Below are 138,776 nucleotides of genomic sequence, written 5' to 3' on the forward strand. Positions count from 1 at the left end.
ATTACCAGTGCCCAAAGCTGTTTTCACATTTTTAGGCTTATCGGTATCTACTTCCTGGTACTGATACCTGCCTTAAACCATTTGGGCTGCTATAATAAAAATACTATAAAATGGGTGGCTTGAACAGGAAACATCTAGGAAAATATTTGCGTTGGATCTTAGTTGCAGCATGCAGGCATGTGGCATGTGGGGTTTTTCATCACTGTGCTCGGGCTCTTCCTTGTAGCTCTGGGCTCAGTTGGCCCACAGCACATGGGATCTTAGTTCTCTGATCTGGCATTGAACTCACCAACCAAGGGAGTCCCATCAGCCTTTTTTTCTCACAGTTCTGGAGGCTGGGAAGTCCAACATCAAGGTGCCACCAAATGTGGTGCCTGCTTCACAGACTGTTATTCATGAAAAGAGGGCACGAGAGCCCTCTGGGGTGTCATATATAAGGGCACTAACACCATTCATGAGTGTTCCATTCTCATGACCTTATCACCTACCAAAGGCCCCACCCACTTCTTAATATTATCATATTGGGGGCTGGGATTTCAGCATATGAATTTTGAGGGGGGTGCAAATGTACAATTCATAGCAGCCTCCTTGCCAACACTCGGTATTGCCAATCTTTGTAATTTTAGTTACTCTGGTACGTTTATGGTATTATATTGTGATTTTAATTTGCATCTGATATCATTTTCCTATTGCCTGAATAACTTTCCTGTGCAGATCTGCTGATGAAAGAGTCTCAAGGCTTTAATTTTTATTTGACTCCTTTGATCTCTGTTCTAGGGAATGTATGGTGAGAGATATATGTATGTGGACTTGCAAGTGGGAGAAGGTGTGAGAAAATAAAACTGTGGGGTTTGGGTGGCAGTGACCTTTAAGGTCTGTGCTCTTCTATCAGTTCTGCTGAGATAATGCAATTACTCTCTCTCTCTTTAAAAAATTTTTAAAAAACTATATTTTTGACTGTGTTGGGTCTTAGTCACATAACACGGGCTCTGTGGTTGCAGCACACAGACTCTCTAGTTGCAGGGCAGCACGTGGGATCTTAGTTCCCTGACCAGGAATCGGAAGCCGCATCCCCTGCATTGCAAGGCAGATTGTTGACAACTGGCCCAGGAGGGAAGCCCCTATGTCTTCTGTTGTTTGGCGGTTCTCCTTGGAGTCTAATGGAAGGTCAGACTGTCACTGTCTCGAGTTGGGGAATCAATGCCATTGCAAGATAAAATAACATGCAGAGAGTTGAAATCAGATAACTTGGAAACCACTCCACCAGAATCTCAGGCTATCTTTATTTGATTCATACCAACAACCTCACCCCCTTTAAATTCTGAAGCACTCTCTCAGATAGCAGAGAGTAAGTGGAAGGGAGGAGATGAAACCAGGTGGTATAGGTTCCTAAACACATCACTGTAGACACTTCCCTTGGTGCAGCCAAGAGGGTGGAGGGTTAGAGGTATTAGGACTGTAGAAAGAAGCTGAGATTGAGCACAGCTCCACAGGGAGCCCAGCTTTATCAACCTCTGGCCTCGGATACGGGCATCATGCAGCCTATATGTCCACCCCATTATGGCATCGGGAAAGACGCAGGGCACTGGGTGCGCCCTAGTTAGTGACCTGAAAGCTCCAGAAGTACTATTAAGCTTTCATCAAGCTAATATGGGGTGGCAAGCTTTCAGCTGGATCTCTACCCCAGGGGTTGCCAAGAGGCGTGGGCCGGGGCCAACCCCGGGAACTCTCCCTGGACAGCCAGGCGCATTTGGAGCTCTCGGCTGGCCTGGTGTGGGCCTTGCTTTCATGGAAGAGTCACTGCTGCCCATCCGGTCGTCGGTTTCAACTCCGCACTCTTGACCCTCTTGTGCAGGCCAGGCCTGGGTTTGCTTTTCCCTGCGTAGTCAGTATTGCCTCCCACGCCAGGTGCAAAGTCGGGTGCGAGAGGCGCTGCAGACCTGCTCAGGCGCCGGCCGCGCCAGGACCAATCTCCATCTGGGGCGCCCTCTGGCGGTGCTAGGTGCGGGACCTGGGCCTCCACGTTGAAGACAACGTCTCCTGTCTTCGGCGTCGGCGCCGGGCTGGGCTTGCCTGGAATGTGCTGGACAGAGCCTGCCAGGCAGCGGGGCTCTGGAAACCATTCTGCCTTGATTACTACCTCTCCTCTCTCCAGGTTCTGCTCTGCGCCTCAAGCTGACGCTGAGAAGACGTGAGGCAGCCTTAGCTGCTAGGAGGGCGTGATGGGGGACCATAGAAGCCAGGGCAAATCCGTGTGGACATCTAGTTGTTGGGCCCAGCGTCATTCCTGTCTTTCTGCTCTGAACTAGCCATTGCCCAGAGGAGCTGTACCAGGTTTCTGTCGCTGCTTCTTGGTTTTCCCCAACCTCCCCGCCATCACAGTTGAGCCACCTCCTTTCCTGGATATTGGAGCGGGAGGGGTCGGTCCTTGGAAGATGAGGGTCACCCAGAGTAGAAGAGGCATTTCTACTGAATGGAGTGTGCATGAGAGGAATTCCAGGAAGGTTTTTTTTTTTTTTTTTTTTTTTTTTCTGGAGTACCATCTCTGAACCCGAAGGTAGGGGAGCCAGCATGGTATGGATGTGGATGGGGTCTGGTTGAGCCCCTGAAAATTGTGGAAACTCTGCATGGCCTCAGCCTCCAAACACAACTCACAGGAAAAGTCTGGGTGGGCAACGGTGATGTCCATAGTGGGGGAATTAGTACTGATGCCAGAGAGCACGGGATTCAAGTCACTGACCTCTGTCCTTCCCTGTTAAGCGTGGACTTTCTCGGACACTTCTGATTCAAATCAGCAGTGGTCACAACTGTTGAGGGATACAAGGAATGCTTCAGAGTATTGGAGAAGTGGGAAAACATTGGATTTTGGTGTGAGTTCTGTTAGGAAGCTGGAGGCAGGGGCAGCTGCATGCTGGGGCAGGTAGGCAACCAGAAGGGCAGTGCTACTTCAGCACTGAGGACTGGACAGCACCCTCAACAGCCTGGCAAAGCTAGTCACTCCAGCCCAACCCCAGTGCAGCTCACTGAGGCTGGCAGTGGAACCCTTTTAGAGGAGCCTAAGGTCCAAGACCTCAGCCTCCAGGAACTCGGAGCCTGGAACTTGGGCTTATGGGGTTGGAACCAGAGCTCCAAAAGAGTTATAGACTCTAGATATCACATAAATAACCCTTTGTAGCACTGCAGATCACAAATCTTTTTACAGTCACCTCTCTGCCTTGCAATAGCTCAGAAAAGTAGGAACATCTACTCTAACAGACGAGGGAGCTCAGAGAGGGTAGCCAGTCTCTCCAAGTCACACAGCCAGCAAGGGGTCCGAGCTGAGACTTGAATGGCTGCTTGGGGGCACAGCAGATTCATCCCTACAGACTGTGACAGTGGAGCGGGGCCCTTGTAGTAAGGAGATCCTGAGGGCTGATGGACCAACGCAAAAGGGTTAGGGTTCAGATTAGGGGGTGAGGGTGACTTATGACCCCAAGACAGCACCGCACATGTGGAGTGGGAAGCCTGGTAAAGCTGGACAGTGCTCAGGGCTTTGAAGAGGAGCAGGGCTCCCAATAAAATGTGACTTTGTCTCTTCCTAAAGCCCGAGGTGGCATTCAAGCCCTTTTCTGGACCAGGATGTCCACCTTTGGGCCAGAGGTCACTCATCTGTAACCTGGCCAATCAGTCCCACTCAGGGATTCTCCCTCCTGCCTTCACTCTAAGCCTTAAGCTCCCAGAGACAGTGCCTGCTAATCCCTGGGTGTTCCCAGCCCAGCGTCTGGGAAGCACCGGGCTCACAGTTAGAGCTCAATAAACATTTGTCAGTGGCCAAGGCTTGTCTTCTTTTCCTGTGAGAAAAATGGCTGGGAAGGGCACACGTGTGTCACGTGGCCTAGCTGAGTCTGGTTTGGCCAGTGTGTGGACTTCTTGTTTGCTGTGCTTAGTCGCTCAGTCACGCCTGACTCTTTGCCATGCCATGGACTGTGGCCCGCCAGGCTCCTCTGTCCATGGGGATTCTCCAGGCCAGAATACTGGGGTGGGCACCCTTTCCCTTCTCCAGGGGATCTTCCCAACCCAGAGATGGAACCCAGGTCTCCCGCATTGCAGGCGGATTCTTTTCCAGCTTAGCCACCAGGGAAGCCCTAATCAGGGAGCACCCCTGACAATGGGCTCTGGATGCGTATCGAGTGCATCGACTTTCTACTTCTCAGGCCTGGAACGATGAGCGGGATCAATCGATTGCTTTTGACGGCCAGTAAGTGCTGCGCGCTGATTGGTCCTGGTTGAGGAAACGGAAGAAAGGGCGGGCACGTGGGGCTCGGGGGCCCCGGGCTGGCGCGCAGGCGAGGGGCGCGTCTTGGGAGAGACCATGTCGTCGCTCAGCTGCGGTACCGCTGTCTGCGTTGTCTGTTTGGAGAAACCCAAATACCGCTGCCCCGCCTGCCGCGTGCCCTAGTGAGTGCCCGGGGTCGCGGGGCCGGGGGCGGGCGGCGGGGCGGCGGGAGGCTCCGCGCCGCCCTCGGGACTGACGCGCCCTGTGGCTTTGTTTTTGCAGCTGCTCCTTGCCCTGCTTCCGGAAGCACAAAGGTAAGGCGCCCTTCTTCGTGGACCGCAGCGCCCTCATCCTGCTGCGGTCTCGGGGACGTGAATCCCGGGGCCCGGCTATCAGCCTATCAGCCTTGCAACGCCCGATCCTGGGGACCGCCTCCCACCCACCGTGGGCAGACGGATACCTCTTCCTGCGAATGCGCCTCCACTCTACGGACAATCACAAACCTTTCCTCTGCTCCACTTTCCTTTCTGCGTGCCATCTTTTTCTTTTTTTTTAACAGTCTTTGGTTTTTGTCACAAAAGCCTCCCCTAGCTATGCCTTCCTCTTAGTTTTCAGCTCCGCGTTCTTTGGCAGAATCTTCTCTGGCTGAGGTTAACGACGTTTTCTTTCTTTTAAGTGATGTCTTTATAGAAACAGGGAGGTATACCAGTTTACGGTAAGGAGCAGCGTCCCTGGCTCTCACTGTTGTCAAGTCTACATTTTACGTCTTTTTCTGTCCGGCGCCTCTTCTCAGTCTTCAGGGACCCTTTCCCATGCCCTCTCTCTCTCAGTGACTTTTCTGTTAAGAGTTCCTCACTGGTGGTTTGCCTCTAGTTTTATGCCCTCCAGTCTCTGATTTTATAGCTGTTTGTTTCGAGCACCACCGTCCCCGCTCCAACTTTTTTTTTTTTAATCCTAATGTCTTTGGAGCTCTTTGAAAAAAAACCCTTTCGCCTCAAGATAGGAACGAAGTAGAACTGCTTTGCTGGAATAGTTTAGGAGCTGTGTCTGGAATGCTTCTCTCTGGTCCTGCAGCCCTGTGAGGCCCCTCCTAAGACTCCCTAGCGCAATCTGGGTAATTTTTCTGATACACAGATTTGAGTAGTTCACTCTGTGTTGGAAACTCCAGCCTCTCTGTTAGTGTGTTTTTTGGGGGGCGAGGGGATCGCTGCGTTGGTTCTTGTTTGCTGCTAATGGACTTTGTCTAGTTGCGGTGCTGGGGGCGGGGGGTGGGTCCTACTCTTTAGTTGCAGTGCTTGGGCTTATCATGCAGTAGCTTCTCTTGTTGCGGAGCACCGGCTCTAGGGTACATGGGCTCAGTAATTGTGACCCACAGGCTTCATTGCCCATGGCATGTGGCATCTTCTCAGACCAGGGATTGAACTGGTGTCCCCTGTATTAGCAGGTGGATTCTTAACACTGGACCACAGGGAAACCCTGCTTGGTTTGTTCTTATTAAAAAAATATTTTTTTAAATTGAAGTATAGTTGATTTACAATGTTTCAGGTATACAGCAAAGTGATTCAGTGATCTGTATCCTTTTTTGGTTCTTTTTCATTGTAAGTTATTCAGTTCAGTTCAGTTGCTCAGTCGTGTCCGACTTTTTGCGACCCCATGAATCGCAGCACGCCAGGCCTCCCTGTCCATCACCAACTCCCGGAGTTCACTCAGACTCATGTCCATCAAGTCAGTGATGCCATCCAGCCATCTCATCCTCTTTCGTCCCCTTTTCCTCCTTATTACAAGGTCATGAATATAGTTCTCTATGATATTCTTTCCTTGGTGGTTCAGTGTAAAGAATCTGCCTGCCAGTGCAGGAGACACAGGTTAATTCCTTGAGTTGGGAAGATCTGCTGGAGAAGGACATGGCAACCCACTCCAGTATTCTTGCCTGGGACATCCCATGGACAGAGAAGCCTGGAGGGCTACAGTTCATGGGGTCACAAGAGTCAGCACCACTTAGCAACTAAATGAAACAATAATATATTTTAGGCCCGTGTTGTTTATCTGTTTATACATAGTAATGTGTTTCTGTTAATCCCATATTCCTAATTTAGCCTTCCTCACCCCTTCTCCTTTGGATCCATAAATTTGTTTTCTGTTTCTGAAGTCTTTCTGTTTTGTAAATTAATTCATTTGTACCATTTTTTTAGATTCTGTGTATAAGTGATATCATGATTATTTGTCTTTCTCTGACGGACTTCACTAGGTTTCATAATCTCTAGGTCCATGTATGTTGCTGCAAACGGCAGCATTTCGTTTTTATGGCTGAGTAGTATTCCACCACACACCACGTCTTATTCATTTCTCTGTTGATGGACATTTAGGTTGCTTCCATGTCTTGGCTGTTGTAAATAGTGCTGCTATGAACATTGGGGTGCATGTATCTTCAAATTTGAGGTTTTATTTTTTCTGGATGTATGTCCAGGAGTGGGATTGAGCACTATGGTAACTATTTTTAATTTTTTAGAGAATCTTCATACCGTTTTCCATAGTGGCTACACCAGTTTACATTCCCACCAACTGTGTAGGGGGGTTTCCTTTTTTTTTTTGGAGGAGTGCCTTTTTTCTGCAGCATTTATTTGTAGATTCTTTTTTATTTGGCTTACTGAATTATTATAACGCGAACACCACCCAGGTCAGGAAAATAAAACTTGGACTTCCTGGTGGTTCAGTGGGTAAGAACCTGCCTGTGAATGCAGGGGATGCAGGTTCTACCCCTCGGAGCTTCTAAGCCCATGCACCACAACTGCTGAGCCCACGTTCTAGAACCTCTGCTCTGCAACAAGAGAAGCCACTGCAGTGAGAAGCCTGTGCATTGAAAGAGGTGCCCCTGCCTGTTGCAACTAGAGAAAGTCCGTGTGCAGCAATAAAGACCCGGTGCAACCAAAATAAAAATAAATTATGTATGTATTTTAAAAAATATAAAAAACCTGCCTGTCAGTGCAGGGGCAGTGTGTTCCATCCCTGGTCTCTGAAGTTTCCATATGCCTCGGGGCAGCTAAGCCCTCATGCCACAGCTACTGAAGCCTATGCCCCTAGAACCTGTGCTTTCAGCAGGAGAGTAGCCCCCACTTGGTGCAAGCAGAGATAAGGCCTTGGAGAAAGAAAGACCCAGCACATCCAAATTTAAAAAAAAATTTAAAAAGAAAATAGAACTTTGCCATCCACTCCAGAAACCCCTCCATATGCCCTGTCCTGACCCACTGTTCTCACTTCCTGTAAATGACCACTCTGTTGACCTTTATAGCAGTCACATCTTTGCTTTTTCAGTTTTATTATGCAAGGATGTATCCTGAAAGAGTATTGTTTCATCTTGTTCTTAGTTCCCTGACCAGGGATTGAACCTAACCTAACCAAAAGCACCAAGTCCCAACCACTGGACTGCCAGGGAATTCCCCCAAAATGTGATATTTCTTTTAAGTCTCTCTTAATTTGTAAATTGCTCCTCCATCCTCTGTTATTACTTTAAAAAAAAAATTTCTCTGTGGAAGAATTCAAGCCATTTGACTTGCAGAGTTCCCCACAGTCTGGGTTTTGCTGATTGCAAACTCACGCTGCGGTTAGGCATACTCCTTAGTCCTCTGTTTCTTACAAATTGACAGATTAGAGACTGGATCAGAGCTCAGGGTCAGTCTCTGGCAAAATTACAGGTGGTCTTAGGCACAACTATAAGTGGTGCATAATGTCTGGTGATTTTTTTTTTTAATTGAAGTAAAGTTGATTTACAGTGTTACTAATCTCTGTACAGCAGAGTGACTCAGTTATGCACATGCATAGCATTCTTTTTTCTTTATATTCTTTTCTATTGTGGTTTATCATAGGATCCTGACTGTAATTGCCTGTGCTATATAGTAGGACCTTCTTGTTCATCCATTGTCCATCTAATATTTTGCATCTGCTAACCCCAACCTCCCGCTTAATCCCTCCCCCAGCCCCTCCCCTGCGGCAACTAGCAGTCTGTCCTCTGCGTCTGGGAGCGTGCTGCTGCTTCATAGGTAGGTTCATTGTGTCATCTTAGATCCCACATTAGGGTGGTGTGGTATGAGACAGACTGGCGTCTTGCAGGCGCCTTCCTCCTCTTGTGCCCCATCCTCCTGCCAGGCCTGCTTTGCCCGTCAGCTGCCAGTTGCTTGTCACCGTATCCTTGCACCTGACTCGACTTGCTCAAGGGTCGGCTCCGGCCACGGGCCTTTCCTTTGGCCCGGAACGCTCCTTCCAGCTGGCAGCACCTCCCCCTTGTTTCCCACCCTCTTGGGTGACTGGGATCCGACTCTCCTTACCTCGGCCATCTCCCTGTCCTTTGTGAGGCGGAGCCCCTCCCAGGTGGTCTGGCGAGTTGTGTGTGTGGACTCCCGGTGGCACGGGGACCAGTACATTCGGGATCTGAAACTGCTGAAGACACAGTTTGCGGCTAATCGAAGTCAGTGTGTTACTGAATCTTGGTGAAGTCTCTGTGGGATTAGGCAGGACAGGGAGGATGGAGATAGGCCCTCGGGGAGCGTGAGGTGGGCTTCCTCAGCCCTTCGGCTGGGCCCAGGTTTCTCCTGCCCCCTGACGGAATCTCTCACTTCCTCTCCTTCATCCCCCACCCAGCCCCTCACCCCTCCAGAGGATCCCCCTAGATGCTGGATGCTGCTTGGGGGAGTGCAGCCTTGTCACTCAAACGGAGGTGATGTACACCTGAGATTTGTGTCTTTCAGAGCAGTGCAGGCCTGCAGCTGGTCCTGTCGAGAAAAAAATAAGATCAGCTCTGACTGCAAAAACTAAAAAGCCTGTGGAAAACGAAGGTGGGTTGGTTGACTGCAAACACACAAACCGAGAAAAGGCTTTCAAATAGAATATGTGGAGAGAGGAGAAGAGACTTCTGCACTGGGGCCAGGAGGCAGGTTCATCAGGGAGCAGCAGCTTCCTCAGCCCTGTGCACCGGCGCCAGGAGCACACGTTGTCACGGGTGGTGATGTGGGGCTGCCTGAAGATGCAGAAGGGCAGGGGGGAAAGGCCGCAGCTGTGGTTTGGGTGAGCGGTGGACCCTGCTGGCAGGAGCCGCCTGCAGTCACGGCTTCGGGTCTCCCTCCCTGGGCCTGGCGGGGGTCACCTGACCTGGACCCGCGTGGGGCACGTGGCCTCTGGCCTTGCTGCTCCTGGCGGCCCTCAGAGCCTGCAGCGCGAGCGTGCTGCCGTCCTCCCCATCCATCTAGCCTTTTTAAAATATATATATATATTTTTTTTCTCTGGTATTAGGCATTGGTTGCCATGTGCAGGCTTTCTCTAGCTGCAGAGAGCAGCACAGGCTCTAGGGTGAGCGAGCTTCAGTGGGATGGCGCTCGGGTTCCAGAGTGCAGGCTTCATAGTTGTGGCGCAGCATACGGGATCTGGGCATTGCAAGGCAGATTCTTAACCCCTGGGCCACCAGGCAAGCCCCACGTACCCTTTCTTTAACGCCTCCTGCGCACCATGCATCATGCTGGGCTCTGAAGACGGCCCCTCCCGGTGCCACCGAAAAGGTATTGAGCAGTCAGAGCCAGGGGATGGCCCGCTTCTGCCCTTTGAGAAACTTGTTGGGTTCGGATGTTTCCGCCCATGCCGAGAACACAGGGGAGTCCTGTCCGTGGGTTTTTACAGACAGGGCTGGAGCTGTAGTGCGCAGAGGTAGGCTGGAAAGAATTGGAAAACAAGGCCCTAAGCCCAAACATAGTTTAAGTGTGTGAACACTATCAGCAGCTCTTCACTTTCCTAAAATACTGTAGTCACAAATTCCTCAGAAGTGGTGGTTTTGTCTGGACCCACTTGCTTTATCTCTGTTCTTGTGTGTGTGCACACACATTTTTTATTTACTGGAGTTGTTAAAACCTGGCACCTAGGTTTCCTTTGCGCTCATAAACAGGTTCCTTAGATGATGATGACTCTGTGGCTGATTTTCTCAATAGTGATGAGGAAGAGGACAGAGTGTCTTTGCAGAATTTAAAGAATTTAGGTAAGTCTGCAGGTAAGACAATTTTTAAGCTAAGTCTGTGCAGGTACAGTAACTTTTTCTTGGGTGAATGGCATTAAGATATTTACAGAGGACTAATAAAGAATAAGATTCTGACAGCGTTTAACTTGGAAACCATCTGACATGCTGACCTCGCCTTACGTGAGCATGTATGCTCAGTCATACCTGATTCTTTGCAACCCCCTGAACTGTAGCCCACCAAGCTCCTCTGTCCATGGACTTTTCCAGGCAAGAATACTGGAGTGGGTAGCCATTCCCTTCTCCAGGGGATCTTCCTGACCCAGGGATCGAACCCACATCTCATGTGTCTCCTGCGTTGGCAGGTGGATTCTCTACCACTACCGCCACCTGGGAAGCCCCACCTCATGTGAAATGCTGGGTGAGGGGGTACAGCGTGCTTGGTGTTTATTACATTGGAATATTTGGCTTTCAGCCGTCTCTGCCTGCACCCACTTGAGCTCAGCTTGGCTCTCCTCACTGTTCATTTTAAGGGGAGTCTGCAGCACTGAGGAGCTTACTGCTCAATCCACACCTCAGACAGCTGATGGTCGACCTCGATCAGGCGGACGACAAGGCCAAGCTTATGCGAGCCTGCATGCAGGAGCCCTTGTTTGTGGAGTTTGCTGACTGCTGCTTGAGTATCGTGGAGCCGTCTCAGAACGAGGATCCTTAAGGTGGATTGTGTTGCCTGCTCCTCCTGGGAGGCTGTCACGTGGGGGGCCCTGCCCAGGGGTGGCGCTGCCAGGACTCAGCGGCTGACGTCAGGTGGGCCCCCCAGACCCCTTCCGGCACTGTGGGGGTACTCACGATGGCAGACCCGTATGGAGAGAGAACTCGATGTTCAAATGGTGGTTTTTAAGTGTTTTATTTTTGATACAATTAAGACATAAATATTTACTGAATTTCCACACCCATTTGAGTAAAAACGTGCACAGTGTTAATAAAATTTTGGTGTGGTGTTTCTTTGGTATATTGCATTGATCATTCTTGATTTATAATCTAGTTGCTTGACATTAAATTAATCAAATATTTAAATAGTAAGGTTTTGTTCCTTTTAAAGGAACTCAAGGCAAAGTTTCCCCCAGCCACAATGTTAGAGCTGATTTCAAGCTGACTTTGCCTGTGGGGTGTCCACTGTAGTGATGGCCAGCACCGCTGAGTTAGATCTGTGAAGGTAGTGAAGGCCCTGATGTTTCCTAATCCTGGTTTGGTCACTGCCAACCCTGATACCCATCAGGGTGTGGGGGCAGGGGATGTGTAGACTGCTGCCCCAGGCCACTGGTGCAGCCGCTGGCCCGCCTGCAGGCTGGAGCCACGGCTCCCTGAGTGCACTCGGAGTCCCTGTGGGAGTCGTCTGGCAGCCGGGTGTTGATTACATGTCTCTGGCGAGGCTGCTGGCAGGAAAAGGCCTTGTGGGAAAAAAGGCACAGGGGATGGCCCAGCTGGTGAGGCTGGGAGGGGAGAAGAGGTCACACGTGGCCCGGCCTGTGTCTTTCCAGCAGGATCTGATTAAAGCCAGTAACACTGTCGGGCGAGGGTCCAGGGCAGGTGTCAGCGTAGCGCAGCGGAGACTTTCTGCAGTGAAACCTGATCGAGCCCTGGGGAGAGAGATGCAGCTCAGCCCCAGCTCCTGGGAGGCTGAGGGGACCTCTTGGAGTGAAGGCTAGGAATGCAGGGAGGTGGGGACACCCGAGGACCTGCCAGAGTCACAGCAGTGGCAGACTGACTTAGTGCGCTTTTCCTCCTTACTAAGACGGGAGCAGACTCCAAAACAGTATTAAAGACAAAGTGTCACATCCACCCAGTGTGATAGGTGAGGAAAGCTAGGAGGGAGCTCTCCCCTGCTAAGAGTATCATCTGTCCCAGTCTTAGGACTGCTTAAAGCTGGAAGATCAAAGAGCTGCACTTCTGTTTACGCTCTGGCAGGCCCGTGTGTTGTCATGGCGATTTTATCCAGATTCTGTCCTGTAGGAATTCCTCCGGGAGGAAATGCAGTGTTTCCTTCCTTCTCCCTTGTGTCACTTGATCCTTGTAAAAGGCGGGTATTAGCCCTTGTCTGTGCTCGCTGCCTCTTTCCCTGGCGGCTGCCCACAATATAAAACCTTGAACCACTGACTCATGTGCTTGTCAGGAATAGGGTAAACCAAAGAATACAAGTGAGGAGAAAGTGTGTGTTAGTCTCGCTCAGTCATGTCTGACTCTTTGCCACCCCGTGGACCGTAGCCTGCCAGGCTCCTCTGTCCCTGGGATTTTCTAGGCATGAATAGTGGAGTGGGGTGCCATTTCCTCCTCTAGGGGATCCCAACCCAGGGAACGAGCCTGGGTCTCCTGTATTGCAGGCGGATTCTTTACCGTCAGAGCCACCAGGGAAGCCCAAGTAGGGGGAAGCATGGTGCCAAATCCAGCGCCATTGGAGGGGAAAAGCTGCTGTTACCACAACCCATTTTTTTGGAAGTAGGACTAATTTAAAGATGACTCAGAAGAAATGCTAGAACACTTGGAGGCAGCTTTTTAACAGTGAAAGGACTTTGGAAAACCCTAATTGTAATGATGGGAACGACTCGACTGCTGCCAGCTGGGATGCGCAAGGTTTGGAGGCCTTCATCTCAGCCTCAGTCCTGCTGCTGCTGCTGCTGCTGCTGCTGCGACCCCCAGGGCTCCGCCCCCCACCCCGCAGTGGGGCGGTCAGGACGCCAGCCCCCTCGCATGGCCCACCTGAGGCAGCGCTCGGATGGACAGGACTCCGGCTTGTTCTTGGGCTGTCTGGACGGCGCAGCTCCTGGGGCTGCCCACGGGGAGCTGGAGGCAGGCGAAGACCACCAGCTTCCTCTGAAAGCCGTGAACACCCACAGCCGCGTTGGCCAGGGCCAGTCCCAGGGGCCAGAGGTGGGTTATTGCGCCCTGGAGCCTGGTCTGAGCCGGGGGCAGCGGACTGGAGCCCGGGGAGCAGGGAGCGTGAGGTGAGTGTTTTTCCTCCACACCATCCAGTTCTTCAGAAGCAAGGAAGGCCATTCTGATCTTAAAAAAGAACAGCATATCACAGCTCTTAATGGAAAACAGAAACCAAAAGTCTCTTTGGTGATTTGCCCTTAACAAGGTGAACTGAAGGGCACCTGGCTGGATGTGGCACAGGCCTATACCCAGGGCAGCTGTGCTGAGGCTTCACATACTTTTAAAAAGTAACAGCCTTTGGGGTGTGCTCAGAGCAGGGGGTCTGAAGAAATGGCTCGTCTGTTTATAACACACCCGACAGAAATCTGGGTTCACTGTGACGAGAGGCACAAAACGTGTGGCCTTCCTATGAACAGAAACCCAACATGTGTCCCCCTGACCTCCACGTGGCTGCTGGGCAGGGCCAGTACTGGAGGGAAAGCCGCAGCACGTAGTGGGGGAGCTTGCCGCCTGGAGCCTGTCTAGTCCACGCCTGGGTGGGCCAGGGGTGGTCTCATAAAGGGTCTGAACCTCTCATTTCGAGGAGAAAGAGATTCCACCTGTATGCCATTCTGGGAAAGGCAAAACTGTGGAGACAATAAAAAGATCAGTTGTCAGGAGTTTGCAGAGAGGAATATACAAAGTACAGAAGTTTTCACGAGCAGTGGAAGTACTTTGAGCGATATTATAATGATGAATATATGTGGTCATACTTTTTGTCCAAACCCACAGAGTACGCAACACTGCTCTGCTCATTAAAGCGAGCCCTAGGTGAACTGGGGATGTTCTGATCACGTGTCAATGCAGTCATCCTTGGTCTAAAAAAAAGTAGAGGTACCATTCTGTTGATAATGGCTGTTCATGTGAGGGGAGGCGGTATATGGGGAATTTCTGTACATTCCTGTCAAGTTTTATTGTAAACCTAAAACTGCTTTAAAAAAAGAAAAAGATCTCCAAAAAAAAAATTTAACACTCAGGGTAGACACTTTTGGCAAAACTTGTGTTTCACTTTTATGTATGTATACATATTATATATGTGTATGTGTTTGTTGGATTGTGATATAAAATGTATTTTTTTAGATCAAAGAAGCCTGCAGGCCACTGTGGTTAATTATACTGGCAAATAAAAGCATAAATTAACCTCAAAAAAAAATCCACCTTAAAAAAAATCCACCTTATTGAGATCTAATTGATAATACTGTAAAATTCATGCTTTTAAAGTGTATGGCTGTATGAGTTTTCGTGTATTCCCTGAGTGGCTTGTGCCCGTCACAGCCGTCCTGCCACGTGGCTGGCATGGTGCCCACATCATTCGTGAGACCCTGCGGCCACCCGCCCCGCGGGCAGGGCAAGTCCGCAGCCCGGGCCCAATCACTGGCCGCCCTGACCTCTGGATCAGCACTCACCCTCCACTCTCGCCACGCACGCTTGATGACCGTGGCAGCCGCGTGCAGCTGCTGGACATGCTTCCGAGTCAGCCAGGAACGGACGGCTGAGGGGTTTGTCCAGAAACAGGAAACAAGAGTTAACATGCCAGTTAGAGCTCTTGATAAACCAGGCTACACCAGCGCCAGAGCTGCCGTAAACATAGGAATGAACGCCGGCAGCCACGTGAGGTCAGGGACCGAGTCAACGGGACGCGGACCTGGCTCTGAAAAACAGCGCTCAGACCTGCAGGCAGATGCCTACAGCCAAGGGAAACTGCCACCTCCCACCCTGGGCAACGCCCAGGGAACACGAGGGATCTGAACTGTCTGCACCTTTTAAAACGACCTCTAGTTTTGGAAGCCCTCATTTGAATTTGCTCGCTCGCCTTATGGATCCACGAAGGACGCAACTACACACCCACACCTAGTGAACGTCACAGATGGGAGGCTGATCATGGATGGGGCAGCACCTGGTGAAGGTCATAGCTACAGGATGGGAGGCTGATCATGGGTGGGGCAGTTTTAATTTTCTCCTTTTGAAATACGCATTTTCTGATTTTTTGGTACAGTCATTCAGAAAAAGGGCTATTTGGTAAAGACACGAAAGTCACCTGTTATCAGCCCAGGTAGTTTTGCAGCACCCGTCACGTTTTTCAGGCCCCCCCCCCCCCCCACCTCTTAGGAAGGTGGCATCACCTTGCTGTGTAGCGCATCACCCAGGTTTAAGCATCATATTGGAAGTGGGGTTTCCATGAAACTAAAAATATTCTTCAAAAACACTTCTTAGCTGGATCACAAGGATGGGTCCATAATGTAGCCATGCCTCCTCCAACTGTCAGATATTTGGGTTGTTTCTAGTATTTTTGCTTTTCAAAGTGAGGCTGTGTCATGGTTCATACATTGCTTCCTTGTTTCACCAGATCTTGTTGGTTTTTACCTTCTTAAGCTCAACAAGCCCAGGAACCCAGGTGATGATGAGAGTTGTCATCAAGGGGAATAATATATGACAAATATAGCTAGCTAGGACTGGGGGAGGGGAATTCAAGGCAACTTCTGAGCCTCTGCCACCTATAGAGAACCCTTACTTGGGGTGGGACGTGGTCTGCGCTGAACTGGGGGTGCTCTGGGTGAGCTGGACAGGGAATTCGAGGCCCAGCACACCATGGGGACACGCAGTTAACATCTAGAGGCTGGGAAACAGTCTGCTTTGGTCTGTGGGAACTCTAGGAGCAGGGTCTCAAGGGAAACAGGTATCCCATAGGATCACGTGCAGCTGCAGAGACGGCCACTCCCGGGCCCACCTGCTGGCCATGCGTGTGGGCCGCGTGCCCGGGCCCCCTTCCTACCTGCCTGGATGAGCACAGCTGCCCGCCTCCGCCTGGCCTGCGTGCGGCACCGGTGTCTCCTCCAGCCACGCTGGATGCGGCGGGCACACTGCTCCAGCACCTGGGCACGCCCACGCTCCAGGAGCTCCAGCTGGGGGAAGGGCATCCGCTGAGGTCCTCAGCCTCCCGTGCTCCCCGTCCTCCACCCAGGCCGGTGGCCGCCAGCTCCTCACCCCAGGCCCGCTTACCGTGGAGTCGGTCATGAACACCTTGGTCCTGCCGCAGTGCAGTGGGGCTGGCAGTGCGTGGAGGATCTCCTGGAGGAGGCCCTGCAGTGTGGCCGGCTCGGTGCATGGAGGGCACTCTGAGGATGGAGACAGGGCCCATCAGTCCGTCACCATCCCCTTGGCGTCCCCCTGACGCGCCACAGGCTTCCTTCCCGCTGCACATGCTTCTCAACATCCCTTCCTTCCTTTTGGGGAGGAGGCCAGAGGGGGCCTCTTCTCATCGTCCCTCAGCCTGCCCCGAGAGATCTTGGTCACCCCCTGGAGGCTGTGCCCTGCACTGGCCGGCAGCCCCCACCCTGGAGGTCCCCTAGGGCAGAGGACACTTGGTGCCTAGACTCCCACGCTGCTTTGCCAGCCCGTTTCCAAGGCCCCAACATGCTGAGGGCCGCACGGGGCAGCCCAGCCTCTCCCTCTGCCCCCGAGCCCTCCCACCCCAGATGGAAAGCGGAGAACAGACCCCCAGACCCCAGCGGGGGCCCTGCCTGCCCCCCACACCTGGCGGGGCAGCTCCTATAGACGGAGGGTTTACCTGAGGGCTCTGACCACCTTTAGCTGCCCAGGGCCTCTCTGGAGACAGCGGCGGCCAGAGGAAACGCTGCAGATGAGAAACAGCAGCAAAGCCGACCAGGGGCCCGGGGGGCTTTGGGCAAGAGACAGAACAGGAGAGCACACCGCAGGGAGAGCGGGGAGAGGTGGGGAGAAAGGATGAAAGGAGAGTGGGAAAACTGAAAGGAGAGATGGGAGATACAAAGCAGAACTGTGCCTGCGGGTGCAGGGCCCTGGGGGAAGGGTTGTGTGTGTGTACTGGGGGCACGCACCCTGTCCTTGGCCTTTGCCCAGGTGTGTGTGTGTGTGTGTGTCTGTGTGTGTGTGTGGGTGTACTGGGGGGACTTGCCCCGTCCTTGGCCTTTGCCCAGGGTCTTCACACCTGCCCTCACAGCCTCAGTGACGCCAAGTGCGACAGACAACCCCCCGTAGAGCAGGCCTCTCCTGACATCCCCCTGGCCGGGCCTGGCGCAGCAGCTGCCCCAGAAAGAAAGCCCTTTCCCGACCTCTCTTCCCCACTGGCCGGGCCTGGCTAATCCTTTCCTCTCCTCCCTACATCGAATCCAATGCTAGCCAAGTCCGACCAATTTCTTCCCAACATTTCCCAACTGTGCCCACATCTAGAGCCTCTCTCCCCTCTGGCCACCCAGGGCCCCACCCTGTGGTGGCCTCTGGAAAGCCCCAGGCTGGTATCACCCCCTCCCTTCCTGGAAGTGCCTCCCATCTATCTGGAGAATGTCCGGCTTCTGGGACTGGGCCCGCCTGCCCCCAGCCTCGCCTCCCACTGTCCTCTATGCCCAGGAGCCAGCAACCTTCAACAGCCTGGAGCTCCTCACACACAGGGTGCTGTCTCCTGTCCATGGAGTGCCTTCACCTGGCTAGTCCCACCCCACCTCAGATGCCACCTCCTCCAGGAAGCCTTCCTGGTTCATACCTCTCTACACCACCCACAGCATCCTGTTTCTGTCTCGCACTTTCCTCACTGCTTAACTGCCTTCTTTTAGTCTCTCTCCCATTGGACCAAGAGCCATGAGGGCAGGACTGTGTCTTACTCATCTCTGAGCCCCCAGGCCCTCGCCCTGAGATGGTCCAAGTAGGTGCTCAGGGAACTGGGTGAACAGATGACTGGCCAGTGGGTGCCCTCACCTGAGCGCCCTCCATCTGGACACGGGCCGTGGGGGCTGGGGGTTATGGCAGGACGGAGCCTTCTCAGTAGCTGGTACCGCTCCATGAAGTTCCGGTGAGAGACCCTGGAAGCCGAGGCAGGCGGAAGGAGAAATAGTGACCAGTAGTGAGCCGACGTCACTGTTTACTCTGCTCGACCACCAGCGAGATGCTGCCCTGCCGTGCCCGCTGCGTGGATGAGGTCACTGGGCTCCCTTGGCGGGAAGCCAGCCTTAGTCTCTCCCGGATGGAGCCTTGCTTTTCTCAGCAAGGCCTTCACAGAGCGCACTCGCTCTCAGCCTCCAGGATACCCGCAGCCCCGCTTCCTCTTTCCCTGACTCCCTCCAGGCTGTTGCCGGCTTCTTATCCCTCAGGGAGTGGCCTCACACCTCCCGCCTCCCCCTGGGGTCTCCTCCTTGCTCGTGCTGTTAAAAGTCACCAAGAACAGCCCCTCACATGCCCCAACACTTCAAACCTGACTCCCCACCCCTGGGCGTCCCCCCAGGTCATCCTGTGTCAGGAACTGTCCCGATTCACCCATCTGCCTCAGACGGAAGCTGGACGTTGCTTCTGTGGCCTGGAAGTCGGCTGCTCCCCTCGCCAGTGACCCACCGTCCACCAGCCCAGGTCCCATCCCCACAGCCAGGCCAGAGTCCGCTTCTACCCCCTTTTCTTTCACCAGGCCATCCTTGCGCCCGGAGGATCGGTAATGGCTTCCCACTCACGTCCTCCCATCTCTCCTGACTCTAGGGCAGACCCGGTGCCTCCTCAAAACAGGGCACAGCAAGTGAGCGCAGCCCTAAAGCTCCAGGCCGACTTCCACAGGCCTGCCTCTCACTCCATCTCCACATCCTGCTGACCCGCGGCCCAAGCACCTCCCTGGCTCTGCCCCGCCCCCACGCCGGACGGACAGACCGACCCACTCACCGGATGGGGAAGCCAGCGGCACTGATGTGGATGGTCTCCACGAGGCCACAGGCCTCCAGCTGGCTCAGGACCTGCGGGGAGGGGAGACGGCGTGGGCAGCAGGGGCCATAGGCCCCAGACACCATGTCGTCAGTGGCCCCGCTGGCAGGGACCTGCGGGCTCCCCTGAGGGCAGACACTCTTCGGGGCAGCGAGCAGTCAAGGGACCTGGAGAGACCCTCCCTGCTAGAAGGGGTCCTGGTGACCCCAGATCCCTTTACGTGAAGCCTGGCTTCTGGTACAGCCGAGGCCGGTGCTGGCCATCTTACTGCTTCCAACTGTGCTTCACAACGCAGCCCAATCCAGTTCCTCGTTTTTGTTTATTTTATATTCTGCAGATAACACCGTGCGTCACAGCTGAGAGGCGGGGGAGACTGTACTGTGAAGACGCTTCCGGGACTCACCCAAGGTCTTTACCATAGAGCAGTGATCCTGGCCATGGACCCTAAGGCCACATCAACCATGTGACTGTGGGACCCACTCCAGCACCGTCCAGCTCTCACACCTCACCCACATCCCTCCACAGGGCAAAGGGCAGCTGCTGGCCACAGAGTGCTTCTGAGCAAATTTTAGGAACTACACCCTCATCAGAACCGGCCCTGTGCCTGGTCTGTAAGGCGACTCAGACTCTCAGCTAATCGTAAAAGACACCCATTCCTCTGGGCCGCCTGTCCGTCAGGGCACGTGGCTTGGCGAGCAGAGAGCAAGATGCACTGTCGCCCCTACTCGCCTCTGTGGCTGGGCCACTGTGCAGTGCACAGACCACACCACCGTACACGACTGTCCTGCCAGAGCTGGGGAGAGAAGCCCTTCCTCACGTCACTCCATCTGGAGCAGACGTCCCGTTTCTCACCCCGCCAGCGTCTCGGCACAATGGGACCCTCCACGAAGCAGCTCCAGCCCAGTGTGTTACCTCCTCTCGGTGGAATATCTGTGCCTGGGCCTGGCTGTTGGGCTTGATGCAGCGAATGTAGTGGGGTGTGGTGCCATGTAGGACCTGCAGGAGCTGCTCCAGGGAGGCCTGCAGAGGAGAGACTGCGGCTCAGGCTGTGGGGCGGCATCAGCTGGGCAACCCGGAGCCCATGACCCTCACACACCCCGGATGACTCCCAGTGGCCCTCACTGGGTATACTCAGAGCACGCCCCCAGGGACCCTTCTTGACTTGTGACCCTCCACCTGGTCCATCTGCCTGCATCTAGTCTCAGGCTCCCCCAACACCAACCAGGGCAATCTTCCCAGAAGGGAACCCTCTCAGAACCCCTGTCGTTCATTCGGGCAACTCCTGTCATTACTAAGCCCGTACTGTGTGCTGGGGCTACGACACAGCTGTCCGCCGTCACCTCACAGTGCAGGGCCTCGCAGACAGGGGGCGGGCCCTGAGGGGCGTGTCTGAGGCTAGACAGGGATGTGTTTCCCTGTCCCGGGAGGTGAAGAGAATGGTTGGAAGCAGGACAAGGAATAAACCGAGAGGGGCGGCACGAGGGTGGGAGTAACGCAGAGCTGAGGGGAGGGCCCAGGGGCGGGGCCGAGGACAGTCTGTCCGCAAGTGAGGGAGCTGGCAGCCGGCCGCCACGGAGGTTCAGCAGCCACTGCTCTGCTGTGATGACTCTGTCAGCGGTGGGCGACAGGGCACACTGCCGCCCACAGGCCTGAGGCTTCCTGTCACGTCAACTACAGACCCCCAGTTCATCTGTCAGGTTCCCGTCTCTACCGCAGACCGGGACCACGGCTACGGGCCTCCGCCGTGCTCCGGGCGCACAGCCCCGATCCCAAGAGGTGCTCGGTAAACGCTGGACACTCATGAGCGAGCACGTGGTGTCAACGCCACTGGGCCCACCTTGAACTTGGACACCACGGTCAACACAGGGGCCCGGTTCTGGCCGGAGGGCTCCTCCTGGGACTTGTCTTCGGGGTCGGCAGGAAAGAGCACCTTGAGCAGGGGGTCCTGGGACTGCTGCAGGAGCCTGGTCAGCTCCGGGGGGACGGGGTCCTGTGGGGAAAGGACAGAGCAGCGGGTGAGGGCAGGGGGCTTGGGGGGAGCTGTCGGCCCTGTCACTGGGGCCCCAGGAGGGCCGGCCCACGTCTGAACCTGGAGGCCAGGAGACGCGGTGTGAGGCGGGTTGTTTCCAGGCAGGTCATGCCGGAGTAGCAGAGACCTCAGAAAGGTGGGCCTGAGAGGTGACCCTGGATCCCGAGAGGATGTGCGGGCGGGCAGGGAACACAGTGGATGTTTCTGCACACGTGAGGCGACGCCTCCGCGTTTGGATTCACAGGTGACACAAGGCACGACGCGGCCCTCACCTTGTTCTTCTCCACCAGGCCCACGGTGCGGTACCGCACAGGCCCCGCGTAATGCAGCACAATGAAGCTGGGCTCCGGGCTCAGCCTGTCACGCCCCAGGCGGGGGTGGCCGGTCAGGGCGCTCTCGATGCGCGTCTGGAGCTGGGCTGCGCTGCTTGGCCGATTAAGGCGGCACTCCTGTGTGGGGCGGGCAGTCAGCCACAGGGCAGAGGGGCACGGGAACCCACCCATGGGAGCATCACGGCACCCCTGTGACAGAGGGCTCACAGGGCAGGTGAACCCACTAAGCAGACAGAGAGAAAGAGGTGCGGGGTGGGCCTCGAGGTCCCAGGAAAAGGCCAAAGCCCCGCCCTGGGGGCTCCGCAGGCCAGCGACCCTCCAACCTCGTTTATGAGGGAGCAGATGCTGACAGGGCTCCCCTCGATGAGATCCAAGCAGGGCTGGTTGTCCTGGTAGCTGACAAACGACCACTCCAGGCCCTCCACTGCATACTCCTCCTGGGGGTGGAGGGCAGTCGGGGTCTGAGCTCTGGGGGGTCACCCCCTGCTGGCCTCGGCAGTCACAGAGGGAACTGAAGGCGCCCAGTGGCACCCGGGACGGGGCTGGGGGCCGGGGAGAGGGCGAGGACGCGGGCAGTGCACCACGCACCTGCTGGGCCCGGAGGTAGTGAGCCACGAAGTGCTGCTGCAGCTTCTCGTTGGCGTAGTTGATGCAGAGCTGCTCCAGGCTGTTGCTGGGGAACGACTCAAACCCGTACACGTCCAGCAGGCCTGGGGGGCCGGGGGAACCCGTGGGGGCTACTGTGGGGCTACAGGGGCCTGGGGTGAAGCCTCACCCTTGGCAGCCTGAGGATGAAACCGAGTGGGTACTCTACCCCACCCCAAGGAGAGAGGCGGTTCCCATCGCCACCTCCTGCCCCTCAGAACTCAGCGGGAAGAGGCCGAAGGGGTGAGGGAACCAGGCCCCAGGGACCCCGTGTCCCACCCAGTTTGGATGGCCTGGGTCGTGGCCGCTCAGTGGGTGCCTGCTGTTTTGTGAGCCAACGTTACTGATGCCTCTGAGCTTTGCTTCCTTCCCTACCTGACTGTCCCATCCAGGTTCCAAAGATGTTCTCAAATCCCCCCTAAGGCCCTTTGAGCCCGTTCGCTGCTCCTCACTAATCTCCTGAGACTGGATCTGGGTCTCCAGCGGGTGAAGGGGCCCTCGTGGCCTGGGCACCAGCTGAGCCTGCCTGGAGAGCTAGGGATGCCGAGACACGGGCACTGGAGAAAGCGACATTGGCCCACATTGGTGGAGCAGCAGGGGATAGGTGCAGAATTGCCCAGAAGCCCCCAGGAGACCCAGGCTCTGCTCTCTGTCCGGGGCCCCCCGACCTACCTATGAAAGTGGTCCAGGAGTCGGGGGCGGCACAGATGCTGCTGTTGATCACCGAGACCAGCCAGTCAAACAGCCTGTTGGTGTGTGTGTGGGGGGAGTGGGCTCGGGTGAGAGGGGTCCGGCTGAGCTGGAAGGGTGGCAGAACTGCCCTTCCAGCCTGGGTACCAACCCTCAGATGGAGGGCCTGTCTTCTGAGCCTGAAAGGTCAAGGGCTAAACCCTCTCCGCTGGTTTCCCGCCCATCCTGTCCCAGCCCACTACACCTGCAGGCTGGGGTCACGTGTGTTCCCAGGCACACGAAGGCCTGGCTTGTCCCCAGCAAGAGTGAGCAGGGGACCAGCTGCAGGCACATCACAGTAAGCTTCCTTTACTGCCTGGTTTACAGACTGAAAGTCTGTGCCAACCAGGCATCGAACAAGCCTATTGTGCTACTTTTCTAAAAGTGCTATTTTAAAATTATTATACATTGTTCTTTTAGATGTAAAGCCATTGCACACTTAACAGACTACCATATACTGTAAATACATCTTATCTATGTACCAAGAAACCAATAAATTTGTGTGACTCGCTTTACTGCGGTGGTCTGAAAGTGACTCTGCAATATTGCTGAGGTCTGCTGTGGAATGCTGGGGCTAGACAGGGTGTGGGTGCGCCCAGTCACTGGCCTGACACCCAGCTGCTGTCTAGACAAGGGGTGGAGGGGCAGGCCTGGGTGGGATTATAAAGGCCTGAGTTCACTGGACTCCCCTGCAAACCTCGGCCAGTGGAGGCCAGAGCTCGAGGCCCCCCGACACCTGCCTACTCTGTCCTATGAGGGCACCCCATTACCCCAGCTGGACAGTGACACCCTGCACTCTGCAACCATCGCCCCTGAGACGATGGAATGGTTGCCGTCCAACGTGGTGACACGTACGACATGATACAAGGGTTTTCTTCCTTACGATTTCTTTAAGTAACTGCTCTGCAAATTTTTAAACAGTTTCTATTTTTGCAATAAGGGCTTCAAATATCCATGGGAGGTAGTAAAAACAAGAGATAGTGATAGAAGGACCTGCTTGCTGTGTGTAAAATGATCCATGGTTAGAGGTTCACTGTGTCTGTAACCGGCACGCTTTATCTACCCATTTTGCCGTGATCTGACACAAAACCTTTAAAAATCCTTGTCCTGAAATTCTGACCTGAAATTTGCTTCGAGGGAGTGAGAACGGAGTCCCTTGCTAAACTGGGTTCAGTCTGGGCCCAGGGGCCCTGGGCCACTTTCCCTCCGAGGTTCTGACTCCCTCACCGGTGCTGGTCTGGCTCTTAGCTCTTGAGAAGCTCATGAAAGCAACGGGACCTTCCCTCCTTCCCAAGCACTCGCATGTGTGCACACGCACACACAGAGGTGTTCTGTCCCATCGTTTCAGAGAATCCTGGGCCCCAGATACCCTCAGGGGCATTCTGAAGGGTCTGAGAGCCCAGGGTGAGAAACGCCCCCAAGTGCATGGCCGGAGGGTGGAGATGCCCACAGAACCAACAGGGAAAGGCCAAGACCCCCACCTTCCCCGTTCTGGGCTCCACTCCCTGCAGTGTTGCTCAAGGCTGTGGGCTAAACTCCCGGCTCTACCAGCAGCTATCAAAACCCCAGGTGGCTACAGAGAGCACAAGGGCAGGGACCCAGGAGCCTATTCATCCACAGGTCTGCGCCTGGACCTGGGAGGAACTCACGTCACCTCTGGGCTGGCCTTGCCAGCGGCCGGCCAGGCAGGCCTTCCTCGCCCATCGCCAAGGCGAAGGCAGGCTCCTGTCCCCGAACAACACACTAAATCTAGGCCAGGCTGTGGCCACTTCCCCACGCAGAGCCCTCTGGAATCGAGCCAAGGGCTTTGCTTGGGGAAGCCCAGCAGCCACTCCCTCCTGTCCCCCCGGGGCTGGGGAACAGGGCAGGGAACCCGTCTGCTTCTGTCTGGTCCAACTCCAGACTGGGGGCATCTGGGAGGAGGGCAGGGCCCAGAGCACTCACCGTGCATAGACCAGTTTGGCCAGACAGTCTCTGCGGGTGTTGCACTCGGCCTGAGAGCAGGGCTTCTGGAATACCTGCTGGCCCCTGCCCGCCCGGATGGTTCGAATCTGTAGTGTCTCCAGCAGATGATCTTCCGGGAGCCCCAGCAGCAAGGCCGACGTCCCAACAGAGCCTGGGAGGCAGAAATACCCTCCGTCCAAAAGGCCCTCTGCACAAGGCCCCGTGAAGTCATCATGGTGGAGCCGTGACCCCCTCAATGGGGCAGAGCAAACTCAGGAACGGGGAGAGAAGAGACTCAGCAGGGGCAGGGGCAGGACTTGAACCCAGGACTGCTGTGCCCCAGTCCACACGGCCAGGAGTGGGATAAAGCACTGCATAACCCACTCACCCCCACCCGCCCCTGCTCTCGTTTTCTCATCTGTAAGATGCAGAGGAAGCTGTCTGCCTCAGCAGAGCTGGGGTGAGGAGGAACCCCTCCAGGGCAGGGCCCTACAGCCGACAGCCCAGGGGCACAGATCCCAAACTGCACCCTCTGGCCTCCTTGCACCCGATCCCACCACACGCTGGCCCTCCTCTGGTCAGGGCCTGCCTCACGCTTGGGCGGTGTGACCAAGGCCCCTGGTCCTCGCCCTCACACTGAGCATCATCCACCAGCGGGCAGGGCTGGGCTTCGTTCCCTGAGTCAGCAAACCGGGTGTTGCCGAGGTGCAGCAGTCCAGCCAGGGCCTGAGGGGGCAGGAGAGGACACCCAGTGGGCACCTTCTCAAGGGCTGGAGCCCAGCCCGGGAAGGGTCTCTCTCCTGCAGAACAGAATCACGAAAGCAGAATAGAAACAGCTCTCATTTACTGCCCACTTACTCCGGGACTCGGCCAGGCAGGGCTCTACACAAGTGATATGCATCGTCTCGTGTAACCAGTGAGGCACGTGCTACGGTGATGCCCACGACAGAGACGAGACAGAGGTTAAAGCCCACACTTGGTAAAGGAGAAGGAACCCAGGATGAGAGCCCAGGCAGTCTGACTTCCGATCCCTCCTGGGGCAGCCAGAGGGAGCGCCACGCCACCCAGTCTGTCCCTCTGTCTCCCGCTCCAGGACCAGACTGTCTCCTGTGGTCCAGACCACTTCTGTGTGGCTGCTGGGGGCTTGGCTCTGGTGCCCTTTGGCCCTTTCCTGACACTGTTGGGCTCCGATAGCCCGGCCCAGTCCAGGGAAGGAGCTGTGATCTTGGTCTCTGTACAGTGGGTGATCTACTCGGGGGAGCCCCCGGGGGGCTGAAGGAAGAGGACCCCCAGGTCCAGCAACTTGGAAACCCTTGGACCAGGCACCGGTAGAGCAGGGCCTCTCCCCCCATCCCTGTCTGGTCCCAGAAAGGGTGGCTTCCAGGCCACGAGCACCGCAGGAGGAGACTGCCATGCTGATGGGTGTTGTGGATGGGCCAGGGCTCATGCTGCCTTCAAGCTTGCAGAATTGGCCAGACTCCTGGGTGGTCCACTTGCCCTGGGCTTGTCCCCCGTGCCGTCCCTCTGTATAAGCTGCCCGTACTGGCTGTGACCCCCCTCCCCTGCCTGAGCAACCCCCACATGGAGATGGAGGCCACACTTCACCCCACTGCTCTGCAGGGGTCACCACCTGCAGACGGAGGCCGCCAGTGGGGGTGACTGGGCCCGGCTCGCCTGGGCCAGCACTGAGTCCCAGGAAGAAGGAGAAGGAGGTGGGAAGTTGGAACCAGCATGTCTCCAAGAAACTATTTGTACCACCAAGTGCTGTCTGGCTTTGGGCAGGTCTCAACCATGGAATGGGAATAATCTCCATACCCACGGAACTGCTGAAAAAAACAAGTGAGCTAAGAGTGATGATTTGAAAGTTTTAACACGCTAGACAAACACGTGGCAGCATTGTTTTCTCTGCTCTGATTTAACAGAGCAACAACTGATCCAGGCACTTTCCCTCTGACCTCCGGGATCACCGTGCTGGTTTCTTCTACAGCGCTCTGTGCTCTGGCCCTGTCCACCCTGACACCCTGTCTCCAGGCTCCGCTGCGCAGAGAGGTGGTCGCCTCCTTGGTGATCGTGCCGTCGGAGCCTAGAGTCCTAGATCCTCAGGGAAAGAGACTCCCGAGTTGAGAGAAGGGCCCTACGAAGGGGGCTGCCCATCACCGCCACCACACGTGAGTGGTGTGGCTTTTCCTCTGACCTGAAAGATGTTGTTCTGGGTGGGGGCATCGATGCCCAAATGAAGCATGGCCTCCCTGGTCACCTCGAAACAATCCTCTGTAAAGGAATCCGAGCCACAGCCCTGCGTCAGGACCCAAGGTCAGCGGGGGCGGCGGGCCCTGGAGGGATGTGTGGGTGCTGCTGGGCTAGCCCAGGGCACCGGGCAAGGCTCCCCCTACCTTCCAAGGTCCTCTCTGGGTGGGGCAGCCAGGAGAAGGCGGCTCCCTCGGGGAGGTGCCACCGGACCCTCTCCTCCGCGTGGGCTCCTTTGTAGATCTGTGGGGGTGGGAACGGGTGGCTGAGCCAGGGGTACCGGGGATGCCCAGGACTGCATGGACTTGGGTGGGCGGCGGGGGGGAGTGGCAGCCACACCACAAGACCCAGAGGCCCCTGTAGGGAGCCAAGGGCGGGCAGGGGCGGGAAAGCAGTGGCAAATAGTTCTGGGCATCTCCATTCGGTGCAAAAAAACCCCACTCACTGAGGGGGCCTGTGGCATGAGGAGGAAACCCTAACCCTGTTTGGGGAGCCCCCGGTCCCGATCTGAGAGCAGGGAGACACTGTCCACGCCTCGGCGGACCCTTGGTCTAATGGAGGGGACACAGTTTAGGGAAGGCTTTGTTCGGTTGGTGGAGGCAGCTGCTGTTCCAGGACAGCCCTCCGTCTGAAGGTGAGTGCTTCCCGTGTGGAGACAGGCCCAGCCTCAAGGACCCTCTGATGGGAAAAGAAGGCAAGCGCACCTCCAGGCCTGGGACTGCCCAGGGAGCCGAGGGCTAGGGCGAGACGCGAGTGTGACGTGAGGTTTGTGGGAGTAAGTGGGGTGGCAGCGCTGAAAGCCCGGCGAAGAGGAGGCAGGAAGCAAGGCGGGCGGCGGGGCGGCTAGGCTGAGAGGCACAGACCCTTCTCCGCCCTGCACCTGGGCAGCTGTGGGCCCCGCCTGGGACCCACCTGGTAGAATATGTGGAAGTTCCTCTCGCTGGGGGCCTGGCAGGCCACTCGAGTTTTCTCCAGGAGGTAGGTCTGAACTGCAGCTCCCGTCATCTGCTGGGCCCTGGGCACAAGCAGGTTGGAGCCCGTCAGTGGTCCGTTCACTCCAGAGCCGTTTATTGGGAACTTACTGTGTGCCAGGCTGCAGCCTCACCCCAGCTCTTCCACTTAAGCAAAGGGGGTCATGAGGACTGGGGAGGACCTCTCAGCAGGTCCTGGGGTGGGGGCAGGGGCAGGGAGGGGAAGGGCTGGGACAGTCCCCTCCAACCAGCTCAGGGACAGGGCCCAGGCCTCGGTGCCTCACTTTGCCCCAGCCCAAGGCAGGAACAGAAGCCCCAGCCTTAGGCTCAGAGATGCGGCCGAGGTGACAGTTTTAACTAGAAGTCTCCGTGAAGGGCAGAAGCCAGAAGGCACATGTCAGGACAGGCACAGTCCCTGGGTCCCTCAGGCTAGGGCACCTAGAGTTCCCCAGGTTCAAAGTGTACGCACAGGTTCACTCATCCCACATACGAACCTGCCAGGCACGGCAGGGTTCTGCCCGTGGCGGCAGCCCAGGCTGGGCACTGCCCCCCAGCTCGCCCGGCCCCCCAGCAGCCAGGGTGGCCGCAGAGATTACCCATTCAGCTGGAGCTGGATGAACTTCCCGAAGCGGCTGCTGTTGCTGTTCCTCAGCGTGCACGCGTTCCCTGCGGACCACAGCTTCTGTTCAGAGGCCCCGCGGGCTAAGGTGGCCGCAGGTCTGCCGGGGCCACGCCGCTATCCTCAAGTCACCTACAGGCCCCTCTACTGGTTTCCGGGTCACAGGGGACAGGGCTCGGGACTGGGCACTTGGGCTTTTAGCAAGTGTGATTCAGTTGGGTTAGAACTTCCTGGCAAAGTGGGAAGAGCCAATCTAGGCAGTCAGGGATTTTTGTTTGAAGGGAAAGGATCAAAAACAAGGTGTCGGGACTTCCCTGGTGGTCCAGGGGTTAAAAATACTCCTGCTAATGCAGGAGACACAGGTTTTTGATCCCTGGTCCAGGGAGATTCCATGTGTCTCGGGGCAGCTAAGCCCATGTGCCACAACTACCGAAGCCTGCTCGCCTAGAGCCTGTGCTTCTCAAGAAGAGAAGTCACTGCAACGAGAAGCCTGGGCATTGCAACTGGAGAGCAGCCTCCACTTGCCACAACGAGAGAAGGCCCATCTGCAGCAGCAGAGACCGGTATGCCCCACCACCCCCCTCAAAAAAAACAAGCGTTACTACTGAGGTGGACAGTAAGGCGCAACATCTAGAGTGCCAACATGGACACGACTGCTGTGCATCCTCAGACACGTCCCCTTCTCTGAACCATCAGGGAGCTGTTCAGAAGGACGGGACATGGACTGGGTGAGCCTCTCCCGCACCTCTGCTCCCTCTGCCTGGGCGAGACGGAGAGGACGACAGAGTGATGCGACCACAGCTGGAAGGAGGCTAAGGGCACCCGGGAGGCATGGTTGGGGATCCAAGGCACTGAATGATGAGTCATTCTCCACCCCGCAAAGAGAGGGTCTCAAAACACTGCTCCCCTGCCCGGAAGGTGGTAAATTCCAGAGGAGACGGGGCGGAGGAGCTGTGCGGAGGACGCTGGGCTTACCGAAAGCCTCCATGACGGGGTTGGAGTTCAAGATGCGCTGTTCGATCCTCTCGGCAACCTTGTGGCTTTCCCAGGACGTGGGTGAGGCGGCCACCACGGCGTAGAACTTCATCAGGCAGCGGGATGTCCATGTCTGCGGCAGAAACGGCCCTGTGGGAGCTGTGCCCGCGTTCCGTCCACGTGTGAGCCTGCCAGGGGGACTGGGGCCCGCCATCCGTGTTGCTGATCAAAGGGCTGAAAGCTGAATTCAACTGTGTCCCTCATCTGACCGACTTCTGCTTCTCCTAGCTCCTGAGGGTGCATTTACGAATTGGGGGGCGGTGGTGAGGAACTTCTCCGGTGGTCTAGTGGTTAGGAATCTGCCTTCTAAGGCAGGGGATAAGGGTTCGATTCCTGGTTGAGGAACTGAGATCCCACGTGCCATGGGGCAACTAAGCCCAAGAGCCGCAACTAGAGAAGCTGGTAAGTGGCAACTACTGAGCCTGTGCTCCGTAACAAGAGAAGCCCGCAGGACACAACTGGGGGAACGCCTGCAAGCCGCAAGGCACCCTCGCGGCCAAAGAGGAAAAAAAGGAATGACGGGGGCTGGGATAGAGGAGGGCCACCCACACCGACCTGAGCAGGCTACTGAGCCACGTATGTTTTCACCAGCCCTACAGATGCACTGCAATTACATACTACCTGCTTTCAAAACGATGAAACTCGGGCATCAGAAAAACCTAAATTTTATTGAAGATGACATATTCAGTAAATGATAGGGCTCTGATTTATACTCAGGCAATCTAATTATAAAATTCCCACTGTTTTTATAATCAGCTGAGATGAGGTCTGTATGTGTTAAGTGTTAGTCGCTCAGTCGTGCCCGACTCTTTGCGACCCCATGGACTGCAGCCCACCAGGCTCCTCTGTCCATGACATTTTCCAGGCAAGGATACTGGAGTGGGTTGCCATTTCCTTCTCCACGTAAATAGATGAGGTCTATTTACATTTTAATTTCCAATTGTTCATTGTGAGGACAGAGAGCCACAAGAGATTTCCATATACTGACTCTGGATCTCATCACTGCTCTAGATCTAAGTTTTTAGTTGTAGCTTTGTTTTGGGTTTTTTTTTTTTTTTTTTCTTTTCCACTGTGCAACCCACTTCAGTGCCTGCAGCCTACTGCCAGAGGCCAGGCAATGGTTCGGGCCGGATTTACTCTGGCATGGGACACTATGAGAGGCCCAGGGGGACGAGCCTGCCATAAATCCAAACCCATGCATTGGGTTTTTTTTTTGGTTGCTCTTTTGGTATATGTATTTTTAGGTCTCGCTCTGAGGTGGGAGGTGTTTCCTCTCTACTGTTTTCTAGAAGAACCTGTATGGAACTGGTAACATTAATTTTCAGAAACACTTGGTTGTAGCTGTCGTTCAGTGGCTCAGTCGTGTCCGACTCTTCATGACTCCAGGGACTGCAGCACACCAGGCTTCCCTGTCCTTCGCTGTCTCCTAGACTTTGCTCAGACTCACATCCATCGAGTCGGTGATGCCATCCAACCATCTTATCCTCGGTCGCCCCTTCTCCTCCCGCCCTCAATCTTTCCCAGCATCAGGGTCTTAAACACTTGGAAGAATCCACAAAGTGAAACCGCCTGAGCGTGGGGCTTTCTATGAGGAAAGATTTTTAACTATGATTTAAATTTGCCTCAGAAATTTAGATATTCAGGTTATGTATTTCTTCTTGTGTGAGCTGCAGCCGTTAACATGTTTCAAAATACTCTTTCATTAAATTGGAGAACTTATTGAAATAAAGTTAATGAAAAATCTCATCTGTGGGATCTTTAGTTATGCCTATTCTTTCATTTCTGACATTTGTAATTTGTCCTTTTCTCTCTTTATGTCTGGTTAGAAGGGGACCTCCCTGGCGGTCGAGTCGTTAGGATTCTGTGCTTATACTGCAGGGGGTTCAGGTTTGATCCCTGGTCAGAGAACTAAGATCCTACAAGCTGTGCCTCATGGCCAAGAAAAAAGTCTGACTAGAGGGTTACTGATTTTACTGATCTTTAAAAAAGACAGCCATTGATTTCATTTACTTCATTATTTTTTTCTGTTTCTACTTTAGTGTTTTGTTAAAAAATTTTTTTATTTATTTAAGAACTATGGACACCACTTTGTTGACAAAGGTCTGTATAGTCAAAGCTATGGTTTTTCCAGTAGTGATGTACAGATGTGAGTGAAAGCCAAAGAACTGATGCTTTCAAATTGTGGTGCTGGAGAAGACCCTTGAGAGTCCTTGGACTGCAAGGAGATCAAACCAGTCAATCCTAAAGGAAATCAACCCTGAAGACTCATTGGAAGGACCGATGCTCCAATACTTTGGCCACCTGATGCAAAAAGCTGACTCACTGGAAAAGACCCTGATGCTGGGAAAGATTGAGGACAGGAGGAGAAGATGACAACAGGGATGAGATGGTTGGATGGCGTAACCGACTCGATGGACATGAGTTTGAGCAAGCCCCGGAAGATAGCGAAGGACAGGGATGCTGGTATGCTGCGGTCTATGGGGTCGCAGAGAGCTGGACATGACTTCAGCGATTCAACAGCGACAATTCACTCATTCTTGGCTGTGCTGGATCCTGGTGGCTGTGTGGGCTTTTCTCTAGGTGTGGCAAGTGGGGCTTCTCTCCAGGTGTGGTGCGCAGGCCTCTCGTGCTCTCTAACACAAGCTACAACAAATTTCCCTCCAGGCGCTGCTTTTTTTTTTAAAGCACAGATTTTGATATGTTGTGCTTTCCTTTTCATTCAGTTCAAAGTGTTTTCTAACATGCATTGTGATTACTTCTTTGACCCAAAGGATATTTGGGTTTACCAAAGGATATTTACAACACAGTTCATATTTTAATCTTTTCAAATTGAGATTTGCTTTATGGCTCAGAAGAGTCCATATCAATTCCACGTGTACTTGAATGTACAAATATCAAACTATTAATTTTGACTTTATTTCTCCTTTCAATTGCATTTAAGAACAAGGATCTGTGGTTGCCAGCTTTTGGTAGTTTTCTTAGGATGTTATTAATACTTCCGACCCACATTCTCTCTTCACCTGGGACACCAATTCCAAGTATGGAAAACCATCTGATGTTGCACCAAAGCTCCTGGACGCACTTTTTCTCTTTCTCAATTCCCTCTTTGTTTTTTGATTTGTATTGACCCACTCTCAAGTTCACTGATGTATTCTTCTGCATGTCTAACCTGCTGATAAGCATAAAGGAGTTGTTCATGTTTTTAATTTTTATCATTTCCATATAACTGTAGTTTCCATCTCTCAGGAAAGAGATTGGATGAAATCTTTTCTGGAGAAAAGATACTAACAAGCTCATGAGAACAAAGTTATGGGCATTCAGGGTCCCACAGGTTTAGAAAGCTACCCCTGGTGAGGTAGCTTTCTAAACTCTTTCATAATCTCTTATGTTTATGGTATCCTGTCCATAAACGTAGATTCTAATCAGTTGCTTAAGGCTTTACTCTTAAGTATGAACAGAAATTCAAAGATCATCAACTACTTGGTAAACTTCTTTTACATGATTGCAAATATCACAACAAAAGAGGAAAAGGAACTAGAAGGAAACAAATGAAAAGGGCAGGAGCCAAGTAAAAATCATGAAAGATCCTCAAAGAGAAGAGAAGAAATAAGACCAAGATGCTGGGGAGGGGGGGATAATACTCAGAGAATAAGAAAGAACTCTTAGAAATTCAAAATTAAAAAGAATTGAAGGATAAATTAGAGAATATCTCCCAGAAGACAGGACAAAATATTAAGAGACAGAAGAATATGTAAGAAAAATAGGATATTAGACAATTTATCAAACTCCCTACTAATAGGAATTTCAGAAGGAGAAAACAAGCGGTGTAAATTATTAAATTATTAGATATAGCATTTTCCCAATCTAAAGGACATGAGTCTCAAGGTTAAAAAGACCTACACAAAGTATCCAGCATGGCAAGAGAGAAAAGACGTCACTGTGAATTTCAACACCTATCGAGATGACCCTAAAAACTTTTGGAAAGAAAATACAAACTGCCACTTAAGGACTGGGACTTTTAACATCAACACTCAAAGAATATATGAAGAAATAACTTCTAAATTCAGAAAGAAAATCATTTCCAACTTGAGATCAGAATATCCAGCCAAGATGTCAAATTAAGGCACAATAAACATTTGCAGATGTGCAACAACTCAAAATATGCCCTTCATGTAACCTTTGTCGAGAAGCTACTAAAGAAAATGCTCCAGTAAAACAAGGCAGTAAAGCAAGAGGAGGAAGCCACTGGCCTCCGACAACGGGATTTACCACAGGACGGACGGCACTCTGGATCCCCAGAGCGGGGCAGACAGCTCCCGGGTGACAGCTCCCCAGCAGCCCTTGGCAGCCACCAGTCCGGATGGAGGAGACATGAGAGCGCTAGCTAGGGCATCACCAGGGGAGAAAAAGCACCTGATGTACTGCCAGCTGGGCAGGTGTTTCCCAGTTCTGGTGACAAGTTTGATAATAAAGAACAGGTATGTAAAAACTATACAAGTGAATATATGTGGGAGTTATTAAGAAGAAAGTAAAAATCATACAAGAAAGGAAATATAATCATAGGATATTATAGTGCTTGGCTGTGAACAATACGTACATAGCACTATATATATTAACCTCCTTAGAAATCATAAGATAATTACATATGCATTTGGGGGCAGGGTAACAGGGCTACACCGTCAAAGTAGGAAGTGAACAGCGAAGGTTCAAAAGGGAAAAATCAGTAACTAATTACATAAGCACGTTGTTTAGAAACATGGATGGCCATACCCAAACAAACTGCTAAGATGGAAAGGCAGCTGCCCCTGAGACAGGGAACAGGGTTGAGAGACACGAGGCAGGGCCGCTGTTTTTCTTTGTAAGCCCTGTAGTATTGCTCGACTTTTGAACTATGTAGCTATATTGCTAGTTATTAAAAATAAATTTTAAAAAGATACCAGGCCCAGCCCATGACCACAGTAGCTATTCAATAAAGGGTTTCTGAGCTCTGGTTGCATGGGTCTAGGGCCAGGCCCAGCCTCAGCTCCCCAGAGCAATTCTGGAGGACAATGGGCTTCATCCAGGAGCTGAGCATCACCACCCCACCAGCAGCCTCGGCACAGCTCTCGAAGATCACCTGTGTACCCAAGTCCTAGCCTCATCCCTAGAGCGTGCAGTCTTCATCTGCTTCCTTGTCTGTCTTTCCCACTGGGCCAAGCATTGTTGTGGAAGTTGCTAAGTCATGTCCGACTCCTTGGGACCCCATGGACTATACATAGTCCATGGCATTCTCCAGGCCAGAATACTGGAGTGAGTAGCCTTTTCCTTTCCAGGGGATCTTCCCAACCTAGGGATTGAACCCAGGTCTTCCCCATTGTGGGCAGATTCTTTATCAGCTGAGCCACAAGGGAAGCCCAAGAATACTGGAGTGGGTAGCCTATCCCTTCTCCAGTGGATCTTCCTGACCCAGGAATCGAACTAGGGTCTCCTGCATTGCAGGTGGATTCTTTACCAACTGGGCTATCTCTGTTTCTCCACTTGCCACTCCTCATGGCTAGCCCAGGGCCTAGAACCTGCCTAGGTGCTTGGCAATGCTTTCATGGGTGACTGTAGATAGAGTGGGTTTACGGTCCAAAGAATCCCTTGAGAAGGTAACGTGGAGGAAAGGGTTGGGTGGCTGGTGAGGCTTGACAAGAAGGGGGTGAGGCCCTGGCCAGCAGGCCTCTGACAGCCGCGCAACTCCTCACCCATCCGTGCACAATGTTCCGTGTCACCTGGACTGACTGTGCCGCCTGGGGACCGCATGACCACACAGGAGACTCTGTCCTTCCCCGCATCCGGCCCCATGCACCACCCTTGCCATCAACGGTGACCCAGAGATGCAGGCGGGGTGCTTCCTTACTGGAACCCCAACGACTCTGGAGGAGTGCTGCCGTGTGCCGAGCACGCCACCAAGCGCCTTACGTGCACAGAAAGCCCCTGTGAGCTACGTGCCAGTCCTTCCCTCCTTGCCATTTTACACGTGGAAGAACTGAGGTCTGCAAGAGCTGAATACTGTTCTGATATGCTCTTCAACGCTATGCTGGAACCCCCAACTGCTGACTTTTGTTTCCAATGGCTGTCAGAGCTGGGAGAGTCCTCTGATGAGGACATGAAGGCTCAGAGAGGAAAGACTCTCCCCTCGGGTCAGGGCAGAGCTGGTGGAAGAGCCGGCCTAGAACCCCTGGCTCCTGACTTCCTGCCCAGGTCCCACCCAGCACTGCATGCTGACTCCAGGAGTGACACTCCCTGGAGCCCCAGCCCAGCCTGTCTGCCCGTCCAGCCAGTCATGAAGCTGCCAGGGTGGGAAGGAGGCCCGCTTACCTTTCCAGCGCCACTCTCTCCACTGACAACAACAGACTGGTTGACCGGCTCGATCAGGCTCTTGACATTCCTGTAGGTCTGTTCGCCCACAGTGAAGATGTGGGGCTTCAGTGTCTGAAACATCAAGGGGTGAAAGGTCATGGCAGCAAACCCGTCTTCGAGGAGGGGTTGATCCAGCGATGGCTGCGACGGGGAGCCTGTCCACAGCAGCGGTGGAGGCTTCCTCTAGAAAAACTTCTTGGCATAACAACGTGAGGCCAGCTGCAGGCGTGACCCATTCATCTTCTCTCAGTTTGGAAGCAGTGCTGGCCTTGACCAGTTTATGACATTAACACGTTATCCTCCCATCTTATGTCAATAGTTTTATTCTGCTACTTTTTTTATTTTATGTTATTACAATTTGCAAGAACTTTCTTACCAGTTATTGCCTAAGAAGTAACCCTATTTTATAGATGACAAACTGGAGGTTCATATGGGTTAAATAACCTTCTCAAGGCCACTCAGCAAATAAAGGCATCTGTGTGATTTGGATTCCAATGTTACTGTTCTCCTTTCGATCAACAAGGATTAATTGTTTTCAGTGTGCTGGGCATCAAGCTGGGCACTGAGGGAACAGAGGGGACCATCACGCGGCTTTGCCTTTGAGGAGGCAGTCGGTAAGACCGGCTCTCAGGCCAGACCTCCCTGGCTGCCCACCCAGACACGAACCCTGGATGAGCCGGGTTAGTCCATGCAGACCCAGTGCGGCTCTGCCAGCAATGACCGCTTGCCTACAGCTTCCTGAAGGGAGAGGGCATCATTCTGGAGGCTGTCAGAACCATCTCTCTCTAGGCCCTCACCCCACCCACTTCTCACCTGGAGAGTTACAAAGCCTCCAGCCATTCAGCCGCTGGTCTCACCTTCCTTAACCCAACTCCCCCAACTTCATCCCCACGGCAGGCTCTGTTCACAGCCCCACTCCCACCCCGATGAAGCAGCTCTGTGGACTCTCAGCTGCGGTGCAGACCCTCTGATGACAGCCCTGGAATAGCTCACCTTCCCACCCTCATCTGTGCTTCTCTCCACAACACCCTGCTCCTGCCGCCAAGTTTGCTCTGGCTTCTCCCTGCACGCTAACATCCTCTGGGGTGTTCCCTGCCTGTACCAGCTTCATCCCCACTTGCGTAAAAAGAGACCCCTCCTCCCAATCAGTGGAGACGAACATGTGCTGAATTTTCCAAGGCAATCCTAACTGCACGTAATTTTATTCTTTTCCCCAAAAAGTGGTTTTTAAATACACAAATATGCCTTGGGAAATTCTTTCCAACTAATAAATTCACAAACAAGAAAAAAAAAAAAAATCTGTCCATGTCCCTATTTTAGGATCCAAAATCAGTTAAGCAAATACTGCTTTCTCTCTCATTTTGCACCTCCTGGCACGTGTCCAAACTTCTGTGAGCTTCTGGTGGGAAGGTCACAGCCCCAGCAGTCTCTGAATGACAGCCCAGCTGACAACGACACGGATAAGGACAGCGAAGCTGCCAGGTGCCCGCGGGGAGGAGGGGGAGCCCTGATTCCCTGGGAAGCGGGGGTCTCACCTGGGGCTGAGAAGCAGCGTGGTACTCTCGCATCAGCTCGGGCGAGTAGAGCTGAGGGACGGGCTTGAAGGGGTTCATAGCCACCAGGGTGCAGCCGGCGTTGGTGTAGAACGTGTCGGCCATGTACCGGGCCTGCAGACACCTCAGGACTGAGGCAGGGATGCCGTTAGCAAACTCTGGCTCAGATGGAGACACAGCCGCACGTACAGACCAACACCCCACCTACCAGAGTTCCCTCTGCAATTAGCCAAGAGCCATGAGAGCCCAGCCTCTCCCTGATGAGCAGGTATGAGAAAGATCTAATTAAGATGAACCCCACATCTGGAGCAAAGCCTGTGCTGGGGAGTCTGAGGGCAGCCGCCAGGCGGGGGTCTGGAGCAGCCCACCTGGCTGTCCACGTCCTGTCTGACCCGAGGCAGCGGAGCCGAATACCCTCTGGGAGAAGGTGCACCCCTCTGGGGTGGGGTGGGTGGGCGGGGGAGGCATACCTGTCTCCAGCGTCACAGGATTCACCTTGGTGAGGTCATTGAGCTGCTGCGGCGGGACCTCCCCGCCCAGGAGCTCCTGCAGGTCTTCCCTCAGGGACTCCCCGCTGTGGGCAGCAGAGCCTGAACCGTGGCCATTAACCTGGGAGGGAAAAACAGGACCAGAAGCGCTGGGACTCAGACCGGCTGGCAGCTCCGTCAGGGTGAGGGCTTGTACAAGAGACAGAAAACCAGCCTCTGGGATCACAGTCTGGTTGTACAAATTGTACCTCCACCATTAACTAGACCTGTGAGCCTGCATAAGCTTCTTAACCTTTCTGAGGTTAAGCGGAGGCTTCTTTATTTGTAAATAAAGGAAAACAGAATCAACTCACAAGGTTGTTTGGAAGAAAAACAAGAAAGAGATGGAAAGCGCTTAGTTGGGGACCTCCCTGGTGAAGCAGTGATTAAGAATCTGCCTTGCAAGGCTGGGGAGGTGAGTTTGAGTCCTGGTCGGAGAACTAAGATCCCATGTTGCTGCAGAGCAACTAGGCCCGCAAGCCACAACTACTGAACCTGTGCGCTCTGGACGCAGTGGGCCACACCTGGAGAGCCCAAGTGTTGCACCTGCGTGCCACAACGAGAGATTCCGTGCTGCAAGGAAAGATACCAGACGATGCAATGAACACCCTGAGTGCAGCAACTGACACCTGATGCAGCCAAATAAACAAATGTTGGGGGGAAGAAAGCAAAGCCCTTGGTGCCTGGCACAGAGAATGTACTCAAAGTGGAAGTGTTAGCTGTTTCAGTGGTGTCTGACTCTTTGTGACCCCATAGGGCTGAAGCCCGCCAGGCTCCTCTGTCCATGGGGTTCTCCAGGCAAGAGTACTGGAGTGGGGTGCCATGCCCTCCTCCAGGGGATCTTCCCGACCCAGGGATCAAACTCATTCCCTCTGTCTCCAGCACTGCAGGCGCATTCTTTACCCGCTGAGCCATCAGGGAAGCATGTACTCAGGAAATCAATAAATGCGATCCCTTCTTCTCTGCCATGCGTTCCAGCTTTCAGGTGAGTCAGTGCCCGACCTTACTGGGCTGGCGGGGGTGAGGCCCGAGGTGGGGGGTACTGCGAAGGGAAAGAACCAGGGTTTGGGCCTTTTTTGATACAGACGTTATCAGCTGTGAGGTAGTACCATGCCTTCATCACGTGCCTCTTGGGACTGAATTTAGGATCGCTAACTAATTAGCTCCTGCTGCCCTGGTCTACTTGAGAGCAGATGAGGTCAAGAACAAGCACCAGTGGGGAAGAGGCCTTTTCTGCCTCGCCCTTGCCCATCCCTGATACCAACGCTTTACATAACTTCTCCCCACTTTCCTCCTGTGATCCCACTTCTCCTCTCTTCTCCCAGGGGGTGGCAGGGAAGGTGCGTGGAACAGGCAGTAACCTGGGTGAAATCTGCTTTTGGAAGAAGGGGTCTGTGATATAACATGTGTGGGTTTCTTTTTTTGAAATTTTTATGTATTTATTCGGCTGTGCTGGGTCTTCACTGCTGTGTGGGGGCTTTCTCTGGTTGCGGCGAGCAGGGGCTACTCTCTAGTTGGGGTGCGCAGGCTTCTCCTTTCAGCGGCTTCTCCTGTTGCCGAGCATGGGCTCTGGGGCAAGCGGGCTTCAGCAGTTGCAGATCAAGAGCTCAATCGCCCGTGGCAATATGGGATCTTTCTGGACAAACCCGTGTCCCCTGCAGGTGGATTCTTAACCACCGGACCACCACGTAAGTTCCTATGTGCGGGTTTCTAATGAGACCAGTGAACCTTAGAGTTCAAAAATCTCCAGCAAAAGTGGCAAGTGTCATTTGAGAGGCCCAGTGATAAGTTTCCTTCCGAAGATGCTGCCTGTTCTCTGAACTTAGGCCCACCACAAGGCATGCACAAGGCGGACTCTTATCTCCAGGATTAACTGCTGAAGTCAGAGTGTGACTGTGTCCATGCAAATCCCTCTACCCTAGTGGAAAAAGGAAATCACTCACACCCAGCCATAATTTATGAACAGATCTGATCCAACCAGACAGGCAGCTGAATATCATGGTTCTTGAGCTGGACTTGAAAGCTAGATTGCCTGGGTTTGAATCCTGATTCCACCACGTCCTAGTTACAGAATCTTATGTAAGTTTCTTAGTCTCTCTGCACCCCAATGTTCCTCATCTGTAAAATGGGAATGATGGTAGTAGTGGTAGATCTCATAGATACTAACAAGCACATAAAGTATTTAGAAAAAACATCTGGTTTCTGCCACCAAAAGTTTGCTATTATCATTCTGTTTAAAAGTAGCTCTTATAATTAGGCAATAATATACTGATGGCTCAGATGACACCCAGGTTCAATCTCCGGGTCGGGAAGATCTCCTGGAGAAGGAAATGGCAACCCACTCCAGTACTCTTGCCTGAAAAATCCCATGGACGGAGGAACCTGGTAGGCTACAGTCCATGGGGTCGCAAAGAGTCGGACACGACTGAGCAACCTCACTTTCTTTCACTTTTCATACCAAGGGCCTTAAAACTACCCTGCAATTCTTCTAGAACATGATACTATATAAAGGCCATAAGAATGTTCTGTGTATATAGAAACATTTACAATGCAAAACAAACAAACAAAAAAACCCAAGTGCCCAAGTAGTAGCTTAAATTATAGTACCTCCTTACAATTGAATAAAGCAGGTTACAAAGAGAAAGATATCTTTAAATGTTTTCAAAATTTTTAGGGAGAAAAATCTAGGGTATTCTTTAAAATGTCAGTTATCTATGGGCAGTACAATTATGGGTAATTGTAATGTTCTTTTTGCTTATCTATATTTCCCACATCGTTGTAATGAACGTGACCTTGAATAAGTCACCTAACTGCTCTGAGCCCTATCTTCAAAATGGGGATATAATGGCATTGGGTATGTAATACTGTATCCTTCTCAAGTACTAAACAAAATTGTATGTGTAAAATGCTTAGTATAGTGCTTACTATACAGCAAGAGCGCAACACGGAGCAGCTGCTAGTACAGTTTTGATAAACATGGTTGTTGTTTAATTGCTAAGTCATGTCTGACTCTTTTGTGACCCCACAGACTGCAGCCTGGCAGACTCCTCTGTTCATAGGATTTCCCAGGCAAGAATACTAGAGTGAGTTGCCATTTCCTTCTCCAGGGGATGTTCCCAACCCAGGGATCGAACTGTCATCTCCTGCATTGCAGGTGGATTCTTTACTGCTGAGCCAACAAGGGAAGCCCTGATAAACATTACTGTTTTTTAAATGAGAAAGAAGTTAAAAATGCACAATAAAAAAGCTCCCTCTGCAAAAAAAAAAAAAAAAAAGCCTGGAGCAGGTAGCTGTGCTGCCTGCTCTCTGGCCTCCAAGCCTGTTTCATGAGCCAAAGGATCAAGAGGTCAAGCAGCAGAGTCTACCAGGGTTCCTTTGAGGCTGGCTGACCTCACATTCAGTTATCCTGTCTTACTTGCCTGGGACTCCACTAGTCCAGGAATCATCTTAAACATCTGCCTTGGCCCAACGGCTGCTGCGGCTGCTGCTAAGTTGCTTCACTCGTGTCCAACTCTGTGCGACCTCATGGACTGTAGCCCACTAGGCTCCTCTGTCCATGGGATTCTCCAAGCAAGAATGCTGGAGTGGGTTGCCATTTCCTTCTCCATGGCCCAATGCCAACACTCAGTAAATAAAAAAATTCAGCTAACATCTGGCATTCTCTCTGGACCAAGAGCTGCAAGTGAAGGATGATATGGGTAGGAGGTGAGGCACCACAGGGAAGGGTGATTTGGAATCCTGCAGGCCTGGGGCCATAGGAGCCTTTAGCGGCAGAGGCCCACAGTGAAGGGCGGGTTTCACATCCCATTCCCCATGTTCCCTGTGATCCATTCATCAGAATTCTTGTCTATTTCCACATAGGTCATCTTCTCCCACATTTCTGCACAGGCTGACTCTGCCTGGACTGCTTACTTTCCTTCTCCATTTGACTAATTCCTACTCTTTCTTTTTTCTGGCTGAGCCATGTGGCATGCAGGATCTGAGTTCCCCAACCAGGGGTTGAACCAGTGCCCTTTGCGATGGGAGTGCAGAGTCTTAACCACTGGACTGCCAAGGAAGTCCCAACTCTTACTTCTTTAAGGCTCAGCTTTAAAGAACACCTCCTCTTGGAAGCCCCAGGCTTCCAACTTGTCTATACAATTCAGGCTGTGGGGAGCATCTCTCAGGACTCCCTCACAGGTTCAGGCTTGTAAGGTCACCAAAACACTCCAAGGATTCCCTCACCCAGCTTGTCTTACCCATCCTAGGGAAAAGAGCTAAAAACCACAACAGGAGAGATTCAAATTAGGTATCAGGAAGAGCTTCTCAGCAACAGACAAAAGGCAGCGAGGTGCCTCTCTGAAGACAGAAAAGAAGAAAGGCCTTTAAAGGGGTCTTTCCCTCCATTCCAGGTCAGGGCAGTGGAAGCATCATTCGGGTAAACGAAAGAGGCCGAGCTGCCTTAGGTACTTGAGGGTCTGGGTTATCTTAGGGTGAGGACTTTACCTGCTGGAGCATCCTGCTTCAGTGTGGTCAGCCAGGATTCTGGGTCGCGGGTACGAGGAATGCTATCCACCTGGTCATGGGGGCACAGGCTGGGGCATGGATCCTGCGAAGGGCTCAGCTCCCAAGGAATCTCTGAGACAAGCCACCCCAGAGCCTGTGGTAGAAGACAGAAGATAAGGGCCGCATACAGGTGATGAGGGTTTCTCCAAGGTGACTCAGTCCTGCTCCTCCCACCGAGCACCAGGAACTAAAATGAGACCCAGGGTGAGCCTGGGCAGAGAGGAAGACTCTGTCCTGCCCCCTGCCAATTAGGGAATGAAGGAAACTTTTACAAGAGCCTCCAGAGCCTCCTCGGGCTCCTTCAGGGCCAGTTTCACTACAGGGTTTGGGGTGGGGCTGCAAATCTTCTGGGTCAGTGTGCCATGGAGGGTGAGGACACTGGAAAGCAGAGAAGCCTCTCGGGCACACAGAAATATTTCATCTTAGTACAGCCAGTATTCAGTGGGGCAGGAAGGCTGGAGTCAATTCTTGATATTCCAGGAAAGCGGTTGTGTGGGACAGAAACCATAGCTCAGTCTTTCACCTGACCAGCCACCTCACCTTCCCTGCCTGCCTTCACTCCTCATTTGCAAAAGCTACTTTGCAGGGAGCGGCTGTGAAGGTCAATTGGGTGAAAGCACTCTACAAAGTCCAAATTTGAATATTCATTTAGAGGAGAAATATTGTTAGTAAGAAGAATGGATGATCCATTCGGGAGCACTGATTATGTGGAACAGTTCAGTGTCAGCTTTAAGAAGGCCAAGCTTTTGGAGGAGGAGAGTCCATCTGAGAGGGGGGTGTCTTGAGGCTGGGTTTGGGCCAATCTCTGAAAAACTGTGAGTGACTCTTAGAATTTCCCAGGCCCCACACATCCCCAGCAAGGAGGGATGAGGATGAGGGGTGCTGGTAATGGACTGACCTTGGAGGAAAGTTTCTTGAGACTCTGAATACATTGAGCCTTTCAAAGAACTCAGGAATGGGGGACCTCCAAGAAAACAGGAAAAAGGACAATGTAGGCAGAGGAGGGCATCAAGACTGTGGTGGACACATTCACTCTGGACACTGACTGTACCCCATCCAGGCGACAGCTGTGCAGAGGGCTCTGGAGACTCAAGGCCAACGAAGTTCCCTCAATGGAAAGTTCGTCTTAAGAGAAGGGATCAGAGGGGAATACAGCAGATTGTGTAGTTAGAATCCAGAGCCCACAACCCCTCAAAAATGCAGTTCACAGGACCTAAGCCTTATTCCGTGTTTTCCTTTGCAAAAAGGACTACTAATATCCAGACCTCACAAGGCCGAGTTAAGGATCAACGAGATAGTACCTTTGAGAGCGCTTGGCAAATGTTGGTTATTACGATACGGAGCCCACTTCCTGCCAGAATCAAGTCAGATGGAAGCGGTTTTCTCCAGGTTCCCCGAGCTCTTGTTCCGCGTCGGCTTCGCGATTACCAGCCGAGAATTTCTGAAAAGGGCGTGACCACTGTGGGCAGGAGGGAGACAGGAATGAATAGACGAAAGCCCCTAGGCAGGGCCAGGCAAGTGGCAACCTGATTATCAACTCCTCCCTCCCCCCCGCCCCCTCCCCCAGCCTCCGGGCAGACGAGACTGGCGGGGTAAGGGTCCCGGGAGCCCGGCCGGCCCCGCCCGCAGCTTCCCGGCGGGAACCGGGCACTCCCGGTCCCGGCAAGCTGCCGCCGGGCCCAGGACTGGGATGCCACTCCGGAAACACTGGGCACGGGGACAGTCCGTCCTTCTCGGGAAGGTGGACGTGACCCCCCAGCCAAGGGCGCAGCTGCCTGCACGCCTCCCGGGGCCCCCCTCCCAGGTCTCCAGGAGGGGAAAGGCGCGCAGCAGGAGTGGGACCTCCCTGCACCCCAGGCCGCCCCTGCAGGCACGGTAAGGCGTGACCCCGGAGGGTCCTTGTCCTGGAGCAAAAGGCAGAGAGCCGGGCTTCCTCCTCCTGGGATACGAGAGGGTCAAAACCGAAAGGGCGAAGTGAAGCCCGCGCTCTGGAAAGGGGAAAAGAGGGGCGCCCCCTTCTCCAGCGCCGCGGGGGCCCACTGGCCTCCCCGGTTCCTTCGGGCCCGGCTGCGGGGTGGCACTCACCGGTCCCACGGCCCCCGCCGGCCGGACAGGAAAGACAGACGGGCGGGCCGGGTGAGGGCAGCGGGAAGGGCCTGCGAAGCAGAGGGCGGGCGCCGGCCGGGGAGGCGCCGGGAAGGCTGCGGGCGCCGCGCCTCGGGCCGAGTGGCCGGGAGCCGGCGGGCTCCTCCCCGGGGGCGGGGCGCGCGACAGCCGGGCGCACGTGGCCCGCCCGGGACGCCAGGATCCGGAGCCGAGGGCTTGCTCCGGGACTGGGTACTTTAGAGCCCGCGGTGAGGTGCGAGGGAACGGGGACGGACGGAGGGGCCCCGGGGCCCTCGCGGGACTGTGGGTCTCCCAGCCGGGAGACCGGGCGCCCTGACGCTCGCCGCGGGGTCTGATGGCCAGTGGTGGGGTGCGGGACCCGTTTCCTCCCGGGCGCCTCTGACAGACCGGCTTGCCAGCGGCCCGGGCCACGGAGTCAGGACCTGGGCTGGCCGAGCCGGAGACCCAGAGGGCCTGAGGCGCGCGGGGAACAGGCGGGGCGTGGGAAACTGGCACCCTCTGGGGCGGGGCCGCGCGGTGGGCGGGGCCTGGGAGCGCGGGCCGCCCCGCCCCATCTCGGCCGGAAGCGCCGCTCGCGAGGCGGAAGTGGCGGGCTTCCGCGCTTCCCGCGGCGGCGCGGGTACCAGCTCTCCAGCCCAGTGACGCGGTGCGCTGAAACCCCAGGAGCACGTGAGGTTTGAGGACCGGTGCGCATGTCTGTTAGGAAAAGAGCTCTTTTTTTAAAGGCCAGCCGGTTCGGATCGGTTTCTTCTCGGGTGGTTGGGTCCCCATAGGCCATCCCTCAAACGTGCATTCTCGGGCTGGTTCTTGTTTGACTGACGTGTGTTTCCCGTGTGCCGCTTTTCAGACATGGACGTGGGGCGGAGAGGCGTTTTGTAGCCGTTAAAACAATTAACACTAGCATGTATTTACGGTCCCTACTCCTCCTCCGTGATTAGCGTCCATTCCACTCTACCTACACCTTGTAAAGGAGGTGAGGAGCAAGCAGCCTGGGGAGCTCGGGGGATCCCTGGAGGGTTCGCATTTTGTGCTGGAGGCAGGAGGTTCAGAGAGGCTCGGGACAGAAACTGGGGCCCCCAAATCCAAAGTGTACTTAAGCACCTTCTCTTTCCTCATCCCTCTTCTCCCCCCACATATTGGACTCGAAATCATTAGTTAGGTGTGTTTAATTTTCATTACATTGTTTTCATGACAGTGTACTGTGTTTTTTTTTTAGCAGTTCTGGGTCTTCCTTGCTGTGGGAGGGCTTTCTCTCTTTGCAGAGTGTAGGGACTACTCTCTCTCTACTTGTGGGTGCGCAGGCTTCTCACTGCAGTGGCTTCTTTTTGTTGTGTAGGGGCTCCAGGACGTATCCGGCTTCAGTGCTTGTGGCGCAGGCCTAGTTGCCCTGTGGCATGTGGAATCTTCCGGGACCTGGGATCGAACCGGTATCCCCTGCACTCTTAAGGTGGACTCCCAACCACTGGACCACCAGGCAAGTCCCAGCTAAAGCTTTTTTTTTCCCCCCAGCTAAAGCTTTTTAACCAGTAATTTCATTCTATTAGTAGGACATCTTTATCTTCATATATTAGGCTTCTTCCAACAATCCTTGGAGGGGAATCTCAAGTCCTAGATTCTGCTCTGAAATTCAGGAATAAGTAAAATCCAGTCAGGTGCATCTATATGCCAATCCCACAGAAGGGTTGGTTTTCACAAATGCATCCCTTTGCTCTTGTTTTCATAGGAAGAAGAAAAAATGTCTCAAAAGCAGATGAAGGAAGCTTTTGTCAGTAACCAGAATGGAACGAGCGTGCTGGAGATCACCGAGGGCTTGTGCCTGCCTGCACTCTGCATCCTGTGTAGAGGACTCCTGATCATTCTCTCACAGCAATTATGTTCTTCTTTACATAACTCGAGGACTCGATTCTTGGTTGACTTTGCTTTCCTGATAGTTCCCCTGGTCACCACTTTGACCATTTTCTCTTCATTTGTCCTCCTCGAGTATCTTGTTGCAATCATCCTTGGGGCAGGGCTGCTCTATGAAATATACTGCAGAAGAACTTGCTATGCCAGAATGCCTTTCCAGAAAATCTGTGAAAAATTCTTGAAAGTCAGTCTAGAATCAGAACACATTCCAGCCATCTCCTGTTTCCGTGTCGTTAACAGTGCCTTTACTGCTGTTGCCATTTTGGCTGTGGACTTCCCACTATTTCCCAGAAGATATGCCAAAACCGAGCTCTACGGGACAGGAGCAATGGATTATGGAGTAGGGGGCTTTATTTTTGGGTCTGCAATGGTTTCTCCAGAGGTTAGGAGAAAATATACAAAAGGCTCCAGATTCTGTTATCTTACAAAGTCACTGTACTCTCTTTGGCCATTAGTTTTCCTAGGAGTGGGGCGATTAGTTGCTATAAAATCCGTAGACTATCAGGAACATTTAACTGAATATGGTGTTCACTGGAACTTTTTCTTCACCTTAATAGCTGTGAAACTGATCACATCACTGCTTTTGATTATTTGCCCCCTGAATAGGTCCTGGGTTGTGGCCATCAGCATTGCTGCATTATACCAGCTAGCCCTTGATTTTACCCCCCTGAAAAGTTTAATTTTGTATGGCACTGATGGTAGTGGCACAAGGGTTGGTTTATTAAATGCCAACCGAGAAGGAATCATCTCTATCTTGGGGTACGTGGCAGTACACATGGCTGGTGTTCAAACAGGGTTATATGTGCTTAAAAAAAGGTCACATATCAAAGACTGGATAAAAGTAGCATACTGTATTCTATTGACAGCTATTGGCCTTTTCATTTCTCTTTACATAGTTCAGGTAAATGTAGAAGTAGCATCTCGAAGAATGGCCAATTTAGCTTTTTGTATTTGGATAGTTGCTTCTTGCCTGATCCTTCTTAGTAGTTTATTACTGGGTGATATAATTTTGAGTTTTGCCAAATTTGTAATTAAAGAGGCAGCAGTACCATGTTCTTGGAAACTTATCCAGTCACCCACTGCAAATAAAAAGCATTTGGAATCCATAGTCTCTGACGCCAAAAGAAAGGAACCCACTCTCTGTTTAATCACAGCAATGAACAGAAACCAGTTACTTTTTTTCTTGCTGTCAAATGTAACAACTGGTCTAGTCAACCTTTCCATAGATACATTACACAGCAGTACCCCTTGGGCCTTGTGCCTGCTCAATCTCTACATGTTTACCAACTGCTTAATTATATATGTGCTACACTTGCAAGACAAGACAATCAAATTTTGGTGATCAATAGGGGTACTATATGTTTTGAGCAATATTATGTTAATGAGGAAGAATAAATATAAAGTGTGAAGAAAATGGGCATCTGTCAATCCAGGGTTAAAGTTTCATTCCTGCTTTAACAGTAGTGATGCTTAATACTTTACATGTATGTCAACACTGTAAAATCAATATAGAAGAAACAAAGCCTTGTGACTTGTTAGAATACTTCTAAATTTTAGTTATTTTAAAGAAGCTGTTGTGTTTACAGTTGTGACACTGGAAGATTGGAGGGTAGGAAGGAGGATTTTTTACATTGTATCTTTTTGGGGGGGGGGCGGTTGAGAAGCACAAAGGATCTTAGTTCCTTCACCAGGGATTACCTTTGTCCCCTGCAGTGGAAGTGGGGAGTCTTAACCACTGGACTGCCAGGAAAGCCCCTTTTACTTTCTGTCTTGTATCACCTATTACCATTCTGTATTTTCTATTGTATGTATTTTATAATATTTACATTAAAATATCTCAGTTGTGGAACTGTCAACAGTACTGCTTAATTTTAATCTTTAAAAAAGACTCGGTATAAGAAAGCAAATGTTTAAAGTCAAATACTTAAAAGATCACAAAACAGCTAAATGCTCCAAAGAAGAATGTGTTAGTTGCTCAGGTGTCGAACTCTTTTTGACCCCAGGAGCTTGCCAGGCTCTTCTGTCCATGGAATTCTCCAGGCAAGAATATTGGAGTGGGTAGCCATTCCCTTCTGCAGGAGACCTTCCTGAATCAGGGATTGAACTCAGGTCTCTTGCATTGCAGGTGGATTCTTTACCTTCTGAGCCACGAGGGAGGACCCAAATGCCCTAAAGAATATATTGAATTATTTGTTGTGATTTACAAGCTTAATAATTATGAGACAATAGTTTTGCAGTGAGACTCATTTTTTTTAGCCTGCTCTCTGCTAGGGATTGGAGAAGGCAATGGCACCCCATTCCAGTACTCTTGCCTGGAAAATCCCATGGACAGAGAAGCCTGGTGGGCTGCAGTCCATGGGGTCGCTAAGAGTCGGACAGGACTGAGCAACTTCTTTCACTTTTCACTTTCATGCAATGGAGAAGGAATGGCAATCCACTCCAGTGTTCTTGCCTGGAGAATCCCAGCCCACCCAAGCCTGGTAGGCTGCTGTCTACGGGGTCGCACAGAGTCGGAGAGGACGGGAACAACTCAGCAGCAGCAGTTGCTAGTGATGATAAACAAAAGGTTCCTGATATCTTGGAGCTTGCAATCTAATGGGGGAAACACATTAAACTGTTATAAACTGTGCTAAGTCAATGAAATATAGGTTGCCAAAAGTGTCAAATCAAGAACTGACTTTACAATAGAGTGAAGAAACTTTTCCCCACAGATGGTTAATTTTTTTTTTTTTTGAGCTAGAGTCGATGGGTGGAATGAAGAGTTAGTGTTTGTGTGTCTAGGGAGCAGAGGGTCTGATGCTAGTAAGGGAGAGGGGTCAACAGCAAACATGATTATTGTACTAATGAGTTTAAATTCTTAAGTTGATGAGGACTAATTTGGTCCTCATCAACTTAAAAAATTCTTCAACCAGTAATGCTGAAGAAGCTGAAGTTGAATGGTTCTATGAAGACCTACAAGACCTTTTAGAACTAACACCCAAAAAAGACGTCCTTTTCATTATAGGGGACTGGAATGCAAAAGTAGGAAGTCAAGAAACACCTGGAGTAACAGTCAAATTTGGCCTTGGAATAGGAAAGAAGCAGGGCAAAGACTAATAGAGTTTTGCCAAGAAAATGCACTGGTCATAGCAAATACCCTCTTCCAACAACACAAGAGAAGACTCTACACATTGACATCACCAGATGGTCAACACCGAAATCAGATTGATTATATTCTTTGCAGCCAAAGATGGAGAAGCTCTATACAGTCAACAAAATCAAGACCAGGAGCTGACTGTGGCTCAGATCATGAACTCCTTATTGCCAAATTCAGACTGAAATTGAAAAAAGTAGGGAAAATTACTAGACCATTCAGGTATGACCTAAATCAAATCCTTTATACAGTGGAAGTGAGAAATAGATTTAAAGGACTAGATCTGATACATAGAGTGCCTGATGAACTATGGAATGAGGTCCATGACATTGTACAGGAGACAGGGATCAAGACCATCCCCATGGAAAAGAAATGCAAAAAAGCAAAATGGCTGTCTGGGGAGGCCTTATAAATAGCTGTGAAAAGAAGAGAAGCGAAAAGCAAAGGAGAAAAGGAAAGATATAAGCATCTGAATGCAGAGTTCCAAAGAATAGCAAGAAGAGATAAGAAAGCCTTCTTCAGAAATCAATGCAAAGAAATAGAGGAAAACAACAGAATGGGAAAGACTAGAGATCTCTTCAAGAAAATTAGAGATACCGAGGGGACATTTCATGCAAAGACGGGCGCAATAAAGGACAGAAATGGTATGGACCTAACAGAAGCAGAAGATATTAAGAAGAGGTGGCAAAAATACACAGAAGAACTGTACAAAAAAGATCTTCACGACCCAGATAATCACGATGGTGTGATCGCTCACCTAGAGCCAGATATCCTGGAATGTGAAGTCCAGTGGGCCTTAGAAAGCATCACTATGAACAAAGCTAGTGGAGGTGATGGAATTCCAGTTGAGCTATTCCAAATACTGAAAGATGATGCTGTGAAAGTGCTGCACTCAATATGCCAGCAAATTTGGAAAACTCAGCAGTGGCCACAGGACTGGAAAAGGTCAGTTTTCATTCCAATCCCAAAGAAAGGCAATGCCAAAGAATGCTCAAACTACCGCACAATTGCACTCATCTCACGTGTTAGTAAAGTAATGCTCAAAATTCTCCAAGCCAGGCTTCAGCAATATGTGAACCGTGAACTTCCAGATGTTCAAGCTGGTTTTAGAAAAGGCAGAGGAACCAGAGACCAAATTGCCAACATCTGCTGGATCATGGGAAAAGCAAGAGAGTTCCAGAAAAACATCTATTTCTGCTTTATTGACTATGCCAAAGCCTTTGACTGTGTGGATCACAAGAAACTGTGGAAAATTCTGAAAGAGATGAGAATACCAGACCACCTGATCTGCCTCTTGAGAAATTTGTATGCAGGTCAGGAAGCAACAGTTAGAACTGGACATGGAACAGACTGGTTCCAAATAGGAAAAGGAGTACGTCAAGGCTGTATATTATCACCCTGCTTATTTAACTTTTATGCAGAGTACATCATGAGAAACGCTGGGCTGGAAGAAGCACAAGCTGGAATCAAGATTGCCAGGAGAAATATCAATAACCTCAGATATGCAGATGACACCATCCTTATGGCAGAAAGTGAAGAGGAACTAAAAAGCCTCTTGATGAAGGTGAAAGAGGAGAGTGAAAAAGTTGGCTTAAAACTCAATATTCAGAAAACGAAGATCATGACATCTGGTCCCATCACTTCATGGGAAATAGATGGAGAAACAGTGGAAACAGTGTCAGACTTTATTTTTGGGGGCTCCAAAATCACTGCAGATGGTGACTGCAGCCATGAAATTAAAAGATGCTTACTCCTTGGAAGAATAGTTATGACCAACCCAGATAGCATATTCAAAAGCAGAGACATTTCTTTGCCAACAAAGGTCCGTCTAGTCAAGGCTATGGTTTTTCCAGTGGCCATGTATGGATGTGAGAGTTGGACTGTGAAGAAAGCTGAGTGCCGAAGAATTGATGCTTTTTGAACTGTGGTGTTGGAGAAGACTCTTGAGAGTCCCTCGGACTGCAAGGAGATCCAACCAGTCCATTCTGAAGGAGATCAGCCCTGGGATTTCTTTGGAAGGACTGATGCTAAAGCTGAAACTCCAGTACTTTGGCCACCTCATGCAAAGAGTTGACTCATTGGAAAGGACTCTGTTGCTGGGAGGGATTGGGGGCAGAAGGGGACGACAGAGGATGAGATGGCTGGATGGCATCACTGACTCGATAGATGTGAGTCTGAGTGAACTCTGGGAGTTTGTGATGGACAGGGAGGCCTGGAGTGCAGCGATTCATGGGGTCGCAGAGTCGGACACGACTGAGCGACTAAACTGAACTGAATTTAGTGCTTCAGATCAGATCAGATCAGTCGCTCAGTGCTTAGGTAGCATTTTATCCTTGCTAACTACAGTTATATTTGGAGGTAATCTATTGAAAGAAATTTCCCCCTCAAAAAAGAACATATTGAATAGTTATGTTGCTATTAAAAACAAAAGATTAGATTTTATTTCTGATTAATAAGGAAGACTTGAAATTTAACCAAGATTGTAGTATGTAAATTAAGCAGAGAAGGCGATAGCACCCCACTCCAGTACTCTTGCCTGGAAAATCCCATGGACGGAGGAGCCTGGTAGGCTGCAGTCCATGGGGTCGCTAAAAGTCGGAGACGACTGAGCGACTTCACTTTCACCTTTCACTTCCATGCATTGGAGAAGGAAATGGCAACCCACTCCGGTGTTCTTGCCTGGAGAATCCCAGGGACGGGGGACCCTGGTGGGCTGCCGTCTATGGGGTCGCACAGAGTCGGACGCGACTGAAGCGACGCAGCAGCAGCAGCAATGGTGACTGGTTTTCCTGCCGTGTCACAGTACTAATATCCTACAATTGACCTGTTCAAAGCATTTTAGGAGGGCTGAGAGGCTCTAACCATATTGTTCTCACTAAAAGAGTAATTTTAAAAGTATTTGGTGACTTAATGACCATGTGTCTAATTGGTCTGCTGCTTCTTGTCCCAGGTCTTAAATATCTTTCAGTAAGTCTGTCTCCCAATTATAGATACTGAATCATAACTAAGAACAAAATGTACTATATGTTTTTTCCACCTCCAATTAGGAAAGTCATGGAAGAGAAAGTTAATGAAATTACCTTCATAAAAAATAACAAAGTAAACCAATCTGATTTGATTTTACTTTACAGAAGAGAAAGAGATCATTAAATAAATATTTACTAAGTTCCAATGTGCTAGATACAGGTGCTGGGGAAACAACAGAAAATAACACCCTGCCCTAATGTGGCTTCTATTTTAACTTGTGGACATTATTTTTCCTTTACAAATTTCTTTTAGTGGGGAAAATCTGTCCCTATTTTTGACAGATATAATAGAACTTCCCACTGTCAGGTCACGAAAAAGAAAACCCAATTCACAAATACTCAGATCTGGACAACTGTGGTAAATTAAGTAATAAGATTTTGCTGTTGATTTTACTACCACATAAAACAATGAGGTTATTATAGTGAAAACAACAGTAGGTATTTTAATCTTCAACTATCAATTTTTGAGGAGAGAAGTGAGGGACAAAGAAGAGAGAATATAATCTAGTTTAGGACTTATTTGTGACCTTCAGAAAGTGACTCATTCCCATGACTTTAATTTTACACTATTATAAACTGGGGATGTCTACTACATATGTATTAATAGTTTTGTGTTCAGTAGATGACAATGTTTTATTTTTATTGAGCACCTTGTCCAATATGTTGTGTAAATTATATAAGAACATACTTTGCTCCCTAGGAATTCCTCTATGAACACAGGAATATAAGGAACAAATCAGTATCCTTTATTGCTTTTAAACCCAGGTAGCTTGGAGACTAGTCATATCTCATCATGTCTGAGTTTTGCCCTTGGCTTCTCACACATCGTGGACCTGCCAAAGAAGAAAAAGAATGGTATTTTTATGGAGAATGTGATATGATATCGCATCTCCATCGCACCAACTGTTCCTTATGAGGTACCAGCAAAAGGTCTTCTGTTGTTAACTGCCTGCTTTCTCTTAGCCTTAAAAAATTTTCAGCTTTGCCCTTCACAATGCCAGTATTGAAATTTAAAAAGGCAACAACTGGCTCTTTTAAAAATGCAATCGTTTTATCAAAGATAAGCTCTCTGAAGGCAGATCCTTAGTCATGAAACATTTGCTGTAGCACTAAATATATTTGCTTCAGCTAAATATAGCTGCAGACCAATAGTGAAAAAAATGAATGCCTGCTCTAAACTGAAGAAGATACAAGGTTAAAAATTCTAAAAAGTTGTTTTGCAGTGAAGTAATTTGCTAAGCATTTTCCCCTCAAATGTTGATTTTGTCTTATTTGTAGCACCCAGGGACCTCCCTGAGAAAGAGCAATTTATCAAGTATATTAACTCTTTAGCCTTATAAGAAGTCCATTATTAAATAGTATGTGAAACATTGTCAAAAATACTACACGGTGTGCTCAGTGGATCTAGAAGACAAATCCAAATCATGGGAAGTAATCTCAGATGGAAAGACATTGCTGTAGTCTCCTCATTTTAAGTTTTATATCTGGGTTTTAATGCCTTTTTTTAAACTTATAAACCCCCAAGGTGAATACTCTTTGCTAGTACCCAGTGTGTACTCAGTCATGAAAGTTATTAAAATTAGCACCTATACATTGAACTTATATTTTCAATGCCCTTTACCAACCATCATCCAAAGAAAGTTTGAAAGGTACATTAGGTACATTAATTGACAGTCGTTATAGGAGCACTTTCAGATTTTAGAAGCCACCTTATTCTTTTTCCTTACGGGTGTTTTACATAAAACACAAGATTCTCTAAAACTGTCCATATTTTGGCTATGTAGTCTAATTTGTCAGAACTTAATGCAATCCTATATGCCTACTGAATTTAAGCTAAAGACCACACACTCTTCTGCTCTCCTAACATGGCTAAGGACATAAATACTTACTGGATAATCACACCTTTGGGACTGAACAATGGTTCTTCCAGTTTATTATGTCACCTACCCTAACAGTGACCACACAATGTCGTAAGTCAACATGGCTAAGGGGTTGCATGCACTATGGGTTTTTTTGTTGCGAATCTCTAAGACTTAATGTGATGACCAAAATACTTTTTAAAGTCAGTATCACAGCTCTAGCCTATTCTACCAGGAAATACAGATCACCAGGATTAGTTAGTTGTAAGAGCATCCGATGGAGTGAGTCTTAAAATCGTCAAGACTTTTCACAGGCAAAAAAATATTCCCGACAACTATATTGGCTTTACAAACAGGACTCTAACGCCTCCAAGGTAAGAACCGAGTATACCATGGCACGCAGTGTGTGCATGAATTTGTCTTGACGGTAGCTCTGATTCTCGGAAGAGGGTCAGAGGGAAGGGCCTTTGGCCAGCACCAGCACTTTGCCCGAGGGATCTGTTGTCCTTTCTGAGTGTCTAGGTTAATATTAACCGGACCCAATAAGTTTCTCTGCCCAGGACGCGTACACAAGCCACTATCGGCACAGTGTAACAACAACAAAAAACTGTCAGCACTTAATGTATTTTCTGTCCCTGTCGGAGGGATCTCAACCTGAGTCTGGGAAGCGGCTAGCTTCTGAAGAACCAGGGCGTCAGGGAAAGCGGCGTCAAGGGCCTGGAAACCCAGCCTAGTCTGTCGTTCAGTCCCCAGATGCACGTCTCCCCTCCGCCGACTCCCACCTTTTGCTCTCACTGGTTTTGAAAAGTCTCGGCTCCCCCCTGACTTCACTTACCCAAGTCCTCACTGGGCCCCAACCCTCGGCGGAGTACCCTCGGCTCCGCTCCCGTCTACCCTCCGCCCTCGGGAGGGCGGTTCCCGGGCCCCACACAGCGGAGGACTGAGGGGAGGCCTACTCACCCCTCCTAACAGCCCTATTTCGGGTTTATTTGAGTAGCTAGACTCCCGGGAGGGCGCAGGTCACGCGTCAGGAGGCTGCCGGGGGAGCACCCCACCCCCTCCGCCAGGGTTTCGAAAGGGGCGATCCTGGAGCGCGCCTGGAGTCTCGCGAGAGGAGGTGGGGCCCCGCCCGGCTCGCTCGGCCCCGCCCCGCCCCACCCTCCCCACGTCCCCCCCACCCTCCCTCCCCCACTCCCCCGTGGCGCGAGCGGCTGACTGAGCCTGGAGAGGAAACGGCATTCTGAGCCGCGCTCCCGCCCAGGCCGGCCCCGACGCGGGCCTCGTCAGCCGGTAACGGGGAGCCGAGGTGGGGGGTCAGGGAGGCGACCACGCAAGCGGTGAAGGTCAGAAGCGGGAGGCCTCCTCCGAGAAGGGTGAGGAGGGGAGGGTCTGTGCCTCCCCCGCGGACTCCGCAGAGCTGAGGCGGGGTCGACCCCTCCCAGGGGCGGGGTCGCGCTGGGCAACTGCAGCCCAGGGGACTGATGGGGCGGGGCCCGCCCTTAAAGGGGGAGAAGGGGTCAGCTGTGTGTGGGGGGTGGGCTGAGGGCTCCTGGGCCGCGGGCCGTGGGCTGAGGAGCGGAAGCTGGGGGTGGCGTCCTAGACCCGGGACTCCGCTGACCCGCTGGGGGAAGCCCCGGAGCCGCCAGGTCCCTTCCGCCTCTCCTTTGGACCCTGACTGGAGGCCGGCGGGCTGGGTGGGGGGGGGTAGGGAGAACGGCGCGAGGGGGCGGGTCCCCGCGCTGCTCGCCGCTGATTGGCTGAGCGCGTGTGGAATCGGGTGATGGGAAACGCAGCCCAGCTCTCCCGTCCCCTCCTGCTGCTCTCCCTCTCCCCCCGCCTCCTCCCCGTGGCGAATGTGCTGCGCGGCGGCGGGTGCTTACGCTCGCGGGGTTTGGCTGTTGCAGGCAGGAGCTGGGAGGAGGCGGCAGCGGCAGCGGCAGGAGCGGCGGCGGCAGCAGCAGCAGCAGCAGCAGCAGCTGGGAGGAGGTGGTGACGGTGGCAACGGCAGCGTCAGGGACGATGGCGCGACTGGTGGCTGTGTGCAGGGACGGGGAGGAGGAATTCCCCTTCGAGAGGAGGCAGATTCCCCTCTACATAGACGACACCCTCACGGTGAGCGGGCCGGGCCGGGCCGGGCTCGCCGCTCCCCTGGCAGCTGTTTCCCCTCCTCCCCCTCCCCCAGGCCGAGCGCTGCGCACTGGAGAAAAGAGTGTGTTGCAACTCCTAGGCGAGGCCTTCTCTCCGGCAGGCCCCACAAACTCGCCTTTGCAGTGGGTCGTTTGGTAACGTCCGCGGGCCCCTAGGTTGGCGCTCCACCCGCACTGAGAGCCCCTCTCTCCGGCTGTTACTCCTCCTTTGCCGCTCTCTTCCTTCACCCTTTCCCTTTCGGAGATGGTGCTTTTACCCAAAGCACGCTCCTCGGAGAGGGGCTGAAGGATCTCGGGCGTCCAGGGCCTATTCCTTACAGAAACCACCTACCCTCGGGGAGGCTTAATTATCTGGAAATGTCGCAGCTGCACTGCTACCTGTCTATTTTCTAGCTTAATACTACAGCTCTCACTCCATAAAGCATAATTACGGAGGGCAGGGTGACATGCTCTTGTACAGGAAAGATCCCACTAAAAGGATCTGATTTCGCTAGAGTCTCAATATGCCTAGTCCATTAAAACTGTTGGAAATGATTGTATTGCGAGGCCATGACTCTTCAAAACGGGCTTTCTTGGTATTAATGATTATTGAATTTACAGGTAGCTTTTCCTAAAGAAGCCACAATATTGAATGTGTAAGGGCATTATAAAAGGCTGATGGCTCATCTTGAATGTCAAAACCCAGTTCTGAGTAGTTTTCCTTTTTTAGAGTTGATGGTGGTACAGCATTACAGACCCTCTGCCCTGGGTTGCTGTAGTGTTTCCTTTAGAAGGAAATGGCAGAAATTTGAATCTGAACAGGAAATGAGTGCAGTCGCTTATCACAATTTCTTAAGAAATGAAATGGACCTTTTCTGAGAATCTTGAAATGTGCATTTTGATGATGCTGAAGCTTTGGATTATACATTTGCGTTTTGATAAGGTGTTAACTAAGTGTCTTCATCAAAGGCGGTAGCCTTTGCCTTTTTTCCTTTTCAAAGGTGGTTGGTGTGTTTTGCTCCTGAATTTCTTTTTTGCAAATACCTACTGAACTTTTTTCAAATTTTGTGTAAAATGCAAGTCATTGTAGAGATGTCACTCTATGCCTTTCTGTTTGCCAGTCTCAATTAAGACTTGATTGAGCTGCAGTACCTTTAAAAAGCATTAGAAGAGCTATTGAATGACTTAATTTGTTAGAACTTTTTAAGTGAAAGCATCTATAATTACCTAAGTGCATTTTTCTTTTTTCATGGAAAAAGAATGATTGGGCTCACATAAGGTACATAGACTTTGTTTTCATTAGAAAGTGTACTTGTATGCTTTGGTCATGATTACTGCACCTTTTGCATTAAAAGTATAATGGACTTGTATTTTAAAAAGTGTTTTTTAAAAAATTAGCACTCTGATCAAATTAAATGAAGGATTTCTCAATTTGAAAATTAATATGAGTTCATTTATTGATAATTTTCTTTCTTCTCTCTCCCTCCAACACAGATACTTTTCTAGAGCTTATAGTTTGGTATCAACCTTTTGTGTTTATTGTCCTAGATAATCTTTGAAGTTAAAAAAAATTTGGATGTAAGGTTACTATTGAGTGTACACTATCAAAACAGGGGAAATCAACCTAAGATTTGAGTATTTACAAAAATTTAAGACACTTATGAGTCTCTTCTTATGTTCACAGAGTCACCTTTAATATGGACGTGGCATTGATATATCCATTAAATAGTTTTTTAAAATAGGCAACTTTGGGGTGTTCTTAAACTCTCTTCTGAATGAATTTCCAAAATTTTCCTCAGAAAAAGATGTAACCTGCACTGTGATTTATTATTGTTACTTCTCTAGGGAAGTTGGGATTGGACTGACCTGGCAATAGAGTTTTGCTTTTATTGTATGGTGGACTTGTGACCCAGGCAAATAAAATTTAGGCTTGCTTAATTTAAGTATCTTAAGCAGCATCTTATTTTTTTATGTATCTTTACTCTGGAAAGGTTTTTATCACTAGGAAATGAGTGGGACTCTTCATTGCTTTGTTATGGAACTTACATATGTCACTGAATGCTGGTTTGTGTAAAATCTTGTCAAGTGTCCATTATATTTAGGGAAACAAGTTTCAGAACTGTTCTACCAGACAATACTTAAAGGAAGAGTGTAGAGCAAACACCTGTTGAGGAAGAGGGAGGAAGCAAGCTTGCAACAGAGGGTTATGCTCAGCACTGGGTCCTTGATAGTTTGATGACATTGTATCCCTGAAGGTAACTTTTGGTTTGATCTTTGTTCCTAGACTCCATAGGTAATCCTCTGAGGAAACATTGTGTGATTATTTCAAGTCTTAGAACCTTGTTAACTTCTAGGTGTTAAGTCTAGTTACAATGTTTACAGTCAGTTACAAATGTTTATCCTTGCAGAAGCCAAAAGCTCTAGCCTGGGGTAAACTAGCGATTTTAAGTTGGATTTGTAAAATGAAATTAACAAGCTTGTAGATGAGGAAGTAGCCTCCTCTTTTATGTGGTATGTTGCAGCCACATTTAAAAGACTCATGGCAGTTCATTGGGTTTGAGTACTTGAGTACAGTGCTGATATAGGTGTGTTTGAGAAAAATCCCAAGTAAGTAAACTGGTGGAATATTTAGGAAAATGGTATGCTGTGTAGCTAAAATGCTTTTCAGTGTTATTAGAATTATAGAATAGCAGATAGACAGAATACAGATTTTATTTTAAAGACATCTTTGAAGAATTGGGGCTTCCCTAGTGGCTTAGATGGTAAAGAATCTGCCTGCAATGCAGGAGACCCAGATTTGATCCCTGGGTCGGGAAGATCCCCTGGAGAAGGATATGGCACCCCACTCCAGTATTCTTGCCTAGATAATTCTATGGACAGAGGAGCCCAGTGGGCTACAGTCTGTGGGGTTGCGGACAAGACTGAGCGGCTAACACATTTTCTTTGAAGAATTACCGTTTTTAAAGTATTTTTAGAAGGAATTAATAGTCAGAATATATACTCCTTATAATATAATCTTGAAAAATAGTTGCAAAACAAAACAAATTATCCTTTACCCTGCTTCCCAGAGATAGCTGAGATTATAGAGCAGCATTTCATGTAGTTCCCATCATAGAAACATAGAGATTCAGAGTTGAGATATGTCATCTTCTGTAACACTTCCTATCTTGCTGCTTTTCACTGAATGTAATATTAAGAACATTTTCTTTTGTTATTCTTAAGCAGTGTTAATGGCCTTGCAATACTTTGTTGTATGACATTCCAGGATGTAATCATTCCTCCTTTGTTGGACTTAGAGGTAGTCCTAGTTTTTGCTATGAATAACATTCTTAATATGAATTATGCATAAATAATGCATTGTTTGCGTTAACAATTTTTTCTGGCTTTTCAAAGGAAAATTAGTGGATCAAAGGATAAAAATCTTCTATAAAATTCTTGATACATACTGTCAAGTTACTACAATGTGGAACACAGTTTACCCTCCTAATTCAAACCAATCTAAATGGACTAGAAGCTCTGATAAGGGTTTTTGAGACTTTAAAAAGATGAAAAATGTAGTGTGTCCTTTTGAGGATTAGGTAGTTAGCATCAGTTACAAGTTTAGTATTGTTTGCTTAAAAAAAAAAAAAAAAACCCAAAACTTAGATCTTTATTTATTTATTTTATATTTTAAGCTAGACCATGTGTGTCATGGCATGAGGGATCTTAGTTTCCTGACCAGGGATTGAACCCATGCCGCCTGCTTTAGGAGCTCAGAGTCTTAACCACTGGCCCACCAGGGAAATTCACCTGTTTTCAATTCTTGATTAAGTTTTTAATTTACCAAAGGTGATAGATGTTACAGATGGCTGTGAAAATGAAGAAGTAAAAAAGTAAAACTAAAGGGACAGGGATTTTTAATAAATACAAACAGTATTGTTGGATTAGAGCTTGTGAGAATACGCTAGGAACAGATTATTTGTGGTCAGAAGAAACCAGGACAGGTACTTAAGAGTGAAAGTGGGTAATGGATTCAATAAACTTTATAAAGCAGTAATTGCAGGACAATGACTTGTTCTATTTTTGGCAAGCCTAGGGATAGGCAACCTCATCATGAAGCCAGACATTAATGATTCCTCTGTGAGACCACACCTGAAGTACTTTACGTGACTCTTCCTTTGGGTAACCTAGGATCTGAAGAATAAGTCAGGGAAGTGATTTTAAAGAATGAGGAAAAATAGTTCCACTGTCCTCTTATCTTTCTCTTTTTATTTTTTCCCTTTTTCTTATTTTGTTGTCATCATTGAAGAGCATATAGTGATTGGCCAGTAAACAGCAAAGTAAAAAGCCATTGTTGAAAGGGAAAGGCAAGGACAATAATTATTTAGTGTGAGCGTGGAGTTTCTAATTGGGGCGGTATTGAATATGTGTGTGAGTGTGTGCATGCGTGCTCAGGAGCCCAGTTGTGTATGTACAAGAGAAAATTTAGTATTATTCAAGCCAGTGAAACACAGGAAAGACACAGTAATATACTTGATCTTTACATTTGTCTGTACTAGTTAGGTAAAAATGAAATGGTTGGAAATGAGGGTTCTGTTTCAAACATTTTAACCCTGTTCTTTATTGACTTTTTAAAAAGGATTCGAGAATTAGGTATTATTCATTAAATTTTATTTATTTATTTATGGCTATGCTGGGTCTTCATTGCTGCATGGGCTTTTCTCTAGTTGTGGCCAGCTGGGGCTACTTTTTGTTGTAGTGTGCAAGCTTCTTATTGCGGTGGCTTCTCTTGCTTACGGAGCACACACCGTAGGGTGCGTGGTCCTTAGCGTTACGGCTCCCAGGCTCTAGAGCATGGGGTCGGTAGTTGTGGCATGCAGGCTTCGTTGCCCTGAGGCTTGATCCTCCTGGATCAGGGATTGAACCCGTGTCTCCTGCATTGGAAGCCGGATTCTTTATCACAGGGAAGCCCCTATTAAATTTTATAAACATATATTTTAAAGGTCAGCTGGTGGATTTTAAGATACAGGTGTGCACTCAGTCCTCTGCTTTAATTATTAAAACAATAAAGTACAGCTGATCAGAATAAAAAATTTACTTATACAGAGTCAGAATTTAGGATTTCACCTATGAACTGGAGAGACATTGATTTGGTAAATTGAATAACTTTGATTTTAAAATAGTATAGGTAATTGTCTCAGTTGTTTTTTGTTTAATGGTGGCAATTAATATGTAGTGAAATGATGTATATATGGATCAAGCAAGTGAAAATGTAAATCAAAGTATTAGTTGTTTAAATGGTAGATTGGAGTGACTTGCAATGTTCTAGTGAGTTACATGGTTTATTTTGTACCTTTTTTTATGACTTGATGAGTTAAATTTATTTGTGTTTTAAACCATGTAGTGACTCCAGAGAACATGTGAGTTAATTGTACTGTTCTTTTTTCAGTTTTTATGGGCCAGGATTTCTAATACCAGGATTGTTGAGACTAGTAACCAATTTTATTTTGTATTGTTGGCAAAGTTAATATATGACAGTGCTCAGAACCATGGCTAGTATACATAAAGCTACGTTAAATGTCTTTATTATTACTACCATCAGTCTTTGGGGATAAGACACCAAAAACTGGTGACAAGTTGGTTAGCCTAAAAATTGGGTAATTGATCCTAAAACCATGAGCTATGGACATGCAGTCTATATGTATGGAAGAAGAAACTTCCAACATAGTAAAAGCTATTGAGATGGAAGCATGAGCATATCTCTGAACTTGATATAATGAATATAGAATTGGAAACAAGGAACACTAGCTCTTTCCCTGGTAATAAGTGGTATATGTGTGTTACAATACATTTGGGAAAGTCATCTATCTTTTCACCTAGAGATAGCCACATCTGTAGGAAAATATACACATGAAAATTTGAATCATATTGTACATGCAGTTTTTGGTTCTGTGAAATAAATGCAAGTCCTCTGGATTGTTGAATAGGTGTTTGCATCCATCCTTAGTATCTACTTGCCTTTCTAGCACACATATCCAGTAGTCCCCTCTTCACAAATCAAGAAAAGGTCATATATCTGTTGTTTATACTTGCCTTGATTGTTTCGTCCTCTGTTTACTGTTAGAACAAGCACGTGTTTAGGTTCTCATTTCTGATGTGGAGGGAAAGAGGGGTCACTTGGTTAAAGAAGCAGGTCTTTGTGATGCTGGTTGGTGAAGGGAGGAGTCTTTTTAAGATCCCGTTCAGCTGAGTGGGTTTTTTAGCTTTTTAGTTTTTGCCTCAAATGGTGTCTTGGTCTTGACTTCACTCTTTGAGCGTGTAGGAGTTTGTGGCCCTTGTCACCTGGAAATAGAAGTTTGTCCTCGCGTAGTATGTTTGATACACTTAACAATGCTTTAGTTAAGATATAAATGTGTTACTTTATTCCATTGTTTTGAAGGCATACTTTTTTCATATTCAACATCTCTAAAATTGGGATACTTCTTTCATTTGGTGACATCTTCCAGTTACAATGGTTCTTTCCTAGTGGTACATAACCTAGTGGTGTCTAGTGGTGCGTAAGGTACTCCTTAAAATTAGTGTGTCACACATCAGTGAAATGTGGTGATTAGTGATTCCCGTTGTCTGACATCCCGAAACAGCCTTAAGCTTTATGTGTCTCTCATCCTCTGCAATGAATTTTGAGAACTGAATAAATATTTCAGTGTATTTTTTTCTGTTCATGATTAGAGCCAGCATTCGCTATGTGTTGGGTATTATTCTGAGTGTGTATCTGTGTGTGTGTGTATGTGTGAAGTGAAGTCATTACATATATAGTCGTATATGTCTATATAGTTATTTACGTGATAAGATTTACTGTATTTTGGAGCTGTGAGGACTAACTGAAAATGTCAGGATTCTTAATGTAAGATATCAGGTTATTTCACTTACTAAGTGCTTTCATTAGCTACTACAACACACATTTTTAAATATAAGTTTTAAATATAAGTCACAACCCGTTCTATAAGAGATACTAAAAGTTACTGCTTAATCTCATTTTACAAATAAGGAAGCTGAAAATCAGACTTGTTAAGTAACTTGCCCAGAATTATGACATAAATTGTAAATTATAATAGAAGTGCATTTGAATTCAGGTCTGCCTGAATTCAGTGCCCTTGCTTCTAATGACTATACCATTTCTGGCTTTAGAAACTGTAATTTGGATTTTTTTTTTTTTTTTAACTTTTTGATGGAGGTGGGAGGGAGCAAATCTGGCTTTAGGGGAGTCTGTTTTTGTCCTAGGATATTATAAAATAGTCTGTATCAATGCTTTCAAAGAAGGCAAAATAATTGATTTATATTCTTTTATATATTAAGATGGTGATGGAATTTCCTGACAATGTGTTAAATCTTGATGGGCATCAAAATAATGGTACACAGCTGAAGCAGTTCATTCAGGTAAGTTTTAAAAATTAATGTTGTAAATGGCTTGTGTGTGCATGAGCATGTGCGTGTATGTGTGTGTTTTAAGGAGTCAGAGATGTGAGCAGTCATTTTATCTTACCTAGGGCTCTCTAGGTCGTAAGGTTCAGTGTGGTTGTTTTCTTTTGCTGTTGCTCCAGTTACATTTACATCCCTGTGATGCAAAAGATTTGGTGGTGGTTGGTGTGTTACCATTTTACATGTCCATAAGGCATTAGCTTCACTGGTTTAATTTTAAATTTAATTTCCCTGTTTTTAAAAGATAGGACAGACAACTTTTCTTTGAGAACTTTGTTATTTTCTGTAATTGTTTTCTTTGGTTTAAAAAAAAAACTTTGTATTGTGAATTTTCTGATTTTTATTTAATTCTTTTTTAAATTTTATTTTATTTTTTTATGGAAGTATAGTTGATATACAATGTCATGCTAATTTTTGCTGTACAGCAGAGTGACTAGTTGTACACATGTATGCATTCTTTACATTCTTTTCCTTTGTGGTTTATCCCAGAAGATTGGCTATAGTTCCCTGTGCTGTACAGTAGGACCTTGTTGTTTATGCATTTTAAATGTAATAGTTTGCGGGACTTCCCTGGATGTCCAGTGGTTAAGACTTTACTTTCTAATACAAAGGGTGTGGTGAGAGTTCTGTCTCTGATGAGGAGCTGAGATCCTGCATGCCTCATGGCCAAAAAACCAGAATATAAACAACAGAAGCAATACTGTAACAAATGCAATAAAGACTTTTAAAAAAATGTAATAGTTTGTGGCTACTAATTCCAAACTCCTAGTCCTATTTAATTTTTAAACAGTGTGATACTTTGTAAATACACTATATATGATCAGTATAAAGGAAGATAAATGGCTAATTTATTTCAAAATTGTTTCAACTTTTGGAGAAAACTGAATTAAAGGTTAGTGGTAAATATGATAATATCCTTCTTGGGAGTTACCTTTCTCACCTTTATTTATTTATTTATTTTGGTAAACTGGATTATTGGCAAAGAAGGCAGTGGCACCCCACTCTAGTACTCTTGCCTGGAAAATCCCATGGACGGAGGAGCCTGGTAGGCTGCAGTCCATGGGGTCGCTAAGAGTCGGATACGACTGAGTGACTTCACTTTCACTTTTCACTTTCATGCATTGGAGAAGGAAATGGCAACCCACTCCGGTGTTCTTGCATGGAGAATCCCAGGGACAGGGGAGCCTAGTGGGCTGCTGTCTATGGGGTCACACAGAGTCGGACACGACTGAGGTGACTTAGCAGCAGCACACTACATTACTTGTAGTATAACTATAGCTCCAGCCAATTAGAAGTTACTTCCTGGAGTTTTTGTCTATTTCCCTACATTCATATGCACCAGCATTTTACTCACTGCTGCTGCTGCTGCTAAGTCGCTTCAGTCGTGTCCGACTCTGTGCGACCCCATAGATGGCAGCCTACCAGGCTCCGCTGTCCATGGGATTTTTCAGGCAAGAACACTGGAGTGGGTTGCCATTGCCTTCTCCAGTGCATGAAGATGAAAAGTGAAAATGAAGTCACTCAGTCGTATCCGACTCTTAGCGACCCCATGGACTGCAGCCTACCAGGCTCCTCCGTCCATGGGATTTTCCAGGCAAGAGTACTGGAGTGGGGTGCCATCACCTTCTCCGACTCACTCACTGCAGGCTCCTCCATAGGTGAGATGGGCCTTGTTCTCTCCCACTGATCCGTAACACACCTGCTCACGCCTCCAGGTTGAGAACTGCTGCCCTACATGATCACCATCCTAACTTGACTCATGCAGCTAAACATAGTGTGTTGTTAAAGGTTGACAAGGAGACATAGTAAAGCTACATTGTTTTTATTCTTTTTTCTTTTAAAGCTTTTAAGTGAGAGTACTACTCTTAATACTCACATTGAACAAGCACTGGATTTCCAGATGCAGGGTTTCTTTTGGCTGTGCTGGTCACCTACTGCACAGCCCTGGCATCCCAAGCAGCGTTTGTTTATTTTAGCTGTGCCATGCAGCATGCGGGATCTTAGTTCCCCAGCTCAGGACTGAACCTGTGCCCCCTGCACTGGGAGCTCAGGGTCTTAGCCGTTAGACCACCGGGGAAAGTCCGTAAGCAGAGTTTTTCATACTTGAGATTCTAAAACTGGGCTCCGGGGAGGGCAGTGTAAGGGTTGTGGAATAAACTCAGTGCAGCATGGGTAAGGCTGACCCATCTTGCCTTTCTGACTCAGTTGCAGGTAGATGGCAGGCCCTGCCCGGGTTGTACTTACTGCACAAGGATAAGGAATCAGAAGGAGTAGTGAAAGTCATTTTATGTCTTCCTTATGAACTCTTCTTTATCTTTCTTTCCCTTTTTTCTCAGCGACATAGTATGCTTAAGCAACAAGATCTAAGTATTGCCATGGTGGTGACATCACGTGAAGTCTTGAGCGCACTTTCTCAGCTTGTGCCATGTGTGGGTTGTCGTCGCAGTGTGGAACGCCTCTTTTCCCAGCTTGTGGAGTCTGGAAATCCTGCCCTTGAACCCCTGACAGTGGGGCCCAAGGGAGTCCTGTCTGTAACTCGAAGCTGCATGACTGATGCAAAGAAGCTTTATACATTATTTTACGTACATGGGTGAGTATAATCAATTAGGAAACAATGGGTTTGCTTAAGTTTTTAAACTCAGTGACAGTGGGTAGCTTTTTTCTAACTTTGGGGCAAAGCTTAAGTTCAGATTTACCACAAGTAACTTCTGTGTGCCAGTGACTAAAGTTTCTTTTCTTGAGGGAGAGACAGGCAGTAAACAAATATATACTTTGTGAAGAAAGTTGTTATGAAGACAAACCAGTAAGGGAGATAGAGAATGAGTGGGTAGAACTCACGTGGAGAGTGGTCAGGGAAGGCCTCTCTAATAAAATGACATTGCATATAGGCTAGAATAGAGTGAGGGAGTGAGCCATGTAGTTATTTGGGTGAAGCAGAGAAAGGGCAGCAGGGTAAAGGTTCAGAGATTGGAGTTTCCCCGGCGTGTTTGAAGAATAGCAAGGAAGCCATTGTGACTGGGGGCAGATGAATGAAGGAAACAGTAATAAAAGATGAGGTCAGAGGAGCACCGAGAGGCCTAATTATGTGGTGCTATGCTGAGGTCTTTTATCTTAACTCTGAGACGGGAAGATTTGGGAAGGTTTTGAGCAGAGGAGTACGTGGTCTACCTTGGAGTTATGCTTCCTTTTACCTCTGTGTTACGAGTAAGTGGAAAGCAGAGAAACAAGCTGTTCAATAGTCCATGCAAGAAAGAATAGTGACCAGTATAGTGGCCACAGAGATAATGGGAAATGGCTGGATCCAGTAGTTGCAGTGCCTGGACTAAGTTGCCCCGAGGCATGTGGGATTTTAGTTCCCCAACCAGGGATGGAACCTGAGTCCCCTGCACTGAAAGGCAGATTCTTAATCACTAGACCACCTTGGAAGCCCTAGGAGGAGCAATTTCGCAGAGCTGACTTTTGGGCATATTAATTTGAGGTAGCAATTGGGAGTGCAAGTAGAGTTCAGAGAGTTCTGGCCTAGGGATATAAATTTGTGTCATCAGCATATGCATATATATATATACACATACATATGTATATGTATGTATACATATGTATATACACATACACACACGCACATGTATCCACACACCCACCTATAAGGTGAAATGTGATCACCAAAGGGTAAGTGGTGTGAATAGGAAAAGAGAAGCTGTCTGAAGGTGGTGGTAGAGATTATGGATTTTTATTCTGCCTAAGAAAAGAAGCTTTGAAGGATTTCTAAATAGAGATAGAAGAATATGATTTTTGTCTTGGAAAGATGACTCCAGCTGCTAAGTGAAACGTAGAATGTAAAGGCAAAGGGTAGACGGCAAGGAGACCATTTGGGAGGCCAACTGTTGGAATTGACTAAGCTAGAGAGGCAAGTTGGACAAGGGTCATAACAGTGGCGGTGATGAGAAATGATCTAATTCTGGATATATTTAAGAGTTGACAACCTATGCTTATTGGTTGGATTCAGGATTTGGATGTTTAGCATTATGTATTTCTATATTTGCATAAAATTTCTGTTGAAGGCTCTTCATCAAGGATAATGTATGTTTATTTATTTTTTAAAAACTTATTAGCTATATGAGCTAGGACTTTTAACAATTATTTTTATTTTGACTGTGCTGGGTCTTCGTTACTACTTGAGCTTTATGCTAGTTGCAGAGAGTGGGGCTCTTCTCTAGTTGTGGTGCGCGGGCTTCCCATTGCAGTGGTTTCTCTTACGGAGCACGGGCTCTTCGGCTTGTGAGCTTTCATAGTTGCTGCTCCCGGTTTCTAGAGCATAGGCTTAATAGTTGTGGCTCATGGGCTTAGTTGCTCCATGGCATGTGGGATCTTGGCAGAACAGGGATTGAACCCATGTCTCCTGCATTGGCACTCAGATTCTTTACCATTGAGCCACCAGGGAATCCCCTGTTTATTTTATTTTTAATTAACCTCCCCCGCCTCTTTTTTTTTTTTTTTTGGCCATACTGCACAGCTTGTGGGATTTTAGATCCCTGAGCAGGGATTGAACCTGGGCTCTTGGTAGTGAGTGCTCAGAGTCCTAACCACTGGACCACCAGGGAATTGTCAAGGATAGTGTAAGTTTGGATAAGGGAGTATGGCTGAGTGTCAGGTAGCAATAAGTCATAAAATATTGGAGTGCCAGGCACACTGCTATATACAATGCAGACGTAGGGATGAATGAGATGGATGCAGACTAAGGGAAAGAGTATGTTGAATAGAGCAGGCCTCCTTCAACATTCTGATAGTCTGGGAATGGAATAGGAATATTGTATAGACCCTTGGGTTAGAGTTCATTTGAAGAGAATTTTTCAAAGTGATACGTCTGTAATACTTTAAATATACTTCTCATTAAAGAGCATAAAGATTTTGAAAATTCTCAAGAAAAATTAATGTTAATCAGACCTTTAATGGTATATTTATTTTTTATTATTTGTTTATTTATTAGGTCCAAACTAAATGACATGATAGATGCTATTCCAAAAAGTAAAAAGAACAAGAGATGTCAGTTGCACTCCTTAGACACGCACAAACCAAAACCTTTGGGGTAAGTAAAATTGATTATCAAGATACTTTGTTAGTGTTAAGATTATAAATGTTGATCCTATTTGGTAAAAAGAGAAGAAACAATGCTAGTTTTATTTCATTAATTGTTTACACTGTAAAATAGAACACCATATAATTGGTCAAAATAAATATGTCTCCTAGTTCTTTTTGCATTGGGTCTATATAGGGTCTCAGTATAAGTTTGACTTCTAAAAATTTTTTTCCCTTGTATTAAATGTGTTTCAGGGAAAGGAGGTTGAGATCTTTGGTTAATTTATGTAGCCAGTATTAATTTTTTCAAAGTAGTGGTGTCATTTTTTAACCTAATAGTTGTATAAATTATTTTTCTTGTCTTTCTTGTCTTTAGGTCTCCCTAATAATTTATCAAGGATTTACCAAAAAACCCTTGAGTTAGTTAAAGCAATGTGAATTTATGTAACTAATTTGCAGTTTTCTTCTTGGTTAGATGCTACAGTGCCCAAGGCTGCCCCCTTCTCCCAGCTCAGTGTCAAGTTTCCCCTTGAAAATTGCTTGGGGTTGGGGGTGGGTGGTAAGGAGAAGTCATGGAATTTGAAGGGAGTTTCTAAGAAGTAACTTTTGGGGAGAACGGGATGATATAAAACTGTGCTCCTGAATTAATTTTAGAAGTTAGTTTTTTGAACATCTCGTTAGTATTGTTGACATTTTCCTCCCTGGTAAAAAGATCTGGATGACCAGGTGGTGGTATGTTAATCTCTTTTTTGCCCCCATACTCAGGAACAAAAAAATTTTTTTAAACTTTCATCATGAAGACTGTCAAACACATAGAAAAGTAGAGAGACTATACAAGGACCCTGTTGCCCCCAAATACCTTTACCCAGACTCACTTGTTACCAGGATTTGCCACATTTATTTCATTTGTTTGCTTTTTCCTTTGCTGAAGTATTTTAAAGCAAATTCCAGACATCATGTTATTTTACTACTACATTCATCTCTAAATACAGTGACATTTTCTTTCATGACAGTGCCATTATAACACCTAACAAAAACTTAACTACAATAATGTAATACCCAGTTGATATTCACGTTTCACCGACTCTCTCTGAAAGTGTCTTCTTACATTGATTTGTTAGAATCAAGATTTACATAAGAATCACACATGATTTCTAAATGTGAGAACTCTAAACGCAGTAAAGCTCTGTACAACCTCAAATGGTTATCTAAGGATAATTATTTCACATACCTGATTTACCAGTATCTTTAAAGAATTCCTGACTCTCTGAGTGCAGAATTTAGTCTGATTTTCATTGGACAGTAACCTTTATCTGAATAACCTGTTGACTAAAACCACAGAATAGTCTGATACAATACAAAGCCTGCCTTCTGTTTCTTGATTATGAATGTTTGTCACTGAGGAACTGAAAAGCAAGAGCTACCCCACATGGTAAACATCTGTGCCCATTGCTACCTTCCTACAAAGACCAGTCGTTCCATTTTTGCTCTGGATTCCATTGCTCTCTTGTTCTTGACTTTGCTTCATTGATTACTTTCATTAAATTGACATATAGCTGTGTCTGCCTATGTTTTAGCTTAGAAATAAAAAACATAACCTCCACAGGCTTCACATCCAATGTCAGCTCTAGCCCCACCACATAGGAAGCCAGATGTTTTGGAAGATTGTTTGCCGAATTATGCAATCAGTGTGAGTGGAGTTAGTTGATCTTAAGCAACACCTCCTAAGGTAGTTTCAGTTATTCCCCGTGCCACGTGGATAGCTGGTCAGAGTATAGTCTGCTTAGCCAAGACTTCTCCTCCTCCACTTTGGATGGTCACCGCCATTCTGTGCTACTATGACTTTTTGTATTTTTCCACTGTTGTTCCCCCCTTTCATTTTCTTCAGGGGAAGGTATAATACAGTTAATTAGGTTTTAGCCTAACCAATAGTAACAGTCCAGTTCAGTCTTTCTTAGAGTATTCTCATATTCATACAAGCAAACCTAGGTTATTGTCTGGGAGTAAGTGTGTGGTCTGAAAGAAAGGTCTAGGCCCAGGTTGTAGGCCTGTAGCTGATGGGTGGTGTACCGCTGACTCTTGAACAGCACAGGGGTTAGGAGCACAGATCCTCCACACAGTGGAAAATTTGAGTGTAACTGCTAGTTGGCAACTTCATATATTATACATGGTTCCTTCATGTCCTCATATTCAGTAACTGCAGATTGTGTAGTGCGGTGGTATTTACTATTGAAAAAAATCCACGTGTAAGTTGACCTGCACAAGTCAGCCTCGTGTTGTTCAGTGGTCAGCCGTATAAGATCACCTACAGGAAGAGTAGGGTAACAGAAAGGAATGCTGAGGACTTCAGTTTAATGGTAAGAAAGAATAAGTCTAAAGAAACTTGAGAGAGTGGCTGGAGAGGCAGGAGGAAACCACGGGAAAAGAGTGTTTTGGGGGGCAGGGAGTTGGACAGCTGTGTTGAAGGTTGCTGAGTTATCAAGGACCTCAGAGTCCATTGGATATAGCAACACCAAGATAATTGGTGATCTTGATGAGCGGATCTGTGGTTGAATGCATCAGAATCCAGATCAGAATGTGTAGAAAAATGCATGCATTGCAGGGTCTTAATGGACTAAGCTGTCAGTGGAAAGTATGGAAGTAGAACAAAGAAGTGAAAAGACTCCCTTTTTCAGAAAGCTTGATCTTGACAGGAAGAAGAAGTATAAAGACATTTGGTTTGGAGAGATTATGGATAAAATCTTGATTTGAGTTATAGAATTTCAAGTTGTTTTAGAATAATGCTTTCACATTCTGATGGTATAATAGTCATTCCCCAGCCCTTTTCATCAAAACTGAGAATTTGAGAGTTATGTGGATCACTGAAGCATAATTAGAAAATTTGAAATTTGGGAGATGAGAGTAGAAGGATGTAACATGCAAGGCAGAGCAGGAGTTGAGGTGTTTGCTTCAAAAACAAGAACCATTCACCCTTTCTTAAGCCCTTGTGAGATGAGACTAGGGAGCTGAATTGTATGTCTGATCTTATATGGTGGGCAGGGGGTTGAGAAATACCTATTTAGCTATAGAAAGTAGGTTAAGTAAAGATTCAGAAGTGTTTCCATCTCAAGCATCCCAGGTAATGAATTTCTAGGACTAGTGAGACCTGCAGAAGAACAGGCAGGAGCCAGTTGTTCAGAATCATGAAAAATCAAGAAGACTATCATTGAATGGAAAATAGAAACACATTTCTCTTGGAATGCACATCTGCAACAAAGCAAAATGCGTGACCAGCGCCACATTGAAACCTGTGGGGGAGGGAGAGTCTGGGAAGTTTTTAGTAAGTTTTTAAAAAATTATTTGTGTAGTACTACTAATTTAGGCTGTGTTAAGTGTTCATCTTAGTATGCTATCTTTATTTTCAAAAATGTAAAATTTTATTTAATTAGATTAATTTGTGACTTTCCCAGCTACTTGTAAATATGAAGGTAGATAAGAATTTTGTTGCCATGGGCTAGCTATAAAATCACATTAAGTAGATCAACACTTGTTAGCATTTTCAATTTGTGGAAAGTTGATCCGTGTATAGAAGTGAAAATATTTTGCAATTTTTTCAGCCCTTTTGACTTTAACATTTCAAGTAGATATGCTCATAAAATGCTTACTATATTAAACAGTTACTATCTTGATAAATGTAAATGTTAAATTATTATCAAGTAAACGTAATAGTTGAGCACACGTTTTTGTGTAAAGATATGAGCTCCTGTATAAATAACATTTTAATATGGTTAAAGTAAATATGTAATTATATACAAATTTGCAAACTTACCCTACTAATATATCTTAATGTATTAAAGAGTTCATGATCTTAATTTAGACTATAGAAATTATTCCTTCAGATCATCTCAGTGTCACTAAGCTTTGTACTGTACTGTACTACAGTGAAGGGAGCAGTAGCAGTGTCAGTTCAGAGAAGTTAAGTACAGATAAGAGGAGTAGTGAAGACCACAGGAAGGACAGCAAGTGTAGGATCATTTTCCATTATGGACCTTTCCAGGGAACAGCCAGGTAAAATCAAGCACTCCTTTACTCCGCTTTTTAAAATGTTTTTCCATTATATATTCCTCCATCTCACTAAGATTTATTTCTTTCTGCAGAGGTTGTTGGATGGATGTATGGGAACTCATGTCCCAAGAATGCAGGGATGAAGTAGTTTTAATCGACTCTAGTTGTCTTTTAGAAACGCTAGAAACGTATCTGCGAAAACACAGGTAAGTCCAAAGGTCATGATGATGTAGTGGGAAGATGCGTTAGGTGTCAGTCACCTTCTTCCTGTAATAGTACTCTGCTGCTGCTGCTAAGTCGCTTCAGTCGTGTCGACTCTGTGCGACCCCATAGACGGCAGCCCACCAGGCCCCCCCATCCCTAGGATTCTCCAGGCAAGAACACTGGAGTGGGTTGCCATTTCCCTCTCCAATGCATGAAAGTGAAAAGTCAAAGTGAAGTCGCTCAGTCGTGTCCGACTCTTAGCGACCCCGTGGACTGCAGTCTACCAGACTCCTCCGTCCATGGGATTTTCCAGGCAGGAGTACTGGAGTGGGGTGCCATAGTACTCCAGCCCTCCCGTTAATACCTGCCACCAGGCGGAGCTTAGTGCTAGGGCAGGAAGTTCCTTTATGGCACGATGCTCAGTGTTGACCTTCTTGTGTTTTACCTGTTGGTTCCAGGCCAGCCTTTCAAGGAACACAGAGTGACTGTGAATTGAATAAAGTGTACTTAATCACTGTGGAAATTCTTGTATTCCTTGTTTTTGATGGACGTGTTTCATGGTATCATTTTCAAAATTAAAGTTAAAATAGCAGCTTTTACTTAGTAATATTTTCAATTATTTTTTGTCAAGAGCTAAAAATAGAGTTGGAAATCATGTGCTTCATGTATTATAAAAGTAACTTCAGATTTTTCTTTTTAGAATACTACTTTACAAAGAATTTTCCAAGTGTCATTAACATTTGCAAATTCATAGGGAGGGAGAGTACAGTAGGAAAGGAAACCCATAAAGGAGGCATCTAGAGGTGGCGTTGTGCTGTTTGTCACGTGTTGGGTTTGTGGTTATGTGTCTTATGTCTTTGGGACAGATATACACAATTACTTTGGGGACGCTTCTAGAAAACACACGTAAATTATAAAAACTGGCATTATCAAGGTTGGTGTTCATATGGCAATGAGCTAATGACTTAATCTGCATACTAAGTTTATTAAGTGTTTTTCTTTTTTCAATTACAACTTTCTTGTTTTTTGCCTTATTGGTTGATTGTACCGAAAAGAATAGAGAATGTCAGTTATTTGGAGTTTGGGAAGTAAATGTAAAACAAATGAATGTATAGGTCCGTCACAGATAACCTTTCTTTTTCAATATATATTTCCTTGTATTCAGTATGAATTGGCCCATCCAAAAGAGCTTTTTTGGGTGATAAATTAGTAGTTACTAGAGCTAACATTTTGAAATTTCCTATATTGGTTGTAGATATTTCCTGTGTTTGGGGGGCAGTATTTTATAGGAAAGGTGGAGTCCGTTTTATAAATATATTAAGGATTCAGGGGAAGAAGTACAATTAGGAGCAGTTAAGGAAGATTGCAGTGAATCTGGGTTCTACTGATTATAACTTTGTACAGATTACTTTTCTGTGCTTCCGTGTTTTTCTGTTTTAAGAAAAAATAGTATTCCTATAGAACTTATTATAAGATTAAATTTGTTAGGATTGATGATACATAACAAGACTCACTTAGAACAGTATCTGGCACATAGTAACACATCAGGGAATATGCGTCTGCCAGATTTGCAAGTCCTTGTTATTCCTGTGTAACTAGTTCTTATTTTAGGTACAGTTTGAGTTTTTGAGGTACAGTCAGTTGAAAATGATTTCTAAAGGTCTGAATAGTGGATGTTCTTGGCACATCTATTTTTATTTAATAGATTTTTCTGAGCAGTGTATAATAAAGATTTTATAACACTATTTAAATTATAATAGTGCATTATTAGAAATTAGGTGTTAGAAACTCTGAAACCTCTGTCTTAAGAAACTTTTTTTTTTTTAATTTGTGTGCAAGGTTACTTTTGAAAACAGGAAAAATCACTTTCATTCTTACAGCTTCTGTATAAAATTTTAAATGACTGTTTGCTTATGTTTATGCTACTTAACGATCATGTACAGTCAAACATATTAAACTGATGATTTAAAGCAGTAAGATATAGGGAGAATATTTCAAGCTTTATTATTGGTACTATATGATATTTAACCATTTATTTACTAAAAAAATGTAGACTTACCATTTATAGCCTCAAAATGTGGAAGTAATTTTATTTCTGTGTCTAAGACCATTTCTCCCACCAAGGGGAAGACTTTTTAAAAATTGTGATAAAAAATACATAACATGCGTTTACTTCTTAACAGTTTTTAAGTGTATAGCACAGTACTGTCAACTATTTACTAGCTATTGTGCACTGGATCTCTAGAACTTTTTCATCTTGTGTGACTGAAGCTAAACCCACCTATTGACTAAAAACTCCTCGTTTCCGTCTCCCTGCACCTCCTGCCAGCCACCGTTCTGTTTTCTGTTTGAGTTCAGTTACTTCATATAACTCATATAGGTGGAATCATGCCATATTTGTCTTTTGTGTTTAGCTTGTTTCACTTAGCATAATGTCCTCAAGGTTTACCCATGTTTTAACACATGACAGAATTATCTCTTTTTAAGGATGAATAATGTCCCATTGTATGTATACACTGTGTCCATCTATCAGTGGACATTTAGGTTGTTCTCACATATTGGCTTTTGTGAAAAATGCTGTAGTGAACATGGATGTGTGCCAAAAGCTCTTGGAGATTCCGTTTTTAATTCTTTTGTATGTGTTCCCAGAATTGGGATTGCTGGATTATATGGTAATTCTATTCTTAATTTTTTAAGGAAATGCTATACTATTTGCCATGCTGGCAGCCACTTTATAATCTTGTCAACAGTGTGCAAGGAAGGGTTCCAGTATTTCCAGATCCTTGACAACACTTGTTATTTTCTAATTAAAAAAAAAAAAAAATATATATATATATATATATATATTTGGTTGTGCTGGGTCTTAGTTGATGCACTTGGGGTCTTCAGTCTTCATTGCGGCATTAGGGCTCTTTAGTTGGAGCCTGTGAACTCTAGTTGTGGTGTGTGAAATCTGGTTCCCAGACCAGGGATTGAACCTGGGCTCCCTGCATTGGGAGTGCAGTCTTAGCTGCCGAGCCACCAGGGAAGTCTCTCTTTTCTAATTTTTGATAGTGGCCATACAGTGGGCTTGAGGTGATCTCATGTGGTTTTGATTAGCATCTCCCTGATGATTAGTGATGTTGAGCATTTTATCATGTACTTACTAGCCTCTCTTTGAAGTGTCTGTTCATGTCCTTTGTCCACTTTTTAATCCTACTTTTTTTTTGTCTGTTATTGAATTGTGAGAGTGCCTTATTCTGTACATTAACCCCTTGTCCAGTGTGTGGTCTGTAAATACTTTCTCTGTTCCATAGGTTGGCCTTCACTCTGTTGTTTCCTTTACTGCACGGAAGTTTTTAGGTTTGATGCAGTCTCATTTGTCTTTTTTATTTTGTTCCTTGTGCTTTTGATTCCATATGCGAGAAGTCATCACCTATTCCATTGTTACATGTTCTCTAACAGTTTTACAGTTTCAGGTCTTAATATTTAGGTCTTTAACACATTTTGAATTAATTTTTGTATATTTCTGTGTCTCTTTTTTAACTGTTAGTGAAACAGTGATTTAACTTTACTTGCCAACATGATTGCATCTGTTTACAAAGTGGGCTTAGAGCTTCTGTTTTAACAAATATTCATTTCAAGAAACAGAGTTATCTGCTATTGGGTCAAAAAGATGTGCATAACAAAATAATTGTATGACATTGTAAGGGTAAATGCTATAATGATAAGTGTAAGTCAGAGATAATGGGAATACAGGAAGGTTGAATTTTAGTTATGGAAATTGCAAGAGGCTTTTTTAAGGATGGGTATGATTTAGGCAAATGGAGATGGATGTGGAGGGGAGTGGGGAGGAAGCAGAAGCAAAAAAAGACTTTGTAGTAGGGACGCATCAGTTATGTACAAAGTAATCCATTGTCCATGGAAGCGACCTAAATGTTCATTGACAGGTGAGTGGATTAGGGAGATGATGCGTGTGCCCATGCATGCACACAGTGGAGTACTGCTCAGCCAGAAGAAAGACCAAAATAATGCCATTTGTAGCAGCATGGATGGACCTGGAGATGATCATGTTCTGTGCTTAGTTGCTCAGTTTTGTCTGACTCTCTGTGGCCAGGCTCCTCTGTCCATGGAATTTTCTAGGCAAAAATACTGAAGTGGGTTACCATTTTCCTCCTCCACGGGATCTTCCCGACTTGGTGATCAAACCTGCATCTCTTGTGTCTCCTGCATTAGCAGGTGGATTCTTCACCACAGAGCCACCTGGGAAACCCCAGAGATTCTCACATTAAGTGAAGTAAATCACAAAGGCAAATTCCATATGATATCACTTATATGTGGAATCTAAAATATGATACAAATCAACTTACTTACAAAACAGAAACGGACTCACAGACATAGAAAACCAGCTTATGGTTACCAGAGGGGGAAGAAAACAGGGGAGGGATAAATTAGGAGTTTGGGATTAGCAGGTACACACATTGCTATGTATAAAATAGATAAACAACAAGATCCTACTGTATATATAGCACAGGAACTATATTCAATATTCTGTAATAAACCATTATGGAAAAGACTATGGGAAAGAACCTGTGTGTGTGTCTGTGTGTGTATCTGAATCACTGTGGTATACACCAGAAACTAACACAACATCATACATCAGCTATACTTCAATTAAAGAAAAACGGAAGTAGTCCATTTGTATATATTGTATATGTACGGGGGCAGGGCAGTGTAGAGGGACCATGAAGGGAGAGGCAGGTCTTGGGAAAAAGTCTGGAAATAGTAGGTTGGGTAAGAGAAGAAAGCACCTGAGGCCTTAACAAGTTTGAACTTTATTTGTAGATGGTGGGGAGGTTTTTAAGCTGAGAGTGAGGTAATGAGATGTTTAAAAAAATTATTTTGGTATGAGAGCTGCATTAGAGCTAGTAAGAGTGGAAGCAGGGAAATGTATTAGGAAGCATTTTTTTTTTTTAATTGACTAGGCAATTTAAAACAGGGCAGAGGGAGTTGAAAAGAAGTAACCTTCCTCAGTGTAAGAAAGAGTTGATACCAATTGGCTCCACCCCTAAAAGCAGGAGTTGCAGTTAACTAAGGAGTTGGAATTACCTGAGGTTCCATCCTGGGTGACTGTGTAAATGGTGATTTCTTCACACCTATGGAAGGTAACATAGGAAGGGGACTGTGTTGCCCTTGGTTTTGGACATCTATGTTGTCCCACATTTTTCAGCATGGGTCTGGCCTTCAGGCAAGGACAGAGCCTTGAGCGGAGCTGTGGAGTTGATATGTTGACGGGAACCGCTGTGGGAGTAGATAAGCTCACCTGGATAGATAAATTTAAATCATAGAGAGCAAAATTTCCTCATTCCATCACAGCCAATCTTCTCAGAGAGCCAATTACTAATATTGTGAGCCTGACCGAATTCTTCCTTATTTTAGGAATTCAAAAATAGACCAGACTCTTATTTTTTCTTTTCTGATTGAATGATGTTTGGTTTCTAGAAGAAAATATTGTTATCCTTCTACTTCACATGCTCTTCTACACTTTTACCACATTTAGTTCAGTTCAGTCGCTCAGTCGTGTCCGACTCTTTGCAACCCCATGAATCACAGCACGCCAGGCCTCCCTTTCCATCACCAGCTACCGGAGTTCACTCAGACTCATGTCCATCGAGTCAGTGATGCCATCCAGCCATCTCATCCTCTGTCGTCCCCTTCTCCTCCTGCCCCCAATCCCTCCCAGCATCAGAGTCTTTTCCAATGAGTCAACTCTTCGCATGAGGTGGCCAAAGTAGTGGAGTTTCAGCTTTAGCATCATTCCTTCCAAAGAAATCCCAGGGCTGATCTCCTTCAGAATGGACTGGTTGGATCTCCTTGCAGTCCAAGGGACTCTCAAGAGTCTTCTCCAACACCACAGTTCAAAAGCATTAATTCTTCGGCACTCAGCCTTCTTCACAGTCCAACTCTCTCAGTACACTTAAGTTGAAACCACATTTCTACATATATGTTGTATATATTATTTATGTGTGTGTTGAGAAACATACTTTTTTGTGTGTGTGGAAGAAAGAATTTGACATGTAGGAAATTACCAGTAAACTAAAAATACATGTACCACTTTCCTATTCTTCTTGCCCTCCCCACCCTACATATTAATACTTAGTTGGTGATGTATTTATTAAAATGTCAACATTTGAATCAAGGTTTACTGGTTGAAGGGCTTCCCTTGTAGCTCAGTCAGTAAAGAATCTGCCTGCAGTGCAGGAGACCCGGGTTCAATCCCTGAGTTAGGAAGATCCCCTGGAGAAGGAAATGGCAACCCACTCCAATATCCTTGCCTGGAAAATCTCATGGACCGAGGAGCCTGGTGGGCTGCAGTCCATGGGGTAACAAAGAGTCGGGCACGACTGAGCAACTAACACTTTACTGGTTGAAGATACCAACTATTTTCAGAGACTGAAAGGAGAGGGATCCTAGAGTCATTGGTTGGTAGCCTCTGTTGTTCTATTTCTGACCTGCACAGATAGCTCGTGAAGTGACGATACATAGTCCTTGGCAACTAATATCTTCTGGGCATGTATTTTATGAACTAACAGATATTTATCTGCTTCATTCTTTTAGGCCCATGTGTTTCTCTAGTTTAAAAAGCATTTGCAAGTGGAGAACTAGCTATAGCTGTGTAATCCCTAAATGTGTATTTACCTTATATGTGTATGACTTCAGTGTGTGGAGGCTTTTTTTAATACTCAATATGGGAGGGGAGTGTCATTGTCTAGTAAACTGTTAAATACCTCATGAAATAATTACACAGCCAGTTCTTAATTTTGAAATTTTTCTTTTCAACAGGTTTTGTACTGATTGCAAAAATAAAGTCCTGCGAGCCTATAATATCCTTATTGGTGAACTTGATTGCAGCAAAGAGAAGGGCTACTGTGCTGCACTTTATGAAGGCTTGCGGTGCTGTCCACACGAGCGACACATTCATGTTTGCTGTGAGACAGACTTCATTGCACATCTTCTGGGTCGTGCTGAGCCAGAGTTCGCAGGAGGGTATGAGTATGTAATTTGCTAGAATGGGCTATCTAGCGCTTTGCTTCATTTTATCCTTCTGCCTCAGTACATATGTGTGTAAATTAAAGTGTGCCTGTACAGATTTTGCTTTTTTTTAAATATGCATTTAGTTGAGTAAAAAAAGGGAGAAAGTATTGATCCATTGTCTGCTTATTGTTGCTTGAAGTAGGAATTCCGGCTTTTTTTGGCTTTTATTATTATAGCTTATCATTTTCACTTGAAAATGATTAGAAGGGATTTTTTCCTCCCCTCCATCCATGCATTTCCATGTTTAAATTTTGTTTATAATGATGGTTTTTGCATAGGAAACAAGATCTTTGCAACAGGGGTTTAAGAAATACTTTACTGAATGTAATTCATGAACTGTGGATGTTATTATTAAATTACAGAGGAACCTAAAATTTTATCTCTGGCTTTGTTGTAAAAGTCAGGAAAAATTGTTCACAGAATACATTGAACCCACTCCCCCTCTGTTTTGTGTATTAGCTGTCATTTGAGTGCCTGTTTTCTGCTAGGCATTTAGAATACAAACACCACTTCTGTCACTGAAGTTGGTGATCATTTCTAGTGAAGACTAGCCTAGAGGGCTTTTGCCCGGGATTGAATCACTTTGGCATTGTCTTTCTCCATTCCCCATCAAAAAGAACAAAAACCAAGTAGGCATTTGGTATAATTGGAAGGTGAACTGTCATGCCTGCTATGAGCTGGACACTTAAATATGTGACGTCTTTGTGCCCCCAAAAACATTTCTTTAGGGCCAGTTCCTGAATTACCTTCTTTTTAGCAGTATTAGGACTAAGTTCTACTTGCATGTGTATTTTGCATTGGTAATATACATGTGTGCTTGTGTATTTATATATATGTTGAGTTTGAATGTATAAATGTCTTGTTATTAGTTTGTTTACTAGATATGCAGATTATGTTTAAAACCTGAACCTGCAGAGAGGTGTTATCAATCTCTTACTGTTTCAGCTTAAGAGTTGTAGGAAACATGTGTGATTTATTCTTCTTTACAGGAGAAGAGAAAGGCATGCTAAGACAATAGATATAGCTCAAGAAGAAGTTCTGACCTGCTTGGGAATTCATCTTTATGAAAGACTGCATCGAATCTGGCAAAAACTGCGGGCAGAAGAGCAGACATGGCAGATGCTTTTCTATCTTGGTGTTGATGCTTTACGCAAGAGTTTTGAGGTAAGAACAGTGGACTGCTTCAGTGTCTGGACTGCTTAGTTATTAGATGGAATCTTTTTTTTTTTTTTTTAAATTATTTCTTGATTGTACTGAGTTTCTTTGCTACATGAGGGCTTTTTTCTTGTGGCCTTCTCACTGTGGTAGCTTCTCTTGTCGCACAGCACAGGCTCTAGGTGCGTGGGCTTCAGTGGTTGCAGCCTGCAGGTTCAGTAGTTGGGTCTCTGGGTCTCTAGGGTGCGGGCTCAGTGGTTGTGGTGCATGGGCTTATCTGCCCTGCCGCATGTGGAATCTTCCCAGACCAGGGATCAAACCCATGTCCGCTGCGTTCGCAGGCCGATTCTTATCCACTGGACCACCACAGGAGTTGTGAACTGTGGACTGAATCTTAATGTTAATTGCTGCTCTCACCTTGCCTTAGAGAGCTGTGATCCACTGGTCATGGCTCTGGAGGGTTAGGAGAGGAGTTGGCTGGAGAACTGGAATTTAGAAGAAGTTTGTGGATTTTTCTTTGTTTTTTAAACCTGTCACACTGCCAGCCTTGATTTTTTTAGACATTTTCAGAGTAGAGAACTGAAATTGACGATTATTTAATGAGAAGCTGCTATGAAACATAGCTATTGGCAAGTTAAAAGCAGCCCAAAAAGAAGCATCAAAATTAGAAACATTTAATGAGTCCCAGTTTGCCTGCTTCTTTCCAGTAATATGAAGTAAATGCTGTCTGAATGCCATGATATGAGAGCTACTTTTTATAGAAGCACACTGAAGGCTCTTTATAATGCTGGTATTGGGTTTTGTGTTGTGATTTAGTAATATCTTTTTTCAGTTATGCTCTGTAGAATATAAATTTTTGGCTAGTGAATATTCTGTTATAGTCTAGGGCAGGGTCATAACTGTTTAACTGGTCACCTGTCCCTTTTGAGAATGGTATGTGAACTATAAACTCTTTTTCAAAAGCCTATCCTTGGACTTTAAACATTGTTCTGGGGAGTCTGAGGAGATGTGTGTTTGTTTTTGCCGAAAAGATTTCTTATTCCTTTCTCTTTGTATATTTGTGTCTTCAGAAACTAGATCATTTAATCAGGTTAAATAGTGTTCTCATTGTATGAAGAAATAGGATGAATGTTTACTTTGTTGTGTTAAAATTCTGAAATTTAAAACTAGAGTATTTCTGGATTCAAACTGGAGTATGTGTAAGTCTCCCTTTCCCATTGGAGTTAGTTGTACATTCATTTCCTGATATTTTAAGACTGTCATCATTTAAGGTATTAAAATTTAAAATTCTTTTTGGGGACTGCTGGACAAAATTACAGCATGAAATGCCAGTTTCTGTGTGTGTGATATCATTTAAAATTAACAAGTGAGAATTTCCTTGGAGAATAAAGGGAAGTTTGAGCCAGTATTCAGTCTCAGCTTTGTTTTTTATAATAGATGACTGTGGAAAAAGTACAGGGTATTAGTCGATTGGAACAACTTTGTGAAGAATTTTCAGAAGAGGAACGAGTAAGAGAACTCAAGCAAGAGAAGAAGCGCCAGAAACGGAAGAATAGACGAAAAAACAAATGTGTATGTGATATCCCTACTCCCTTACAAACAGCAGATGAAAAGGAAGTAAGCCAAGAGAAGGTAGTACTCCTTAATATTGACTTGACAATATATGGCTTTTTTTCTAGATTTCAGCACTTTCACTGTGCTTTCTCAGAACATGGGTTCCTCTGGCTTGTACGTTGGCTTTTTTTCTTACTGTAGTCTGTATAACAACCTCTTTAATGTCATTTGTTTTATAAAGACAATGTTCAATAATTAGTAGTATCTTACTACCTGACCTTAGTATTCTGTTAGATCAAAGCCCAAATGTGAAAAGTTATCTCCATGCATGACCTAGAGCAGTTCTCAACTTTTGGTCTCAGGATCTCTTTTCATTCTTAAAAATTAGGGTGCCTAGTGAGCTTTTGTTTATGTGAATTATACTTATCAGCATTTATTGTATTAGAAATTACAGTGGAGAAATTTAAAGTTATTTGTTAATTCTTTTAAAAATAATAAGCCTATTTAATGTTAACATGAATAACATATTTTGAAAAAGAACTGCTTTCTAGGAAAATTTGAGAAGGGTGGCTTTACTTTATATTTTTACAAATCTCTTTAATATTTGGCTTAAAAGGAATCAGATAGATTCTCTTTATCTGTTTCTGCATTCAGTCTGTTTGCATATGTTGCTTGGTCAAAGCATGTGAATAAAGTCTTACTTCACTCATATATGGTAGGAAAAGGGGAGAGGAATATTCCTTTTTAGATAGTTGTGGATATTCTTCTTTGGCATTATAACTTGACAGGTGGTAAGATTTTTTATAGTGTGGAACCTGACACCTTAAAGTGACCTTTCATACTTTTAAAATCCATCAGCAGTTTGAACAGATTTTATTCATGCATGATTCTGTAACATCATGCACTGGTCATTTGAAAACATAATGGTTCACTGAGGTAGGCACATCTCCCCAGATGCTGACATTTCATTACATAGTATCAGACAACAATGTTAAAACCACTGTTCTTCCCATTAGAAAGGTCTTAAGCTTCAATCTCATTGTGCTTGTATATACAAGTTTTCAAAATTCTAATTATAGTTTGAAAGTTTAAATTTTATCAGTGACAACAAATACTGTCTGTTTTTTTCTTTTAAGAGCTGGACTGACTTCATTTATTTTTGAGAAAATGTCTTTTAAATATTCAAGTCTGAATAACCACAGTTTGTCTCTTACCCTCTCTTTCAAGTGAAGTTGGTGTTCTAGCTAGTTTAGCTTGCAACTCAAACTGTTGCACAGGCACTTCTTGAGACAGTCATACATTGGTATTCATCAAAAATGCTTTAAGCATTCTTCTCATTTCTCACAGACTAATAAAAAGACCTCTACTTCATGAGTTGGTATTTAATAAAATTAATATTTTTAGTGCTGCATGCGTCAAAGACATTTATAAGTGAAATATCCTTTTATCTCTGTTTATTTCCACTGAGAATGCTTGACAAGTGAAGAGTACAGTGACTGTTGGTACACACTTGGGTTGCTTCTGTCTTGGTTTGTGCTAAAGTACCAGCAGCTTTTCCCACCACTGCTTTTATACCATCAGCGTAAGTGTCAAGACAATGAAAAAGGCAAATCACATCTTAGTGTTAGGATGAAAGTGGTTTTGACCTAGGGAACCCCTGGAGCCAGCAGACCACACTTTTGAGAACAGTTGTCCTAGACTTTGCTGATACCATTAAGGTCTTGACTTGGTTCTAGTTGATTCCTAGTTTTTAAATGAATTAATGATCTTCATGAGAATAGTTTTTTTTTTTCTTTAATTTTTATCTAATTAGTTAATGTTGAGGAAATTAAAATATAGCCATATGGAGGTAAAGATTTTTACCATCTCTTAATATTAATCCTTAAAGGAAACAGACTTCATAGAAAACAGCTGCAAAGCCTGTGGCAGCACTGAAGATGGTAATAGTTGTGTAGAAGTAATTGTTACCAATGAAAACACATCCTGTACCTGTCCTACCAGTGGCAATCTTTTGGGGTCCCCTAAAATAAAGAAAGGTAAGTAAACAGTTTAAAAACTATTAACTCTTAAGTTTATTCTTTCTTTCTTTTAAATACAAGAGCTTTTAGAGAGCCTGTAACCTAAAGGTTAGGAAGTGCTTTATAGACCCAAGAATATCATATAATTTAGTCAAACACTTAGGGTATTTGATTTGTTAAACAATAATGAAATAAAAAACCGTAAGTCTCCAGTCACATTTTCATTATTTAATGTACTTTTTACTTTCAGTAAGCCATTGGTTTTGAAATTTTTAAGTAGTCCCCATTTGGCTTATCCTTTGTCTCAATATATTTATTGGCATGTTAATAGTAACTCACTCGATTTGTTCTCAGGCTTATCGCCACACTGTAATGGTAGTGATTGTGGATATTCATCTAGCATGGAAGGGAGTGAAACAGGCTCTCGGGAGGGTTCAGACGTCGCCTGCACTGAAGGCATTTGTAATCATGACGAACACGGTAGGTTCAGATTAAGCTTCCCAATTATTTCTGCTACATGGCTGAGTTAAGCACATAAATAAAAAACTACTGATTTCTTCAGGTGATGACTCCTGTGTTCATCACTGTGAAGACAAAGAGGATGATGGTGATAGTTGTGTTGAATGTTGGGCAAATTCAGAAGAGAACAGCACCAAAGGAAAAAATAAAAAGAAGAAAAAGAAAAGCAAGATGTTGAAATGTGATGAACATGTAAGTGTCATAAAATGTCATTCTTAAACCTTTGCTCCTTTCCTTGGAGTGGCTTAGTCGCTACACACCTTAGTCTCTAGGCTTTTTTGTTTTTAGAATGAATACCTATGCAGTTCCGTTGGTTGCTCATCCTGTGATTTTTATAGGCATGTGTGTCTGATGTGTGGTTGTTTGTCCAACAGTCCGTGTGCGACATAAATCCAATTCCTTTTTTCACAGTAGTTTTTAATGTTAGCTCCGTGATCTTGAGCAGTTTGCTTGATCTGTTTTCCCTGCTGTAAAATGGGGATAATAGTCCCTGTCAGACCAGATTCTGTGAAGATTAAATGAGATTATATTGATGGGTTAGCATAGTGTTTGTGTGTGCGTGCTCAGTTGTGTCTGACTTTTTGTGACCCGCCCTGGACTGTAGCCCACCAGGCTCCTCTGTTAATGGAATTTCCCAAGCAAGAGTACTGGAGTGGGTTGCCATTTTCTACTCTAGGGGATCTTCCCGACTGGAGGATTGAACCCTTATCTCTTGTGTTTCTTGTGTTGGCAGGCGGATTCTCTACCACTGAGCCACCTGGGAAGTGTAGTGTTCACTGTGTAGTAAATGCCTAGAAACTGCCAGCTGTTGCTGCTGTTCTGTATTCCTGGTGAAATCTTAACATACTCTCAGGGCATTTATTTTTTCTTTAAAAAAGAGTCATTGCTATTATGCTCTGCCTTTTGGGGCTTCCCTGGCTCAGTGGTAAAGAACCTGCCTGTCAGGCAGGAGACTCGGGTTCGATCCCTGGATTAGGAAGATGCCCCTGGAGAAGGAAATGGCAGCCCACTCCAGTATTCTTGTCTAAGAAATCCCATGGACAGAGGAGCCTGGCGCGCTGCAGTCCATGGGGTTGCAAAGAGTCAGACACGACTTGACAACTAAACAACCACCACCTGCCTTTTTACCTGAGAGAGACTTTTGCTGTGGTTTCAGATCCAAAAGCTTGGAAGCTGTATCACAGATCCAGGTACTCGAGAGACCTCAGGAAATACCGTGCACACAGTGTTTCACCGTGACAAGACCAAAGATGCACATCCTGAAAGCTGCTGCAGCTCTGAAAAGGGCGGGCAGCCCCTGGCTTGGTTTGAGCATAGGAAAAACGTACCACAGTGTGCAGAACCCACAGAAACATCGTTTGGTCCTGATTCTGGAAAAGGTGCCAAGAGCTTAGTTGAACTCCTTGTAAGTAAGCCATGATATCTTTTTGTGGATAATTGATTGCTCATGGGTAGATGTGGGAGGAGACAGTATTTGAGGGTTTCGCATTGGGAATGGGAGGAGGCTCTTAAGCAGTATTTTATTATTTTTTGGTGACTTCATTCCTGCCCTTCCACTGTGTAACTGTTCTGGAGCACATTTCCTTGTCCTCCTTTGTCTCAAAGGTAGAAGAGCCTATTTGGGAGAGGTACAGAGAGTTGGCATCAAATCTAAGAGTCTGACTCCTTGGTGGGGATTGTTATAAGCAAGCTACCTTTCTGAGTGCTAATTAATGGTAGCCAACCTTCCAGACCAGGAAAGTATATAGAATCTGAACTAGAGTCCATTTTCCGGGTTACTTCCTTCATGTAACCTTCATGTCATGTAGGATAAAAGCCTAACTGAACTTGGGACATCTTTTATAATTGATTTGCAGTCTTTATACTTTAGATGAATTATACCTGATTCCAAGCAACCCAGGGCATAGTTCGTGTGGAATTTGCAGGAGGGGCAAGGAAAGAAAAGGGTGGCATCTTTCCTGTAGTCATCACAGGATTCCAAGGGAAACAAATTCTTTAGAATGCTAGCTTTTTTCTTTTTTATATAGTTGTAAAGTTTATTGGTGATACTGTATATTTCATAAGTTTTAAAAAGGTTATATTTTACCTAACTTGTGGAGATAAGTGTTTCAACATAGAACCAGCCAGAGAAAAGTCAGATTATTTAAAATTTGGAAGCTATTTATAACCATCTCTAATTAATCACTTTTTAAGGCTAAGGTGTGTTAGTAGTCTGCTTGTAGGCTTCTAGGACAAATTATAGATCGAGTTTTAAATCAAGTTGAGTTGCATTTTATTCTTACTTAGTACTTTCCAAGGAAGAAGGACATTTTGTTATCCTGTAAACATTCTATTTAAAGCCTTTATGTGACTGAATTAAAACTAAAAACTAGCCTGCTTTAGTTTTTAGCTGTCTTCTATTAGGATAGCATTTTGCATTCTTCATTTAAGTCATAGTCTTAACTACTGCTTTAATTTGCAGGATGAGTCTGAATGTACTTCAGATGAGGAAATCTTTATCTCACAAGATGAAATACAGTCATTTATGGCTAATAACCAGTCTTTCTACAGCAATAGAGAACAATACCGACAGCATCTGAAGGAGAAATTTAATAAATACTGCCGCTTAAATGATCACAAGAGGCCCATTTGTAGTGGCTGGTTGACAACGGCTGGAGCAAATTAAATAAATAAAATAGCTCTGTCTTTCAATGAAACACTCAAGATGACTACTGCGCCTTCTCTTTCAAAAAAACTCTTTAATTTTAGTGACTTATGGCAAAATTTTATCTTAAATCAATGTGATTCTTTCTTGTTTTGGGAGACGGTGGAGGTAACCTCATTAGTTTGTTCTTTCTTCAGGCTTGTGTCTTTAGTTGTGTGGCTGCGCAGGCCTGCCATATGATTTAAGCCATCTCTTTTCATTAAATGTTTCTCTTCCTGTGAGACTTACTAAAAAGCAACTTAGTGGCAAAAAGTAATGTTGTACTTATACTTCTGTACAGAAATGACAATGAGCTGAATATATGGTTTTACAAAGTAGACATCCACTTGCGAAATGTTTGGATGTAATGTTAAAGCGCAATGTGCAAAATTTAAAATAAAGAATATTTATTAATACGCATAGTAAAATTTGGTGTACATGTTTCTACTTAATGTGTGGCAGTATTTTAATTAGCCACCTGTGGTCTTGGTATTTGACCAGTGATGATGTTAGAGAGGATGAAGAGCAAATAAGGAGAGGGATACAGGCTGTTGAAGACAAAAATTCTTCCCCTTCGTCAGAGTTGACAGCTGAGAAGAGCAGGGTCCAGTCTTTTGTTCTGAAAGAATAAATTTGCTGCGATACGTTTAAATACTGACTAGCATCATACTTCCTTGTGAGATTTTTTAACTGCTGTTATTTATAATGTTCCTTGATAACATAACATAGAGCACCTTAAATTCAGAGGTTCAGATTGAACTAGAAGAGTGAAGCAAAACTTGGCAGAATTTCAACCAGGGGTTGCCTGATCAGTAGTTACTTGGTGCGTAGAGAACTGGGAGCAGAAGGCTCCACTGAGAGCTGACCACACTGCGGTCTGTGTGAGTGCCTGTTCCTTATCTGGTTTCCAACAATAAAGCCACTCTGGCTTTACAGTTACTGTTTTCACAAGCTGTCTGTGAGTACTGAAGGTGAGATTCCCCGAGGAGTAGCATTTGGCTGCCATTTAAAAGGTTGAGTCAATAGTTAAGTAAAATCATGTGCTTACAGCTTTGTGTCTACATGTTGATAATACTTGGTGGGCCACAGACAAATGGTGGGACGGTCAGTACCTCTCTGCAGTGGGGATGGAGTGAACCTTGTGGATTTTCTACCACTTAATCAGATTTCTAATCAGATTTCAAGTGGGCAACAGCAGAAGCTTAGTGAGATTTTAACTTTTGTAGTTGGTATTTTTTTGAGCCACCCCGAGTTGTCTTTTCAAATCAAAGTGTGGTACAGGGACTAGAGCAGAGATGAAATGAGTAATTCCTTTCTGATCCTTGTTTGCTTTCATCCTGGAATCCATAAAAAAATGACTAAGGGTTCTCCCAACAGCCCTTGGCTCTGAGCCCAGTCCTCCTTCCACCACCTGTTGCAGTCAACTTTTCTCTTGAGATTCCTAAATTAAGCAAGGGCTGGTTTTATTTTAATCTTTGCCCTTGGGGACCCCAGCCACATTCACGGCTTATTCCATTGGTTGCAGTGGTGGGATTCCAGCAGAGATGTTTTCTCTTTGAAAGGACGGCTATATAAAGAATGCAGAAGGGAGGCAGTATTCAGTGTTTTGATGGAATATCCTTAGTGGTCAGCAAAGTGACTTCTACTTTGAATAGAACCAACAACCTAAGAAGAGACAAGGGAGGACACAGTGAAGGCAGTTTCAGAACACATCCCCTGGCCTAATACTGGACTGCTTGCCATCCAAGCCAGGCTCCTCGTCTGTCTCGGTATATCCTATAAAATGACAGTGTTAATAGGTTCGATCTCATAGGGCTCTTGTGCACATTAATATATTTGAGATGCTTAAAATGTATTTTACTGTGCCTGTCACAGTAAGCGCTCAATAAACGTCAGCTATTGCTTTAATTTTTCGCATACACCGTGATATATTTGCTCCAGTGGGAGTAGGGGGGCTTAGAGGAGTTGTAGGCTATAGGTCATGAGGGATACAATCCCCTCCACCCCAATACACATGTACTTGGGAGTGTTTGCCTTTTTAACCATGAGTTCTCCTCGGTTGGAAAGGCCAAGCGATCAGGCGGGGTTGAAAGGTCACCCCGCCCCAAGGTCACCCAGCGTCGACCGCTGAGACGCTCAACCTTGTCTGAGCTGAACCGTTCCCATCAGCCGCCGGCTGGTTGAGGAAGGCGGTGGCGTCACCTTAAGTGCCCCGTAACTTCTCTTCCTGGCCTTTGGGTCAGGATAGGGAAGGCGGACAGAGCAAGAGGCGAGTACGCGCGTCCTCAGGCCTGGTGCAAGCCTGCACCGAGCCTCGTTCTCTTCCAAGGATAAGAGCTCACAGAGGGGAAACTACAAACTCCCGGGACCCTCCCGCCCAGTCCCGCGAGAAGCGGTTTTGTCCGGGCTAGGGCCGGAAGGGGTGGGGTGGGGCGGGGACCGGGCGAGAGCCGGAAGGGGCGGGGCCGTGCTGGAGGAACGGAGTGGAGTCCGGGATCCGGCGAGAGCCGGATGGGGCGGGGCCGTGCCCTCGCGGCAGGGGCGGGGAGGGGTGGGGGCGGGGCCGTGCTCTCGCGGCAGGGGCGGGGCGGGGCTGCCGGCCCGCATCGTCCTCCAGCCGGGATGTGGCCGATCGCCGAGGAGCGGAGGGTGGAGCAGGGGGCGGAGGCCGGCCAGAGTGGAGGCAGGTCCTGGCGTACCTCTGACGCGGGCAGGTCGACTGCGGGCGCCGCGGGGGTGACAAGAGAGCGGCCGGGCCCCTACGACCTAGGGCGGAGCTCGGCGATCCAAGGGCTCTGCTCCCAGAGCGAGGTGGCCGGGCGGCTCGGGACCGTGGCCAGAGCCGGCATGGAGCGGTGGCGTGACCGGCTGGCACTGGTGACGGGAGCCTCGGGAGGTATCGGCGCGGCCGTGGCCCGGGCCCTGGTCCAGCAGGGTCTGAAGGTGGTGGGTTGTGCCCGCACCGTGGGCAACATCGAGGTAAGGCCCTGCGGGGGAGCGAGTGGCTCCGGGTGGCGTCGTTTCCGCCGGGCTTGGGTCCAGGTGGGGGATGGGGAGCGGTCGGAGCCAAGGTGTCACGCTGCCCTCTTACCCGCCACCCCAGGGCCACTTGCAGCGGGCTCAGGGGCAAGAGAGGTGGATGCCTAGTTGGTGGAGGAGGCTTTTGGATCCCTCAGGGCAGGACTCTCTCTTTGCTTTTTAAAGTCTTGTCCGTTAGGGAGCTTTTTTCCTGACAGCCTCTGCTCTAGTATACCAAGTCTCTGACTCCCTGGCATCTTTTCTCCTGCTTCCCTACCTGCCTGCTCAGGTTGGCTGAGAAAAGGAGAAGCCAGGGAGAAGGGAAGAAAGCTTTCTGGCCTCAGTGGCGAAGCTGGCTACTGGGTTGCTTCCTCTGGTTCCCAGACCTAGTCCACAAAGCCAAACAAAGCGAGTAGGAGCTAGAGGACTTGATCCTGCTCATTTTTCACCCAGGACTGAGAGTGGGGTTGGAGTGGGAGTGGAGCTTTTCTGAAGAGGCTCAGCTCCACCTTCTCCTGAAGGTGAGGGTTAACCTTCTCGATGGACATAAGGGACAAATGGGATGTATATATAAAGTAGACCTTTTTTCCAGTTTCACTGTCACAGGTGGGACTGAGGAGGTAAACCAGGGCATTGAACCTGTGTGCTCTGGGGGACAAAGCAATGTGGAACTGAACCCCCTGGTTCTTCTCTTAATGTGGGTTGGGAGCCCCAAGGGTTGTGAGCAATGAGAGCTCAGAGAAGAAGGAAATGAAGTTGGCTGTGTTGGAACAGGGAGGAAGAAGGATGAGCAGTTTCCATCATAGGAGCTTTGGATTTACCCCAGCCAGGACCCCCCTCAGGGTTTGGGCTGGTGCTGAGCTTGACCTCCACCCTTGCTCAAAGTCCCTGGGGCAGGGAGAGGGCGAGGAGGCCTTGGGTGGGGCTGAGCTGGAAGGTGTGCAGGAGGGAGGCCTGTCCCCTCCCCTGTTGCCGACCAAAGGTTCGCTTTATAGCCTCCTAGATGGTTCCAAGGTCACCTGGCTATACCCTTGCCCCACACTGCCCCTCCCTTTCCTCTGTTCTGAGGTGCTCAGGGCCCGCCTCCACTCCGGAGCCTAGAGGATCAGACCAGGGATTAAGCCACTTGATTCTCTGATTCTAAAGCCACTCTTGCCTTCTGTTCCTACTTCCACCCCAACTGCAAACCATCCAGAAGGGTCCCTGAACCCTGAGGAGAGCCCCCGATTGATCACTCACCCCCCAGGAGGCCTCCTTTAATGAGGGGGGATGGCTCAGCTGTGAGGGGACTGACATGATTTCAGGTCCTTTTTGAGGATAGATGCGGACAGGTAGGGCAATGAGAAAACAGCAACAGAGAGACATGTATTATCAGTCCCTCCATTGTGGCTTTGCTGCAGGGCTTTGAGTCTGGAGGAGGAATGGAGAGTTTCGTGCCAGGAGAGGGCAGAATTCCAGGCTGCTTTGCCCACCATCTGCTTTTCTTGATTGGTTGATGGATTCATTCATTGACACTCAAACAAAATTTGAGTTCCAACCTCCTACAGTGAGAAGCCCTGTTTCCCGAGGGGGTTGTTGAGCAGGTGAAATGTTGAGTAGGTGAAATTGGGTGAAGGGGGACTTCTGAGACCCAGAAGACTGTACTGCTTAAACTCATGGAAAGTTAAAGCAGAAAAGAATTTCCTAGGTCACCTGACTGAGCCCTTTATTCCTGACTTGGTTTGGGGGTAGGATGGTGTTCCAGGGCAGGAGACCAAGCTGGCCCTCCTCTAGGGCTCCCTGCCCTGGCACCCCTGGCCCACCGACACATGTCCATAGTCACCTTGAGGAGGTTCTGGTGCCCGGTCACTGGCCTCCAAAGCAACCACACAGCTGGTTTTCTTCCTGCTTCTGAATGGCTGCTTACCTCAGCCATCTCCCAGTGGCCTTTCTGTCTTAGGGATCTTTAGTGTCTCGAGGGCCCTGGCAGTGCCCAGGGGGGTGCCCAGTGTCACCTACTACCTGGCTTGGCTCACAGTCTCCAGAGAAACTGGGGTGGAGGGTGGTGCCCCGTGGGTCAGAGAGAAAGACTCTCCTGACTTCCTGACGATTTCTATAAGCAGGGCGAGGGGAGACCAGCTGTTGAGCTCAACTGAAAAGTGAAAAGTCTGTGTGAGGGTTCTGAGCCAGCTGGCTGCAGCTTGTGGAGGAACAGTGATCGTTTAGATATAAGCCCTTCTGAGAGGGGTTGGTAGAGTGATGGGAGAGAAGTGAATTGAGGTCCTGGTGACCCTGGGCGCTGGTGGAAGAAGCATGGGGTGGAGTATGGCTATGAGCGGAGGTGTGTTCCTGTTGGGAAAGAGTCAGAAAAGAGACATCTCTCCATTCCCAGGATCCCCAGGCCCCTTCTCTGACCTCCCCACCTCACCCCAGAGCCCCAGAAACTTCTCCCTTCTTGAACGGAAGACTCGAGTTTATTTGGGAGGTTCCTCCACTGATGATCTCAGCCTCCCCCACCCTCACTCAGGGACTGCTCTCACCCCTGGACTTTGACCTGAGAGGTCAGGCTGTGAGGATGGCCACCAGAGGCGAGAGCTCTGAGCGGTGACAGCGGCGGGAGGTGGAGTCTGAGGGCGCGGGGTGGGTTGTGTGTGGAGTGAGCAGCTCATCCCAGTTAGACCCCTGTTGGGTTTCATAGGAGCTGGCTGCCGAATGTAAGAGTGCAGGCTACCCCGGGACTTTGATCCCCTACAGATGTGACCTGTCGAACGAGGAGGACATCCTCTCCATGTTCTCAGCGGTCCGCTCTCAGCACAGCGGTGTGGACATCTGCATCAACAATGCTGGCCTGGCCCGGCCGGACACCCTGCTCTCAGGCAGCACCAGCGGCTGGAAGGAAATGTTCAATGTAAGGCCTGGGGGCAGGGTCTGTGGGGGGGGAGAAGCGGGTCACAGCAGCTGGGAGGAAAGCAGGAAGATAGACCTCTATGGCCAGGAGGAAAGCAGGAAGATAGACATACATCTACAGCCAGGAGGAAAGCAGGAAGATAGACATCTATAGCCAGGAGGAAAGCAGAAAGATAGACATCTAGGGAGAGGAGGCTTCAGGTTTCTGCCTGGGGCACTTTGAGTCTCACCTGCTTCTCCTCCCCAGAGGGAGAGGGAGTGGAGGAAAGGCCAAATCTTTCCCATTCTTCTTTCCTCTGAGCCCCTGGGGGCAGTGCTTAAAAGCTGGTTTCTTTCTGTTGGAAGAGAGATTGGTAGGAAAGAAAACTGCCCTCAATCGGATGTCCCCAAGTGGCAGCTTTGTGCTTGGGGACACGGTCTGATGGGAAGAACAGGAACCCAGAGGCTGAAGATGATGGTCTCATTCAGCCCCTCCAGTAACCATGTGGCTTCAGGCAGGTCATCACCCTCTCTGAACTTCAGTCTTGTCACATGGTAATTGGGATGAACTGCACCCAGACCATCAATGTCTGGGATCACAAATTCCAGTGTCTCCTGAGGCCAGGTAGGAACCCAAAGAGTGGGGCGGGTTGCACGGGGAAGCACTTGGCCATGGAGGGCCCCGCCCCTCCCATCCTCTGCCGTCTGGGCAAGCACAGGCCTCCCCACCCCACCCCCGCTGCCCCGTGTGTGGCCAGCTCTGTGACTTCGCTGAGAGCAGCGGGGGCATCAATTTCCATGGAGACCCCCACCCACCCCATTCACCAAAACCTCAGCTCCAGGAATGCAAGGATTTTTGTCTATTTTATTTTTAGAATGTTTTAAAACCACGTGTAGACCAAGCACAGCCTTCAGGGCGTGGATTTTCAACCTCTAGACTGTAATATGGGGCAGTACCTTCAGGGTATGAAACTAATTCTGAGAAGTGGAAAGCAGTGTGTAAATGGAATGTTTCTATCCCCCGCCCCCCACCAGACTTTTCATATGTGCTCACAATAACACCTGACAGGTGCTTGGGCCCCGAAATGAGCAACGAACGTTGAAATGTTGAACGGGGATATGCAGCCCTGCCCTTGCCCTCAGAGAACCTTCTGAGAGATCCAAGTTGTGGACGTCACCTGCAGTCAGGTCGTCTCTAAAACTAGACCTCAGCTTGCCTGACTGTAAAGCGAGGCATGTATATGAAATCCCTAAGCCCCGTTCAGCTGGAACATTATGTCATTCTCTTCAGTTCAGTTCAGTCGCTCAGTCGTGTCCAACTCTTTGCGACCCCATGAATCGTAGCACGCCAGGCCTCCCTGTCCATCACCAACTCCCAGAGTTCACTCAGACTCACATCTATCGAGTCAGTGATGCCATCCAGCCATCTCATCCTCTGTCGTCCCCTTCTCCTCCTGCCCCCAATCCCTCCCAGCATCAGAGTCTTTTCCAATGAGTCAACTCTTCACATGAGGTGGCCAAAGTACTGGAGTTTCAGCTTCAGCATCATTCCTTCCAAAGAAATCCCAGGGCTGATCTCCTTCAGAATGGACTGGTTGGATCTCCTTGCAGTCCAAGGGACTCTCAAGAGTCTTCTCCAACACCACAGTTCAAAAGCATCAATTCTTCAGTGCTCAGCCTTCTTCAGAGTCCAACTCTCACATCCATACATGACCACAGGAAAAACCATAGCCTTGACTAGAAGGACCTTTGTTGGCAAAGTAATGTCTCTGCTTTTGAATATGCTATCTAGGTTGGTCATAACTTTCCTTCCAAGGAGTAAGCGTCTTTTAATTTCATGGCTGCAGTCACCATCTGCAGTGATTTTGGAGTCCAAAATAATAAAGTCTGACACTGTCTCCACTGTTTCCCCATCTATTTCCCATGAAGTGATGGGACCGGATGCCATGATCTTCGTTTTCTGAATGTTGAGCTTTAAGCCAACATTTTTACTCTCCATTTGTACTTTCATCAAGAGACTTTTTAGTTCTTCTTCACTTTCTGCCATAAGGGTGGTGTCATCTGCATATCTGAGGTTATTGATATTTCTCCTGGCAATCTTGATTCCAGCTTGTGTTTCTTCCAGTCCAGCGTTTCTCATGATGTACTCTGCATATAAGTTAAATAGGCAGGGTGACAATATACAGCCTTGACGAACTCCTTTTCCTATTTGGAACCAGTCTGTTATTCCATGTCCAGTTCTAACTGTTGCTTCCTGACCTGCATACAGATTTCTCAAGAGGCAGGTCAGGTGGTCTGATATTCCCATCTCTTTCAGAATTTTCCACAGTTTATTGTGATCCACACAGTCAAAGACTTTGGCATAGCCAATAAAGCAGAAATAGATGTTTTTCTGGAACTCTCTTGCTTTTTCCATGATCCAGCGAATGTTGGCAATTTGGTCTCTGGTTCCTCTGCCTTTTCTAAAACCAGCTTGAACATCAGGAAGTTCACGGTTCACGTATTGCTGAAGCCTGGCTTGGAGAATTTGAGCATTACTTTACTAGCATGTGAGATGAGTGCAATTGTGCGGTAGTTTGAGCATTCTTTGGCATTGCCTTTCTTTGGGATTGGCATGAAAACTGACCTTTTCCAGTCCTGTGGGCACTGCTGAGTTTTCCAAATTTGCTGGCATATTGAGTGCAGCACTTTCACAGCATCATCTTTCAGGATTTGAAATAGCTCAACTGGAATTCCATCACCTCCACTAGCTTTGTTCGTAGTGATGCTTTCTAAGGCCCACTTGACTTCACATTCCAGGATGTCTGGCTCTAGGTCAGTGATCACACCATCATGATTATCTGGGTCGTGAAGATCTTTTTTGTACAGTTCTTCTGTGTATTCTTGCCATCTCTTCTTAATATCTTCTGCTTCTGTTAGGTCCATACCATTTCTGTCCTTTATCGAGCCCATCTTTCATTCTCTTAGGATTGTCTTATGAGGCATTTCCCAAGAGAACCACGTCAGTGATCACAGAGGGAACCCTCGACCTCCAGATCTAGAAGATTCGCTCCCCTGGCCCGAGGGGATCTGTTTCTCCTAGTTTCTCCTCCTCCATCCCTCCATCCCCAAGAGCTGAGTTCTCTGCCCCACAAACCCACATTGTTAAGAGGACCAAAAGCAGGGCTGGAAACCGCCTGTGTCCTGCCGTGAACGCCGGGCCAGGTTTATAGCGGGAGTGTTCTGTCCCGATGCCTGGCGCTGACACCTGATAAAGATAAACGTCTGACCTCCCAGCTGGTCTCCCCTCTTCCCCAGAGGAGAGAGTGAAGGCCCGTTGAAAGTTTTATCTCTGCTTGCCCTCCTGGCTGAGCCTAAGTGGTGGGGCTGGGCGGGCGCTTTTAGCAGAGACCCTTCCGTTGGGCCTCTGTTCCCTGCAGGTTGGGGTCTGGGGGTCACCTCTGCCAGAGGAGCAGAAGTGGGCAGGGTGCAGGAAGCTTCATGCCCTTGGGAGGCCCCTTGCCACAGTGACACGTGACTGTACCCCCTGTGCCCAGTCCTGTAAACAGGATGGAGGTTGGAGGACGGCGTGGAAGGACGGAGGGCCAGCCTTCTCCCGTCCACTCTAGTCTCAAGGGAGGGGCCGGAAAGGCAGAGAGCAGCGGGGTGAAAGGCTGAGCTTGGTCCGGAGGAGAGAGATTTTCAAAGGAAGGATTTTAGGCTGTTTCGGAGAGAGGAAAGCCCGTGACTCTGTCCCAGAGAAGAGTAGGGCATTTAGGGAAGAAAAGGGGGTGATTTCCCTAAGGCAGAGGAGACAGCCAAGATGGGGAGCGCTCCTGGGTGGATTCTGGGGAGGGGTGGTGTCTGTTTCTGAATACAGGGGAACTTGAGGGCATCACCCAGCGAGGGGAGCCGCCTCTGCTGTCCGCTGGGGCTGGTGGCTGGACGGGGAGCAGCACGTAAGGCCCGCGGCCCTGGCATGTCCTTGGTCTCGGGTAGGACCCAGCCCTGTTTGGGATGCCCCCCACCCTGGGGTGCTCTGGGGCTCCATCACCTGCTCAGACGGGCCCAAAGATGCAGACACGCATTGCCCCCCACCCCGCCTGCAGGTGAACGTGCTGGCCCTCAGCATCTGCACGCGGGAAGCCTGCCAGTCCATGAGGGAGCGGAAGGTGGATGACGGGCACATCATCAACATCAACAGGTGCGGCAGCCGGTGCTGGTCAGGGTGCCCCCGCCCCCCAGCGGGGCGATCTGCTGCGGCTCCTTTGACCTCTTTGGACCTCAGAATTCCCCAGTGGTAGAGCAGGGATCTCACACCCAGTTAACACCCAGAGGGCACGACTAGGGGGCGGGGAAGAACATTGTTGTGGTTGTTTAGTTGCTTAGTCCCGTCTGACCCTTTGTGACCCCATGGACTGTAGCCTGCCAGGCTCCTCAGTCTGTGGGATTCTCCAGGCAAGAAAACTGGAGTGAGCTGCCATGCCCTCCTCCAGCAGGGGAAGAACAGTACGTGGCAAACACCAGCCCCTCATTGGCTGGAAGGGGTAGCTCGGCCCCTTGGCGGCTGAGGCCTGGGGGCCCTCCCGGGACTGGGGTTCTGCATTCCTCAGGCCGCAGCAGGAACCTCACCCTGTGGCACAGAGACTGCAGTCTCTGTCATGGGGGCGCCTGCGGAGACACGGCCTCCGTGCCCTAGACTCTAAGGAGAACCCTTTCAGTGAACCACACAGGTGAAAGGGAGAGAGCTTTGACAGCCTGCGTGGACTGAAGAGGGAATCCTGGGGTCCACGGAGGGAGGCCTTGGAGGAGGAGGGGGCCTGGAGGAGCTGTCGATGTGGACAAGCTGGATGAGTGGCGGGAGGACAGTCCCTGATGTTCAGGAGGCACCTGGGGGGGAGCTGGTCAGGCAGGCAGCCGGGCATCACTCTCTCCTTCCCCTTCCCTTCCTGCGCCCAGCATGTGTGGCCACCGAGTGCCACCCCCGGCTGAGACCCATTTCTACAGTGCTACCAAGTACGCTGTCACCGCGCTGACGGAGGGGCTGAGGCAAGAGCTCCGGGAGGCCCGGAGCCACATCCGAGCCACGGTGAGGGGCGACCTGACCCCGGCCCCTCCCCACCGCACACACTCGCGGCCCCAGAGCCCGGCGTCCGTCCTGGGCACAGGCCTCCCGGGCTCTGCTGCTGCCTGCGGGGCCCCGCTCAGTCCTTGAGTCCCTGCGCGTCTCTGCCTTTAAGGCAGGAGAGGGGCTGACTTGAACCTAGAGAAGGGGGCGAGGGCGGAGGGGTGAGGCTGAGGGAGCACAAGGGACCTTGGGAGGCCACGGCTGGAAAGCAGGACTGGGGCTCTCCCCGGGAAGGCTGCCTGAGCTTGGGTGGCTTGCTCAGCCTCTCCATGCCTCAGTCTTCCCAGCTGTAAAATGGAGATGAAAACACTTAGGGTATGAGGGTAGGAGGCTTCCCTTAGGAAGCCACTTTGTAAAGCTGACCTGGCTTTTGGTAATGGCCCAGTAGCTGGTAGGAATCATTCTGATAACCCCCCCGTGGCAGCTTTGGAGGGCGGAGGTGGCCGCTGGACCTTGGGTGGCCGTCCCTGTGAGGCTGGGGCCCTGTGGCCTCCGTCCTTTCCCTCCCAGCCCCCTGCCCCAGGCTGGCCTCTGGCCGGGGCTCAGCTCCTGAGCAGGCTCTCTCTTTTGGCCCAGTGCATTTCTCCAGGAGTGGTGGAGACACAGTTCGCCTTCAAACTCCACGACAAGGACCCCGAGAAGGCAGCCGCCACCTATGAACACATGAAGGTGGGGCCCAGTGAAGCCACCCACTCCCTAAATGAAAGCAGAGGGTGCCCTGGCCTTCAGACCTCGCCCTTCTAGCCAGCCTGTCGCCTCTCCTGGGTTGGGGGAACACGGATGCTGGAGAGGACCTCCCTGGTTGGGGGGAGGACCTTAGATCATTCTGTCCTCACCTCTCCTTTCCCCTGGTGCTCCCAGTGTCTCAAACCTGAGGATGTGGCCGAGGCCGTGATCTATGTTCTCAGCACGCCCCCTCATGTCCAGGTGAGTCTGGCCTTGGCTGGCTGTCCCCTGGAGGAGCCTAGCCAGCCCAGAGGTGGAGAGTGGGAAGGCCTTAAGAGGGTGGGGAGAGCGTCCTGGCTTCCTCAAGCCTTGTTTGTGCCTTCTGCAGATCGGAGACATCCAGATGAGGCCCACAGAGCAGGTGACCTAGCGCCCTGTGGGGAGCTCCTCCTTCCCGCATCCCCCTTACAGCTGGGCACCTGCCCCTGGACTGGGGGTGTTGATTTCTGAACCCCTGGATTTCACTTCCTTTCCCCACCCCCACCAGGGGCTAGAAAACTTGAGGTTTTTATATGTCAAATTGTTGCCACCATGAATGGGTGAGGGGAGAGGAGGTGGTGCCCCCTGATTGTTTTACCTGCTCCTGCTTTCTTAGTCCTCTTCTTGGGCTCCCTGGCCTTTGTCTGCTGCCCTTGCCTTCTTCCCTTTGGCCTGGGGAAGGGACTGTGGCCAAAAGTGGGGCTTTCCCCTATCTTCCTGAACCCTCACCCACACTGTCCCTGAAGGATGAGGCCGCGGAGGGAAGCCCTCACCTTCCATCTGAATGCTTACTGGGGCTCCAGGCTTCCTTCTGCCCTCCCCCACCGCCCCTTCTTTGCCCCATCTCAGTTCTCCAGCCCCACTGCGGCTTCTCCATCCCTCGTGGGGTCCTCCCTCCACTCTGACTATGCCAGCAGAAGACCAGGGCCTGCCTCCCAAGTGGGTTTCACTGTGATCATTAAAAAAAGAAAAATTGCATTAAAAAATCTTGGCTGCAGAAGTGTCTTTCAGTTCTTCCCCCTTCTTGTGATGAGGAATGGTTGTCTCAGAGTTCCTTGCAGGAGAGCGGGAAGGTGGGTGGATTGGGGGCATCCTTCCTGGAGTGTGAATTACCTTTCAGTTGGGTCTGGAAAATGGGTAGGAATTTCCGGCCAGAAAAAGAGGACAGCGGGGCGCGCCAGGCAGGGAGGCCCCGAAGAGCACGCAGGGATGGAATAGCACAGAACTTAGTGCAGGAGTGACAGTGAGACTGAAAAGGCAGCTCCTGCCTGGATCCCAGGGTGGGGGTGGGGATGGGGGTCATGAGCAAGGAGTCTGGCCCTTAACCTGTGGGGCCAAGGGCATCAGCTGGCTTGTCAGTATGCCAGAGCTGTCACTCAGAGAATCAGGGCCGTGGGATCGGAAGTCGTCCGTGGGGTTTCTGCTGACGGGTGCTAAGGTCTGACAGGCAGTGGAGGTGTCGCGGAGGGGCTGGATGCAGAAGCAGCTCCGGAAGAAAACCGCCAGCACCCGGTGGCGGAGGGCCGTCACCAAGCCCGGCCAGGTTGGACAGGAAACGCAACACATCTCCTTAAAGTGTCCTTTGCTGGCGCCGGGGTGAAAGGTCCTTCAGCCTCCCGGGACCTTGGAGGGTGCACGACGCCACCCGGCCCGACGTCGGGTCAGCTCAGCGGCGAGCACCCCCTCGCTCCGGCGCCTCGACGGTGGATGGTGGTCGCTCCGCCGGCCCTGCAGGGGGCACTGTGGGAACGGCTTAGCCTCCGCGCATGCGCCTTGCGGCAACCCGGGCGGGGGCGGGGCGTCCGGACGCGGAAGCGGAGCTGCTCCCGTGAGGGACGGCGCCGGCGGGAGTAGCCGCCTTTGCGGACGCAGCCGGGTTATCGACCATGGCGCTGCCCCCGGCCGTCGGGACCGCGACCTGGCCCTGCTGCAGCCTCCCCCTCACGCGTCCTTTCTCCCAAGCGACGCGGCGCTGGGGGCGGCCCGGCGGGGAGGAGCTCGGCCGCCTGCCCCTGGATGACCTGGCGTCGATGCCGCGGTCGGCCGGGGGCCCGGAGCTCCTGTTTGGCCTGTCCCCGTGCCTCCTGGCGCTGCGGGCCGCCCGCCGCCGCGTCGCCCGGCTCCTGCTCCAGGCCTGCAGGTCTGGGCTGCAGGGGCAGCGGGCCGAGCTGCTGCGCGCGGCCGAGGAGCGGGCCATCCCAGTGCTGCGGCCCCGGCGGCGGGAGCTGGATGTCCTGTGCCGTCACCAGGTTCACCAGGGCGTCTGCATGGAAGTGAGCCCCCTGCGGCCCCGGCCCTGGGCCGAGGCCGAGGTGGCCCGGCCAGGAGACGACCCCCAGCAGCTGTGGCTCGTCCTCGAGGGGCTGCAGGATCCCCGGAATCTTGGGGCTGTGCTGCGCTCCGCTCACTTCCTCGGAGTGGATAAGGTCATCACCAGCCGGAGAAACAGGCATGGACGCCCCTTATTTCCCGTGCGTCCCCATCTGGAGGCACAGCCGAGTTCCTAAGCACCTTGACCCTTGGGTGGTCCCTCAACCAGGCCTCCCCGACTCCAGAATTCTTACCCCCTAACCCTTGGGGTATGGGGGAGGGCACAGCACCGGGCCTGAGGTTACCCGGCTTCATATCTTGGCATGGGGAAACCTTGCAGCTGCCCGCTCACTCCAGTAGTCAGCAAGGCCAGCGCCGGGGCTATGGAGGTGATGGACGTGTTCTCCACTGATGACCTGGCCGGTTTTTTACAGGTAATGGCGCGGGGGAAGCGGGGGTGTGTTAGTAAAGGAGAAGAAATGAACCAAGCTCAGTCTCCAAGAGCCTCCTGGCCAGCAGCTGAGGGAGGAAGGGGTTGGGGGCGGTGGTATCGCTTCCTTGTTTGTTTAGTCACTAAGTCGTGTCCACTCTTTTCGACCTCACGGACTGCAGCACGCCAGGCTTCCCTGTCCAAAATATTGTGGCCATTGGAGCTTCAGCATTATTAGCCCTTCCAGTGAGTATTTAGGATTGATTTCCTTTGGGATGGACTGGTTTGCTCTCCTTGCAGTCCAAGGGACTCTCAAGAGTCTTCTCCAGTTCCACAATTTGAAAGCATTAATTCTTCGGAGCTCAGCCTTCTTTATGGTCCAACTCGCGCATCCATACATGACTACTGGAAAAACTGTAGCTTTGGCTATATGGACCTTTGTCAACAAAGTGATGTCTCTGCTTTTTAATACGCTGTCTAGGTTGGTCATAGCTTTTCTTCCAAGGAGCAAGCATCTTTTAATTTCATAGTTAAAGTCACCATTTGCAGTGATTTTGGAGCCTCCAAAATAAAACCGGTCGCTGTTTCCACTTTTTCCCCTTCTGTTTGTCATGAAGTAATGAGACAGGTGCCATGATCTTTTGTTTTTTGAATGTTGAGTTTTAAGCCAGCCTTATCACTCTTTCACCCTCCTCAAGAAGCACTTTAGTTCCTCTTAGTTTCTGCCATTAGAGTGGTATCATCTGCATGTCTGAGGTTGATGGTATTTCTCCTGGCAGTCTTGATTCCAGCTTGTGATTCATCCAGCCATCTAAATCGCTTTGAGGAGAGAAGGATCTGGAGTTTTACAAAGCATACATGGAGCAGAATCTGACGTTACGGACTTCCACTGCAGTCCTTTCAGAGGCGTACTTTTTGCTCCTCCTGCAGGTTTACTCAGTGCTCCACTGCCTAGGGGCTTCCTGATAGCTCAGTTGGTGAAGAATACGCCTGCAGTGCAGGAGACCCTGGTTTGATTCCTAGGTCTGGAAGATCCACTGGAGAAGGGATAGGCTACCCATTCCAGTATTCTGGCCTGGAGAATTCCATGGACTGTATAGTCCATGGAGACGCAAAGAGTCGACATGACTGAGTGACTTTCAGTTCACTGCCTAGTAAGTAAAGTGTTAGTTGCTCAGTCGTGTCCAACTCTTTGGGGCCCCATGGACTGTAGCCTGCCAGGCTGCTCTGTCCATGGGATTCTTCAGGCAAGAATAATGGCATGGGTAGCCATTCCCTTCTCCAGGGGATCTTCTCAACCCAGGGATCGAACCCAGGTCTCCTGCATTGCAGGCAGGTTCTTTCCCATCTGAGCTACCAGGGAAGCCCATCTAGTAAGTAGGTCTTGAGTAAATGTTCACTCGTGAGAAACCAGTGATTCCTGCTTCCTCCTGTAGGGAAGCAGTTTGAAAGGCTCTTTGAACAAGGACGAGTCTATCCCTTCCCCCTGGTCCCTCCCACAAAAGAAGAAACAAACAAAACAAACCCCCCAAACCACTACCACCAGCAGCAGCATCACCACCACCAAAAAAACCCACTTTGATGTCTAGGAAGGGACAGTTCAGTTCAGTCGCTCAGTCCTGTCCAACTCTTTGCGACCCCATGAATTGCAGCACGCCAGGCCTCCCGATCCATCACCAACTCCCGGAGTTCACCCAAACTCATGTCCATTGATTGGGTGATGGCATCCAGCCATCTCATCCTCTGTCAGTTCAGTTCAGTCGCTCAGTTGTGTCCGACTCTGCGACCCCATGAATCGCAGCACGCCAGGCTTCCCTGTCCATCACCAACTCCCGGACTTCACTCAGACTCACGTCCATCGAGTCAGTGATGCCATCCAGCCATCTCATCCTCTGACGTCCCCTTTCCCTCCTGCCCCCAATCCCTCCCAGCAACAGAGTCTTTTCCAATGAGTCAACTCTTCGCATGAGGTGGCCAAAGTATTGGAGTTTCAGCTTCAGCATCAGTCCTTCCAATAAACATTCAGGACTGATATCCTTTAGGATGGACTGGTTGGATCTCCTTGCAGTCCAAGGGACTCTCAAGAGTCTTCTCCAACACCACAGTTCAAAAGCATCAATTCTTCGGTGCTCAGCCTTCTTCACAGTCCAACTCTCACATCCATGCATGACCACTGGAAAAACCGTAGCCTTGACTAGACAGACCTTTGTTGGCAAAGTAATGTCTCTGCTTTTCAGTATGCTATCTAGGTTGGTCATAACTTTTCTTCCAAGGAGTAAGCGTCTTTTAATTTCATGGCTGCAGTCACCATCTGCAGTGATTTTGGAGCCCAAAAAGATAAAGTCTGACACTGTTTCCACTGTTTCCCCATCTATTTCCCATGAAGTGATGGGACCGGATGCCATGATCTTCATTTTCTGAATGTTGAGCTTTAAGCCAGCATTTTCACTCTCCACTTTCACCTTCATCAAGAGGCTTTTTAGTTCCTCTTCACTTTCTGCCATAAGGGTGGTGTCATCTGCATATCTGAGGTTATTGATATTTCTCCCAGCAATCTTGATTCCAGCTTGTGTTTCTTCCAGTCCAGCGTTTCTCATGATGTACTCTGCATATAAGTTAAATAAGCAGGGTGACAATATACAGCCATGACGTACTTCTTTTCCTATTTGGAACCAGTCTGTTGTTCCATGTCCAGGTCTAACTGTAGCTTCCTGACCTGCATACAGATTTCTCAAGAGGAAGGTCAAGTGGTCTGGTATTCCCATCTCTCAGAATTTTCCACAGTTTATTGTGCTCCACACAGTCAAAGACTTTGGCATAGTCAATAAAGCAGAAATAAATGTTTTTCTGGAACTCTTGCTTTTTCCATGGTCCAGCAGATGTTGGCAATTTGGTCTCTGGTTCCTCTGCCTTTTCTAAAACCAGCTTGAACATCTGGAAGTTCACGGTTCACATATTGCTGAAGCCTGGCTTGGAGAATTTTGAGCATTACTTTACTAACATGTGAGATGAGTGCAATTGTGCGGTAGTTTGAGCATTCTTTGGCATTGCCTTTCTTTGGGATTGGCATGAAAACTGACCTTTTCCAGTCCTGTGGCCACTTCTGAGTTTTCCAAATTTGCTGGCATATTAAATGCAGCACTTTCACAGCATCATCTTTCAGGATTTGAAATAGTTCAACTGGAATTCCATTACCTCCACTAGCTTTGTTCGTAGTGATGCTTTCTAAGGCCCACTTGACTTCACATTCCAGGATGTCTGGCTCTAGATGAGTGATCACACCATCATGATTATCTGCATCATGAAGATCTTTTTTGTACAGTTCTTCTGTGTATTCTTGCCATCTCTTCTTAATATCTTCTGCTTCTGTTAGGTCCATACCATTTCTGTCCTTTATCGAGCCCGTCTTTGCATGAAATGTTCCCTTGGTATCTCTAATTTTCTTGAAGAGATCTCTAGTTTTTCCCATTCTGTTGTTTTCCTCTATTTCTTTGCATTGATTGCTGAGGAAGGCTTTTCTATCTCTCCTTGCTATTCTTTGGAACTCTGCATTCAGATGCTTATATCTTTCCTTTTCTCCTTTGCTTTTCGCTTCTCTTCTTTTCACAGCTATTTGTAAGGCCTCCCTAGACAGCCATTTTACTTTTTTGCATTTCTTTTCCATGGGGATGGTCTTGATCCCTGTCTCCTGTACAATGTCACGAACCTCAGTCCATAGTTCATCAGGCACTCTATGTATCAGATCTAGTCCCTTAAATCTATTTCTCACTTCCACTGTATAATCATAAGGAATTTGATTTAAGTCATACCTGAATGGTCTAGTGGTTTTCCCTACTTTCTTCAGTTTGAGTCTGAATTTGGTAATAAGGAGTTCATGATCTGAGCCACAGTCAGCTCCTGGTCTTGATTTTGTTGACTGTATAAAGCTTCTCCATCTTTGGCTGCAAAGAATATAATCAATCTGATTTCGGTGTTGACCATCTGGTGATGTCCAAGTGTAGAGTCTTCTCTTGTGTTGTTGGAAGAGGGTGTTTGCTATGACCAGTGCATTTTCTTGGCAGAACTCTATTAGTCTTTGCCCTGCTTCATTCCGTATTCCAAGGCCAAATTTGCCTGTTACACCAGGTGTTTCTTGACTTCCTACTTTTGCATTCCAGTCCCCTATAATGAAAAGGCCATCTTCTTTGGGTGTTAGTTCTAAAAGATCTTGTAGGTCTTCATAGAACCGTTCAACTTCAGCTACTTCAGTGTTACTAGTTGGGGCATAGACTTGTATTACTGTGATATTGAATGGTTTGCCTTGGAAACGAACAGAGATCATGCTGTCGTTTTTGAGATTGCATCCAAGTACTGCATTTCGGACTCTTTTGTTGACCATGATGGCAACTCTATTTCTTCTAAGGGATTCCTGCCCGCAGTAGTAGATATAATGGTCATCGGAGTTAAATTCACCCATTCCAGTCCATTTTAGTTCGCTGATTCCTAGAATGTTGACATTCACTCTTGCCATCTCTTGTTTGACCACTTCCAATTTGCCTTGATTCATGGACCTGACATTCCAGGTTCCTATTCAATATTGCTCTTTACAGCATCGGACCTTGCTTCTATCACCAGTCACATCCACAGCTGGGTGGTATTTTTGCTTTGGCTCCATCCCTTCATTCTTTCTGGAGTTATTTCTCCACTGATCTCCAGTAGCATATTGGGCACCTACTGACCTGGGGAGTTCCTCTTTCAGTATCCTATCATTTTGCCTTTTCATACTGTTGATGGGGTTCTCAAGGCAAGAATACTGAAGTGGTTTGCCATTCCCTTCTCCAGTGGACCACATTCTGTCAGATCTCTCCACCATGACCCACCCGTCTTGGGTTGTCCCACGAGCATGGCTTAGTTTCATTGAGTTAGACAAGCCTGTGGTCCTAGTGTGATTAGATTGACTAATTTTCTGGGAGTATGGTTTCAGTGTGTTTGCCCTCTGATGCCCTCTTGCAACACCTACTGTCTTACTTGGGTTTCTTTTACCTTGGGCGTGGGGTATCTCTTCACGGCTGCTCCAGCAAAGCGCAGCCGCTGCTCCTTACCTTGGACGAGGGGTATCTCCTCACTGCCACCCTTCCTGACCTTCAACGTGGGATAGCTCCTCTAGGCCCTCCTGTGTCCGCGCAGTCACTGCTCCTTGGATGTGGGGTTGCTCCTCCTGGCCGCCACCCCTGACCTCAGACTTGGGTAGCTCCTCTTGGCCATTCCTGCACCGTCGCAGCCTGGCACTCTCGGCCACTGCCCCTGACCTCGGACGTGGGGTAACTCCTCTTGGCCGCCGCCCTTCGGGCACGGGGCCCTCCCAGCTTCTGCCCCTGACCTCGGATTTGGGGTAGCTCCTCTCGGCCGCGCTTAGTGCGCCGGTCGCATCCTCTGTCAAATCTTAGCAAAACCCGTGGTCCATCAGCATTTGTCTTCAGCTGTGCTTCCCTTGCTGGACACAAGGGGGCAGTATTGCCCTGTATTTAGCAGTTTCCCTGACCGTCCCCCAGGGCTCCTCTCAGTCCTTGGGTCCCTGTTCTATACTTATTTCTTGTTTGTCACATGCAATCTGATGGTTTTAAATTGCCATTTAGATACGAATGCCTCCCAAATATATATCCTTCTGGGTTTTGCTCCTGAACCTCAGATTCACATATCTAGTTGCCAACTCAACAGCTCTTTTTTCTGTCTAATGGGCGTTTCAAACAAGATTTCCAAATGTTCCTGTTCCTTTTGCAGAGTTAGCCAGCTCAGTTGATGGCAGCTCTTCCTGCCTTCAGTTGCTTAGGCCTTGGCGTCCTCCTTGGGTCTTCTGCTCTCTCACCCCACATCCCACCTGTCTTACGAGGACGTGATTGTCCAGTCCTGCACGTGCAGCTGACGACAAAGGCACCGCTAGTTCAGGTTTGCCCAGAGATTAGAAAGGATTTAGAATACACAGATATTGTTAAGGCACAGCCTTTCATTTTTACCTTGGCCTTATTTCCATACTTACCTGGCAGGAAATGGCAACCCACTCTAGTACTCTTGCCTAGAAAATCCCATGGACAGAAGAGCCTGGTAGGCCACAGTCCATTGGGTCGCAAAGAGTCGGACACGACTGAGCAACTTTCTTTCTTTCTTCTTTCTTTCTATTTCCACATTCTGACCATTGCTAACCATCTCCACTGTTACCACTGTGGTCCAAGCCACCATCATCTCTCCCTGTGTCACTGCAGAAACCTAACTGGTCTGCTTGCTTCTGCTCTCAACATAGAGTAATTCTGTAGAGACGTAAGTCAGACCGTGTCCCGGCTTCTCTGCTCAAAACCCTTCAAAGGCTTTGCCTCTCTCAGAGTGAAAGCCAAAGGCCTTCCAGTCGCCTTTGAGGTCCTACCTCCTGTGGCCTCTTTTTTCCTTTCTTGTCTCAGCAGCTCCCTTTCCACTGGCTACTTGGCTGTTCTGCTGTTCCTCACGCTTGCCTGGTAAGCGCCTGCCTCTCGGCCTTTGCTCTTACTGATCTCTGCCTAGAGTATCTCCTCCCCAGGTGTCTGCGTGGTGCTCCCTCCCCTCACCTCCCGCAGGTCTACACTTCAGTGAGGCCTCCCTGACCTCCCTGCCACGAGGCTGGGGTTTGGGCCTGTTTTGTTCATCCCCTTATCCCCAGTGCTGAGCACAGAGCCTGTCCACTCTAGGTACTTGATAACTACTGACTGAATCCAGCGGCTTAACGAGGGGATGACTAGATGTGCAAGGCCAGGCTCCTCCTGGCTGGTGCTCCGCTGAAGAATTGATTTCACCTCTCCCCTTTCAGGCCAGAGCCCGGCAGGGCTGGCTCGTGGCTGGCACAGTGGGCTGCCCGGGGCCTGAGATCGCCCTGTCCTCCAAGATCCCCATCACTCGCTGCTTGGATTTCCTCTGGGACCGGCCTACCCTCCTCGTGCTAGGTAGGTAGATGTCCCTGCTCTTTGCTGAGATGCAAGCTTCCTGAGTGCCTGCCTGCGCAGCTGGGGCCTCCGTAACCCTCCGGCCCCCTTGCTCTGCAGGGAACGAGGGCTCTGGTCTGTCCCAGGCAGTGCAGGCCTCCTGCCAGCTTCTCCTCACCATCCTGCCCGGCCGGCAGCTGCCTCCTGGACTCGAGTCCTTAAACGTCTCCGTGGCCGCAGGTGAGTTTCCACTCCCCTTTCTTCTCTCCTTCTGATCACATGCATAGAGCTGCTTCAATTCATCCTAAATACCTTTCTCAATCTTGCTGTGTCCGAATTGCTTATATATGCCGAATGAGGAAAATATCTACATCTTTTAAAAAATTAATAATGTTTGACTGCTCTGGTTCATCATTGCTGTCCAAGGACTTTCTCTAGTTAAAGTCAGTAGAGCAGAGGTCACTGTCTAGTTGCAGGCTTCTCATTGCAGTGGCTTCTCTTGTTTGTGTGCGGGCTTAGTAGCTGTGGTGCATGGGCTTCATCACCCTGCAGAGCATGTGGGAATCTTCCCGAACTAGGGATGGACCCCGTGTCCCCCACATTGGCAGGCAGGTTCTTAACCACTGGACCACCAGGGAAGCCCCCTACAGCCTCTTGAGGATGGAGTGAAGAAGTGCCTGGCCCATGGTCCCTCCTCTGTTCCACCCTTGTCCTTCTATCTGTCTGTGCAGGAATCCTTCTTCACTCCATTTGCAGCCAGAGGAAGGGGTTCCCAGTGGAACGGAGGAGAGAACAACTTCTCCATGACCCCCAGGATCCCTCGGCCTCATCTGAAGCAGCCAGAGTGGCTCAGCACCCAGGACTGTCCTCAGGATCAGAAAAGAAGAGACAAGACGGGGGCTAACCGGGACTGTCCACGGTGTCTGTGTGCTGGGGAGCGCACGCACCCACACCCTCGAATGTGCTGGAGTCTCTTTGTCTTCTTATGAGTGGGCATCAGGCCTCTGTTTATAAACCGCTATCCTGGGGAGCCAGGAGCTTTGCAGTAGAGACCACAGGAAGTTCAGTTTCCCATTTTTTTGGACTTTCGGTTGGAGATGGCAGCCTGTTGATTTCTACGCTGTGCTGGGACAGAGGGTCTCTTTCTTCCCAGGTCCCGCCTGGAAGCAAGGGGGAGTTTTGGACATCAGAAGGGGATCAGGCAGCCCCATCCAGGGTCCTCTTCCTCTTGGATGGGTGTGAGAAGGCAGAGGAAAGCCCGGGGCACTCCTGTGGGCCAGACAGGTGCAAATCCAGGCTCAAACCCTCTGAACACACGACTTCATCTTTCTAACCCCCAGGGCTGTTGTCAGGATCCAGTGAAACATCACTTGATATCCAGCAGGCACCCCTTCTCTCTGGTTCGTCCACTAGGTGGCAGCCTTGTTCTTTGGTCCACGGTCCCTTTGGCAAGCTTTCGCAGCCACCTGGGGAGATTCCTGGCTGTGGCCCACCCCAGAGACGCAGGGGAAAGATTAGCAAATACCTATCAACTCACTGGCCCTCCAGTACCCACCATGGGTGAGTTAGTCGGCCTCCATGGAAAGACCTGCCGAACCAGAGTTCTGGCCTTTGATTCTGGGAGGTGGTGAGGACCTTGCAGATTTGCCATTTGTTGTACAACCCAGACAGATTCGGTACTACTCTCCCAGGCTCCCGTGAGCAGAGCAGAAGCCACTAGGATAAGTAGCTTAGGGCAGTCTTGGCTGCTGACTGGAACCACCTGGCAAGCTTTGAAAAGAAGCTGACACCCCCTCAGCCTGATGTAATTGGTCAGTGTGCAACGTGAACATCCGACTTTTTTTTTTTTTTTAAGGATTTTATTTGTTTTCTTTTTTGGCCGTGCTGGGTCTTCATTGCTGCTCAGGCTCTTCTCTAGTTGCGGAGAGCAGGGGCTACTCTAGCTGCAGTGCACGGGCTTCAGTAGTTGTGGCAAAGGGCTCAGTGGTTGCAGCTCCCCGGCTCTAGAGCACAGGCTCAGTAGTTGCGGTGAATGGGCTTAGTTGCCCCGTGGCATGTGGGATCTTCCCGGATCAGGGATCCAACCCTTGTCCCCTGCATTGGCAGGCGGATTCTTTACCGCTGAGCCACCAGGGATTTCCGAACATCCGAATTTTTAAAGCTCCCCCAGTTGGGTCTCAGTTGCAGCCCAGGTCGGGACCCATTAGGTTTCTACTGATGTTCTGGGCTGGGTAACTCAGGGCATTTAGCAGCATCTCTGGCCTCTGTCTACAAGATGACAATAAGCACCCTCTCCCCCGAGTTGTGACAACCGAAAACGTCTCCAGACGCTGCCTCCAGACGCCGCCGTGTGTCCCTAGGGGGATGGAACGAGCCCTTGAGCAGCACTGCTTAGGAGCGTGGGTCTGGGGGATGGCCGCCGAGGCACAGGTCCTGATGCTCTGACTGGCCAGTTCCTCCCCCTCCTGCTCCTCAGTGGGCGGGGATAATCCTGCCTCCCTGGGTGGCGGGGAGGAGAGAGGCCGGAGAACTCAGGGCCTTACACACTGCAGGCGCTTGGTAAGTAGTACTGCCCTATTCTCTGTGGGGTGGAGTCAGCTCGAATTCTAATGGTGATGCCAGTTAGAAAGACACTGAACTTCAATTTTTAAAAGGCCAAAGATGGGACTTCCCTGGCGGTCCAGTACTTAAGACTCTGTGCTCCCAAGGCAGGGGGCCTGGGTTTGATCCCTAGTCAGGGAACTAGATCCCACGTGCTGAAGCTAAATCTGGTGCAGCCAAATAAATATTTTTTTTAAAAAATAGTATAATTCCAGCTGATTTGGATAGTTGCACAGCAGAAAACAACGCAACGTTGTGAAGCAGTTTTCCTCCAATTAAGTGAAAGTGAAGTCGCTCAGTCATGTCCGACTCTTTGTGACCCCAGGAACTGCAGCCCGCCAGGCACCTCCATTCCTGGGGTTTTTCAGGCAAGGATACTGAAGTGGGTTGCCATTTCCTGCTCCAGGGGATCTTCCTGACCCAGGGATTGAACCCCGGGGGTCTCTGCATTGCAGGCAGACTCTACCATCTGAGCCACCAGGGAGTCCCTCCAATTAAAAAGTAAATTATAAATGAATGAAAGGGACAAAGATGGCTTTAAAGTCAGAGCTTTTCCTCTCAAAAAGGAGGAAGAACCCCTCCTTCATACACTCCATAGATCTCCATCACACAGGTTTCTCCCTGAGCTCTGTCCCTGACTGCCACACAGATGTGACCTCCATCCAGCTCAGGTGTACGACCCCACCTCCCGCATCACCTCTGCTCTCTCCACAAAGAGGCTAGTGTGTTTTTGTTTTTCTTCTGTTTTCTGGCTGCACCACATGGTAAGTGAGATCTTAGTTCCCCGCCCAGGGATCAAGCCCATGCCCGCTGTAGTGGAAGCGCTGAGTGTTAACCTCTGACCACCAGGGCGGTCCCCCTTGTGTGGTTTCTGGCTGTGGCCATCCTTAGCCTCGTGGGGTCAGGGAACGGGAGGGTCACTTGAATAGTCCAGGTGTGCAGAGGTACAGGCTGACTGAATCAGCATCTCTCGGGAAGAAGCCAGGCACCAGCATTTTTTTTTTTTAGAACTATCCTGCTGATGGCCAGTATACAGCCAGTTGGAGAATCACTGGCTGTCACATTACTACATATGTCCAACTGCTTCCAAGTCGTTCACACCCGTGCTTTTGAATGCATACCAGAAAGTTTGGGCCAAGCAAGCTTTTACCTGTCCCCAAGGTTCTTCAGAAAATGCTGGATCTCCAGCCCTGACTCTGGCTTCCTCCCTGGGTGGTGTCTCGGTCTCCTCATCTATACAATGGGGATAGTGCCATCTACACCTGCTCCAGCTACCCTCTCCCCAACAGGGAAGTTGTAAAGATAAAAAAGCATTGTGTAAACTGCAGGACTGTGTGCCCAGGCCTGGCATGTCATAATTCAAACCTGGGTGTGAGGGTTCAGATCAATGTGTCAACCTGAGTGGGCCACAGGGTGCCCAGATACTTGGTCAAGCATTATCCTGGGTGGTTCTGTGAGGGTATTTTTGGATGAGATTAGCACTGCTGGACTGAGTAAAGCAGATCGCACTGCCCTGTGTGGTGGGCCTTGTCTAATCCGTTGAGACCCCCAGTAGAACAGAAAGGCTGACCCTTCCCCAAGTGAGAGAATATGCCTGCCTTTTGGAACTGGAACATGGCCTCTTCCCAGGTCTCAAGCCTGCTAGCCCTCAGATGGTCACTATATCATCAGCTCTCCTGGGGTTTCCAGCCCTACCCTGCAGAACTTGGGGTTTCTCAGCCTCTGTAATCACATGACCCAATTCCTTATAACATATAGTGTGTATGTGTATGTGGGTGTGCATATATGTGTGTGTGTGTGCACAAGCTTGCCTGCATGCTTGGTCATGTCTGACTCTGTGCAACCCTATGGACTGTAGCCCACCAGGCTCCTCTGTCCGTGGGATTTTTCAGGCAAGAATACTGGAGTGAGTGGTCCTTTCCTTTTCCAGGGGATCTTCCTCACCCAGGGATCAAACCTGCATCTTGTATCTCCTGCATTGGCAGATCCTTTACCACTGTACACCTGGGAAGTCAAATCGACTTAGCAGCAGCATAGAGAGAGAGAGAGGTTCTGTTTCTCCTATTGGGTCTGTTTCTCTGGAGATCCCAGAGTAACAGATCTGGTGAAAACTGAGGTGTCCTGGTGCTCCCCTCCATCCTGGGGTGCAGAATTGAGCTTTGCTCTCCAGAACTAAAGCCAGCATGAAACCTAGAGGTGGGGTTGGCTGTTCTCGGGGTCTGGAGCCCTCTCCTTCCCACCGACTCCTCTGTGGTGTCCGGAGCCCTATCTAACCTTGGGCCTGCTATCCGTCAGCTTTCTGTGGTCTGGGTCACCTCCAGGGCCACTCCCCCAGGGAAACAGCCGGGCCCAGGTGGCTCCTTCCTGCTTCATCCCCCCAGGCAGCAGGCTGGCTGTCCTCTGGAAGACAGGTTCACTTGAACCAAAGGGAATTGGCGGCTGTAATTACCTGCCCAGGACATACAGATACGTAATTGTCATGCAACCCAGACACTCCCCAAATGAAGAAAGGCCCCGAGGCCAAGGCTGAGGCCTGCTTCTCTGCACGTGACCTCAGGTGCCAGGTACATAGAGGCTGCTGAGCTCAGCTAGTGTGGTTCAACACCCGGGAGCTGGGGCGACAGGCCATGGGTACGAAGGGCAGCAGGGTCAGGGTGCGGCTGGAGGAGAGCACGGTGCTGGCTGAGGACCTGACTTTGGCTGGCAAGCAGTGGGCGCTTTGAGCTCCAGCTCTGACTTTGGCAGTGGTGTCAAGGTGGCCATGTTCTTAACTTTTTCAAGCCTTGGCTTTCTTCATCTGTAAATAGGGACGACAACAGTGTCCACGTGGGGGGATCGTGCATGTAAAGCCCTCGGCCCTGTTTCCTCGGACTTTGAGATGCTCTCACAGCTGACATGGGGGGCCGACCTAGAGGTCAGGACACTGGACCCTGCCCTCCCACCACCCTGGCCTCAATTTCCCAGAGGCTCTAGGACCCCTTTTAGCTGCAAGACACAATGGTTTACCGGGGAGAACAGAGGTGGGTTGGAAGAGGCAGGGGCTGAAATGACATTCCTAGGCTACTCCTTTATCAGGGTCTCCAAGCCAATAGGGGCAGGGTCTCAGAAGGTTGGGGTTCCCAGAGAACCCTACCCCCTCCAGGGCTGGCGTCTTTTTTTTCCCCCTACAGAAGGCTAAATTTCCAGTTTCATCCTGCCCCAGGCTGGGATCCTCAACTAGAGCCCCTCTACTCCTCCAGGGAGAGTCGGGCGCCAGGGAGCCCCACAGTTTGTAAATGTAATCAACCTTGAGGTCTCTGACTTCCACAGGTGCAATTAGCATGCCCATCTGCTAATCCCTGATTGATGATGTTTACAAACACAGGACTCTGCTCTCAGAGCTGCTCAGCGCCCTCCTCTGGGGCCAGGAGGCAGGGGTCTTCCGAGCACCGCCCCCCACCACCCCACCCCATGTAGCCCACTACTTCGGGCCTCCCCACTCAACAGCCCTTCCATCCCCTCCTCCAGGCAGTGAACAGAGCTGGAGGTCCTTCCAGATCCCTTGGCCCAGTCCTCACTGCACACAGTTAGAGCAGAGACGCCGTGAGAGCACAGGGAGCCCAGAGGCTGCGGGGCTGGGGCCTTGCTCTCCTTTCTCCCCAGTTCTGGACTTCCTGGGACACACGATGTTGCTTTCACTCTCCAGCCCAGCGCTAGCCCTGAGGCACACACGCCTCCCTTCCTGGAGGAGTGGGCCTGGCCCTGGCACCCTGAGGCCTCTCCCCAGACAGGGAGGCATTTCAACCCCACCTACCCTCCTGAGGACTGCCTGGGTCCTCTCACAGGCAAAGTAGCTAAAGCATCAGGAACACACTTCTAGGGGACTTCCTGCTGGTCCAGTGGTTAAGGATCTGCCTTCTAATGCAGGGAACGTGGGTTCCATCCCTGGTCTGGGAACTAATCTCCTACTTTGTTTTGTTTTTGTTGTTAAGTCGTTCAGTCATGTCTGACTCTGTGCAACCCCATGGACTGTAGCCCCCTAGGCTCCTCTGTCCATGGGATTTCCCAGGGAATTATACTGGAGTGGGTTGTCATTTCCCTCTCCAGGGGATCTTTCCAACCCAGAGATTGAACCCAAGTCTCCTGCATTGGCAGTGGGTTCTTTTATCACTGAGCCACCACACGCCGCAGGGCAGCTAAGGGATTGCACCGCAACTGCTGAGCCTGTTGCTCTGGAGCCCACGCGCCACAACGAGAGAACTTGTCTGCTGCCCACAGACCCTGCAGAGATCCTGTGGGCAGCAACTAAGACCGCACGCAGCCAAATAATGAATATTAAAACACACACATTTCTGAGTCAGACTGTCCTGGGTCAGCCTCAGGCCCATCCCTTAACCTGATTTAATCATAGTTTCTTCATCTGTGAAGTGGAGATAGGAACAGTACCTTTCATAGGGGTCGTTGTGAGCATTAACGATGGGATGTATAAAAAGGACTCAGAAAAAAAAACAAACAAAGACTCAGCACGGTTCTGGGGACACAGTAGGTGCTCAATAAAGGTGAACACTTTCAGGGCAGCGGAAATAATGATAATGGTGATGATGTTGATAGGAAAAGAGGTCTCTGAAGCTCCAGGATGTCTCCTTCTCCTGCTGCCCCACCCCCACCACGCCCCTCTGGGGAGAAGGGCAGTTCCTGGCTCATTACTGGCCGGGGGGCTGGGGTGGAGGTGTCAGATTGGAATCCCTCCTGGGTCTGTTCGCAGCTTCTCTGTTTCATTAACACCTCCCTGGTGGTCTTCAGCTCATCCTGCTGGGGGAGATGCTCCAGAAAGTTCTAACTCCCCAGCCCAGAGCTCACTGCTTCCCGCTGCTAGGTCTGTGCTCAGACCCGCGTAGACAGGGTTTTATGTGGGAGAGAGGTGGCCGCTGGCCCAGAGGCTGTCTCTGTCCCTGCACCCCAGGGTCCTGGGGGCCTGGTTAGGGGGTCTGGCACCTGAAGCTGCCCCTTGCTCCTCAAGCAGCCTCTCTTCCCCAGTGCGTCCCACCCAGTCCAGCCACTTCTTCCTTCCTTTTGGATCTCCGTGACTGTGAACACGGCTTGGTCCTGGGCTCTCATCCTGACCCACCACTTCCTAGCTCGATGACCAGAGGCAAGTCGCTCTCCTCCAGGACATCTATCCAGTTCTGCAAAACGGGGACACGACGCCACAGCCCGGAAGCCCACAGCCCGTTAAATCGGTCAGCTCTCCGCAACGGGCAGCTGTTGTGATTTCACAGGGAATGACAGTCGCTCTCAGAACGATCATTCTACACCCCAGGACTTGGTTTAGCCAGCTGGGGGGTCGGGGAGTGGAGGCCAGAGTCCCAAGGACCTGTCAGGTTCCAGGAAGCAGGAGAGGGCGTGAGCTTTGCCCCCATGAATTGTTCCAGCTCCGTCCTCAGACTGGGAGAGGGAGTGGGGCTGGTCAATGAACTGGGACCAGGAGATTTATTCCTCGGGCTCTGGGAAGGCCGCTTCTAAACAAGGTTCCTCTCCACTACACTCCAAGAAGGCTTCTTATGGAAATGCCTGTCCTTCGCCCCGCTCTGCCCTCTCGGTCACAATGGTCCATTTCTGAGGATGCTCTTCACCAGCTGCGGTGGCCCAGGGGAGGAGGGGCTCGGTTGGAGGTGGGGCTGGGCCCGAGCCCCTCTCCACTCCCCCTCCGCGCCCCCCCCATCCAGGCAGTCTAGTTGAACTTGACCCCTTCTGCTTTCTCCTGCCACCTCTCACCCTCCTGGCCCCCCTCCCGTGCCCTGCTTTTTGCTGAGGTTTGTGGATGTCAGAAGGGAGAGACGATGGAAAGTGGTCCCTTTTGTGGTTTGTATGTCAACTCAAAAAAATGTCAGTGGGCTCAACAGTTTCCTCCAGAAAGAAGAAAATGAGAAGTCAGCAAACAAGGGAGGCAGTAAAGGGGTTGGGGGGGGGGCTTGCTTCCTTCTTCCTAGCAGGCTTAAGGCCCTTCCCCCAGCCTCTCGGCCCCCAGAGTCCTCTGAAGACCCTAAGCACCCCCCACGCCCCCAGGAAGGCCCACCCCGTCCTTGAGTCTTTGGGGCAGGAATTATTAATAGCTTCCTAGGTCCCCCACACAGGGCCAGGCACTTACGGGGAGAGGGAGGGTAGTTTATAAACAATGAATGAACAAGCAAATAGGTCCTGAGGTCGGAGACTAATTGCCTCCTGTTTCTCTTCGGTGGGGTGGGTTGTGGGGGGCAAATCTCTCAGCGTGTTTCCAGCTGGCCCTGCCCCTCCACTTTTCAGAGGAGGCAAGATGCAAATGATCCCCCAGCCACAGCTGCTCTCCATTCTCTGAAACAAAGGAGCTCATCGAAGGCTGAGGGGACAGCTCTGCAAAAGCCCTCAGCCCTTCACCCAGCTGAGATCCATCAGCACCCAGGCCCGGCGTGGAAACCCCTCCCCTCGACGGGGGTACTAGCCATGGGGCTGGATCTTGCTTAAATCGGAGCCCCGAGGCTAACACACACACACACCCCGTTCTCAGCGTGGTGGGTGTGGGACCCGGGAGCTGCCAGCAGGGCGACGATGTTGATGATGGGAACGATAACGATGCTGACGGTGGTGATAGTACTAATGTTTATTATGTACGTGCCGTGTGCTGGAAGTTTTACGTGTCTCCTTGAATACTTTCGATGCTTTTGGGGCGGCCACCGTTACTGCCTTTGCTTTATAGATAGCAAACGGGCACGGAGGGGTTGAGGAACTTGCCCAGGGTCATGGTCGGGCAGTCAGAAGGGTATAGGAAGGAAGGAGGAGCCAGGGTGGGCAGGAGAGGACCTGCAGCCCAAGCATCCCCTCGGAGGCTGCCTCCCGGGAGGCCAAGCCACGGGGGCACGCGGCCACGCTCTCAACCCCCAACACCAAGCCCCTCCGCCCATGCAGCACCCCACCCTGTCTCCCCTCTCCGCCTCTCCCCAGCTCTCCTGACAAGCTCAAAGTGGGGCACCCCAGTGCAGGGCACCTCCACCCACTCCCCGCTCGGCTGTGGGTATTAGGCTGGGTGGGCTGCAGCGGGTGGCATGGCTCCTAGAGACACCCAGACTTGGGTTTAAATCCTGCCCCTGCTCCTGTGTCTAAAGCCTTGGACCTGGGCTGAGTTTCTGAGCCTCTCTGCTTAGTTTTCTCCCTGTAAAATGGTGCCCACGGGACTTCCCTGGCAGTCCAGTGGTTAGGGCTTCGCCTTCCAAGGCAGGGGGTGTGGGTTTGATTCCTGACCGGGGAGCTAAGATCCACATGACTCGTGGCCACAAAAACCAAAACACAGAACAGAAGCAGCATTGTAACAAATTCAACAATGAGTTTAAAAATGGTCCACATCAGAAAAGTAAAATGGTGCCCAAACTGGCTTTGAATATTCACTGGAAGGACTGAGGTTGAAGCTGAAACTCCAATACTTTAGCCACCTGATTCAAAGAGCTGACTCACTGGAAAAGACCCTGCTGCTGGGAGAGATTGAAGGCAGGAGAAGGGGACATCAGAAGATGAGATGGTTGGATGGCATCACCGATTGTATGGACATGAGTCTGAGCAAGCTCCAGGAGTTGGTGATGGATAGGGAGGCCTGGCATGATGCAGTCCATGGGGTCGCAAAGAGTTGGACATGACTGAACGACTGAACTGAACTGAGACTGGCTTTATCCTGAGGGTGTGCTGGGGCTTGAAAGCAGATGCCCGTGGCACGAGGTAGGTCTTCAGGGCTCTGGGTCTCCCGCCTCCTCTCCTCCTCAGCTCTGCCTCTGTGTTCCCATGTTGTCCATCCTGTCTGCTGTCACCGGGGGTCCCTGCCGCTGTTCCCTCTCCGGGGCTGCATCTCCACACACCGGATGTCCCTCTCTTTGCCTCTCCTCTGGCTCCACCCCTTGGGGCTGATCGATGGCAGCCTCTGGTTATCGACTGGGGTGGGCATCCAAATGAGGCTGCCGGAGGCCAGGATTAATGGATGGGATCGGTGCCCAGGCTGAGGGGGAGGCAGTTGGGGAGCCCGGAGCTGCAAGGCCCCAGGGCTCTGGCCTCTCCTGCCAGGACCTGGGAGTGGGAGTCCGTCCAGCTGCAAGGCCCTGCCGCTCAGATGGGAGTAGAGGGCGGGGCAGAGGTCTTCTGGGGACAGACTGCTGAGGCTTAGCTCGTGCTGTCACTGGACAAGTATTTATTGAGCATCTAGTATGGGTCAGCTGGGGATACAGCAGTGTGGGAGTCAGTGAAAATCAGTCAGTAAAATTATATAGTGTGTTATGTAAGAAGTGGAGCAGGAAGAGGTGGGTGAGCGTGCAGTGTGGGGGAGGCGCCACTTTGAATAGTGTGGTCAGAGACTGGCCCCCTTGCAAAGATGACCTGTACACAAAGACCCGGGAAAGGGAAGGAGTGAGCGCTCTGAGTGTTCTGTGCTGTGGAAACCACGAGAAGGGCCAGACGCCTTCTGGCAGGGGCAGAGCAGTGTGCTTTGGGCTCCCAAGGAAGCCAGGTGGCCGGAGTGAGGGATAAGGAGGGAAGGAGGAAAGGAGGGGAGCTGGATGGGGTGGGGGGGCAGTGGGGGGCCAGGCCCGGGCACAGCGGGGCACACAGTCAGTCCAGGCCGAGAGGCCTGAGCAGCTTCCGCACAGGGCAGCTTCTAGAGCACGACTCTGCTGCTCCAGCCATGTCAGGAGTTTCTGTTTACTTATTTGTGACTTCTACTGAAGTGTAGTTGAAGTATGTAGTGGGCTTCCTGGGTGGCTCTGTGGTAAAGAACCTGCCTGCCAATGCAGGAGGTGCTGGTTCCATCCCAGGGTCGGGAAGATCCCCCTGGAGGAGGAAATGGCAACCCACTCCAGTATTCTTGCCTGGAGAATCTCCTGGACAGAGGAGCCTGGCGGGGTGCAGTCCATGGGGTTGCAAAGAGTTGGACAGAACTGAGTGACTAAATGACAACAATAACGAACATAGCGGGAGTATAGTTGACTTATGACACTGTCTTAATTTCAGGTGTACAGTGCAGCGATCCAGTTACACATATGTATGTGTGTGTATACTTTTTCCGATTCTTTTTCCTTATCATATCAGATCAGTTGCTCAGTCATGTTCGACTCTTTGCGACCCCATGAATTGCAGCACGCCAGGCCTCCCTGTCCACCACCAACTCCTGGAGTTCATTCTGACTCACGTCCATCGAGTCAGTGATGCCATCCAGCCATCTCATCCTCTGCCGTTCCCTTCTCCTCCTGCCCCCAATCCCTCCCAGCATCAGAGTCTTTTCCAATGAGTCAACTCTTCGCATGAGGTGGCCAAAGTACTGGAGTTTCAGCTTCAGCATCATTCCTTCCAAAGAAATCCCAGGGCTGATCTTCAGAATGGACTGGTTGGATCTCCTTGCAGTCCAAGGGACTCTCAAGAGTCTTCTCCAACACCACAGTTCAAAAGCATCAATTCTTCGGCGCTCAGCCTTCTTCACAGTCCAACATCCATACATGACCACAGGAAAAACCATAGCCTTGACTAGACGGACCTTTGTTGGCAAAGTAATGTCTCTGCTTTTGAATATGCTATCTAGGTTGGTCATAACTTTCCTTCCAAGGAGTAAGCGTCTTTTAATTTCAATTTTAAATTTTCCTTATAGGTTATTGCAAAATATTGAGTATCGTTCCCTGTGCTATACAGAAGGTCTTTGTGGGTTATCTATTTTTATTTTACCTATTTTTTAGCGGGTGTTTAAGAAATGGTTTCATTCATTGATTGATTGATATCCTGGCTGCACTGGGTGCTCACTGCTGGGCACGGCCTTCTCAGGTTGCTTCCGGTTGGGGTGACTCTAGTTGCAGTGCACGGGTTTCTCATTGCGGTGGCTTCTCTTGTTAAGGAGCTCAGTCTCTAGGGAGCCTGGGCTTCAGTAGTTGCCATGCACAGGCTTAGATGCCCCTTGGCACGTGGAATCTTTTCCAACCAAGGATCGAACCTGTGTCCGCTGCATTGGCAGGTGATTCTTCACCACTGGACCACCAGGGAAGGCCAGTTATCTATTTTATACAAGCCACTAAAAGCCACTAAAGTGAAGTTGCTCAGTCATGTCCGACTCTTTGCAACCATGGACTGTAGCCTACCAAGCTCCTCTGTCCATGGGATTTTCCAGGCAAGAGAACTGGAATGGGTTGCCATTTCCTTCTCCAGGGGATCTTCCCGACCCAGGAATCAAACCTGGGTCTCCCACATTGTAAGCATATGTTTTACCCTCTGAGCCACCAGGTAATTTTATACATAGTAGTATGTATATGTTACTCACTTCCTACTAATGTATCCCTCCAATAGTGACCATGTCCAGGGTCCTCCACTGACTTTGCCAGGAAGATAACGCTCTTCTCAGACTCTCTCAAGTCCCTCGTCTGGTTTGGGGGACAGAGGCTCACAGACATTCAGCAGCTTGCCCAGGGTCATGCAGCTAGGAAATGACAGAGCTGGAAATCAAAGCCAATTTTGCCTGACTCCAAAATCATTTCTCTTTCCTTCTTTTTTGGTTACCATCCTTATCACTTTTATGTGTACATTCCAGGAGTTAAGTATTTTCACACTCTTATGAAATAGATCTGCAGATCTTTCCCATCTTACAGAACTGAAACTCTCTACCCATTAAACCGTCATTCCTCATCCCCAGTCCCTGACAATCACCATTCTGTTTTCTGTTTCTGTGAATTTGACAACCTCAGATACTCATCGAAGTGGTATCATACAGTATTTTTTTTTATGACCGCGTTATTTCTGTTAGTACGATGTCTTCAGTGTTCGTTCATGTAGCATGTGACAGGATTTCCTTCCCTTTTTAAGGCTGAATAATATTTCAGAGAGTGTATCTACCACGTTTTGTTTATCCATTCATCAGTTGATGGGCACTGGATTGCTTCTGTCTCTTGGCTGTGGTGAATAACGCTGCATTGAACATGAAGGCGCAAATCTCTCTGTGAGATCCTGTGTTTTAATTCTTATGGATACATACCTAGAAGTGGGATTACTGGATCGTATGGTGTGTGCGTGCTAAGTCGCTTCAGTCGTGTCTGCTTCTTTGCAACCCTATGGACTGTAGCCTTCCAGGCTTCTCTGTCCATGGGTTCTCCAGGCAAGAATTACTGGAGTGGGTAGCCATGCGCTTCTCCAGGGCATCTTCTTGAGGGCATCTTCTCCAGGGCATCTCTCTTATGTCTCCTGCATTAGCAGGCGTGTTCTTTACTACTAGTGCCTCCTAGGAAGCCCAGATCATATGGTAGTTCTGTTTTTAACCTTTGTTTTATTTGAATACTGGAGTGGGTGGCCAGTCCCTTCTCCAGGGGATCTTCCCGACCTAGGGATTGAATCCACGTCTGCTGTGTCTCCTGTATTGGCAGGCAGATTCTTTTATCATTGCACCACTTGGAAGTCCTCTCTGATACATAGAAGTTTTAAATTTTGATGTAGTCTCATTTACCTTCTTTTATTGTCTGTGCCTTCATTGCCAAGTCCATCCAAAATGGTTGTTTTTAACCACTCCTGTGTGTCAACAATGCTGCTGACAACTTTGGGTGGGTAGGAGGGATGGGGGAAGACAGTTTGCAGTGGTTGAGGAAATGAGGAAGAGTTTAGCCAGGAGAGTGGGGGTGATGGTTGTTGTGGGAGCAGCGGTCGTGGTATTCCACTTACAGAAGAGCTTTTCATGGGCCAGACTGATAACCCAGAGGGCAGGATGGGCCCAGTGGGAGGCCCAGGGAGTCAAATAGCAGCTCAGTCTTAACAGGATTCCAAAGATTGAATGGGGGTACTTTGTAGGTAGTGAGCTCCCCATCACTGGAGGAATGCAACCACTCAGATGACCACTCAGGTAGGATATTGCCAGGGGCTTCAGGCACATGATATTAAGATTGGGTTGATGGCCTCTGATCCCTTTGGTTATTCAGTAGGGAAGGAGGGAACTCAAACTTTAGCCAGTGGGGTAGACACCTGGCCCCAGCAGACACCTAAACCAGCCCAGGGTAGACAGGATTTCAGCTGACAGATGTCCTCTGTTTTGTGCCTGGGGTACGTCCTGTAATTTGGGGTTGAGATGTGGAGAAGATTCCCTGAGTTCCCGTCACTCTGGAGCCTGAACCCAAGCTCTGACCCAGATGGCCCAAGTATCTGGAAGAGGAGAAGACAGGTGACGATGTGGCACCTTCATGGCCTGCGAGGTGCTGCTTGCCAGCAGAACGGGGAAAACACAGACTTCTGGGCCTGGCAGACCTTGGTTCAGGTGCCGCCTCGGGCACTTGCCACCTGGGCGGCTGTGGGCAATTTCTTCAGCTTCTCTGATCCTCACTCTCCTCATCTGAGCAAGGGGGCCATTGTGTCTCTTGCAGGGTTTTCTGCAGAATGATAACAGGTGCTTGGAGCCAGGCAGCTGCTCAATAACTGCTCATCATCACCGTCCAAAGCCAATGACCCTGAGTGGGCTGTACAACCCCCACCCTCTGTTGCCGCTTCCTGCTCTTCTTTGCCACAAGCAGCTCCTCTGATCTGGGTGGATCTCAGCCCCACTTCCTTCTGAGGTTGGGAGTCCAGAGTCCTGGATCCAGAACGCAGCCTGGCCCCAGCAGACACCCAAGCCGGCCCAGGGGCCCTCTCGGCCCAGGAGGCTGGGGCCGGGTGGCAGCCTGATCGCCTATCTGTTGGTCCTCTGTCTTGGCCTGTCCTCGAGGCTGCTGGCCCTGGAGCCTCCCCGCCGCTCATTGCCCAGTCCCTCCCTGCCCTGTAAGCTGTGTCTGTCCCCATCTCCTAGCGTGCTGCACCCAGAGAGCTCCCGCATCACCCCCAGCTCAGCACCCCTCGTTGGGGCAAAAACTCAAATCTCATTAAAGGTCGTTGATTTTCCGCCAAATTTGCAGCGAGTATACTCTGAGGCTTCTTAAGAGAATGAGAGGGCTGGGGAGCTGTCTTCCAGGGCCCCTAGCCCGCTCTGACCCTTCAAGGCAACAAGATTCTAGATATGCCCCTGATTTCTGGGGAGTGAGTCTTCTCCTGTCTGGCTGACCCCATCTTCTGGGTTTGGGCAGAGCAGTGTGTGCTTCTGCTTGTAGTATGTCTGTCTTGGCATGTCAGTATGTGACTATGTCTATGTGTGTGTCCCTGGGTGTTGATGGTGTATCTCTGTGTATCTGAGTCCATTTGTCTCTGTATCTGTGTGTGAGTCTGTGTGTGTGTGTGTGCACGCTTGCATGACTGCAGTATGGGGGATGGGGCTTGGCAGGCAGTTGAACTCTGGATGTTCTGCTGCCTGTGCACCAGCCAGACTTGACTTGGGGTGTGTGCATGTGCGTGCTAAGTCACTTCAGTTGTGTCTGACTCTTTACGACCCCATGGACTGTAGCCCGCCAGGCTCCTGTCCATGGATTCTCCCAGCAAGAATACTGGAGTGGGTTGCCATGCCCTCCTCTAGGGGACCTTCCCGATCCAGGGATTGAACCCTCATCTCTTACATCTCCTGCATTGGTAGGCAGGGTCTTTACCACTAGTGCCACCTGGGAAGCCCTACTTGGGATAAACCAATGGATCTGTTCCCAGGGGCCACGGACTGGGAGGGCTCTGGATGGGGCATAGGCATCCCTGTCCTCTCCTCTCTATCCCTGCTGTCCCAATGTCATCTTGGAAATGGGACGCCTTGCTGGTTTTGTTGTTCCCCAACAAAAAACTGGGGCTTGGGGGAACTGGTGGAAAAGATTTGCAGCCTGATGTTGAGAGTGTCTGAACTAAGAGCCCCAGGTGAGAGTGTTTAGAGTAGGATGGACATATGTTCACCTGAGCAAATTCTGGGGGACAGTGAAGGACGGAGGAGCCTGGTGAGCTGCAGTCCACAGGGCTGTAAAGGGTCGGACACAACTTAGCGACCGAACAACAACCATGTGTGCACCTGGTGAGTCTGGAGGGAAGGTTGGTGAGTGAGGACGCCAGAGAGAGGGTGGGCACAGAGAGCATCCCTGTCCGCCTGAGCCATAGACTGCCTTAATGGGGATGAAGCTCACACGGGCCCTTTGGCTTTCGTGGTGTGGAGTGGCTTATGGCCTGGCTGCAGGGAGCTTCTCTGGTGGCTCAGACATTAAAGAATCTGCCCACAATGCGGGAGACCTGGGTTTGATCCCTGGGTTGGAAAGATCCCCTGGAGAAGGAAATGGCAACCCACTCCAGTGTTCTTGCCTAGAGAATCCGATGGACAGAGAAGCCTAGTGGGCTACAGTCCATGGGCTTGCAACGAGTTGGACTCGACAGAGCGACTCACACACAACATCACTGCCTGCCAGGGACAGAGGTCAGCCATGATGCTGGCCTGGCCTTCTAAGCCCTGGGACACGGCTGAGATGCCCCAGCAAGCAGCCTCAATGGGGTCTCCCACACATTTGGGGGTGGGACGGTCCCTGGATGCGTGCCCTCAATGAAGCCTCGCCTGTACCCCCAGCCCTTCACAGGCGTGTCCTGTGTGAGTTCAAGGATGTGCATGCGTGTTCTCACTGCGGCCTCTGCCGGGAGAGCTGGGAGCAGCTCTCTGGGTTCTGGGGACAGACCAGATTTATGGTGCTGGGAGAAATATTTAGGCCTGAGACAGTTTGGTTGTGTTAATTATGGAAATCTAAAGATAATCTATATTTAATGCTGAATTTTGTCAAATTTGCTAAAGAATTAGGGGAGCATGTGCAAACAGTGACACTTCAATGAAGAACAAGGTGCAATTAAACTCTGAAATTTACAGTGGAATAATTGGAGAGCATGACAAATATAGTTATCAGCAGCAACTAATTAGGGGTCTGCTCGAGGTTTCTGGGCTTGATTAATCTCGCCTAGATGCTAATACGTTATGCTGGGCAGCTGATTCCATTTGTAGCCTCCTACTTTCCACTCTGCCTCCAGAGCATTTGTGGGGCGGGAACGTAGCCCATTGGGTCATCCCGGGTACAAGTACAACCTGGCCTGAAGGGGACCACGGGGGTACCACAGATCCCCTGCTGAGACTGCCCTCCCCTGCCAAGGACGGCGTGAACCGCTTGAGCTGCTCAGGCATTCTGGGGTCTCACTGGGGTTGGGAAGTTCTTCTCACTTGAGCTTGTTGAGGTTGAGGGAGGGAGGTATTGGAGGCAGAGTTTTAGGGTCTGACTCAGCCTCAGTGGGTCAGATCTGTGCCCTCCAAGCTGACATAGCTGTCTGTCTCCTACCTCCACTTCCCACTCCATGTCTTGTGGGAAGGGGTGCTGAACCCCCTTTCCCTCCCCAAGATAGATTCCATGCACATTATTCCTTGCCCAGGCACCCCCCTCCTCCTCCTCTCCCTGGTCTTGGCTAATCTTCTTTGCAGCTGATTGTGCCCAAGCCTTAGATGGATTGATTCAAGTTTAGGCCTGAACTGGTGCTATTACTGGGCTGGTGTGTGGCCAGCACCCTGGGCGTCACGGCAGGTGAACCAGAACCATCTGCTTCCTCTCTGCCTCTCGGCCTGCCCGTGTCTCCTGCCCAGATGCCCCCTCTAACCTGCTGTCCTTGTCCCCCTTCAGGGGCCCAGCCTTCCCTCAGCACTTCTCCTGTCTGCCGTGTCCCCACCCCGGGGAAGTGGTCCCCCAGGGCTGGCGGGGCATGGACCCCATCCTGGGGACCCCCTCAGCTGTCTCCTGCCTTTACTTAACATCATCTGGCACAGGCCAGGGACTCCAGTTGGCGTCCTCAGATGAGGTTGGTGAATCTAAACTGCGAAGCTGGATGAACTGTGATGTTCTCTGTGGACGTCTGTGACGCCCCAAGAACTCAAAGCATGAGTGCGTGAACGTGTGTCCTAGGAGGCTGGTGGGGAGACTGCTGGGGCAGGGGCGGGGGATGGGGTCCCACAGAACGCCTCCCCTTGGTGTCTGGGCCAGAGTGGTCCTCCTCCCGGGAGGAGGAGGTTTGCTTCCTTGAGGCCTCCGTTTCTCTTCCTGCTTGTGGTCTGAGGAGCTTTGAGGTCAGACCCACCTGGGCTTGTATTCTGGCCCTGGGGCTCCCGGGCTGTTCCCAACTGCCTTGGGTCTTGGTTTCCTTCTTTGGAACAGAGATAATTATTTCAGGGCACTTACCCCCATGGTCACCGGAACCGGGGATAAAGGGTGAGGACTGAGCAGACCTTCAGTAAAGGGGCTCCCTCCCAGCCCCCTTCTGATCTCCTGCCCCTTCACCTTTCGGGGGACTTACATACTCCTCAGGCAGTGTTGGGGCCCTGTCTGAGGAGGCCAGTGTGGGAACCAGCGCCTGGAGTTTCACTGTCCCCAGCGACTGTCTTCGGGCTGGGAACCCACACAGCTTGAGGCCTATGTGCAGTGGTTAAAAAAGAGCTTATAAGGTCTCCTTACAAGAATTGATCCCTTCGAGTTGTAGTGCTAGAGAAGACTCTTTAGAGTCCCTTGGATTGCAAAGAGATCAAACCAGTCAATCCTAAAGGAAATCAACCCTGAATATTCATTGGAAGGACTGATGCTGAAGCTCCAATACTTCGGCCACCTGATGCAAAGAGCTAACTCATTGGAAAAGACCCTGATGCTGGGGAAGACTGAAGGGAAAAGGAGAAGAATGCAGCAGAGGATGAGATGGTCAGATAGCATCACTGACTCAATGGACATGAATCTGAGCAAACTCCAGGAGATGCTAAAGGACAGGGGAGCCTGGGGTGCTGCAGTTCATGAGGTTGGAAAGAACTGGACACAACTTAGCAACTGAACAACGAAAGGTCTCCAGTCAGGCCATAAGCTGTTGCTTTTGTTAATGGAGGGAGGTGGCTCCCATAAAAATTGTTTATTAATGGCTACCCTGGGCTTCCTCTAGTTAGGACAAGCAGGGGCTACTCTCTCGTTGCGGTTCACGGGCTTCTCATTGTGGTGGCTTCTTTTGCTGTGGAGCACGGGCTTAGCTGCTCCGTGGCATGTGGAATCTTCCTGGACCAGGATCAAACCCATGTCCCCTGAATTGGCAGGTGGATTCTTTTTTTTTTTTCTGTAATAAAGTTTTATTAAAGTATAAAGGAGACAGAGAAAGCTTCTGACATAGGCATCAGAAGGGGGCAGAAAGAGTACCCCCCTGGCTAGTCTTCAGCTGGATATATAGTCACTGCTGCTGCTAAGTCGCTTCAGTCGTGTCCAACTCTGTGCAACCCCATAGACAGCAGCCCACCAGGCTCCCGCATCCCTGGGATTCTCCAAGCAAGAACACTGGAGTGGGTTGCCATTTCCTTCTCCAGGCAGGTGGATTCTTAACCACGGGATCACCAGGGAAGTCCTCCGATAGCCTTTTTGTCTCCACTACCTCTCCAAAGGGTAATCCTAAAATGCAAATCAGATCTTTCCTGTCCCAGCTCAGAAAACTTCAATGGCTCCTGTTTCCTCCAAGATAAAGTGCAGGTTTCTTAGCCTCAAGGTCAAAGCTATCCACAATCTGCCCCAATCTGGCTCCTACATCCTCCTGGGTCCCTTGAAGTTCCTTCACTCTGCCCTCGATCCCTACTCAAACCCTCTTCCCTCCAAACCCCTGCTGCACTTGACACTTTGAAGGCTTTTATTGGGGGTAGTTTCCACTGCTGGAAATGTCTTCCCTCCTGCTCTCATCCCCACGTCCACCTTCTGGGAGACGCAGCTCAGGCCTCATTGCCCCTCTCCCCACAAAGCCTGCCCAGATGCTCCCTTAGAACCTGTCAGCCCCTCCACCACCCCACCCGAATTCCTTCTGGTTGCGGTTGTCCCTTGGTGGTTCAGACAGTAAAAAATCTGTCTGTAATGCAGGAGACCTGGATGTGATCCCTAGGTCAGGAAGATCCCCTGGAGAAAGGAACGGCTACCCCCTCCAGTATTCTTGCCTGGAAAGTTCCACAGACGGAGGAGCCTGGCAGCCTGTAATCCATGGGGTGTCAAAGAGTCTGGACACGACTGAGTGTCTGACACTCTCACTTTCTTGTACCTGTGTCACACTTCTCTACCAGGGCACGGTAGATGTTATGTGGTGGTGGTTCAGTCGCTCAGTCGTGTCCGACTCTTTGCAACCCCATGGACTGCAGCACGCCAGGCTTCCCTGTCCTTCAGCATCTCCCGGAGCTTGCTCAAACTCATGTCATTGAGTCGGTGATGCCATCCAACCATCTCGTCCCCTTCTCCTCCTGTCTTCAATCTTTCCCAGCAGCAGAATCTTTTCCAATATGTTGGCTCTTTGCATCAGGTGGCCAAAGTATTGGAGCTTCAGCTTCAGCATCAGTCCTTCCAGTGACTATTCAGGACTGATTTCCTTTAGGATTGACTGGTTTGATCTCCTTGCCGTTCAAGCGACTCTCAAGAGTTTTCTCTAACACCACAGTTCAAAAGCATCAATTCTTCAGTGCTCAGCCTTCTTTATGGTCCAACTCTCACATTTGTACATGACTACTGGAAAAAACGTGGCTTTGACTATACGGACCTTTGTTGGCAAAGTGATGTCTCTGCTTTTTAATACACTGTCTAGGTTTGTTGTAGCTTTTCTTCCAAGGAGCAAGTGTCTTTTAATTTCATGGCTGCAGTCACCATCTGCAGTGATTTTGGAGCCCGAGAAAATAAAGTCTGTCACTGTTTCCATTGTTTCCCCATCTATTTGCCATGAACTGGTGGGACCAGGTGCCATGGTCTTCGTTTTTTGAACGTTGAATTTTAAGCCAGCTTTTTCAGCCTCTTCTTTCACCTTCATCAAGAGGCGCTTTAGTTCCTCTTTGCTTTTGGGGCACAAGCCAAGGGGACCCCAACAGCCTGGCTCTACCTGGCCTTAGACCTGCCTCTGCTGTGGTGTCTCCTGGACTTCAGGGCTGGAGGATTTGGGGTCAGGCTGCCTCGCCTGACCATTTCACAGACCACTGTGGCTCCGAGGGGTTAGTGACCTGTCCACAGACACACAGAACTTGGAGGTTTCGGGGCCGGAAGCCTGAAGCACCACTCGCAGTTGGTGTTAACTCTTCTCTGCAGAGTTAAAACACTCTTTGAGATTTGGATGGAGATAAACTAGGTGTCAATCAGCAGCCCAGTGGTAAAGAATCTGCCTGCTAAGCAGGAGACTCGGATTTGATCCCTGGGTTGGAAAGATCCCCTGGAGAAGGAAATGGCAACTCCTCTATTCTTGCCTGGAGAATCCCATGGACAGGAGCCTGGTGGGCTACCATCCATGGGGTTGCAAAGAGTCGTTCACCTGACTTAATGACTAAACAACCAGAACACCAGAACTAGAGTCTTACATTTGTGTACACTGGGGCAAATTTACCTGGGTCCCCAGGACAGGCCATTACTGGCCCATTTTACAGATGGAGAAACACGTCTTGGTCATTGCTTGAACTTGCAGAGTCTGACAAGTCACAGTTGCAGAATGCCTTGGGTAAATGGAGGCTCAGAGCACATTTGCTGTGGGTAACGTGACCTGTGAGGGGGGGACTGGGACTCAAACCCGGGCCTCTGATTTTACTTTAGCAACTTTTCCTCCACACCAGTTCCGTGGTGATTCAAGACCCCGGTCCGGTCCCTCCCCGTCGATCTCACAGCCCCTGGCTCTGAGGCATCCGCGAGTGGTGCTTCACGCTTCCGGCTCCGAAACCGCCAAGCTCTGTGTGTCTGTGGACAGGTCACTAACCCCTCTGAGCCTCAGAGGTCTGTGAAATGGTCAGGCGATGCTCAGTCACTTCGTGGCAGGGTTATTATGGGGTGAGGAGGGATGATGGATGCCAAGGTCTCTCTCCCCTAAGATGGACCCCCTGTGAACCTGGGCTGGGGTGTCTCCCAAGGACTCTTGGTTTGCTACTTGGGGCGTGGAGGGGAACGCAGACACCGGCCGGTGTAGTTCAGCCCTTCTCTGGGGGAGGAGAAGAGAGGCCTGGGGGGCTTGTTCCTTAGGAGCCTCCTCCAGCCCTTGCTGCTGCTGGAAGCGATCACGTTCTGTTGCCATGGCAACTCGGTGGGCCAGCGGCTGACCTCACTTAGGATGATTACCTTTTGGCAAATAAAATAATTGTGTTAATAAAGAGGCTGTTCACCCCCTCCTCCCCCACTGCACTGGCCCAATCCCCATCCCCAGCCCAGGAGAAAGAGAGGACCCCCCACCCAGTTGCTCCTGGCCTGTGGGATGTCTTCTCCGTAGATCAGCTGTTGGCTGAGACCCTGACTGCGCTTTCATTTTTGCCTGTTTCAAGCATTTCTCACTCAGGCCCGGCTTGCCCTCGGCCTCCTTGACCTGATGTCTCTGGTGCACGGAGATGACACAGCTCTTTCTGTTTTCCTTTGATGTAGCTTTTTTTTAAAAAAAATTCAATTAATTATTTTATTTTTGGCTGTGTCAGGTTGCAGCACGTGGGACCTTGTGTTGTGGCAAGCAGGCTCTAGAGCGCATGGGTTCAGTAGCTGTGGCTCGAAGTCTCAGTTGCCCTGCAGTATGTGGGCTCTTAGTTCCCTGACCGGGGATTGAATGTGCGTCCCCTGCGTTGGAAAGCGGATTCTCAACCACTGGACCACCAGGGAAGTCCCACCGTTGACATTGCTTTGAAAACCAACTGGGCCTCCCAGCGATCAGCATAATACATTCTACCTGTTATTCTACTTGCTGGGTGTGACACCCTTTACCAGGGCCTTCATATACGTCTTCTTTATGTCCTAACACACTGTTCAACTCAGGAGCTTCAACACCAATTCAGAGTGGGGAGAAGCCTGAGGCTCTGGAACAGGGCGTGTTGGTTTGGACAGGACTAGAAAGCTGGATTGGTTTCGCCTCTGAACTGAAGAACGGGCTCTTCCCACAGGTGTGGCCGTTTGGCCTGAGAACATTCTGTCGAGTGGCTGGTTAATATACACTCGCTGTTGGCTTGGTGCCAGGATGGGTAGATGGACACGTTCATGGAAAACAGAGGCAACGTGCCTGTGACGTGTTCTCAGAGACCGAAAAAACAGCGGAGACCCGGCTTGAGGTGCTGTGGAGTCCCCACTGGAGACGAGGAAGACGAGTCTGGCTGATACAGAGACTCGGGTGAGTGGCTGGCACTGCTGAAGGCCACGTTTGTTATCTCATATGATGCTCGTTACAACCCCATCTCACAGGTGGGAAAAGTGAGGCTCAGAGAGCCTAGGTGAGTTTTTCTTTAAAAAAAAATTTTTTTTTTATTGGAGTATAGTTGCCTTACAATGTTGTATTAGTTTCTGCTGTATGGCAGAGTGAATCAGCTGAGTGTACACATATATCCCCTCTTTTTTGGATTTCCTTCCTGATTAGGCCATTATTATTAGGCCATTATTAGGCCATTATTCCCCAGGGCATTATTAAGTGAATTTTTCAAGGTCACACAGCTGGTATGGAGCAAGGCTTCAAACCTGGACTTTGGCCTGACCTCCCTGCCCATGCTGTGTGCTCATTTGAACTGTTTGGAGGCCGGGGTGGGATGGAGCACAGGCCCCACACTGCTCATTGTTTGAGGCTCTTGTGCAACATCAGGGCTGGAAGGGGATGGCAAGTCACTCCACCGTTCTTGCCTGGAAAATCCCATGGACAGAGGAGCCTGGTGGGCTTCAGTCCATGGGGTCACCAAGAGGACATGACTGAGCGCACAGAAAGAGGGTTTATCAAAATAGTGGCTAATTTGGGAAATTTGCTTTTCACCAATGGACGCAAAATAATGCAATTTGATTAAACTACTGGAAAGCTCACTTTAAGCCTTACAGGCAGGATGAAGCCAGGGCTTTGCGGGCAGTGCTGTCTCATGATGGGGCAAAGCTTTTGAATTGTGAGGGGACTGCCCTCACTAGGTGCCAGGGTCTCTCTGTGACTGGAGGAATAGTTTCACAGCACAGAACATCAGCAGGTAGGATTTGAGGCTATTTGGAAGCAAGTCCCAGCCAGGGTAGAGACTCTTCCTGGTGTTTGACCTGCCCTAGAGGAGAAGTGATGGCACCCCACTCCAGTACTCTTGCCTGGAAAATCCCATGGACGGAGGAGCCTGGTGGGCTGCAGTCCATGGGGTCGCAAGGAGTCAGACACGACTGAGCGACTTCCTTTCACTTTTCACTTTCATGCATTGGAGAAGGAAATGACAACCCACTCCAGTGTTCTTGCCTGGAGAATCCCAGGGACGGGGGAGCCTGGTGGGCTGCCGTCTATGGGGTCGCCCAGGGTTGGACACTACTGAAGCGACTTAGCAGCAGCAGCAGCAGAGTGAACCCGGCAAGTCCTGGGCAGGGTCCGGGGCACCCACCAGGCACACTAGGTGGCGCTCTGACATCGGTCAATCCCCGGAGCCCTGGCGGGGCCTGGCCAGAGGGCACGGCAGGGGTGACTTGGAGGGGAAGGGAGTCTGGCTGGACCTGACGCCTGGCTGGGGCTAGGTGACAGGCACTGGAGAGGTCCCAGCCAGGCTGGGGGTCAGGAGTGTGGTTCCTCCCACTCTGGTCTCCTGGTCATCCTCGGGGCTACAGGCAGTGGGGACTGGAAGCGTGGCAGCAGGAATCACAGAGAGATGTGTGCTGCGTGGGGGTGAAGGTCGGGTGGGGGGCCTGAGCCAGGTGTCCTGTTTTTGTTCAGTTGCTGTTGTGTCTGATTCTTTGCGACTCTGTGGACTATAGCACACCAGGCTTTCCCGTCCTTCACTATCTCCTGGAGTTTGCTCAAACTCACGTCCAGTGATTCAGTGATGCCATCCAACCATCTCATCCTCAGTCGCCCCCTTCTCCTCCTACCCTCAATCTTTCCCAGCATCAGAGTCTTTTCCAATGAGTTAGCTCTTCTCATCAGGTGGCCAGAGTATTGGAGCTTCAGCCTCAGTCCTTCCAATGAATATTCAGGGTTGATTTCCTTTAGGGTTGACTGGTTTGATCTCCTTGCAGTCCAAGGGACTCTCAAGAGTCTCCTCCAGTCCTGTCATTGACCACTAAAGCTCAGGGTTCTAAACCCAGGGCCCACCTCATCTGCTCTTGGACCCCAGGACAGGTCAGAGGCTGGGGGGGAGGAGGAGGGTGTAAGTCATCCAGCCTCTATCAAAGGAAGCCTGGGGGACGTCCCTGGTGGTCCCATGGTTAAGAATCTGCCTGCCAATGCAGGGGACATGGGTTTGATCTCTGGTCCAGAAGATTCTACTTGCCATAGGACAAAGAGGCCCATGTGCCCCAACTATTGAGCCCACGCTCTAGAGCCTGTTCTCTGCAACCAAAGAAGCCACCATAATGAGAAGCCTGTGAACGGCAACTAGAGCATAGTCCTTGCTCGAGGCTGCTAGAGAAAGCCTGCACACGGCAATGAAGACCCAGCACAGCCAAAAATAAATAATTACAAATATTTAAAAAAGGAAGGCTTGAGAAATGTTGGTGAGGAAACAGCTTTGTTCTCAGAAAAAGATGCGGGCACAGGCCCCAAAAGCCTTGCATTTGTCTCTAATTTAGCCGTGTCCCAACCATGTGACTGGGGCTCCCCTGGTGGCTCAGATGGTAAAGAATCTGCCTGCAGTGTGGGATACCCAGGTTCAATCCCTGGGTTGCGAAGATCGCCTGGAGAAGGAGATGGCTGCCCACTCCAGTATTCTTGCCTGAAAAGTCCCATGGACAGAGGAGCCTGGGTGCTAGAGTTCATGGGGTTGCAAAGAGTCAGATATGACTGAGCAATTAACACACACACACACACACACACACACACACACACACAGCCATGTGATGAGGGGCAGGCCACTGAGACGTCTGCTTCACTCTGTGATATGGACATAATTCTCAGAGTTGCTGGCAAGCTTAAACAAGACTGTGTCCAGAGAAGCACTCAGTGTGCCCAAGTGAAGCATCTCTCTTGGCTGGTAGTTGGCAGGAGTTGCATCTTGCACCCTTTCTTTGCCTGCAGACCAGTGAACTCTCAGTGATGTTGGTTGATTAACTCCTGGGGTTGGGCAGCTGGAGTTGGCAGTGTTCCAAAGGGACCTTCAAACCTCAGCCTGTGGGGGATCTTCCCTGAGAGGCCCCTGCCCTCAGATATTAGCATCTTCCCTGTTTAGGAATGCACACTCTGAAGGTGGGCCTGACCAGTCCTCATACCTGTCCTGCTCTCTCCCCTTGCAGGTCCCTCACTGCATGTCTGGGGTTCTGTGGGGCTCGAGAGAGAAAGACAATCCCGGCACCCCCTGGGGTGGAAGGAGGTAGAGGGCCTCTTTTCCAGCAGCCTGCTTGCCTACAGCTCTGGTACAGGTGGGGAAACTGAGGCAAGGGGTGTCATTGCATCAAACCACAAATCCCTGAAAGCTGGTAGGTGCAGAGAGGGAGGTGGCAGATTGTCTTTCCAGCCTCCTTAGGGGGCCTGGGGGTTCCGTGACCCTGAACTCCTGTGGGAGATATGTCAAATGTCTGGCTGGAGCCGTCTAAGGAGACAGGAGAGGGAAGGACGAGAACGGTCCTGAAGGAGAAGTAAAATCAAGCAAGTGGGGGACAACTCAGTGGACAAACGTGCTGCAGACGTTCAGTGAGCCCCTTAGCGGGTCACACACTGTCACAGGTGCCGGGGACTCAGGGGACCCACCCTGGGGAGGGTCCATGGGGCCAGGCAGTTTGGGGCTTGGCTCCAAGTGGCTTCCCCAAATCACCTAACAACTCTAAGTGCATGTTTCATCATCTGTGAAATGGGGAGATGGGGATGATAACAACATCTCCCCCCGTGGGGCTGAATGAATGTCAGATGCATGGAAAGCGCTCAGTGCTGCTCTGGGCACTGAATGGCTGTGGGGTTGTCAGTAACGTGGTCACCAGCTCTGGACAGTGAGACCTTGATTCAGTTGCTTGCCTTCCTTGAATCTCAGGTTCCTCATCTAAGAAATGGGTTCAAGACATCTGCCCTGCCCACCTCCCAGGACCCTGTTCTGAGGTTTAAACCAGTTAAGATAATGCATGGGGAAGGGTCAGTTTAAACTGTGTTTGTGTGTATGTAACAGAGATGCCAGCGTTTGCGCTCCATGCATCCTGCAGGCTACCTGAGTTCAGGTAAGCCATCAGACGGCTTTGTGGTGCCTGGCAATTCATGTCGGCATGTCTGTTCCAGAGCCTTGGGGATGGGACTGAAACGCAGGCCGAGATGTGAAGATAAGGCCCCAGGGGAGAATTGTAGCATTTCTCCAAAGGCCTAGGAAGTCAACGGCTTTCCAGGTGGCGCAGTGGTAAAGAATCCACCTGCTAACACAAGAGATACAAGAGACACGGGTTCAATCCCTGGGTTGGGAAGATCCTCTGGAGTAAGAAATGGAAACCCACGCCAGTATTCTTGCCTGGAGAATCCCATGGACAGAGGAGCCTGGTGGGTCCCAGTCCACGGGGTCACAGAGAATCGGACATGATTGAGCAACTGAGCGCACACAGGAAGTCAAGAAAGAAATTTCAGAGACTGAGTTGGGATCAACCCCTCTCCCCATCCCAGCTCAGAATGAGGGGCTGGCGGGGAAGCCTGTAGAGGTCAGGGGGTCCTTTCTCCCCTCTGTGAGCGTCTCTTTCTGCATGAGCCTCCTTCTCCCCCAGCAGCCTCTCCCTCCAGGCTAATTCCTGCTGCTAAGCTGCGGACTGACCCAGGAATAAGTAATACAGTGGAGCTCTATCCCAGAAGATTTTTTTGGCCATGCCACATGAGGGATCTCAGCTCCCTGATCAGGGATCGAACCCATGCCCCTGCATTAGAAACATGGAGTCTAAACCCCCGGACCACCAGGGAAGTCCTTTCCAGAGGTTTTCGATGTCTGTGCCTCCTAGCTCCTTGTGCCCGTAAGAAGGTGCTTGGTCACTCCCATTAAAGTTGTTAGTGCCCAGGACTCCCCAGCCCCCACCCACCCCACCTGCCCAGCAGCTGGCTGAGTGGTGGAGCTGGTCCGAGTTCAGCTTGAACGAGACTGAAGAAGCAAAGAGGAATCATCTCCCTTCTGGGAGAATTTGGATTGGGGGCGGCTCCCTCTTCCCCTAGAAAAGACCAGTAGGAGGCAGTGTGACAAAATAGGAAGAACGTGGGTCTTGGGGTTGGCCAGCCTGGGGTTCCGATCCTTTACCAGCTGGGGGCTGGGTCCTGGGCAGGATGGGATGGCAGTAGGGTCTGCTCTGCAGGGTGGAATGCGACTTTCAGGGGGTGACGTGTGTGATGTGCCTCAGACTGTGAATCCAAACTTGGTTGATAGGATCAGTTACCTGGGATTTGGGCAATTTTGTGGCCTCCTGTCCCCAACCCCAGCTACTTTTCCTAGCTTGTTGATTGACTGATTAGGTGAGAGGCAGCACAGGGAATGAGCAAGATGCCATTCAGCTGGGGGATCGGGGTGTGAGCAGAGAATCCCAGAGTGTAATTCCTTTCCTAGACAGCAGAGACAGA

The 138,776-nt window shown here is 49.3% G+C and overlaps 6 protein-coding genes and 2 non-coding genes across 29 annotated transcripts; 6 read left to right on the top strand and 2 right to left on the bottom strand.

The window, feature by feature from the left end:
* The first annotated feature begins 4,270 nt into the window (after window positions 1-4,270).
* ZNHIT3 (zinc finger HIT-type containing 3) lies at window positions 4,271-11,259 on the top strand. 3 transcript variants are annotated; one of them, XM_070772622.1, is made up of 6 exons: window positions 4,271-4,437; window positions 4,538-4,569; window positions 8,998-9,084; window positions 10,182-10,271; window positions 10,518-10,668; window positions 10,781-10,914. In XM_070772622.1, the coding sequence occupies exons 1-5, from the start codon at window positions 4,352-4,354 to the stop codon at window positions 10,658-10,660; spliced, it is 438 nt and encodes a 145-aa protein (XP_070628723.1). In that variant the 5' UTR covers window positions 4,271-4,351; the 3' UTR covers window positions 10,661-10,668; window positions 10,781-10,914. The 3 variants fall into 3 exon arrangements, with proteins under 3 accessions (XP_070628723.1, XP_019837173.2, XP_019837174.1); XM_019981614.2 differs by lacking the exon at window positions 10,518-10,668 and having other exon boundaries at window positions 4,276-4,437; window positions 10,182-10,283; window positions 10,781-11,259; XM_019981615.2 differs by lacking the exon at window positions 10,518-10,668 and having other exon boundaries at window positions 4,280-4,437; window positions 10,781-11,259.
* On the bottom strand, window positions 11,139-55,657 carry MYO19 (myosin XIX). Of its 5 annotated transcripts, none has more exons than XM_070772605.1 (26): window positions 55,506-55,657; window positions 43,797-43,954; window positions 42,436-42,589; window positions 37,894-38,032; window positions 37,406-37,554; window positions 35,829-35,942; window positions 29,427-29,559; window positions 28,429-28,498; window positions 27,774-27,876; window positions 27,008-27,104; window positions 26,809-26,885; window positions 25,250-25,340; window positions 24,615-24,786; window positions 22,614-22,687; window positions 21,885-22,006; window positions 21,620-21,733; window positions 21,237-21,413; window positions 20,773-20,925; window positions 19,848-19,955; window positions 18,897-18,967; window positions 17,952-18,055; window positions 16,221-16,336; window positions 15,994-16,123; window positions 14,627-14,712; window positions 13,005-13,307; window positions 11,139-11,887 (listed from the first exon to the last, which is right to left on the bottom strand). In XM_070772605.1, the coding sequence occupies exons 3-26, from the start codon at window positions 42,445-42,447 to the stop codon at window positions 11,759-11,761; spliced, it is 2,844 nt and encodes a 947-aa protein (XP_070628706.1). In that variant the 5' UTR covers window positions 42,448-42,589; window positions 43,797-43,954; window positions 55,506-55,657; the 3' UTR covers window positions 11,139-11,758. The 5 variants fall into 5 exon arrangements, with proteins under 5 accessions (XP_070628706.1, XP_019837172.2, XP_070628708.1 ...); XM_019981613.2 differs by lacking the exon at window positions 55,506-55,657 and adding an exon at window positions 44,581-44,724; XM_070772607.1 differs by lacking the exons at window positions 25,250-25,340; window positions 55,506-55,657 and adding an exon at window positions 44,581-44,724 and having other exon boundaries at window positions 26,809-26,910.
* Window positions 13,481-13,610, top strand: LOC139177876 (small nucleolar RNA SNORA11). Its single transcript, XR_011562340.1, has one exon. It is a non-coding gene; the product is annotated as a small nucleolar RNA SNORA11 (small nucleolar RNA).
* On the bottom strand, window positions 30,554-30,685 carry LOC139177850 (small nucleolar RNA SNORA42/SNORA80 family). The gene has a single exon (XR_011562316.1). It is a non-coding gene; the product is annotated as a small nucleolar RNA SNORA42/SNORA80 family (small nucleolar RNA).
* Window positions 44,350-48,383, top strand: PIGW (phosphatidylinositol glycan anchor biosynthesis class W). Of its 11 annotated transcripts, none has more exons than XM_070772615.1 (4): window positions 44,780-44,854; window positions 45,470-45,595; window positions 45,959-46,100; window positions 46,350-48,383. In XM_070772615.1, exon 4 carries the CDS (start codon window positions 46,358-46,360, stop codon window positions 47,867-47,869), a length of 1,512 nt encoding a protein of 503 aa, XP_070628716.1. In that variant the 5' UTR covers window positions 44,780-44,854; window positions 45,470-45,595; window positions 45,959-46,100; window positions 46,350-46,357; the 3' UTR covers window positions 47,870-48,383. The 11 variants fall into 11 exon arrangements, with proteins under 11 accessions (XP_070628721.1, XP_070628718.1, XP_070628716.1 ...); XM_070772610.1 differs by lacking the exon at window positions 44,780-44,854 and adding an exon at window positions 45,169-45,308; XM_070772614.1 differs by lacking the exon at window positions 44,780-44,854 and adding an exon at window positions 45,201-45,296.
* A 78-nt stretch (window positions 55,658-55,735) lies between the features above and the next one.
* Window positions 55,736-88,881, top strand: GGNBP2 (gametogenetin binding protein 2). 6 transcript variants are annotated; one of them, XM_070772624.1, is made up of 15 exons: window positions 55,736-55,918; window positions 56,450-56,657; window positions 64,007-64,087; window positions 66,466-66,719; window positions 69,114-69,212; window positions 73,124-73,249; window positions 73,339-73,452; window positions 80,273-80,482; window positions 81,514-81,688; window positions 83,117-83,251; window positions 85,122-85,269; window positions 85,606-85,731; window positions 85,814-85,962; window positions 86,927-87,175; window positions 88,232-88,881. In XM_070772624.1, exons 2-15 carry the CDS (start codon window positions 56,565-56,567, stop codon window positions 88,433-88,435), a joined length of 2,163 nt encoding a protein of 720 aa, XP_070628725.1. In that variant the 5' UTR covers window positions 55,736-55,918; window positions 56,450-56,564; the 3' UTR covers window positions 88,436-88,881. The 6 variants fall into 6 exon arrangements, with proteins under 6 accessions (XP_070628725.1, XP_019837317.1, XP_070628724.1 ...); XM_019981758.2 differs by having other exon boundaries at window positions 55,737-55,918; window positions 83,117-83,311; XM_070772623.1 differs by having other exon boundaries at window positions 55,737-55,918; window positions 80,273-80,476; window positions 83,117-83,311.
* Window positions 88,882-91,046: 2,165 nt separating this feature from the next.
* DHRS11 (dehydrogenase/reductase 11) lies at window positions 91,047-101,148 on the top strand. Its single transcript, XM_019981851.2, has 7 exons — window positions 91,047-91,432; window positions 94,149-94,358; window positions 98,425-98,519; window positions 99,275-99,404; window positions 100,020-100,112; window positions 100,305-100,370; window positions 100,498-101,148. The coding sequence occupies exons 1-7, from the start codon at window positions 91,076-91,078 to the stop codon at window positions 100,537-100,539; spliced, it is 993 nt and encodes a 330-aa protein (XP_019837410.2). The 5' UTR covers window positions 91,047-91,075; the 3' UTR covers window positions 100,540-101,148.
* Window positions 101,149-101,935: 787 nt separating this feature from the next.
* On the top strand, window positions 101,936-110,864 carry MRM1 (mitochondrial rRNA methyltransferase 1). Its single transcript, XM_019981850.2, has 5 exons — window positions 101,936-102,597; window positions 102,799-102,892; window positions 109,703-109,835; window positions 109,935-110,054; window positions 110,546-110,864. Exons 1-5 carry the CDS (start codon window positions 102,035-102,037, stop codon window positions 110,716-110,718), a joined length of 1,083 nt encoding a protein of 360 aa, XP_019837409.2. The 5' UTR covers window positions 101,936-102,034; the 3' UTR covers window positions 110,719-110,864.
* The last annotated feature ends 27,912 nt before the right edge of the window (window positions 110,865-138,776 follow it).

This window comes from Bos indicus, chromosome 19 (assembly GCF_029378745.1).
Source record: "Bos indicus isolate NIAB-ARS_2022 breed Sahiwal x Tharparkar chromosome 19, NIAB-ARS_B.indTharparkar_mat_pri_1.0, whole genome shotgun sequence".
NCBI lineage: Eukaryota > Metazoa > Chordata > Mammalia > Artiodactyla > Bovidae > Bos > Bos indicus.

Coding starts and splice junctions, on each gene's coding strand:
- ZNHIT3 (XM_019981614.2), top strand. CDS start 4,352: ATGTCGTCGCTCAGCTGCGGTACCGCTGTCTGCGTTGTCTGTTTGGAG. Junction 4,570..8,997: donor CTGCTTCCGGAAGCACAAAG/GTAAGGCGCCCT, acceptor TGTGTCTTTCAG/AGCAGTGCAGGCCTGCAGCT. Junction 10,284..10,780: donor GAATTTAGGTAAGTCTGCAG/GTAAGACAATTT, acceptor GTTCATTTTAAG/GGGAGTCTGCAGCACTGAGG.
- PIGW (XM_070772620.1), top strand. CDS start 46,358: ATGTCTCAAAAGCAGATGAAGGAAGCTTTTGTCAGTAACCAGAATGGA.
- MRM1 (XM_019981850.2), top strand. CDS start 102,035: ATGGCGCTGCCCCCGGCCGTCGGGACCGCGACCTGGCCCTGCTGCAGC. Junction 102,598..102,798: donor ATCACCAGCCGGAGAAACAG/GCATGGACGCCC, acceptor GAAACCTTGCAG/CTGCCCGCTCACTCCAGTAG. Junction 109,836..109,934: donor GCCTACCCTCCTCGTGCTAG/GTAGGTAGATGT, acceptor CTTGCTCTGCAG/GGAACGAGGGCTCTGGTCTG.
- GGNBP2 (XM_019981758.2), top strand. CDS start 56,565: ATGGCGCGACTGGTGGCTGTGTGCAGGGACGGGGAGGAGGAATTCCCC. Junction 80,483..81,513: donor GAGTTCGCAGGAGGGTATGA/GTATGTAATTTG, acceptor TCTTCTTTACAG/GAGAAGAGAAAGGCATGCTA. Junction 83,312..85,121: donor AGGAAGTAAGCCAAGAGAAG/GTAGTACTCCTT, acceptor TAATCCTTAAAG/GAAACAGACTTCATAGAAAA.
- MYO19 (XM_070772605.1), bottom strand. Junction 37,555..37,893: donor TCCTGTGACGCTGGAGACAG/GTATGCCTCCCC, acceptor TCCCTGCCTCAG/TCCTGAGGTGTCTGCAGGCC. Junction 16,337..17,951: donor TCCAGATGGAGGGCGCTCAG/GTGAGGGCACCC, acceptor CTCCATCCTCAG/AGTGCCCTCCATGCACCGAG.
- DHRS11 (XM_019981851.2), top strand. CDS start 91,076: ATGTGGCCGATCGCCGAGGAGCGGAGGGTGGAGCAGGGGGCGGAGGCC. Junction 91,433..94,148: donor GCACCGTGGGCAACATCGAG/GTAAGGCCCTGC, acceptor TGGGTTTCATAG/GAGCTGGCTGCCGAATGTAA. Junction 94,359..98,424: donor GCTGGAAGGAAATGTTCAAT/GTAAGGCCTGGG, acceptor CCCCGCCTGCAG/GTGAACGTGCTGGCCCTCAG.